At 38.0% G+C, this 144,179-nt stretch overlaps 8 protein-coding genes across 12 annotated transcripts; 2 read left to right on the plus strand and 6 right to left on the minus strand.

Moving 5' to 3' along the window:
* Positions 1–12,327: 12,327 nt before the first annotated feature.
* On the minus strand, positions 12,328–35,036 carry hoxd3a (homeobox D3a). Of its 2 annotated transcripts, none has more exons than XM_074659263.1 (4): positions 34,787–35,036; positions 17,838–17,897; positions 15,173–15,746; positions 12,328–14,047 (listed from the first exon to the last, which is right to left on the minus strand). In XM_074659263.1, exons 3-4 carry the CDS (start codon positions 15,636–15,638, stop codon positions 13,299–13,301), a joined length of 1,215 nt encoding a protein of 404 aa, XP_074515364.1. In that variant the 5' UTR covers positions 15,639–15,746; positions 17,838–17,897; positions 34,787–35,036; the 3' UTR covers positions 12,328–13,298. The 2 variants fall into 2 exon arrangements, with proteins under 2 accessions (XP_074515364.1, XP_074515363.1); XM_074659262.1 differs by having other exon boundaries at positions 15,158–15,746.
* Positions 24,464–29,145, minus strand: hoxd4a (homeobox D4a). Its single transcript, XM_074659264.1, has 2 exons — positions 26,797–29,145; positions 24,464–26,377 (listed from the first exon to the last, which is right to left on the minus strand). The coding sequence occupies exons 1-2, from the start codon at positions 27,278–27,280 to the stop codon at positions 26,076–26,078; spliced, it is 786 nt and encodes a 261-aa protein (XP_074515365.1). The 5' UTR covers positions 27,281–29,145; the 3' UTR covers positions 24,464–26,075.
* Positions 35,037–42,960: 7,924 nt separating the features above from the next.
* Positions 42,961–45,560, minus strand: hoxd9a (homeobox D9a). Its single transcript, XM_074659265.1, has 2 exons — positions 44,768–45,560; positions 42,961–43,597 (listed from the first exon to the last, which is right to left on the minus strand). The coding sequence occupies exons 1-2, from the start codon at positions 45,408–45,410 to the stop codon at positions 43,350–43,352; spliced, it is 891 nt and encodes a 296-aa protein (XP_074515366.1). The 5' UTR covers positions 45,411–45,560; the 3' UTR covers positions 42,961–43,349.
* A 2,407-nt stretch (positions 45,561–47,967) lies between these two features.
* Positions 47,968–51,064, minus strand: hoxd10a (homeobox D10a). The gene is made up of 2 exons (XM_074659266.1): positions 49,402–51,064; positions 47,968–48,360 (listed from the first exon to the last, which is right to left on the minus strand). The coding sequence occupies exons 1-2, from the start codon at positions 50,222–50,224 to the stop codon at positions 48,092–48,094; spliced, it is 1,092 nt and encodes a 363-aa protein (XP_074515367.1). The 5' UTR covers positions 50,225–51,064; the 3' UTR covers positions 47,968–48,091.
* Positions 51,065–51,491: 427 nt separating this feature from the next.
* Positions 51,492–56,411, minus strand: hoxd11a (homeobox D11a). Its single transcript, XM_074659267.1, has 2 exons — positions 55,643–56,411; positions 51,492–54,771 (listed from the first exon to the last, which is right to left on the minus strand). Exons 1-2 carry the CDS (start codon positions 56,253–56,255, stop codon positions 54,536–54,538), a joined length of 849 nt encoding a protein of 282 aa, XP_074515368.1. The 5' UTR covers positions 56,256–56,411; the 3' UTR covers positions 51,492–54,535.
* Positions 56,412–60,884: 4,473 nt separating this feature from the next.
* Positions 60,885–95,591, minus strand: hoxd12a (homeobox D12a). Of its 3 annotated transcripts, none has more exons than XM_074659270.1 (4): positions 95,455–95,591; positions 88,413–88,552; positions 63,111–63,717; positions 60,885–62,225 (listed from the first exon to the last, which is right to left on the minus strand). In XM_074659270.1, exons 3-4 carry the CDS (start codon positions 63,658–63,660, stop codon positions 61,987–61,989), a joined length of 789 nt encoding a protein of 262 aa, XP_074515371.1. In that variant the 5' UTR covers positions 63,661–63,717; positions 88,413–88,552; positions 95,455–95,591; the 3' UTR covers positions 60,885–61,986. The 3 variants fall into 3 exon arrangements, with proteins under 3 accessions (XP_074515371.1, XP_074515372.1, XP_074515374.1); XM_074659271.1 differs by lacking the exon at positions 95,455–95,591 and adding an exon at positions 89,670–89,828; XM_074659273.1 differs by lacking the exon at positions 88,413–88,552 and having other exon boundaries at positions 95,455–95,586.
* evx2 (even-skipped homeobox 2) lies at positions 77,761–80,735 on the plus strand. The gene is made up of 3 exons (XM_074658154.1): positions 77,761–78,622; positions 79,085–79,320; positions 80,028–80,735. Exons 1-3 carry the CDS (start codon positions 78,229–78,231, stop codon positions 80,640–80,642), a joined length of 1,245 nt encoding a protein of 414 aa, XP_074514255.1. The 5' UTR covers positions 77,761–78,228; the 3' UTR covers positions 80,643–80,735.
* lnpa (limb and neural patterns a) lies at positions 95,510–108,359 on the plus strand. 2 transcript variants are annotated; one of them, XM_074659269.1, is made up of 13 exons: positions 95,510–95,655; positions 97,965–98,067; positions 98,538–98,579; positions 101,195–101,382; positions 101,470–101,528; positions 101,634–101,674; positions 103,440–103,523; positions 103,623–103,674; positions 103,770–103,991; positions 105,083–105,188; positions 105,944–106,014; positions 106,330–106,485; positions 107,329–108,359. In XM_074659269.1, the coding sequence occupies exons 2-13, from the start codon at positions 98,041–98,043 to the stop codon at positions 107,499–107,501; spliced, it is 1,221 nt and encodes a 406-aa protein (XP_074515370.1). In that variant the 5' UTR covers positions 95,510–95,655; positions 97,965–98,040; the 3' UTR covers positions 107,502–108,359. The 2 variants fall into 2 exon arrangements, with proteins under 2 accessions (XP_074515370.1, XP_074515369.1); XM_074659268.1 differs by having other exon boundaries at positions 95,511–95,655; positions 106,330–106,506.
* Positions 108,360–144,179: the final 35,820 nt, after the last annotated feature.

The following is a 144,179-nucleotide window of genomic DNA, read 5'->3' on the forward strand; positions in this document are numbered from 1 at the left end:
TTGAAGAAATAGGTTTGGTATTTTGGTAAATAAACCAACATTTTTTTTTATACTTGCCAAAATTTAGATAAAAAGATCGATACCACTCTCATATCTTTCTGATGAATATAAAGTTACAGTCGGTTAGCTTAGCTAAAAAACAATTGAACAATGTGCCATCAAATTCCATTATAGCTGCTCTATTCAGTATAGTTGTGGACAACAATCAGTTATCAAATCAGAAAAATAAACCACTGTAAGATAGAAAAAAAGAAGAAAGGAATAATTGTTTTTTTCATTCAATATGCTTTATGATCATGTACAACAACAAATCTTAATTTTCTTCAAAAGAATTGACTGTGATTGAATGGCAATTTACAGTATTTATATTATATATCTCTAATTCCCAGGAAAAAGTCTAGCTTCAGTTTTAAATATAAAATGAATGCACAGATGTTTTTACAATCATATCCACATCACTGAAACCTCTGTGTCCCACACTGTAGCCATATATTTTTTTTAAATACATCTTAACAGACTGTGCGGTGAAATCTTGATTCAACAAGACAAGATAGTCACAAAATTCCCAGCTCAGTCTTAGTCTCTATTAAATCTTTGGAGACAGATACAGTGCTCAAACGAATATCAGATTGACAGATTGATACATGAGGACACCGGACGTGTTGATAGTAGCAATCTGTATGAAACACAGGCCAGAGCAGTGGAGGAGAAATTACTTATTTTTTTGATGCATGGATCCCGCTGTTGAGCCTAGTTCATGGAAAGTTCAGTTGAGCAGCAGGCTCTGTCTCGGTCCTTTTGAATGGATTCACTCTCCACTATCTCTCTGGCAGGCCGGGGGTAATGGATGAGGTGCAAGGTTCCAACAAAAAGCACATCTGCATCCACACGATAAAGTGTCTCACAAAGGAGAGGCAGGTTTCTTTGAACGGGGGACCCTCTCGGAGTTTCCCACACATGGTCCTCATAAACAGTTGAGGTCCACAAAATGTTACTCTTTTGAGAAAGACTATTGGAAATACATACAACTAAAACACATTCATGCATTCTCACAAACTGACCACAGCGTTATATGACACAATGATAAGAATATTCTAGTAATGGTGCGGCCATTGGTGTAAACTGTTCTGAGATGTGTTTTGCCGTTGGTCCATTATTGAGCACATGCCATTGCTCAGGGTAGACAGTATTGTGTAATTGACTGGCTGGCCCTGAGGCAACTGGAGATGTTAGGCATCTCTGTGGTCACACCTCAGTGCCTCACAGTTGGCAAGGCTGGGCTTGCAACAAATCACACTCCACTGACAGCCACGCTCGTCTTTCGCTGCTCGCATCCTGTGGAACTGCAGCAACAGCAACAAAATGGCCTGAAAGCCAAGGGCAGCACATTTAAATATTACTCAGCAGCACCAAAAATTAAGCCTAAATACTCTATCTGCACATAAGGACCAACTAGTTCCGATCAGAGAGCTGTGAGCACACGGTGGGAGCGCTTACCCTGCCTGTAACCTTAGAAATGGCTGGGAAACCTCTGCTCCAACAAATGGGAAGGTCTGGCGGGGGAGATGTATTGTCTGGGCGCTCCAGAGAGAGAACAGATGGGGACCTGCTCCTGTTGTTGGGCCAACAGGACACTTGAACAGGCAGATTGCACATTTACATTTACGCCTGAGAACTGGAGACATTACGAGCCAGCGCTTTATACAGCGTTAACATGCATCGCTGCACCCAACATGTAGGAGCAGATACACATAGCTGTGCATGAATGTAGGTTTTCAATGCAGACATTGAGCAAATCAAAATTGTGATGGTTGTATGAGAAATGTCATGATATCAATCATAATTGGTCTATATAAAATCAGTTGTTCTATCTGGGACAGACAGGAGGCAAACAATTGTGAGAGTCGTTCCTGGGGACACAAATGTATTCAGATTATGCCTGGTGGTCAGAGTGCATCCCAAAAAAATCCTCTAGTTTGATTTTATCCCATCTATCATTATTCTCTTTGGCAAACACAATGCCATTGGTTCCCAGAAGAATTATAGGGCAAGCACTGCAGAAGACAAACAATTTACTGGCACTTTGCCTCACTGAACAGCACTGTCAGCCTGCCAGGAACCATCCATTTTAAACAATACATGTTTTAGTCACCAAGCTGCACATTTCTTGGACACAATAACTCACAGTATTCATACAGCCATTGAAGTTAAGCCAACTACTTAAGATAATAGAAGCTATTCAAACACTGGAAATGTGTACTCTCGCAACATATCCTCATACAAACGGTTCGTATGATATCTTACGAAAAGTCATTCCTCATTTTATGTGCGTTTTCCTACGAATGTACAGCAACACCCACACATTCTCATCCCAACTCGTCACATAGGGACCCTTTGTCAGACCCCTCGGTGTCACTTTACGGTCGCAGTAAACACGTGCTTAATGTTGTGAATTAAACAAAAACACTTACTTAGGATTAGGCAACAAAACCACTTAGGTTTATGAAAAAACAACATAGTTGAGCTTAAAACTACTCAGTTTGTGAAAATGAAAGTGAAGGTGAAAACTAACGCATGGGACACGAACAGCGGTCTCCTGGATGAAAGCCCTGTGTTTGTTGGACCCATCCACCTCCCCTCTTGCCCATCCTGTGTGTCTCTTTCGCTCTTTAAACTACGTCACCACAGGACTTTACCGGAGCGTTTAGTATTTATGCCTATAGGTTCACATTGTAGTTAATGGAAAGCCTGGTGCATCTCATACCGACGCTCAAGGGGTTCCTTGTGCGTCGGTATCAAACCCTGTGACAAAGCGTTGGTATTTGACGCCCTGGGCAACATATGGCGCACCTGTCAATTTCCACTCCAGTCTTTTCAAAATAATCTTCTGTCTTCCCAGGAAACAACTTGGTTAGATTTAGGCAACAAAACTACTTAGTTAGGTTTAGGAAAAGATTGTGATTTGGCTTAAAATAACACCAGAAGTGACGTAACTGAAGTATGGGTTTTAAGTAGCTTCTGGTTTCACACGGGGGAACGAAAGTCTGGTGTTTTTGACCCATCCATTCACTCCGTCCTCCTCCCTTCGCAGCGTTTGTCGCTCTTCATACTTCCTGGTTCACAGTTAAATGGATCACATACGAATTGATTTTGCGGGATACAAGTTACAGTGCATTACTTTTCGTACTGTAGGTATAGCTACGAACGGTGTGTGAGAACAGCCTGACTCTCATCACACAGAATCCACTTTATGCTATTTAGATAAGCAAATATTACATCTTTAAATGAGCAGACAGGATGTTCTGGAAATCATCTTCCACATCTCTATTTAATATATTGTACCCTAACCTACCTCACCTTTAAAAAGGGAGAGCAGATACGATTGTTCTTGGCAGCCTTTTCTGCATTAACTCCCTCTCCTACCAGAGTGTAAATTAAGAGGGGAGCTAGTGCAGTGTGCCGAAGCAGGAATGTGGGCCTGAGGCAGAGCAGAGCCGAGCAGCGGGATGCTCCAGGGGAGCCGGAGGCCACATTATGCTGCAGCAGGGCCAGAGAGCTCGGTGTCTGACAGCCCCGCGCCCTCGGTGGACACACCAGGACCACTGCCACCGTATTCTCAGGACATTTACATTATTCAAAGATAAATGCATTGTCAATTTTGTGTCTCCCAGCACTAGATATGTGTGCCGCTTCACTCCTCCCGCAGCCAAAGGTGGGCTCACCTCCGCCCGCTGCAAGACACGCTACAAATGAAATCAAATGTCTTTCTCAATGGTGCAGAATTACTTAACCCTGCACGCCGCCACTGTGCTCTTGGATTTTAGATTGTGATGCAGAGGGGCTGTAGGTAAGGAGAACAATGGAGGTAGGAAACGTGTCTTTGCATTTGGGTAGTTTTGAAATGTAAAATTTAACACTTAGAAAGAGGATAGTAAGGGGAATAGCACCAAGAGGAAGCTGTTCCTGTATGTTATTCTTACATATGGAACACTTCATCTCATCAAAGCCAGAAATTAGATTACCAAAAGTGTCGTTTATTATGTCACATCAGTCTGGGTGTATGGGAGACTTGATAAGGTGCACTTGAAAAAAAAAAAATCATAACATAATTTAACGTTTTTGTGGCTAAATATACTCAATTCTAACCAAGTTATACACTTAAAGGAAACAAACTCTACCTTCTCTATAGAGTGCTGTAGGAATGAGTCCTACAACCCAGAAATGAGTTAACATTTTATCACTTCCGGTTCCCTCGTCTCAAAGTCAATTTTTTTTTAAGGGTTTTTTAGTTAGATGCCTGAAATAAGGTCTGAGGTCAACACAAGCTGAAGAGATTTTAATGTTTTATTCTACGATAAAAAAATACATCAGTAAATATCCCACTTGTGAATTTTGAAGCTTTTACGTGTCTTAAAAAAGGCGGTTGTTAACAAGTGGCTAAATGAGACTACAAAACGTCATCCCGCCACACTAGTACGCCTTTACAGTTTATTGGTGGTGACGTGAAGTCATGCAACCGTGGTGTAGTTTGTTTATAGCCTAACGTTAGCTTTTTACTTCGGCCGATTGAATTTATGCTTCAAAAATTCTAAGAGCGGTGTTCATTTGTTAAGATTATCTTGCTGAACAAAACGTGTAAGTATCATAAGCGTTTGTTTGCCACAGAGCTTATTTTCTGCAATAATCCAAAATCCAATGGAAAAATCCCTTTTGCTTTCTGTCGAGGGAACCATTATGATGCTAACCTCCTGGTTGGCCTACAAAAATACGTCATCCCTGCAGCACTCTATACGCTACTCAATGGTCTACTACTTGACATTTTAGACTCAGAAGAGCTGTCTTAGGAAGATTGATGGTTTGAGAGGGTAAATAAATATGGATATTGGCTTTAAATTCATGACACTGTATTTTTATAAAGCTGTAAAACTACGCAACAGATGTCCGATTTGATCTAAATGTCACAGCCGGATTGCTGAAAAAGTTAAAGCCAAACATGAGTTGTGGTATAAGGTCATCTTTTAAGATTTAGATACATACTGTGTCACACTTCATAGTTGTAATTTGTGATGTGTGCTCAAAGCCAGTTTGGTCCTTTTTCATCTGACAGTTACAGTGGGTTATAGTACATAAACACCGCAAAAACATTTGTGGAGACAAAAAAAAAAATGAATTACATTTTTTTTCAATTACTAATACACATTTTTGAAAACAGGCCTCTCGCTGCTATGTTGGCTTCCATTGTTGTTGTTGTAAACAGGTTCTCACCTCTGGTCTTTTTGTAGTGCTTACATCCTAACTGAGTCCACAATCAAGCAATTAGGTGTTTGGACCGGTGGCCAGTGTTTTGGCCAATTGCTCCATGGGTGTGGCATTTTGAATGGCAGTGTTTTGAAATGACAAACAAGTGATTTTATGTCAGATTCCTGTGTCTTATGTAGAGAACTGTGTGCAGTGTGTAGCAAAAAGCTTAAGCTTGTGATAGAGTTTAAGCTTACACTTAGAAAGCAGAAAATGTGTTTGTAGTTTTGGAGACTTGAGCGGAGGTGTCAGTTTCAATAATTGTGCTTTATTTGTCATTTTAGTGTGTTAGCATTTGGAAAAAAAAAACTGTAAATGATACATCTAGTGATATTCTGTATTTTTTATCATTGTCAACAAATCCAATGAAAAGACCAAAACCAACTTTGTACCTTCTAATGAGTTCTCCCTTTCTGCCTGGTATATCTCTTTTTCCTCTGTTGTTGTCCAAAAACTATTGAAAACACATCAGCAAACCACACTGTTGCACTAGGTGACATGCTTGCTTCATTGCCATGAACATAGGCATTGTAGTTTACTCTGAGTCAATCCCACATACACCTGCTACTCCTGTAAATACTTGCTAAATCAAATGTGTATTAATCCGCTGCTGAAAATAGTCCCCGACAGGTGTGCTTACTCCTGTTTGAATAACATTTGCTAAAACACACAGTGCCCAGCTGTTTTAGGGAATTATTTAACCGTTAATGAAAATGAGACTATATATTTGTCATGAAAGATTTACATCTTCAGTCGGAACAAATGGACTTGGGGCTTAGTGCCACTGACAGGGACAGTCGGAAATGTATACCAGCCTCATCCTTTAGACGTGCATTTCTATTGATTTTCATGCCACACACTCCAAGCCATTCTTAATATTTCAGATCTCCTTTCTCTGCAGTGAATTTTCCTTTAATAATATATTATTCTGCTATCCACAGTAAACCATCCTGTACAGATGCTGCGTGTGTCAGACTGATAAAGATCTACCTCACATCCCCAGCAGAGGAAAAGACCTCCAACGAAGCAGGATCCAGTTTCCGTCCACTGTGAAGGAAAAGTTACCCGGGACAGACTGTGGGATTGATGTTGAAACTTCCCTCCATGGATGAATTGTTAACTTTAATACGAAAACTTATGAATATACTTATTCATTCAACAATCCATCTCTCATATCGAAAAGTCACAGACTATTTTACTGAAATAATGTGTCTGGGATTACAAATGAAAACCACACAGGATCATTCTTTATCCAGCAGACAGATTAAATTCCAAACCCTGTTACAGTAATAGGCACACTTGTAGCTCGCCATGAATTAGAGCTCTAATTATATTAGGTACTATTTTAAACAAAATAACACATTTCTTATGATCCATAGGTGTAATTTATAGCAAAGCCAGGTTCATTTTCCTGGGCAATCAATTTCGTGGTGTAGCAGAAGACTAATATAATTATGTAAAGCGCTGAGAGCTGAGTATCGCAGTCAGCACAGAAGGGCTTTTCGAAGATAAATGAAGATGCAATTTATTCACTCATAATTCCATACGGAAAAATGCCGTGAAAGAAATCCATATGAGCATCAGAAAAGGGTAGAGGCACTAATACTTTTTGATATAGACTAGCAGAGCATTGTAGTCAAGGCTTGGGTAATGTATGAGTTACTTCAGGTTTCCTCACATCAGTGAGCTATCTTTCACGCGACAAGGAAGGAGGAGAAGAGCCTTTTGGCCAAGCCCTCTAAATCATACCCAGAGGAGCGAGTCATTTATTATAGTTACAATTATATCAATATCACTAACACATAAGAGCTGCGATAAATCCACGCACATCAGTTTCTCTGACAACATGCGTGATCAATGTGGGGGGGTTCCTCAGCTACAGTTATTCTTAGCAGTTTGGCTGCAGTGTTTTATGAATCAGCAATGCCCCAACTCAAAACTCGGTGTATTAAAAATACTGTGCCTTGTCAAAATTGCACAACAAATGGAAAAATCCTGGATTACATTCAGTGCCAGTGTCTTTTTTGTGTGTCCAATGCCAATGTTTAAAAATTCTATATCTGCATATTGCAACACCAGTATGGTCAGGTTTAGGTAAAGATCATGGCTGCAGTTAAAAACAATAGAGCTGTCAAAGTTAACGTGATAATAAAGCTTGTTTAAACGCCACTAATGTCTTTAATGCATTACTGCAATTTGCGATTTTTAAGTTGTAGTGGGCTCAATTTTAAAGCTAGGGTGAAGATACTGGCACCACATGAAACCAGAAAACATAAGGAGTCCATTGGTACATTGTTGAGAAGGAGGTTAAATAACGCTCCAAACTTGGCAAAATGACATGGCCATTTTCAAAGGGGTTCCTTGACCTCTGACCTCACGATATGTGAATGAAAATGGGTTCTATGGGTACCCACGAGTCTCCCCTTTACAGACATGCCCACTTTATGATAATCACATGCCGTTTTGGGCAAGTCATAGTCAAGTCAGCACACTGACACACTGACAGCTGTTGTTATCTGTTGGGCTGCAGTTTGCCATGTTATGATTTGAGCATATTTATTTATGCTAAATGCAGTACCCGTGAGGGTTTCAGGACAATATTTATCATTGTTTTGTGTTGTTAAAGGATAATATTCAGATTTTCAGTTTCTAATCAATGCTTTCTTCTTGGTTCCTCCTAATATTTTGCATACACTATCCCTGCTGTTGAGTATGCAAAACAAAGGACCACCCAGACTTCACTGGAAGTCAATTTCAGTCAGCTGCAGAGGACAGCTGCAGGAGAGTGGGAGCTGGCATTGTAAATAATCATTTTAAAGGTGCTTGTGATGTAGATTGTGCAAAATGTGGAGCAAACCTGCATCACTAAGTTAGTCTTCAATGAATGGCATCCAGTTCTGCAGTTTGATTTCAGGCTTTTCACCTTTTACAATCTACTTATTTGACCATTTAGTGATGATTCCTTGAACTAACTGTATTGTTTACACTTAAAGAACACTTGACTTGTATACAGATGCTTTATTTTATTTCTTATTTTATTGTTGGCCATTTGTGTTTTTTATATATATCTATATATACACCTCTTGTTTCTCTACTTGTCTAAATAAGTCCTGTCTATTCTATTATCTTTTATTTGTCCAGTTTTCTATTTCTGTGTAAGTACAGTGAGAGAGATGCATAATAAACAGTCAAATTCCTTGCATGTACTTAGCAAATAAAACTGGTTCTGATGATTTTACTTTGCTCAGTTTATGTGTGTGTACAGATCTTTTCAATATGCAATATGCCCTCTTTAATAATATAACAGAAGGAGAGATGTAGGCCCATGCAACCAATACACACATAATGAGTATTCATGGATGTGATGTAGCCCTGCAGTAGTTTTATAGTCGGTTTCCTTTCAGAAGGAAAATGCAGTGTGTAGGTTTTATGAGTTGGCAAACAACACAGAGTGTCTGCCTCCTCTGCTCATCCACCTACACACGGTGTGGTGGATCCTTAATGACAGCAGAGGCCAGAGGACAGGAAGGACTTGTGACAATGGTGTCCTCCAACATTCACATCCTCTGTCAGGATTTACAGATGGTCAGGTTGTGTGATACAGATCCTTCCTCCTCGTGTCTGATACCAAAGAATTACTGAACATCAACACAAACAAGGAAAGAAATTAAATCAGTTTAATGGACTGAAACAAAAATTAGGATGTAAAACCATTTATGTAAAGCCTTTATATAAAATGTGCACTGTGTAGATGTGTGGACTTCTGTGAGGAAAAAGATGGCACCTTCTTTACAGAATAAAATAAATATTTTGACTCTCCTGTATTTTGTATAAATAGTTTAGATGAGTGAATAAAAAACACATAATTTCAAGGCAAATTAAGTCTTTTATTTGAAGAAAAAGTTGATCTTTTAATACATTCCCTTTTATCAATATACATTAAATGAGGTCAATTTTATTTAGCAACTTTTACATCACATAATGGCATACAAACAATATTATTTATATTAATAACAGCACCCTGTTATCCTTAGAAAGATGTAGAAATGAAATTAAACACACAAAATTAGTTATTGCGTTTATAGGCCTGCTTTAATTATTTTTGACTGTAAGAAACATAAAATACAGGTAAATAAATAAACATGTGAGTGAATCCACAGCAATATAATAATCTAGTACGTTAACTTCCCAATCATCAGTCAAAGGTGGCAAATTATTTTAAAGCACATTTCCCTGAAACTGGAGCAATATGAGGCATTTAAGCTATCTGTTGTAGATTAAAGTCACAACAATAATAATAAATCCTGCACTTTAGGCTGCAGCAAGTTTCCTCAAATCATCACAGTTGGAGCTTTTCATCACAGTTTGAGAGACAGCGACAAAAAAACACAATCTATTTGTTCCATTAAGAGGAAATACATGAGTTGCTGTGATAAAAACCAAAGCAGACCTTCAGGCCCTCCTTTTTTCTTTTCACGTCCTCTGCTCCACGACTCTCTTTAAATCTGAAACAAACTACAAACCAACCAACCAAGTCCTTTTAGGGGTTTTTTTTGTCAGATTTTGTTGAGATGAAAAATCCTTTCTCTGTTCACTTCTTCTTTGTTGTTGAAATTCAGTCTTGATCCGATGATAATCCAACTTCGCTCTGCAGGATGCATTTAATAAAAAGACAATTTCTTTAATTTTGTCTGCGACTCCTGCAACTCCTGCTGGCGCTCGTCTCTCGAGCCATGCAGCGTGTAAAACAATAAAAGCCCTCTTGGGATGGAGATGAAAGCTGCTCACAGAGGAGGAACCATCGCGATATGTTCTGTGCGCACCAACTTTTCTTCCAAGGTCTGATTAAAGAAGTGTCTCATGTTGGTGCAGTGGGAATAAAGATTTCCTCCTGCAGCCTATAAATTAATATGAGATGTGACTTCAAACAGAAGGATGTAAGCTCTGTGTCCACCATCTTTAACATAAAAAAAATACCTATCAATATGTTTTAATTTAATTTAATTGACTGTTAGGATGCCCTGTTGGCTGTTAACACCTCTTGTTCTCATTAATAGGTCTCCTACAGTAGAGATACTTCCTCATATGTAAACATTAGCCTCCACTCAGTGGGCGTGGTCTGCTCTGCTTTCATCCAATCAGGAGCTCTAAATGAGTTCCAGCTGCACTACACTGCTCCAACAAAAGCTTCTCTTCTCTTACTTATTTATAGCTATGATTCACTTAAGTTGCAAATCAAAATGTAAGCATAACCTAAAATCTTGCAAATCTTATTCTGTTTAAAAAAAGATTCAGACTCATAATATAGCAACAAGACTCTGTAAAGTAGCTTGTTTTCATATAGTTTTCTAACCAAACCTCACTTTATAAAGTATAGTCTTTTTTTTTTTTTTTTTTAGAGCAGCTCTAATCAAAGGAACTATGCTGCTGCTATTTCCAAATGGGGTGAAACTTCCTTTTTGCATGCCACATTGTTTAATTTGATCTTGGCTACACCCTCATGTCCAATCACAGAGTCAGAGGCGTGATGGCAAAGATAACATCTGAAGCTCCATTTGCTCCATTTGGTGCTGCAGCTGTGCGATTTTGTTTGATTTTATTATTATTTCCTACTTTGATTGCCCATGGTAGCCTATGTTTTCATCATCAGGTTTAAAAGTTTAGAATTGAAAAAAATAATATATATATATATATATGTATTATTATTTTTTCATATTAAAATTTTTAGAGCTCTTCTTACTCCAGAAAAAAATACTTTTATTCTAGATTAAATAATCTTCATTTGAATTAGTTAATTTTCATGCAAAATAATGCAGATCACATAAAATAATTGCATTATCCTATAGTATTCAGCTTGTTTTGAAATTTAAAAAAATAATAATGTATTTTTCGTTCAATTTTCCAAATGTTATTTTATTAAGAGTATCTCTAAAAGAGCAGAGCTGCAGAGAGCTGCAGTGGGGGGAGATGAGAGAAGAAAGAGCTCACCAGGGTTAAAATGGCCGCCATCCACTGAATACTGAGGTGATTTGTAGCCTATTGTTTAGTAGCTCCTATAGCCAAGACCCAGAAATAAATTCACAATGAAATGAGATGAAATCAACTTTAAAAAGCTTTAATACCTGAGAGCTGAGTCACATTCAGCTGAAACTTTTTTGGGGATCACTGTGAATTTAAAGTCACTGATGATCTTAAAATCTGAGGATGCATCATCTCAGAAAATGTGAACACAGTAGGGTGTGTTTTTTTTCTTTAAACTCTCCCCCACCATTAAAGATGGAGGCTGCTCAGTTTGAAATGTGTTACTTGGATTTGGAATGCAAATGCTTTGTTCAGGAGGAGGAGGGATCAGCGAGGAGTCTGAAAGCGACGAGTTTTTGATTAATGAGCTTTGAAATGGCTCTCCAGGAGCAATAAAGGATGAACTGCTCTCTCTCTCTCTCTCTCTCTCTCTCTCTCTCCTTCTCTCTCACACACCCATCGTTGCATCATTTCCAATGTCAAAGCATCTTCTTTTGCTTTTATTTTATTGTCACCAATATGCTCTGCCTTACCCATCCCCATCAGTAAATGTCCATATTTCTCTATTTATGAAACATTATTTTGAAGCTGTGTACCCATCAATTAGACAGCCAGTGATTATAATTAGATTTATATTCTCTTGTCCCAGCAGATATAGGAAGGTAATCATGTGGTCGAGTCTTAAAAAAAAAAATGATAAGTGACATGTGGAAGGTGCAATAAGCCCATAGACTGACTTCCCTCATACCAATGAAACATCAATAATGTGCAGAGCCCTTTATCCTGCTGAAATGCACTTTGCATTGGAAGCATAGAGCCGTCTGATGAGGTTTAGATATCCTGGTGTCTAATTATTGATTTGGACTGTATACAGTAGAGCTGTGGAGTCAATAAGCCTCCTCGGTACTGTTACCTGACAGTTTCACTGGGAGGAATTAAAATAATCAGAAAACAGTGCCGCAGGGTGTTTTACAAAAAAAAAATCAACAAAATGCAATAAAAAAAATACAAGTTTGAGCACTTTATTTACAAAATGTTAAACACAATAAAATATAACATTTCAATATCATTAGGGGTTTCATAAATTTATGGATATCCAACTGAATGGAATAACAATGGAAGACAAATCAAAAATAGTAATGGACTACACGAAATGACATGCTGGTGTGTATAATATTTCTCGATAGTCTACGTTTTGCTTTAGGTTTTGACACAAGATTAACCATGGACACGTAGTGGTGTTTATACACTATCAGATGTCCCATTTATCCCCAGATTTACAATTAGAAATGCTCTTTTTTCAACAATACACTGCGAGTCAATAGCATTTTTCAAACCCTGTTTTGCCAACACTTTCCAAGTGCACTGATCTGTCCAATCTTACAAAAAAAAAACTCCACACTTATAAATACTCGCATATAAACGATAAATAATGTGCAATACAAAAAGTAATTAAATAATAAATAGGCTATATGCTAGTATGAAAAGATTATGCAAAAAATAATACAAAAATAAATAAATAGGATGCCCGTGAGGAGAATGAGATCCTATACAAAACAGGACAGAAAATGTCCCTAAAAGTCCTTCTCTCTAAAGATGAGCTTCTACTTCTTCTTCTTCTACAAGACTTACCTTCAAGTAACAGCATGAAATATTCAGTCCAAAAAAAAATTGCGCATTGCACTTGAGAGAAAAAAACAAAACAAAGAAAAAAGGAACAACCAGGCTGCCCAAATATATTCAACAGAAATGAACAAAAAACTGTATTATTATTTAGAAAATAATTACACATTAATAGTAATATCAATAATACTGTAATAATAATACAACACGACTCCGCTTGGGAGTGTAGTTATTAGACTAGTGAGGTAATAAAAAAAGAGCGCAACATAAATTTTGGCACACATACACACACACACACGCACGCGCGCACACACACACACACACACACACACAATAAAACCACATTATTATTATTATTACAAATGCGTGAGTTTAGGCGCTTCCTGAATCCTTCCCTGAGACGCTTGGTGAGAGGTGAGGTCTGTGTATGTGGGATGTGGATCACAGGGTCCATGGTGGTGGTTTCCTGGGATCTGAGCCGCACAGCTGTAGTCCACGCTGGTGGATGATGGGTGAGGAAGGTGACCCAGGTTGAACATGGGACCAGAGGCTGGCATGGAATCAACAAAGTTCCCACCCACATAAACTGGGCTGCCTTGCAAATTTGCATTGGCAAAGCTGCTGTTGCTCTGCTGCATGTGGTGGTCGTACTCGGAGTACCTCTTCTGCTGCGGGATGCATCCGCCTAAGGGTGCAGTGTAGGCGGCCAGGCCGTACATGTTCTGCTGCGGCTTGGCGAAGGATGGAGGCGACGGCGCGTCATAGCTGAGGCTGCTCACGTTTTGGAGCTGCTGGCCGGAGTATCCAATGTGATTTGGGCCACTCATTGGCGGGCTCCTGTCCGGGGAGTGTCCCAGGGGAGAGTGAGCCAGCCCTTTAGACTTCTGGTCCTTTTTGTATTTCATCCTCCTGTTCTGAAACCAGATCTTTATTTGGCGCTCGGTGAGATTCAACAGATTGGCCATCTCCACTCTCCTCGGGCGACACAGGTATCGGTTAAAGTGAAACTCCTTCTCCAGCTCCACCAGCTGCGCGCTGGTGTACGCGGTTCTGACCCGTTTGGAGGCTGGTCCAGGTGGGCTCTTCTCATCACTCAACTCGCCACCTGGAAAAAAACAACCACAGCATCAACTTATAGCCTCAGTGAATGACTGAATGTGAATACCTCTATCTGTGCAATATATCCTTGATGCAATATACACCTCAAGTGCATCTTTGTTTACATTTTATTTATTACATCTACTTTACCTATTTTACAAGTGCAATTACCTCTGTTTACATTACATCTATTTTTATATTTTATACTTCTAGTGTAACACTTGTGTTTATATTTTATTTATTACATCTACTTTACCTGTTTTATATTGCTTTATAACTGTGTGTGTGTTTTACCTGTTATATGTTTTATCTGCCTCGTTTAGTCTTGTCAAGTATTTGTTTTAAAGCACTGACCAGAAGAAGTGGCCACTGTGAATCTCGTTGTATTTAATACAATGACAATAAAAGCTTTCTATTCTATTCTCTATTCTATTTCAGCCCAAAGTCAAAGCAGCAAACATCAGCAAACAGAGTGAAACACAGGAGAGGTATAAAGGTATACAAAAATTATGAAAAACAATAAGAGATATAAAAGATACAGAGTGAATGGGTGAACATAGTGTGTGCAGTCCATCAATAAATAAATGTAGTATGTGCAATAAATAAATGTAATATGTGCAGTCTATAAAGTGGTATATAGGATGTATAGTGTAAAGTGCGCCAGTGGTTAGAGTCCAAGATGATTGCAGATAGTGCATGTTTAAAAGCAGATAGTGCATGTTTAAAGTTCTTATTACCAATCACAAGCACAACTTTAGTAATTAATAAGTATTCTTGGGTGTGTAAGGGTATTATGGGCATTCCATGTTAAATGATGATATTTATCTGTTAGATCATGATAGATTCAGTCGGAGTCTTTTTCTATTTTCTTTGTGTTTTTGTCTTTTAAACTGTGTTATTGTTTTATTTACAGTTGACATGCATTACAATGTGTTATGTTAGTGTATGATGAGTAGTGTGAATTTTTGTATTGTCACCATGTAAACTATGTTAACCCCAGAAAGAATAGCTGCTGCTATGCAAAAGCTAATGGGGATCTAAATAAACAAACAAACAAACAAACAAACAAACAAACAAACAAGGCCCAGTCCACCCCCCACCACCCATACACACGCACCATCAGGGTCTCTACCTGCACTGGTGCAGTTGTTGCCCTTCTGCTTTGAGTTCTGCCTGGTCTCCTTCATCCAGGGGAATATCTGCTTGGTGAGAGTTGGTGTGGCAGTACTGGAAGAGCTGTTGCCGGATGGGGACTTCTTCTTCTGGGCTGCAGAGCTGATGGAGCCTGGAGAGGATGCAGACAGTGGAGGAGCCTGCTGCTCCACAATAATACTGGTGGCTTGGCTGCTGCTGTTGCTGCTGCTGCTTTGACTGCTGCTTTGACGCATGCAGTCTCCATTCAGGTCACTGTCTTTGAGGGTCGGTGGCCTGGTGACAGCAGAGGAGGTCTGGATGGGACACACTGAGGCCGGGTAGTCATTGTCAATGCTAGAAGCTGGGTAGGACTGGTGAGCTGGGCCATAGTTGTAAGAGTCTGGTTTGGGGAAGGTGTAGCTTCCAAAAAGTCCAGAGTTATCGTAGTATGTTGCTTTCTGCATTTTTTTTTTATGGATTCAAAGCCAATAAGCCAGTGCAACTCTATCCAATGGCATGGGTGTTGTTTATTCACGTGATTGGTGTTTCCCACCGTTGCTCCAGTCTGTGACCTACAAAAGAGAAATACATCAGACTCATCCGGACACACATGAATAAGGCCCACACTCATTATAGCTGCAACTTTTGAGATTGAGGGTTTAAATTCTCAAGAAAAAAATCCCTCTGCTTGGCCCAATACTCAGCTACTATACATTAGAAGTTACCAACTGCCTCTAACAGTGATGCATCTCCCAGCTCCCAGATTCATTTTGTGGCACAAAACAAGTTAAAGTTTAACTTGTGCTTAAAGGACCCTCTGGGAGGCTTTTAGGAGTCCCTCACAAATAAGCTGAATCAGCATTTGACACACACATACAAACAATAGTCCTTTTCACTAATCACAAGGCCTGACAAAGCCCGTCATGCATTGTGTTCCCAGCAGCAGAAATATATAGCCCACCAAGGCCGAGCGCATGCGTTTTGGATCACACGTTTTACGCACACAAGAAGCTACATCCACTGTTTGTTATTAATGTTAATATTAAAAAAGGTAGGTGATAGAAACCCTCTAACCAAGGCTGGTGAAAAAAGTGATATTTGAGATGGTCCCTTTGGAATATCTCACAAATATTCTACATGCCAAAGTAGATCAATTCCACAATATTTGGCAGCCTTATCTGAATTATATCGGACCTGAACTCTCTTCCATTATCTCACAAGGAGTCTCTTGAACATGAATTCATATATCCTGTGATTTCCCTGCACTATAAGGACTATTTCCTATGACCTCCTATATAAATTGTTTTTATCTGAGTTGTACCAGTGTTTGTTGTTGTTTTGTTTTTTATTTGTCTTATTGTGAAAATAAACATATTAGTGAACAAAAAAAAAAGTAGGTGAAATCGGTGAGTAACTATGGGAGAGGTGGGAGTGGGACATATGATATTTCTTTAGCCTTAACCCGTATATTTTGGCTGGTTGGTTGGTTTTCAGCCTTTGTTCCATTCAGGCAAAAAATGCATCTTCAAATTGTAAATAAAATTTTAATTCAGAGAGAATTAAATGTATCAAATATTCTGGATATTTTTTTTTATAGTTGCTACATTTTGTTTCCAGAATATATAACAGAGGCAACATTTGAACTCTTAAGTTGAAACAGAAATATCAAAGGGCCCTGTTACTGTAATGTTGGTGGCTCGAGGAGGTGCAGCCCGCGCGCCGTGCATAACAATTGCACCTGTCAGTGTGGACCGCGGCACAATTTATGACCGCAAATGTTATGGTTGTAAATGGCCTCAGAGAGGAATGAAAAGCAAAACAGTCCTCGAGACTCGCAGCCCTCAGAAGTGTAAAACTAAGCGTAGGAGGAAGGCAAGGGGAAAGAATTTCATACTCCTCTTCTCCCATACAGAGGCTTGGTTTATAAGCGATGCCTCCATGCTGGCTGAGCGCACTGAGTCTGCAGCCAAACACCGAGGTGAAACACTGGAGAGCTGCTTAAAAAAGAGGCGAATTATGCACCGGTTAAAATGTGGGAATCCTGGCATGAAATGGTTTGCATGATTTATAATTTGCATGTTTTTGACTAATGTATTGAGGAGAATGTAAGCTTAATTAAATTTCATTTTATAATTTATTTTCTTGTGGAAAAATATATGTTTTTGTTGGCTCTAATTCGTTGCAATTGGACATACTGAAATACAATTTTTGTTTTATTCTTATTATATTCTAACGTTTTTATCTATTCTTTTGTTATTATATTGTTTAACTTGCACCAACAAAAACAAAGCAAATTCCTAGTGTATACCTCTTACACCTGGCAATAAACACCATTCTGATTCTGATTCTGACTCTGATTCTGATTCTGATTCTCATTCTCATTCTGATTCTGATTCTGATTCTGATTCTCATTCTGATTCTGACTCTGATTCTGATTCTGATTCTGATTCTGACTCTGATTCTGATTCTGATTCTGACTCTGGCATCCGCAAATAATTAGCCGTATACAGGCGAAGTTAAAGTCATCCCTCATGTCTGCGTTGGTGATTTAAGCCTCCTGTGAAACACTGTGAGCGTTAATATGTAGCCCTAATAACAAATCACCCTTTCACCTTGTTAGCAGTTTGTTGTCCAACTCCCTTCATTAAAGAAGTGTTACTCACCGAAATCTGTGCAAATCTCTTTTATCTCCCTCACGCATTCATCACTGCTCCCACCTCGACCTGCAAGAGAAATGAAATAAGAGTTTCTTCACGTTAGATTTCTTTTTAAATCACAGTCACATATAGGCTCGATGCATATTTTATATAAAAAAAATAAAGATTAATATCATCAGGCCCAATCTTCTCCACCACAAAAAAATACAATTAAATGTAATTTAATTATAAAAGTTCAAATAAAAAAAAAATTTTTAATTCAAATAATTCCTGGACAATTAATTTATTTTTATTTTTTAAATTTTGCTTAATTGTAAGACTGAATTTGACCACATATGACACTTTTTTTCCGAGTCTCTGCTTGAGAGAGAGAAAAAAAAAAAAGTCTTACATGTGCACTTTTTTACACAAAGAGCCAGCCCAAATATTTAGCAGTCATAAGCTTTTTTTGGTGACCTTTTGGGTCATTCAGCTTTAAGTCAAAGTTTAATGAACAACGAGCAGTTTGGCTTCAAGTAGAACTCAACTCTCCACTAAATTCAAAGCAGCTTTTCAGAAACGGAGGAGAAGATGCTCGACCGACGGCGAGAAAAAGCAGAAATTACACCTCAGGAAATATCAGTGGATTGTTTTATTTACTGTGCGTGTGAAACCACCTCTGTTTCCCTGCTTCTATCTGAAGATAACTAGGAGATTTAAGCTTCCTTCCATGTTGAATATTTGTTTAAACTGGTCGATAATCTTTGCCTGAAGAGCTGTTTGAGCCCACTGGGCTGCTAGTAGCAGACATGGTTCCTCTTTTCAGACAGCAGTGTTTTTCGCCTACGCGCTGTTACGGTAAGTTTGGTTCACACAATGGGCCGGACTCAATGTGGAGTGTTATTATCCCAGTTAGTCGTTTCTCCTGGCTAGACCTCTCAAATCCTGCTCACATTTCAATTAAATACAGCACTGGAGAGCCGGTTTGTTATTGTTGGAAATGTTTGTTACATGCAAGAAATTACTGCAGTTGATCATTTTTGTCTATTTGTAGTAAAAATGCAAAGTCTGTTTTTGTTGGAGAAAGCTGCTCAGAGAATGTAAAATCACCAGTTGCAGCTATATAATGCTGCTTTTTGATGATTTTAGGTAGAAATTCAGCAGCTATTCTGCAAATACGCACAATAAAGGATGTAGTGCTCATCAATTAAACCTAAATTTGTTAGCACAATATAAGCAAGAGGTTTCTTACATGCAAGAAATAACTGCAGTTGATCATTTTGTCTGTTTGTAGTAAAATGCAAAGGTCTGTTTTTGTTGGAGAAAGCTGCTTTGAAAATGCAAAATCACCAGTTGCAGCTATATAATGCTGCTTTTTGTGGATTTTTGGTAGAAATTCAGCAGCTATTCTGCAATTACGCACGATAAAAGATGTAGTGCTCATAAATTAAATCCATTGTAAATATGTTAGCACAATATAATAAATGGGAAATAATCAAATTAAATATAAAATAAATAAGTTCTCATTGTCTTAAAGACTCAGGTCTGATTTTAATTCTCAATACCAAAGAAAAAAAATTACAATTAACCGCATATATACAAGTGAAGCCAAAAAAAACGCATCCAAAAATAGTAGGAAAATTAAAGTATTTGCCTTTTTATCCTTGTTCACTATCCATCCCGGCAATCCTTCAAAACATCCAATATGAATTCATGTATAATATAACGTTGCAGGTTAACAAAGCCATATAGTTGAAACCACATAAATCACGGGCAAAACGCCACTGTGACGATAAGACAACAAATTAATGTGATTTACGATCCAAGAGTCAAAAAAGAAAAAAAGTTGCTCTCTTATACTTCTTCTTCTTCCCTATACGAGCCGGTTTTCATCGAAATGAGCTGAAAGAAAAGCAGCTGGAGCTCAAATCTGTCGATAATATTCTCAAGGAAAAAAAATAAAAAAATATATATATGAATGTGCTTTAGAGGAGGTATAGCTGTGGACTCCATATCCGACTCCAGAGCGACATTAACAAGCATCAGCTCCACTGAGTGGAATAAATCATATATATATTTCCTTGCATTATATTAACCCGTTGGTTAAAGGTTGCTTTCTGCAGTGCGATTGCTTACCTGCGAATCAATTCATCATAAAGCAGCTTCCCATCTCAGTCTCAGTTGCTTTTCCACGCAGTCTCTAGAATAAATCCTTCACCCTTTGTCTGGAGACAATGCTGTCCTAAACCTGATCTTGCTGTTTTTCAGACATTTCCATAATACCAATGGAGACAGTATTCCCGAAAGAAATGGAAGGACTCGCATTCAACTACCAATAAAAAGCCAACAAGGTATCCTTATTCCAGAAAAAAAAATCCCTGGCAATCAATCACCTCATTTGAAATATATACAGGAATTCATAAAAAAAAGGCCTGTACATATTTGGAGCTATAACATTGGGGATTTTTTTTAGGGGGTGTTTCGGAAGCTTTGTGATGACAAATAAAGGCGCTGCCTTAAGATACAAGCATATTTGTTCACGTGATTGTTCTCTTCTACAACCGAGCCTTATACCTCACCAATCCATTTTGATAAAGGGTGGCGTTTATTTCCTCATCTCAACTGTGTGAAAATGTCCCACTGCCTATTTCTTTTCATCTCCTGCTGAATTACAACTCGCACACAGTATTTAACCACACGCGTTATGATATTGTTATATTAATAATACAGATTTGAACACTATCAGAGTTGCAGCCCATGCAGTGTGGAGTGTTTTGCGTGCGTTTATTATAATGAATTTCTTTTTGAATTTGTTTTGCTTCAGCAGCTTTAGAAATGTCCAGCCTTTTTATAGATTGTTATTAAAAAAGAAATTCCACAATAAAAGCATCCAAAGTGGACCTTAAACGCACCACATTTCAAGTAGTTTGGATAATATTATACGTCCTATTATATGTCCTATTTAGTCGCCCAGTTCCTGAGATGATATATGTGCATTTAAAAAAAAAATGATTTATGAAATAAACGTGTGGATTTTTTTTGTTTTCTAACAGCTGGGACTTGATTGTATTCAAATAAGCCACATTATCATCTTTTGTTTGTTGTGTCTGCCTTCACACACTCACACACAAAGAGTGAGAGAGTCTTCTCCTGCATTGTTTTCTATATCAATCACAGAAATATATTTATATTTTTTTAAAAAGCAGGGTTTGAAAACCAATAAATAAATATATTTGAAAAGACCAGATTGGAAGAGGAAGATTTGGAGCCGCAGAGAGCGTCGGCTGGTTCAGCGGTGGCTTATCTTTGCTGAGAAGAAGAATAGGAGGAAGAAGAAGAAGATGCAGGACTGGTAGCGTCGCAGCATATGTTCAGAGGGTAATAAAAGTGAAAGATTTACAGTTTTCGCCCCCCAACAGCCTCGAAGCCTTTCAGGAATTACTGGGAATGATTTACAAGGAGGCAGAAGCTGTCAGCCTGCTCCAAACTTCCACCACTTTCTTTTTAGAAAATCTAAATCAAATCGTCCCCCATGCACTAACAATAAAAAAAACTGATAAATAACCTATTATTTATCTCGTGTTAAAAAAAACTTCCACAATAAATCAAGATATTTCTACTTAGCAATTTATAATGCAGTTTCTTTACAAAATAAATTTCCTTTTTTGATTTTTTTTGTTGCACTAAACTGGTATAAATCTGATTTATTCACAGTGAATAAAGAAAGAAAAGAGTGGGCCCATGCAGTGGAGGGGCCACACTGAGCTGTGTCCGAAAGAAAGAGCATTTATTCACAGCGAGCAGCCATAAATACATGTCACTGCCCTTTACTTTTTACCATTCATCCTATCAATCCTGCAACATCTCTAATATATTTGATAAAAAAAGACATGCATATACAGCGACTACAGCATGCACATCAGAGCGCGCACACACACACACACACACACACTAAAAAAAGGCATCAATTTATCAAATATCACGACATTTGATATCGTCATTTAGCAGCTCGTGGCTGGCAACATGAAGAATGCTGAAATATTTACCTACCCAAGCATCCATCGGTTCGGATGTGTCGCTGTATACGGTGTTGCCGGGTATCGGATATTATTTTCTTGGGGGGATCTCTTCAGTTTTCAAGTCTGATAGAGTCCTCGCGATTAATGACGACGCCGTGTTTCTAGGGGGACGTGCTGCATTAATTATTTAGACAATCACGTGGTCGAGAATAGAGAAGCGGAGTGGTATAGTCTCTGGATTATATCTCTGGATGCAGACAGCAGCACTTTAATATATCTTATAGGGGGGTTTGTTGTCTGGCTCGGAGAGAGAGCTTCTGCGAAAAAAAAAAACAGCTGGAAATCAAATATGGCCGGATGGAGAGCAACGACGTTGTATTCCTGCACTGGGTGCAGTGTCATTGAAAATGGCACTGCCTTTGGCTCCCATTTATTGCTGCTCAGACATGTAGGTCAGTGTGGCTACAACACTGTACGTTGTAGTAGGCTGCTCTGACCTGATAATAGCTGCAGGAGGGGGGAGTGTGTTGTGTTTAATTTCATGTTTTAATAGCAGGAGTTCAGCTCAGCTCATGGTTATTGAATTGCTTTTAAATAAAAAATAAATGAAAAAAATTATAGTTATGTTATCTTTAATGTATATAAGGTAGGTTAGTGTCCAATTGTGCCAATAACGGGTCAGTGTGGCTACACACTGTACGTTGTAGCAGGCTGCTCTGACCTGATCATAGCTGGAGGTGGGGGAGTGTGTTGTGTTTAATTTCATGTTTTAATAGTTCAGCTCAGCTCATATTAAATTGATTTTAAATAAAAAATACATTTTTATAGTTATGTTATCTTTAATGTGTATAAGGTAGGTTAGTGTCCAATTCTGCCAATAACAGGTCAATGTGGCTACACACTAGTAGGCTGCTCTGACCTGATAATAGCTGGAGGAGGAGGAGGAGGAGGGGGAGTGTGTTGGGTTTAATTTCAGCTGATTTCTGTTTTATTTTGAAGGCCTTTTATTGTAACTTTCAACTTGTCAACAACGTGAATCAAGCTGTAAAAATATAACCAAAATGTTATATGCATATATTAAACAAAACGACTTAATGCACCATCCAGTAAATAATCAGTTAATAAAAACGTTCCTATGTCCTTTCTTTTTTTCTTATTAAAGAAGAAAACATCGACTGAATGTCTGAATGCCCAATCTTTATTCAAGCTTTTCCAGAGCTGTGACGTGAACGCAGTGTCACATATTGCCAAAATATGTTGGCTGAGTTCAGCTCAGCTCATGGTTGATATTAAATTGCATTTAAATAAAAAATAAAAAAACATATTTACAGTTACGTTATCTTTAATGTATATAAGGTAGGTTAGTGTCCAATTGTGCCAATAACACCCCTCCCCCCCTCCCCCACTCCTCTCATCTCTCTCTCTTTCTCCTCATCCTCTCTTCAGCATCTATGTGCAGATCATTTATGGCAGGATGGTGGATTGGTGGCATCACTTTGTCTCAGCTTCTCTCTGAATCTATATGACACAACTCGTGTATTTTACGCATACACCCACACAAACATATCATGTGTGCACGCCTAGTAGGCCTAGTAGTGTAGTAGCTCTGCAGCAGGGGATCAGTTCAGTGGTCACTGGGGATGAAAACACTGCTGAGTGACTGACTGAGATTGTCTTTCCACATGTCCGTTTTATGACCACTTGTGTTTGTATCAGGGCTGATTCTGCAGTGTGGAGGGTCGGAGGTCAGTGTAGCACTGGGTCATTTTCAATAAAGGCATATAGATCATGAAGCACGAGGGGGTTTTAATATCAAATATAAAGTAGATTATATAGTAGTTTATGTGTAATGATAAATGTGTTGTAATCTGGTTTTGGAGTAGGACCACCAAGTTTTTATTTGTCAGTTTGAATCTACCAGAAGAGTAAATTTCTTTTGTGTTTCTATTCTGTAATAAAGACTCATGTATAACTATTTGTAATAAAGTATCAAGTTAAAGTTATTTGTGTTTCTCTTCTGTAATAAAGACTCATGCATAACTATTTGTAATAAATAATCAAGTTTTCTAAGAACCCAAATGCTGTTTTCATTGAATCAAATCACCTTGAGAAGCTCCACTATACGAGTTTTTGAGGATGTTTTTGCGCACTCGCTCCTTTCGATAAGAGCTAATGAGTGGAAATGATGACAAGCCAGAGTTAAAAACCTCGTTTTTTAACATGTTTTTTTAAAGATATGCCACACTTATAGGTAGACCAATGATATATTTATGCTCGTAAATTTCATGCTTGACAGGAGAAGAGGCTGAATTTGCTCACGCAGCGCACATTTGGTGCGTTTGTGGATGTTTATATGTCCATATGGCTCCACACGCTCGTTACCACTGAAGAAAAAACTCTTTTCCCACCAAAAGTGATCCTTTTGTAATTGGCGCAAAACGAATGACACTAAATAAAACCCATAACAATTCAAACAAAATAAGTTTTGAGCAATGAGAGAAATTATAAAAAAAAATACCTCACATGTGCCCAGAATAAAAATAGATTTCCCCTAAAAATCTAAATATTTCTCGGAGTGGAATAAAAAGAAAAGAAAAATCGCGACAAAAAAGTGCCTTCTGCAGTCATTTTAAATGCATAATCAGTAGAAATCTTTATTTTTTTCCAATATACTTCTCGCATCTCAATGCACAATACAAGGTAAAAAGCATGTACAAAAATAAAACCAAAAAAGAGATTGCATATTGACATATGAGGAGACAAATGCACAAATCAGAAGCTTTTTTTAGGGGGGCTGATAATATAAATAAGGCCTGCTGTTGAAACACGTGTTAAAAACTGTGGAATTTAACGCACTGACTTTTGCTTTGAATTGCTTTGGCTTTTTAAAGGGTGGAAAAAAAACAACAAGCTCCAAACCAAAGCGAGCATCGCCTGCATGGAGAGAAATGCAGCCTGTCCGTCGGGTCAGGGTGCTGGGGTCAGTCCTCGAGGCTGAAATGTGTCCCCTGGATGAACCTGCCACTGCTGCTTTTGTCGACCTTCGGTTGAAATACCTTTTCAAAGCCTCTCATCGTGAAGACTTCACAGAGAAGACCTCAGAGCTTCTGGGCTTTTTTTTTTTTTTTGTCCTTAGACAATGAAGGTTTAAAACAAGAAAATATCTGTCTTGATGCTCGGTGGAAATGACAAACTAGAAGATTCCCACATCAACTAAAAAAAGACTAAAACGTTGCATTAAAGCCATGCTAATAATCCACAAGAGTTCAAACATGTTTTTAGATTAATTAAATTTTAACGAATACTTTTTAATTAAAAATTGTATGTGTGCTTATACGAAAATGTACACGTTTTTTTTTTTAAACAAATAAATAAATGAAAAAATCGTATCAAGAAGAAATAAACACTCCTAAATATTCTGGATTTTTGATCTGAACATCCAATATCAATTCGATGCCATGCAGGAAAACAAAATGATCTTTCATATATAAGACTTTCAAATGGAGCCTCTTGAAAATGTACACTGTTTACAAAGATGTCAGGAGAGATTTATTATAAGGGCACTCTGAATAGTAACGCACACAGGAATGTCTTTGCTTTTTGGGAATAATATTTAGGCTAAGAAAATTTTCAAAGCTTTTATTGTACAAAATAAGTTAAAACATATTATAGTCACAAAGAAAACGTGGAACTGAAACGGGTTTTTTTGCAACTTACGAAAAAGTAGGTTGTGTTTGGCGTGCTCTATGGAAATAATGGTTCCTTCAAGTATATATATATTGTGCGTTTAATGTGAGGTTTGACTAGGAAGATAAACTGAAATAACCTTTGTGTGTGTGTGTGTGTGTGTGCTCTGAATAAAGATATTTCAATCTTTAAACCAGCGTGAATCCACGTGATGAAGAGCTGCAACACTTTTGTTTAAATCCATTGAAATCAGCCGAGGTTGATCATTAAATGTCCTCAGATGGGAAACGTCCAAAAAAAAAAAAAAAAAGAAGAAGTTTGTTTCGATGTTTTTGCTGTGTCTCTTTGAGGAAATTAAAACAACTTTCAAACTTATATAAAAGACTGATTGATTTTCTGACTCTTGAGTCTGGAGAGTCAAACACTGCTGGGGTCTTTTTTTGTTAAATAATAATAATAAAAAAATGGCTAAAACAACATCAGTCCATGCAAAAAAGTCAGATGCAACCTCTGTCTTTTTTTTATGTACAGTTTTCTAAAAGGTGTTCCTCCTCCTCTCTTATAAAGATGTGATCTCAGTCTGGTTATCCTTCTGGAGGCTTTGCAGATGGCTGGAGACTGCTGGTGCAGATCTGCCCTTGGTGTTGGGCAGTTTGTGATCTTTCTTCCATTTCATCCGTCTGTTCTGAAACCAGATTTTGATCTGCCTTTCGGAGAGACAAAGAGTGTGGGCAATCTCGATCCGTCGCCTCCTGGTCAGATACCTGTTAAAATGAAACTCCTTTTCAAGCTCCAAAACCTGCTGCCTGGTGTAAGCTGTTCTGGACCGTTTGGGCTCGGGTCCTGTGTGGTCCGGGTTCACTATAGAGGAGAAAGAAAAACAAATCAGGGTATTAAACAAAAACAAAAACAAAAAGATGGTGCAAAAAGTCACCAAATGTGGCAAGCAAAACAATACAACAAGAGAAGTCTCTCTCTAGGCGCTCAAACTTTATTCACGTGGAAGCGAGTGAAGGAAATAATGAGTGCTTTTTTAACTGAATTTCTGCACATTTGCTGCAGATTTAAGCACCATTACAAGCGGTCAATATGTGTGTTTCAGGAGCTTTTCAGGCGCTCACCTAGCGGCCTATTTCCAGAGCTATAAAAATTTATGACTTGTGTAATTGGCGAGGCCCTTTCAAAAGACTCCCATAAATATTACACTGAATGATTCCTAAAGTACAGGTCTCAGTTGGTCCATATAAGAGAAGAAGAAGAAGAAGAAGAAGAAATCTTACCAGTAGTGATGTGGACTTTCTTCATCCAGGGGTAAACTACTGCAGACTGCTTGGACTGTATCCCATTTGGGCTCTTTGTGTTTTGCTGCTGTCCACAAGTCCTGGGTCCGGCCACTTGGACCGGGGGCCCCTCCTCAGTCTGCGCGCTAAAGGGGCTCGAGCGGCCGGATCTCTCGCGCACATGACCCCGTGGCTGCACCGTGGAGTCGTGCACAGTGGTGCAGCTGAAGGGCTGCTGCTCCGTGTAGTTTGGCCGTGGTGCTGGGTAGATCCCTGGATGCTGAAAGTCTGTGTCCTGTGTCGCCTGACTGTAGAAGTCCGAGCCCTGCTCAGGTATATAGTTATTTTGTGAATATTCCTCGCAGGGAGGAAATTGTGGGTCCACATACTTAGAGTTCACCATATACGAACTCATGGCCATTAATTTCTGAAGGTAGAAAAATACTAATTTTTCTCGAGTTGTCTTTTTTTTCCTCCCTTCCATAAAGCCCTCCTACTTGGTGTCAACTGAATAAAGTTAGCGAACCATGTGACCAGATGGGCCAATGGAGGTGATGCTGGTCCATAAACGGGTAAACATACAACTAAAGGCAATTTTATCTAACTTAAAGATGCACCCAAATTAGACCCCAGTGCGATAAAAAAAAATATTTTGCTCTGAAACATCTGGGTGCGCATTTTGGATAATAAGAGAGCATGCTGGGAAAATAAGAAAAACACACAACTCAATATTTAACTTTAAAATGATATATTATAAAGAAATAGGAGACTGTGCATGCATGGGATTGTTTTTATGCAAGATATATAAAATATATCAGTTTAAGGTCTAACTTTGAGGCATGCTGGGAAAATAAGAAAAACACACATGATTACAACTCAATATTTAACTTTAAAATTATATGTTATAAAGAAATAGGATATACGCTGACTGTGCATGCATACATGTTTTTTTTTATGCAAGATATATAAAATATATCAGTTTTTAAGGTCTAACTTTGAAGGCATGGTTGTTCAACAGAGAAACCAACAAAAGATACAAAAAGCCCCTTGGCATAAAAGCAGCGAATAATGACTGAGGACAATTGATGGACACTGTCTTTGTCAAGAAGGGGTCATCCAAAAGTTACACGAATCTCATCACTTCATCTGCTCCCATCCCCTTTGAGGAAAACAGTCTCAGGAGCCTATTGGCCAGCAGCAGCAGCCTCTGGGAATCAATAATGTGGAGACACACAAGCGACCCACAGGAGGAAGAAGCTACAGCTTGGAGAAGTGCATGGTATAAACCCATCCCAACATGAAATAGAAATAACTCCCTCATTATATGTCTGTTTTCATGTGAAACATTTTGCCTCAGATTTCCCTTAAAGCCTCTAGAGTTTCATGCCCTGAGCGCTTCTTGTAAAGTATATGTGGTGTTGTCAGATTGGCTCTCATTCATAAACCAACACTGTCACTGCAGGAGCATCTACATCTGACAGCAAGAAGCAACTCATAATAAAGATGTGCAATAAGTCATTGGATCGAAGTTTTTTCATCGACCATATACTCCCCTAGAATCGAATCTGTGATTGTGGTTTTATCACACAAATTCGGTTCTACAGGGTATATATAGACGACGGCAAGCCACACTGCACACTTTGAGCAGCCATATCCACATCAGCAGAGCACTTCAAGCCAAGCATCATTTACAAAGTGGCTTTACAGAAACAATGTTACATAAGGAAATAAGAGATGCATCACAACCAGATGGGAGAAAAAAACACAATCTGAAGAAGCCATATTATAGGCTATAATAATACTCTTTTTCTATTTTCTCTCATTAAAGCAGCTTTTACTTTCGTTTTCTTGTAATGTTTCTCTGGTACAATCATCTCCTTGAGTTTAGGTCATGTCAGACTTCAAAAAAAAAAAAAAAAGTAGAAGAAACTTGTAGGCCTACAGGCTTCTTCTGGATATTCCTGTCAATTTAAGCAGCAAATGACAAGCAACTGAAGGAAAATATCAGGCAGTATCTCTCAGGTCAACCCAGGTTTCTGTGCAGTGGGTCCTCTCCACTCCAGCATATAGTCCAAGTTCAAAGTTAGAGGAAAAAATACACCCTCTTCAAATAATATAAAGAACTTTTGCAAGCTTGTCACCCTCACAATCACAGATACAGTTATAAACTCAACTCAGAGAACCATTTGCTGGCTAATATAGCAGCTTATCACCACTGCCTCCAGAAGATGAGGCTGGAGGCCACCGAGGTCAAACTAAATCATTTACAAACTTATCAAGAAGTTCAATTATTTTCAATCCTGGTGACAGCTCAAAGGGTGCAAAAGTTTACAGCCATTAACTAGACCGCCATGGAGGCTACTGCAAGTCTGTCTGAGACAAATGAATTAAAGCTGATAATGGTGAACATTGGCTTATTTTACAAAATGACAAAAATCAGAAAAAAACATATCAATTAATTTTATAATAATATAATTTCATCCAGCCTATATCAACCTGAGAGTTTCTTTTATTCAAAAAAATAAATCTAAATCCTTATGGCACCTATAGGCCTGTATGAGGCTTTGAGTGTGTCAGATTTGAACAATTAAATTATTACTAAATATTTGTTGGGAAGCACATTTGGCCAAATGTGACGCTGCGTTCACGTCACAGCTCTGGAAAAGCTTGAATAAAGATTGGGCCAGACATTCAGTCGATGTTTTCTTCTTTAATAAGAAAAAAAAACGTTTTCATTAACTGATTATTTACTGGATGGTGCATTAAGTCGTTTTGTTTAATATATATAACATTTTGCTTATATTTTCAGCTTGATTCACGTTGTTGACCAGTTGAAAGTTACAATAAAAGGCCTTCAAAATAAAACAGAAATCAGCAAAATGAGAAGTTGACTTGACGCAAAATGAGATTATTATTATTACTTATTTCTATATATTTTCATACCAAGTGAAACAAATTGGCATAATGCAGAAATAAACGTTAATCTCCACTCTGCAAAATGTACATTCATATTTCAACAAAAATCTTTAAATATTCGTTTCAACCACAGTTAAAAGATAAATATTAGCATCTGTAAAAATTCGTTCTTGCACTTCACATTTCAATATTAGTTAGACAGCCTGACCTGTCTTTCACCTTCCTCTGCTAGCCCTTCAGACGGGTCAAAGCCGAGAATCACAACAAAAGAATGATAAAGTCAGCGTTTCCTGGCAGCTTGTGTTAAAAGAAGAGCTAACTAGTTCAGCTCGACTCTTTTTTCATCACAATTACAAGGTTTTTCAATCAAAAAAGCCCAGAATTGAGCGTTTGGGAGCAACAGAAAAACACGAGGCCTATTTAATCTAATTTTCGGGCGAAGTAAGGGAGTGTTTTTTTTACTGATAATTAAAGAAACAAATATTATTGTTATTTCTTTTCTTGGTTTTGTTTCGGTTTTGAATGTTGAGGTTGTTTTCTCTAGTGTATATGGGTTTGTCTGTAAGCTCATCTACTTAAAAGTTGGTTTATTGGATTGCATATATGAAAACTGCCTTGAAAAAAAAATTATAAAAGAAAATAAAGCTTAAATTCCCTGTTAAATTTGTATTAAATATTATTTAACCATTATTAGACTGGATTTTCTAAAAATAAATGGGGGAATTAATAATTTAAAGGCCTATAGCACAAGAAATGCAATAAGGCCTATACAGTGAATAAAGCAGCAGTAATGTGGAACATTTATATTTTTGTAATCTCAATGCTGTTTTTTAGTTGTTTATATATAATAATAATATAATATTTATTATATATATTATATAAGTGCTTAACACTGAAGCTAATGTTGCACAAACGAATTGTGAATAATAAAAAATGATAATTGTAACATAATTACACCACATAACTTGTGTTATTTTAATTAGGCCTTCAAAATATTTCCCCAAATTCTTCAGGAATCTTTTAAAAAAAAACTCTGGTGACAACAGGTTGATTTCTCTCCACCTCCAAGCAAATAAGAAATCATGTGGCAGTGAAACAAAACCAACAACATGAAGAACACCATCCGAAAAAAGCATCGATTGACTCCTTAAGAGGTTTAAAGCCAAACCAAAGCTCTCTATAATAAGATTAAACACGATTTCCTTCCAGCATCATCCAACTATCTGTGTGTCCTCCTGAGCTGAGCGCGCACTGCTGCAGCTTTTAGAGGCAGGAAACAGTGACATCACACGCCCATAATAACCACCACCACGAGCAGAATGATAAAAACACAGCTTACCACAGAGACAGTAACGCATGGCACACCGAGGAACAAACACGTCCATGCTGAAGAGGAAAAGTCAGCCTATACTGGTACACAACAAGCTCGCTGCCAATTCACAGCTCTATTCCAACCCATCTGGACGCTCTTACTAATACACAATGAGAATTATATTTTGGCTTGTCAAGTCCCGGGCCATAAAACAAACTTTAATGGCATCACGTGTTTCCTCACAGCCACTCACAACACCGCGCAGGCCCATAAATAATCCTCAAAGTTGCACTTACTCAATAACAGCGATTACACTGATGTGCATGGAGGAAAAGTCGTAGAAAGGAAAGGAAAGGAGGAAGCTGGAGACTAACTGCCATGATAGAAATGGGAACAAGGGTGCACTATAATAAAAAATACTTTTAGTTATTTGCAAACCCTATAAGATATAAGTTATTACTGCAATGCTTTAACAAACAACAAAGTCTGATAACTTAATATTCCTATGACCTGTTCTCTGGTTATTTAATTCAAGAATTTCCACACCTGATTATACCATTTCACTATTTCACTGAAGCCCTATTGACCTCTAAAGTGTTAACAAAAAACGCCAAACATGCATCATTGTTTTATGAACTTGTCCTACCACTTCTATTATTATTGATATGTTCTGTGATGTTCTGTTTTAGCAGTATTACCATATTTGTTTTACTCTATCTGCTTTTATTGTCTGATGTTCTGTTTTAACAGTTACCATATCTTTTACTTTATTTATCTGCTTTTATTGTCTTGTGAAGCACTTTGTAACATCTGTTTTGAGAAGTGCTATATATATATATAAATGTATTATTATTATTATTAGCTTGAACAAACAACAAAGTCTGATAACTGGGTCTTAATATTAACATTCCTATGATCTGTTCTCTGGTTATTTAATTCAAGAATTTCCACAACTAATTATAACATTTCACTGAAAGCCTCTTGACCTCTAAAGTGTTAACATGCAACACTGATTTGTGCTCAAATAAATTTTTCTCCCCAGTGAACCTGACACAATAAGACTGATGTCATTCATTCATCCGGGCCAATCCCAGAGTGCAGAGCGGTTTCGTTGCTCCTCCTCTCCTTTTGCCTGTGTTCAACTGCAGAGAGGAGGCTGGTGATGATAATGATGATGATGATGTTGAGGTTTGGATGGCTGCCACTTGTGGGGCAGGTATGATAAATGGATGAGTATCAAATCAGAGGCTTGTCACTTTTTACATGCATGTCCTCATAAAAAGTTATTTCCTTGGAGATAATTTGAGGGTAAAAGGTCCCTGTATGGCCTCCTGGGGGTTTAAACTGCACTCACATATTTCCTGTTGTTAGTTGGTTCTATGTTTTCTGTCGTTTAATGTCTTTATTTTAAGTTTTACGCATATTAATTAAGCCATTTATCTTTCAGCTCCCTCAGCTTTCTTAAAGACTGTTTCCTTCATCATCATCCTCATCATCATGATGTCTTAACTCCCAATAATCTGTATGAAAATGTTCACTTGCTGTCAATGAAGCTACAAGTTTGTTCAACATCTGTAACTCAGATGGTTACAAAGCATCCACTGTGCTGTCTGATAAATTAATGGCCACAATAAACAACAGTTTTTGCTTTGTAGAGCTCTTGGACACAAAAAAAACAAACACACAACACCAAATGCAGCACTAGAGCAGCTGATCTCATTTGCTAAACAAAACGGATCTTTTCATGTATGATAAAAATTTTTTTTAAAAAATGGTGAATTAATTTTCTTACACACAATTCTTCAAAACAATTTTCAAATAATGAACCAGATCACGTGACCAGGTGTCTCAGCCAATCAGTGCGCTCGTGAAGCTGCTGGTCACAGCCTGCTGAATGGGAGCAGAGAGGCTGACTGTTGGACAACAGCGCCTTCTGCTGGCACTTTAACGACCTCCCCCACCTTCACACTGCAAAAAATTTCCATCTATACTAACAAGTAATTTCACCTAATCATAATGTTTGATAAAACTATGTTTGATGATGATACAGATGTGCAAGAAGAAGGAAGAAATCCTCCCTTTTAAATGCAAATGAGTTTATTCCAATATTCGATTTATTAAGTGTAGGTCCATTGTCTGATACAACTTGATTTAAAGACTTTGGATTAATTAAGTACTTGCAAGCAATTAAACTACATTTGACACAAGAAGAATCATCCAAACCTTTTGCAAATTGATGTTTTGGAATATATATGTAGAAAACTGAATATGAAACGAGTACTGTGCGAATATGGGCATGTTTTTGCAGTGTAGATGTTATTACTTATCATTAAGCAGGTAAAACGAAATTACTTTGTTGCTCGTGATGATGGTGATAATGATACAGAAACACAATCAATTAATATTTTTTTACTAAGTGGAAAACGAAAATAATAATATTAATAAAAGGTATTGTGCCTTTTAGTATTTTTATATCTGGTATATTTTTTTTGTACTTTGTACTTTGCACTACTAACTTTTTTACTGCCTAACATGTTTTGCACTATGGAACTGTGATGCTGGAAACTTGAATATCCCTCGGGATTAATAAAGTTACTATCTATCTATCTATCTATCTATCTATCTATCTATAACTTGCTATGAAGAAACATTTGTTTCCAAAAGCTCCCACTGTGTCACACATGAATCCAGAAGAATGTTAATATTGGACCAGACTACATATCTGGAGGGGGGGGATTTAAATGAGGGTGAAAAAGGGGAAACCACATCCATTCATGGAAACTGCTATCTGTTCAAATGTGTTGCAAGGCCTGCGGTCAGACATTGCCTTACACAATTACACATATAACACACACAGAAATGATATAAGCTAATATGTTGAATTGTGAAACCACAGAGTGAAGCCTGTCTAATCTGCAGGCTTCTACTTGTGCCTGTTCTTGCAGGGTCCATTTTGCCGCATTGCAGTAAGGCTGTAAATACTTTCGCAGCTGCCTGTCAGCCAACAGTGAAATACTGTCTTTGTTCACGTTGCATGGCCCCATCTCCAGGCAGCTGAAGACCGCTATGAAAACTCTACTTCTTCTGCCAACCCTTGCATATGTGGAATATATAGCAAAGCACATTTGTTCTGTGAGATATATAGTGTCGCATTTTAGCAAATGAACAGGAAATATAGTGGGGGTAGGTCACATCATAGCAGGTTTTCTGGTATAGCTAAAGAAATGCAAAATGATAGAAGTTTGGCTTTAATAAACTGAGGAACATATGAATAAAAAAAAGTCTAGTCGGTGTGCTAAAAACAAAACAAAAAACGAAATGTAGGATGTTTAGTTCAATACATGAAGCTGAAACTGCACTCAGTTATGTGCATCAAAAAAATACTTCTCAAACATCATCACTGACTTTAAAAAAAAAGAGAGCTATATTTCTGGAGATTATCTTCAAATAGAAAGGTGTGAGCCTAAATGAAAAAGGTTTCCAAGGAACATTTAAGTTGATTATTTCTTATAATATCCTTATTTGATACGTGCAGCATATTAGCACATAAAGGCACATTTTCATCAACACTAACATGATTTTTTCTGCGTTTAAAAACTATTTATTTCAATACCTCCAGCAACACGTGAAACAAACCAAATTACACGAGAGCCATCATCACCCTTGCTGCTAATTTACATGACTAATGAAACAGGAAGCTGTCAAACTCCACATGCACACACACATTAATAATAAAACCCTATTAGCACCCAGAAAGCTTACCTATAGCTGGGAGGTAATCCATGTTGATTCTTGGAGGTTTACCTCTGCAGAGCATTTTTGGATAATGAAGCAGTGAAGAGCTGCTGCTGCTGTTGTGTGTGGAGAGGTCAGATATGTAGAAAGTTGCTCCTCTTGTCATCCAGCAGAATGAGCAGCTCAGTGGTGCAAATATGTGCTGATCAGACGTTTATGAAACGAATGCAATTTTTTTTTTTTTTTAAAGAAAGCCCGACCGTGCAGCATCGGTTTGAACGCCATATAGAAGCAGAATGCAGTGGGAAGAAAAAATCGCCTGGGAAATCAGGAAAAGAGCCATGAAGACGTTTGCCTCTCACACATGACCAGTGGCATCCAATGACAGGCGATGGAGGCACATAAAAAGGTCTATTACCAAGTTGTAAATTGTCCTCGCACAAAAAAGGAATTTGGACTGCAGCAGTTCTGCCCATCTTTGCGCATAATAGCAGAAGCCTCCTCTAGAGGAAAACAACAAGAGGGGTTTTGTTTCCATCACTCAACCATAAAATGTTATAATCTTAAAGTGCAAAAGAGCAGTTAGTCTAGTTTTTAGCTTCATCATAATGAACATTCGTTAGTATAACAAAAAAAACATAAGATATTAATGTGTAAAAGGTATGTTTTTTTCTTAAAAATATGGCAAAATCACCATGTTTGGTGATTTTGCCATATTTAATATAAGTATATACATTAAATATATATATATAAGCAATGTTTGCTTTGCTACGAATTAAAGGCGACATATTTCTGTTTAACTTTAATTAAAAAAAACATTTATTAGAAATTATGTCTGGACGCTTTTTTGTGCCAATGAAAGGACAACATCATGTGCTTTTATTTCTATTTTTTTCTTGTTCTTTTTCAATAAGCGGCCTATATGCACCAACTGTTAACAAAATGCCCCATGATTAAACCAGCTACCTTATTAGGCTTCATTATAACTAATATTCATTAAAATAAATATATATATATATATATATATATATATATATATATAAACAAAATGTCCCATGATTAAAACAGCTATCTTATTAGGCTTCATTATAACTAATATTCATTAAAATAAATATATATATATATATAAACAAAATATCCTATGATTAAACCAGCTATCTTATTAGGCTTCATTATAACTAATATTCATTAATATATATATATATATATATATATATATATATAAACAAAATGTCCCATGATTAAAACAGCTATCTTATTAGGCTTCATTATAACTAATATTCATTAAAATAAATATATATATATATATAAACAAAATATCCTATGATTAAACCAGCTATCTTATTAGGCTTCATTATAACTAATATTCATTAATATATATATATATATATATATATATATATATATATACATATATAAAATAATAATAATAAATTAAAAAAAATGGAAACAAAAACTACATGGTCTGATATTGGGATATTGGCCTTTACGCGTTCATCCTGAATTATTGTTCTAGACGACACAATGTGTTTTGAATTGTGCGTCATATTAAGCTACATATCGCATATCATCGTCCTCTCTCTACGCGCCCTCACAGGCCTGCAGTTATTCACAAATATGGAGAAAAAATCAGGGAGAAATAAATTATGACATATGGCACATTTTTCACGCTTTTTTGACCCTCCAGATTTAAAGGCTAAATATTACAAACTGTTATCACGTCCATGTGGACAATTCCGCAGCAAAAAAAGATTTTTTTTCATTTCATTCTTGTTCATCTGGTGGCATGCCAGAGTCAGCACTGTGCGATTTATAGCCACGCAGGCTATGGCTCGGCCTCTGGTTTCCTGTCTTATAGCTGTGTGTGCGTGTGTGTGCATGTGCGTAATGCAAGAGACCAGCATTTGTTGCATTGCACAAGCACATAGTGTAACTCTATAGTCCAGTGTAGTCCATTGGGACAAGGTCATTCTATAGGAGGAACCAAAATACCTGGATTATCATCGCGTTAGTCTCGGTGCAGATATATACAGGACTATTTGCCTGCTCGTTCTTCTTACATGATGTTCCCAGTCTTTTATTCGAGGTCACTTGATGGGAAGAGAGTCGCCACGTTGCGTTGAGCATGGGCGGGTGGTATTATAGCTCCAGTATGTGATATGGTGGTGAACCAGTGCGCACTAAATGAATGATGGAGAGCCAAAAAGACAAATTATAGCACCCAGCTCACATTGGCCATTTCCTTTGATTAGGGGGAAACAAATGGTGTCTGCTCCAGGTCCGTTAGATGAGCTGCTACACATCAAACATGCACTTCAAAATACAAGTTAGAGCTAGTTAGATAGAAAGATAGATGTCTTTTGTGTCATAAGAAAGGAAACTAGACAGCATCCACCGCTTTAGTTTAACATTCCTGACGGATATTGGGTTGAAGAAAAAGAAATAAAGACATGTGGTCAGCGGATGGAGGTGGTAAGCTAAACACACAGCTGCAACACTGTTAGGCACCTAGAGGACTAATAAAGATGTGGCAACCAACAGGACAGCACAGAGTAGCCAGTCTCCATGTCTTTTATTTACTTCCAATTTATCAGGTTTAAGACTATTGAATCAAATTAGCTTCCTTTCATATCAGTTATATGAAGTTATATGGCAAGATAGCCTACATATGAATTGAATGATGAACTGCTGTGGTCTTATCTTGTATATTTTTTGTTTCTTTTTCTTTTCTTTTATTGCTATGGACCTTCCTGTGTGTCTGAAATAAAGTTTGAATTGAGTTAAGAAGCACAGTAAATTCGCTATAGCCTATTATGTGCGTTTAAATTGCCATATGGCTTGTTTTGAGTTAAAACATTTTTTTTTAATAAAAACATTGTTCCTAAAGTGAATTTAAATACACGTGTTTAACAAGAGAGGTGCCTAACAGGAACGTATAGATTATGGTAATGTGACATTATCAACGTATAAAGTGGCAATCTCGAAGATATTCATTTAAATACATGTCTGTTATGTCATTATCTAAATGAGGTAACACAATGGTGAGTGAGGCTATATTACCCACAGACAAAGGTATGACAAAACTTATAAATTTGTAGTATTATAAACTGGGTGTCTATGGTGACATTCCCGGAAAAAGAATGTTCTGTTACAATTTGTATCCATTGTATACACACACAAATGAAACCATGCACACAATTCTGAAAGCCTGAAGCTCATTATTTTTTCATATTCTCTCTCTATGCTCAACAAAAAGACTCCAGACTGCTAAACCCTGCAGGGCACATTTCCATTGTTTTTACTCAAATAGAAATTCTAAATCAATCAGGACTGAAATCTTAGGAATTGAAACTCAAATGATGTTTATACTTTCATCACAGAACATATAGGTATTCGCAGCCTAGAGATGATTCTTCTGTAATTAACCCAAATATGAAGAGACTGTTATATATTTTTTACACCATATTGGTTGCACTGACAATTCCAGTGCATCATGTTTGCTCATAGGCCTATACTCCGCTTTTCCCAAATACATGGATTCAGAATAATATTAGCAAAGTCTGGCGCCAAGAAAATAACGACATCACCCACACACACACACCAACACGTCACACTTGTGTCATTATTGCCAAGCAGACATGATGACCGGATCCATCGTGATTCAACATGCATTCCATTCTAATGCTTCATTGTTTCATTCAGTGTTCCAAGGTCTTCTTATCCAATAGAATCACACGCACAACGTTCGGCTCTAGAACGTGGGACGTCACAATTCACTCTATACAGAGTATACCTTCGCGTTATTGGATTGGATAAGAGACAATATATTGAATGTATAGTCTGTAATGGAATGTAACTAAGTACATTTACTCAAGTACTTAAACCTGCAGTAGGCAGAATGTTTTTTTGGCATCATTGGGCAATAAAAAATCCATAATAACCTTTCAGCATATTGTAATTCAAGTGTTCTGAGAGAAAACTGAATTCTGCACCTCCTCATGGCTCTGTTTTCAGGCTTTAAAAATCTAACCCGTGAAGGGAGACTTTGGCCAACAGGTCATTTCAGAGAAAGAGAGAGCGTTCCTATTGGCTGTTCATTCAATGGAGGCAGCTGTCAATCACTCGCAAACTCCGATCAAACGGTTAAACTAGGGAGAGCTGATCAAATATGAATTAATATTCTGTTACTGTAATGCCTATTTCTCGCCTCAAATGTTTTCAGAATCATCTTGTGGTGTACTGTTTAGCTGTAAAATGAGAAAGTTTGCTCCGGCTGGTGGGCGGTGCTTGGCATTTCCTAGTTTGACCGTTTGATCGGAGTTCGTGAGTGATTGACAGCTGCTCAGAGATGGCAGGCTCCAGCTCGGCTCTAATTGGTTGTTTTCCTCCGGTCTGTTAAATCTTGCAGATGCCATTAGGAGCACCGGAGGACACCAGAGACACATGATTTTTTTTTTTTTTTACAGATTACCTGTCTCATGCACTACTGTCAGGATATAGTGACCATTTTATAAAAATAACTTTTTTTAATCATATTTGCTCCAATTCTACCCACTGCAACTTTAAGTACAAATTTGAAATTGTAGCCTATATACTCTTTACTTGATTTCATGTTATTTTATACTTCAGAGGGAAATGTTGTACTTTTTACTCCATTACATATATCTGAGAGCTTTAGTTACTTTGCAGACTAAGCAACTATAGCTCAAATCAGCTCCAGCTGACCGACTACAAAAGTAACACTAATTACACATATAGATGCATCAGTAATAATAATAATACAATATATACTAGTAAAACACTCACGCTCATCATTTTAAACATTATGAGTATTTTACTCTTGACACTTTAAGTACATTTTGCTGATAGGCTAGTTCTACTTCCAATGCAGGACTTTTCTTGCACTATACTCATTTTTAACAGTCTCTTCTGCACTATATTCACTTTTTTAATAGTCGTGTATCACAGCTGTTACTCTGCACTATATTCAGTTTTAACAGTTTTCTTCATCTCCTTGTAATTTTATATCTGGTATATTTGTTGGTACTTTGTACTACTAACTTTTTTACTGCCTTTTTACGAACATGTTTTGCACTATGGACCTCTGATGCTGGAAACTTGAATTTCCCTCACGATCAATAAAGTTACTATCTATCTATCTATCTATCTATACTGGTATTGCTACTTTTACTTAAGTAGGCTATAGGATCACACACACACACAGGGATATAGACTGCTAGGCTACACGTTTTATACTTTCACATATTGTCCATTGAATGTACTTTACTATTGCACACTGTTCTGGGAACATTAGCCCAAGTGTTTTTCCCAATTGGTCACACACAGCTAATTTCCACAGCTCTTATTTTCATACATCCTCCACAGAGACACTGGCCAGATATAGTGTGTGAATATGGAGCAACACAGCAGCATCTACGTGGTGTAACATGACTGTAGCTAATGACATGAGTGGAATAGGCTATGTGACCCCCACACATGACCTGTAGGGACAGAGACACATGACCATCTGTAACGGTGCTGGATACAGTGAGTGTGAAATGGGTGAAATGGGCATGTTGACAGAAATCCCCTCCTATAATCGCATGTTTCTCGTTATCAAAGAAAAGGTTTGATCCCGTCATTGTGCGCGTGTAAACAGCGTGTAATCATGCAGTCATATATTTTTTAAATATAGAGAAGCTGAACATCGTCATTCTGGGGTCAAGTTTTCAGCCGTGACTGTCACCACTGTACTCTGTATACGCAGAAAAACGCAAACCATCAATGCAACATTTCCTCTAATTGCTTCAATGTTTTCTATCCATCTATCCATCGGCTGCCAGTGTTTGGATACTCTGAACAACTAGAAACTTCACGACAATTATCACTTTTAATGGATGAAGTAATTCACTTTACCTCCTCAGGACACATTCGCTATCTGCAGACTGAATTAAAACCGCTGCGTTTTCACCAAATTATATGCATAATAAATAGGAAATTGCCACAATCCTGGAGCTTATTATGGTCAGAAGGTTTGGCACCAGATAATGGAAATTAGTATAGTCTACAATCAGGGGCCAAAAGTGTGTGTTTGTGCTACTATACTCACTTTTAGAGCCACAGAAACCTTCATTGCCTGTTTTAATTATTCTTTTTCAGTGTATTGAATTTGATCATTCTAATAATGATTATGTGCCATGTTTGTGTTAATAGTAGGCTTTGCCTTTTGGAAAAAGGAAAACATAAAGTAAAATAAAATAAATTATATTTCTTTTCTTTCAAAGGCCCAATATACCACCATATCAGTGATTTAAACAGTATGAAAGTTGAATTTGTTAGGTTTGGCAGCACCAGATTCACTACTGAGCTTACATAAAATAGAATATTAGTCTGTCATCAATATTTTCATATCTCACTATAGAAGGACAACAAAAGACTACTTCACTGCACCAACAATTAAAATGCTAAATCAATTTGATTAAGTTTATACATATATATGAATCTGAATGGAAAATTTAGATGCCTTTCTGAAAGTTGATTATAATCGTTGCTGTTGTTTTCTTCTGTAAATGATGATGGACTGAGGCTGATCCCTTTTACTATCGATTCAAATTGGCAGCTGTTTTGTGCAAATGTAGGCTGAGATGTGGGGTCTGAAAATGATCAAGAGATTTGTTAATAAAAAAATGCAATATAAATTAGGACTTTCAACTTTGCAACTATTAAAGAAGAGTACTATATATATTTTTTCAATAACAACAGATTTCGATTCAGGACCAACATTTGTATTATTATCACTGCTTTGAAACTGATGTCTGGACTTTTAGATGTTCACAATCCAAAAACCTGCAGTTCTATAAAGGATATTCAGAGCTAAAGGCCTCCAAAAACACGCTCTCTTTCATATAAATCAATGAATGCATGTTGTATGTTATGGTCCATGTGTTGCCAACACAACCTAAATGTTCCAGCTGTGAATGAATGGCTGTAACTGAGACCAACAGACCAATATCGCCCTCTAGCGCTCTCATTACTTTACCCATGAAGCCTATATACTGCTCCAGCAGAGGAACACAGATTGGATTTAGTTCTGTATAATTCAGTTTTTTTTTCCATTTGATTAGACTAGTTAAAAAAAATGTTGTCATTAATTTATTTTCACAAATTTAAGAACAATCCCAATTTATCAAGGTGTATTTTGTTCCCTCTGATGCAGCCTGTGTGGGGGTACAATTAGGACACATTTCCTGTTTTACATTTCAATATAAAATCTCCAGAAGGTAAAAACTGCATCGGACACCAGTCAAAGTTAAGTTTTTTTTTCCCATCGGTGGGAAGTGCAGTTGGTGAATAAACGTGACCATTAAGGTGGGGGTGGTTTCCTCTAAAACAATTCATCGACCAGACACCCTGTGGAAAAATGTCTACATTCTGTTTGTCAGCAACAGACGCAAACGCCCCAGAAAAAGGGGGTTTCAAAGGAGAGTGTAATTACTGGCCAGCACCATAAACTCATTTAGGCCAGACGTCTAGCCATTTCTATAGCTTTATTGGACCGAGCTTCTTCCTGCTTTAAAGTAATTATTCGTACAAGTTGGACAATAAATCGAAAATCCGCCGCAACACCTCTCCCAATCGTAAACACTTTATTACTCTACGTTTCCAAATACACTGTTTCTTTTTTTTTTTTTAAATTCAACATACATTATGCAACCTTTTTAGGATTAAAGAGCGGTTTAAATCCATTTGCGGATTCATTTGTTGGCTGCAAATAAGCAAAAAAGAAAAAACTGTGAAACACTATTTGTGTTGTTAAATTGTGTGGCTGCCAGACTTGGTTCTGCAGTAGCATTCTTATTGAAAACAAGGCCTCAGGGGTGGGATTTTTTGTTTTTTTTATCTTAAAAAAAAAATCTAATTACGTAAATGAAATAAACCGCAAAGTGTGCCCGAAACGTGCAGCAAAGGTTGTTAAATAAATTAAAGGAAATTTGTTAATTTTACGCATTGATGTTGGAGATAATTAAGGATAATTTGCTTGGTGAGGAAGCATTACGCACGGCTATGTTTTTCATTATAGGGGCAACAATTTCAAAGTAAAAGTCTTTGTGAGAAATGGTTTTAGAATCTCAGTGTGTGTGTCTCACACACCTAAAACCATCTCAGTGTGTGTGTGTGTGTGTGTGTGTGTGTGTACCGACAACAGACAGTCAAAATATTCCAGCTGTGAAAATGTTTTATATATACAACTCCAAATTCTTAACAACTATAAAAGCAATACACATAGTTTCCTACTGAGGAGAGGCTCAACACATCTCAAACTGCGTGTTGTGTAAAATGCAAAACAGAGAAAATACCATTTAAAAACAGTATTTTGACGGATCCAGTCTGAATGTCACCAAGACAAATTCCTGCACAAGTTATTTTGACGCATATGTGGCCAACACTTCATGACACTGACACGCAATATTAAGCTATAGAGAGGGCTAATAAAAATGAAAATGGCTACCACCATGCTCCTACCAAATAAAATGAATTTAATTGTTCAGATGGCTTCCTTGTTGGTGTGTCAAATAGATGTGCAGTGATTTCATAGCAGATCTCTGCCGTTGGTTTTCTCTCTGTTCATCTTCTTCATCTTCATCCTCCTGTTCTGGAACCAGATCTTCACTTGTCTCTCGGTTAAAGTGAGTATGCGAGCCACTTCATAGCGTCGGTCTCTGGTCAAATACATGTTGAAGAGGAACTCCTTCTCCAGCTCTAAAGTCTGATATTTAGTGTACGGGCATCGCTTCTTTCTCGTGGAGCGAGCGTGAATCCAGTTTGCTGCAGGGTTGTCTGAAATAAACAGATATATATGGGGGTTATATGAAGTGAAAGACACATGGGATGATGATTTTCATTTTAAAAACTGCAGTAAATGGTTCTCAGATTAGGGATCTGTAAGGACACTGGTGTGGTTGCAGGGAATTAAAAAGCTAAATGAGAGGTTGTTTTAGTGTGTTAGACAATGCGCAAAGATGATCCATATAGAGGGCCTGGTATGTTTTCCTGTTTTACTATATAGGTAAGGCAAGGCAGCTTTATTTGTATAGCACATTTCAGCAAAAGGGGAATTCAAAGTGCTTTGCATAAACATTCAAGAACATTGCAACAAAGTGCAAAAGAACATTAAGACATAATTAAAACAGTTATAAAAACATTAAAGATTAGAAAACAAGCTAAAAACTAAAGCTATAGGATAGAAGCTAAAATAGAGTATAACACACAAGAGTGAAGGTTATAGTGCAGTATATAAGATCATTATCTGGTTTAATAAAAGGCAGCAGCAGCAAAACAGGAACGTTTTAAGCTTTGATTTAAAAGAACTCAGAGTTGTGGCTGGTCCTTGCAGGTTTCTGGGAGCTTGTTCCAGATATTTGGTGCATAAAAACTGAGCTTCTGCATGTTTAGTTCTGACTCTGGACACTAAGCAGACCTGATCCAGATGAACCTGAGAGGTCTGGATGGTTCATAACATATAGAAAATATCTATCCCTAAAGTCTAGCTCAGGTCAAAATCTTATTAAGAAAAAAAAAGCAGCAATGTGTGACACACTGGTGTGGTTGCAGGAAATTAAAAAGCTAAATGAGAGGTTGTTTAGTGCGATAGACAATGCGCAAAGATGATCCACAAGAGGGCTTGGTATGTTTTTCATGTTTTACTATATAATATAACATATAGAAAATATCTATCCCTAAAGTCTAGCTCAGGTAAAATCTCATTAAAAGAAAAAAAAAGCAGCAATGTGTGTCTATATTCTGGGCGTCCTGTGACATGAAAAACTTATTACAGGATCCCCTATAATAACCCGAGTAGGGCGGGTTTTTTTCTCCCCTTCCTCGAGGAAGCCGAGGTATAGCAGCCCATACGAGACACTTTTATAGGTTAGTAAAACCTCCAGTTTTACACACCCAGCTCATACAGTTCTTCAGGGTTGTAAATCAGGATTTCGTTTTTTTACTTACTTGGGTCAAGTTGTTGTTGTTTCTCCTCTTTGGGCTCGCTGTGGATGGAAAGCTCACTTCCACTGAGCTCTTTGCTCGCTTTTTGCTCCGCGCAATCCGATACTCCACGCGCGTATTCACGAGGAGCTTCTGCCTCCGACGCGTCGCAATCTGTGGCTTTGAGTAGTGATAATGGTGGTGCTTGTAGTGGTGGTGGTGGTGGATGCAACACCTCTGGTTTTGTCCCATACGGCCGACTGCTGGAGTGGAATCCTGCGAAGGAAACGTGGTTGGAGACGTGGTTGGAGAGCGGATCCATCCAGGAGCGCACGCCGACATATCTGCCGTCCGAGGCGGGCAGATGAGACTGGTGTATCTGGTGGTGGTGGTGGTGGTGATGCATGTACGGATGATAAATCCCCTGCGGATGAAACGACGACGAGAAAACGCTGGACTTTGGTGCAAAATTGCAAGAAGAAGAGGAGTAGTCTGCGTTGTCTCCTCCACCACCACCACCACCACCACCACCTGACGGCCTCGAGGTCACCGTGTGCGGAGCCGGAATGAAGCGCGCTCCTCCGTAGACATCCTCCACAGCCTCCTGCTGCTGCTGGCCCAGAACAGCGTCCACATAGCAGTTACTGAGGGTGCCACTGGAAGACATTTTTTTGTGATCTCTTCCTTACTCATATAATAAGGCTTGTTGCACTGTTATGTGGAAGCGTCCCTCTCTATGAACAATCATAGTATTTTTTGCTGGCCCGCATCTACAGGGATTGGTTACATGGATCACGTGGTCATATTTACCAATACAGAGAGTAAATCAATCCTGCCTTTGCTGTGCTCTGCTGCTTTTTTTTTTTTCTTTAGTCGGGTTTAATTTAGCTTTTCATTTCACATATAATAAAAAAAGCCCCATCAGATGTGACTGGATTTTTTTATTAACTTATTTGTTGATTTCATTTTTTGTTACTCTCGTATTTTTGTACTATTATTGTTGTTGTTTTTTTATTATGTGTTTGGGTTTTTTTAGACACAGTATAGCCTCTATAAGGATTTTATGGGAATATTAAAATAATAATCATGCCACAGGAGATATAAACCGACTATAAAACAGACAGTCATGTGAACTCCTATAGCCTATAACAATATCCTCCAATGGAAATTAGTCTTTTATAACGATGTGACATGAGATCACAAGAGGAAAATAGTTTTTTTTTGTTTGCTTTGTTTTGTTTTTTAACTCTACTCTTTATTTTTGTCATTATTATTATTGTTATTTCTTTTCCTGGTTTTGTTTTGGTTTTGAATGTTGAGGTTGTTTTCTCTATAGTGTACTTGATGGGTTTGTCTGTATAAGCTCATCTACTTAAAAGTTGGTTTATAGACTGTTGTAATTACAAACAGTAGGATTGCATATATGAAAACAACCTTGAAAAAGGGGAAAAATAAAGTATAAAAAAAAAGCTGTGACTGGAGGGGAAAAACAGTCGCTCAAATGAATGCAAATGGGTTTTTTTTAGTCTGTTTGTGCACAAAAAGGAATATAAGACACATATTATCCTCCAACACACACAGTCCACCAAACATCTTAATGTTGGAGAAAAACTCTTCTAATATCGTCCTGATACCCTCAATGCTAGTAAAATGCTTTATGGACTTACGGGCTTCCTCGTAAAAAATAGATGTAATAACATGTTGTAAAATAACAGACGCCATTTCCGTTCACAATGCGCTGGATCCTTTGTTAATATTCGGTGAGGAAACATATTTTCTGGGGTTGGTTTAATTTTTAAAAGCTAGGACCGGAAACTGCAGTTGTGAAAATGATTGTATTCATTCAAAGGAGGGTAATAATGTCTTTATGCATCAATAAATGTTTTATGAGGTGCGTGTGATTATACATGCCGTCAATAAAAAAAAAAGAACAGACTAAAGGAGAAGCAAAGTCCGTCTGTGTTTTGCTGTCTGAAAGCTTATTTTTAAATGCAACTTCTTTTTCTTTTTTTTTGTAGAAATGAACGTTTGAGCTTGTTTTGGGGAGGAAAAAAAGAGTTTGTTGACCTTCAGTGCATAAAAAAAAACAGAAGCAAGTGTCTAAAGGGAAATCTAGTGAGGATTTAGGTCAAATGTGCAGATTGGATCAGACTGGCGGTCACATGTCATTTCATCACATAATAATCAGAAAATTTGAAGTTATTCTGCACAATGAAAAGAAACGAGGCTACTGAGGCCTGTGAATGAGAGGAAGAGAAGAGCTGCCTGTGAATTTGTGCTTGAACATAACAAACCCAGTCCGATGGTTGACTGTTGGTTTAGTCACAAACAAGAGCTGAAAACAAAAAACAACATATTGATTTCATTATAAGACATCCGCCTTTTATTATAGTCTCTCTACACAAGAGAGGCTGCATGGGACATTTTTGTCATCTTAGATTTAGTTTGTTGTGCTTAAATTCACAAATATCACTCTAGTTTTCAGTTTATCTTAAAGGTGTTGGTATATCTTTTAAAAACATGCAATAATAGGCTAGGTATTGTATCCCAACAACTAAAAACCGCATGTGTTAAAAGTGCTGGGTAAACCACAAACTAAATATTTTCATGTTTTTAAGCTTGCAGGCTCACAGCCAACTGAAATTAGAAACAATTATGCTCTAATTGAGTTAAATTAGAAACACATTAGGAACATTTCTGGAACACTATTTCCTTTCTTGCAGTAAAGGCTCGTTTAGAAAATGTATTTTTCTTTGTTTCCCCACTTTTTCATGACCATTTTACGCAAACTATAATAATGCCTGCGTCAAAGCAAATAAGCGCTAACTGAGATAATTGTAAACCTTTGAGACTTTGAAAAGCATAAGCACAACACAAACCAATATTATTTGACAATTTATTGCAAGATACATGCACAAACATGCAAGAAATTCACAGATTTAACATCGTTTTTTTTCCAGCCATAGAAACACATTTCACTTGCTGAGCAAATACTGTAAAACAAATGTTGCACTATACACGACAATAAATGTGCTTTCATGACTGAAAATAAAGAGTTTTTTTCCAAAACAGCTCGGCGACACAATAGGACATCCATGTCTAGAAGAAATCTCCAATAATTTAAGACCAAAAAAAGTGTTACCCTGTGATAAAATAAAACAAACACACGACGACACACACAAAGTACTAAAATTGGCTTATATATATATTTATATATATATATATATATATAGTCACAGTTTCGTTGAAATTGCAGATAAACGTCTAATGCCACCAAAGCATCAAACTGAACATGAGAGAAAGAAAAAAAAAGACGCTCTATAACCACAGATATATAACATGCACAGCTCACGAAAAGGTGAGATTTGAGGTGAGTTCTCGGATGCGGTTTTCTCTGTTCATCTTCTTCAGTTTCATCCTGCGGTTCTGAAACCAGATCTTGACCTGCCTGTCGGTCAGGTTGACGCCTCTGCTGATCTCTAGGCGGCGCTCTCGGGTCAGATACATATTGAAGAGAAACTCCTTCTCCAACTCCAAGGTCTGGTGCTTTGTGTAGGGACATCTTTTCTTTCTCCCACTCTTTGCGGTTAACCAGTTGCTCGTCGGTCTGTCGCAGTCTGAGAAAGATTCAAATCAAGAAGACACATTCAGTGATTCAAGCTTTAACAAAACTCTCACCTGCTGCTTTTTGGATTTTACCTCTGGGAAATAAATCATTTCCCAGAATAAATAAAATGCAGGGGGTGTTATTAGTCACATACATGACAACCACTAATAAAATAGAAATGAAATTAAACCCCCAAATGATCAAACCGCGCGCCATAGGACAACACATCTTGATACAGCTGGAAGCATGATGAGCAAAAACTCTATTAATTTAATGAAAGCTTTCAAATGCATTAAAATGTTTGATTAAATTGTTAAAATTAGCAACTAAAAAAAAAGTATTTCAAACTGTGATTCTGTCACCTTCTAGTTAAAGTTGTCTTTTGTTGTCTGCTCTGTTGACCTGTTTTTATTCTGCACTATGTCTGTAAAGCACTTTGGTCAGCTCATGTTGTTTTAAATGTGCTATAGAAATAAATTTTACTTGACTTGACTTAAAGACTCAACTATCCACAATTACGCATGGAGCTGCAAAATGCACCAATTTTGGAAGCTCCTGGAGTTATTTACTTAGCATGTATATGCAAACACATATGCATATTTGAAGTTCTGAAAAAAGAGTGCAAATATAAAAGCAACATGATGTGATTTTGTCACTTTCTAGTTAAAGACTCAACTAAATTACGCATGGAGCTACAAAATGCACCAATTTAAGAAGCTCCTGGAGTTATTTAATTAGCATTTATATGCAACACTCATGCCATTTCAAGTTCTAAAAACAATGCAAAATACAAAGCAACATAATGTGGAATTATTTTTTTAATTGCACATTACTTGCATTTAAATATGTGAGGAAATGGCAACACACAGTGTGCATGCTGCATGATGGTAAAACCATTCTCTGTTGCCCATTACTGCAACCTGAGAAAGACTCTCATTAAACATTACGACTTTAGGGTTGTTTGTGTTTTATACTTTGGTTTTTATGATGCTGGAGCCTTCTCAGCACAGCACTGCAAGATAAAAAGCTTTTCATTGTGTAGCCAACCCACCTTTGCCTTCCTTGTGGAGCAGCTCAGGACTGGACACAGAGGCGGATTCCATGGAGCAGCTTTTCTCCAGTCCGGAGCTGCTGGACTTGGGATCCGGGCTTTCTGCTGCTGCAGGGACCGGTGTCCTTGAGGTCTCGGGGTTCTTCTGCTTGATGTCGTCTTCACTTTTCTTTTCCACCACCTCTGCGAAATTTGCAGGCACCGAGTTGTTGGAGGAGGGCTGCGGTTTGAGCTGCAGCAGTGTTGGGTTTGGACTCGGAGGTGCATGGCAGTAGTTCTCCTGCTGTTTCGCATAAGTTTGGCTCAGTCTGAAATACCCTGGAACCGGGATCTCTGGACCATCGACAGGACAAGCCTCGGAAATAACATTAGAATAAGCTGGGACATCTGTCGAGCTGACTTTTTGCACTCTCTTATCAGAGTACATGCAGCAGTTACTCTCTTCCTTTATGCTCTGTGAGAATGTACAGTTTGACATCTGCTCTATTCTGCAGGGTCTGCTCGGATCAGTCCAGTTTGAGTCTATTTGAGGTATGTACGAGTGGACATTCATGCCCACATTTTGGTGGTGGTTCACCTCCCCTCTTTTTTGCACGAAAGACGGCAGGAGTCCACAGGTTTGCATTCCGTAAGTTCCCATTTCTGAGCCAGACGGCATGTACATGTTGCTGCTGCTGGAGTAAAAGCTGTCCGACCTGCAAGCACCAATTAAAGAGTCCACTAGAAATGTGTTTGCCGCAGGAGAGCTACTGGGGAAGGACATTTTTGGGTTAGGGTTAAGTTCTTTAAGGAGGAGAGAGATGTCCCTTTTGTAAGATGACATATCTAGGAAAAAACAATCTCCGTGTAAGTCAGGATGCCATCCCAGACCACATGACAAACCCACCAATGAGATTTGAAAATGGCCTTGAGACGCAGCCTCCTCTCTCTGTGTGCGCACTCACTGGCACTGCGGATGCAGACGTGGTCAACAGCGACACCTACAACACGGACTTGAAATTGGTTTTGCAGACTTAACCGAGGCTGTTCAACCCAAACAATCACATTTAAAAAAAAAAAAAAAAGACGATTTGAGTGGGAAAATAGCACACTTTCGTTTGGATTTCACGTTTGCAAACAAGTGAAGTACTATGAAATGTCTTCAAAGAGTTCAATGCTTCAAAGGATGTGTGTTTCTTTGTGTGAGAGACTGAGGAAAAGGAGTGTGTATGTGTGCGTAAAATGCCTATATGGCGCATAGGCGACAACTGCAGACTGTGAAAGAATGTAACCATCTCTACTGAATTTAATGCTGTTTTTTTTTTGGTTTTTTTGGACAACAGTGTGCATATTAACTGTTTGCATTTCACTGTGTTCATATTTTTGATTTATTATAAGAATGGATAACATAATAAAGATGGCACATTGCTAATATACTGTTTGCTCTGTCAATCTTTAATTATTTCAGGGTTTGAGAAATGTAACCATCTCTACTGAATATAATGGTGTTTTGTTTTGGTTATTTTTGGACAACAGTGTCCACATTAACTGTTTACATTTCAGTGTGTCAAATATTTGTTGGAATTAATGTAAGAATGGATAACATAATAAAGATGGCACATTGCTAATATACTGTTTGCTCTGTCAATCTTTAATTATTTCAGGGTTTGTTTTATTTCTTGCATCTTCCTGTTGATTTATTTTGCAATCAAACAACACCCAAAACTTTTGATGTAGTTCTCTTTTAATGCAAATTTTAGTGCTTTCAGTGTTTGTGAATTGTATTTTATCTCTATTTGTGTCTGCAACTTTGTGTTCTTGCTGCTGACCGTCTTGGCCATCAGGTCTCCCTTTGGAAAAGAGGTTCTTAATCTCAATGGGACTAACCTGGTTAATTAAAGGTTAAATAAATAAAATACATGTAAGGACATTTAGATTCCATGCAGCATATCAGCATGTAAAAATAAATAATCTAGAAGGTAAAATGTGTCCATCATTCACATATTTAAATAGCTGAGAAACTATGTCTGTACGCATGAAGGTCAACATTATAATCCTGCAACCTTTCAAATAAACTCCCACTTAATTAAGACGGATAGAAAAGTGTCCTTTATTATTTGCACAGATTATTAAGCACATTATCTTTATTTACATTTTTTTCCACAGGTATTTTTTCTGATGTCCGATGAAAATAAAAAACCTGGCTGGTGTGAACAGTCTGGGGATTATTTTTGCTCAGGGCTCCATTGTTTTTGTCTGCAAGGAAGTCAAATGTGTGCAAGATAAAGTGTGCCTGTTAAACTGAGGAGGGAAACAAATTAAAAAAACACTTTGAACCTGAAAATAACCATCGACCGAAACACTGAAGTCAGGCCACAAATAGCAACGATCCTACAGGTATTTCACAAATAAACAAAGCTCAATAAATGTAGCATGGAATAATCATATCTTTGGTATTCATGCAACAAGCTTTGAATAATCCTACATCGTGTTTGAGAGGTTCTGTCTTCAAGGATCTTAGATATTTACAGTTGGTTGTAAATAAGCATATAATAGACTATGCAAATCATCTCAAACATCACAGATCCACAAACAAAATAAAGGCTTGTTAACCCAAATTTAATCACTGAATATGTGTAAAAAAAAATAGAAAATAAGAAATACATTCATGGTTATACCACCTTCAGTTATTTTAAAGAAAGAAGAAAAAAAACTAACTCAGACAACACGGACACCATTTTTGTTTTAATAATCATGTTTCGAATAATGACAATTGCTCAAACAGATAAGTCTATTTTGCATATCATGGGACGCACTGAACTGAAAAAAACTTTAATATGCGAGTATATTCTTCAGGTATAATCAACAATTCATATACACACAAAATGTAGGCTACACAAGTACCGTAAATGTAGAAAAACAAATTGGACCTCGGGTTATGAAATAATAAAAATAATAATAATAATAATAATAATAATAATAATAATAATAATAATAATTTAAAGCAAACACCAGAAGAGCCATGTGATATTTCAAACGTAAGGGTAGAGTATACAAAAACTAAAACATACAGCCTAAAGGTAGGCCTAGAGTTGCTCGAAAAAAAGGACAATATTGTTGTAATTTCAGGCAACATTTCTGTCCTTTTTTTGCAGTAACTCTTATATTCTTAAAAGCAAATAGCCAGACGCAGATAAACGGTGATTTAACAGTTATACAGCTGCAAAGTGAAATTAAATGAAAGGAAAAGTAAAGCACATTTACGTCAATAATCCCCCACAATGTCATAATATCTGGAGTCTATAGAGACACATTTAAATGGCCTGTAAGGTTGTGCGGCGTTCAGGTGAAGATCGAAGTCTGTATTTTAAAGCTTCATATGACAAAAGTAGAATTATATCTATTTAGTCTGTCCTTTCGAAACACTTGAACATGACTTGTAAATGTAGTTGCCGTCTGGAAGACGCGGGAGTTGCATCAATTAAACAGAGAACTGAGTGAAATAAATAATGAGGATTAACATTATAACTGTGCTGGTATTTTCTGAAAGAAGCTGCAAAGCCTGTACAGTTGGTTTGATATAAAATAAAAAGTGATAGGACATAAAAAATACATAAAAATAAAAAGTAGGCCTACTATCTGTTGAACACAACACAATTCGGGCCACTGTATGTTAGAATTAAAATAAAAATGTAAACTAAAACCTGTGTTAAACGGATTATTCGTCCATTAAATGATTTTCATGCAGCTTAGATGTTAAATTTGGCTCAATTCTGCATTTCCACTCTCAGCCAAAGCTGCAAGTCTGCCCTCATGTGGATACAGCAGGAAGCAGAGAGTGAAACACCCAACACAGTTGGTAATGTGATTTCACTGTAGGACATGATGACAACCCAATTAAACGCTTAATGAAACCTCAGTTTTCTAATAGCCTTTTTGGGAAATAACTGGAGATGTGATGAATCACAAATGAAATAAAAAATGTTTTTTTGTTTTTTTTCATAAAGGATGCTGAATTGTTGCTGCAGAGCTAAAGTGAAAATTATCCCATGATTGATCAATAAAGCGACTGTTTATGTGGAATGATGCGCTTATTTACTCCAATTACAAAAATAGATAGCACACTATGATGTAAAAGCATGGTACTATATAGTGTCGTCGCAGTGGAGCTGCACAAAGATGGAAACGTTTCACCTGCATTAAGTCAAGATGGAAACGTGCTTTTTTTTTTCTCGCCAACAATTGGAAATCTTTCTCCTCCGCAGCAGATTTAGACGCCTCAAAAAATCCACATTGAGAATAATAGAAAAATCAGATAAACTTGAAAATGTACTCATCCTTTCATATGGCGGTCGTCGTTAGAATATCCCTCCATTGTATCCCAACTAACTACCATTATACAATGTGAAAAGGAGCTAAATGTGGACTGGATGCGCAGAAAATCACATTTGTAGCCTGGAGTGAAACCACTTTGAGACAGGAAAGAGCATCCTGTGGTCTGGGGGGGTTGGAACACCAAAGTCCAATAGCCCCCTATTTAGACATTTACAGCTAGGTTTATTATACTGTCTAGACGGTTCAAGGTTTAGTAAACAATCCAGTGTTTAAAAGCAGAGGAAATAACGGGACCATACAGTCCTACAAGCGCCAAATTTCTCATTTCATTGATGAATCTTGAGGACAAAAAAAAAAAAAAATGTTCTCCTGTGTGTTGGACTTGGTTAAGTTCATGTGACAAGTTTTCGTGACTATATGATACAACATTTGTCGTGTCTACTTTTTATTTCACACCACAACGTGCAGTATACATGCGTCTTTATAAATGGACATTATTACACAATAAGGAAGAAGCCTACATAATATATTTGATATAAATAATTTTGAAGCACATTTAGCGCGCTTTGCTGGAATATTGGTTGCCAATAATGTGAAAATATATGAACAAACATAATAAATAAATGCAGAAATTGTTTGTAAAAAAAGAGAAAAAAGATGGCAGATTTGTTTTCCAAATGCCAGATTTGTGTAAAATAAACTGTTTAAAAAACAGGGTGATGCTGCAGGGACCAGTGTGTGTGTGTGTGTGTGTGTGTGTGTGTGTGTGTGTGTGTGTGTGTGTCTGTGTGTGAGTGTGTGTGTAACTATATGTCAGGTATCAGAATAAAGGATTCCCAGTGAAATACTGTAGGCGGTCGCGGTTGAGCTTTTTCTCTTTCATCCTTCTGTTCTGAAACCAGATCTTCACCTGCCGATCGGACAGGTTTAACATCCTGGACAGCTGGAGCCGCTTCTCTTTGTTAATGTACACGTTGAAGAAAAACTCTCGTTCAAGTTCTCGGATCTGGTATTTGGTGTAAGGACACCTCTTCTTCCTGGACTTGGTCGATGAACCTGCAACAAGAAGAGAAGAAGAAAAAACGGGGAGGAAAATAAATGAAGATGGAAGAAGAAGTCCTGGATATTTAGACTATAATGCATTTAACAGGTTCAATCAGAATCAGAAGAATCAGAATCGTGCTTATTGCCAGGTGTAAGAGGTATACACTATAGGAATTTGCTTTGGTGTTGTTGGTGCAAGTTAAACAGTATAATAACAAAATAAGATAAAAACGTTAGAATAAAATAAGAATAAAAAAATTGAAATTCTACCAATATACAATATACAAAATAAGATATAAACAAAAATTAGATATTGACAGATAATTATTTAATTATTTATTTATGCACAAAGGCCCTCTCTCTCTGCGTCACACACACACACACACACACACACACACACACACACACAATGACAGAAACAACAACAACAACGTGCATTAAAATAAACTTATACACTGCAGTGATTTGTATGCATATTTAGCTTAGACTATTAAATTCCCTTAAAGTGTCTTTATACCTGCACATCATTGCCTATAAACATATGAAATAAACTTTAATAAAACCATTTTTCCTATCAATACAAATCACTTCCAGCAACCCCTTCCAGTCTTGTTATCAGACACAAGGGCAACCTTTAAAAGTACGGTTAAGTTAACGGTTTCCCATTGTAAAATACCTTTACAACCGTAAACTAAATCTTATAGGGATATAAAAAGCTTTTGCATGCTTATAAAGAGCCACATAACCCTGGACTGGAGACGGCCAATGGAGAGTCTATAGAGCGTGCACTGTGTCCATGGTGCACAGTGCATGCTCTTAGACTCTCTATTGTCTCACTTTGCACACCTTATATCCAAGAACAAAAGAAAAAAAATAGGCTTACTCTGTTGGTTGTTCTTGTCTCCACAGTTGGAGGATGAGTCTTCTTCTTCGTCGACGTCAGCTTTGTGCTGCTCCAGTTTGGTTGCAGCCTGATTGGTATTCTCAGCATCTCCAGCAGCAGCAGAGTCTGTCTTTTGTTTGTGGAGCTCCACGTTGGTCTTGTCCGAGTCCAGAAACTGGTCAAAGCCCTGAGGGAGAACCCCATTTCGACCCACACCGTTGAAGAAACCGCACGGAGAGCTGGTCCCTGCATGGTGGCCGTACAGGGACTCGTTTTTGAAAAGCAAATCCGCCCTGCTAGTGCTGCTGCTGCTGGTGCTGGGGGACGACTGGATCAAGTCCCGGTGCATTATCTCCTCCGTGGAGTAGTAAGACGCGTAATTGCCCCTGTAGTGCCATTTGCTGGGATGGTCCAGTCCATAATCCCTGAAAGCGACCTCTCGAACAGGTTGGACCTGATGGGCTATGTTGGGAGAATAGGGGAAATTGATCTGACACGAAGTGGTCTGCGGTAGAAAGGAGGAGACTGATGTAAAATCGGGCGTCGAGACATAATAAGTGCAGCTCGGTAAATACATATTTGACGCGCAGCTGCGATCATCGTATTCCGTCATAATCTTTTTCCTCTTTTGCAACAAGAGGAGGAGAGGATTTTTTTTTTTGCAGCTTTGTGCGTTAAACTTTGTCCATCTATTCTATAGCACCAGAGACCTCGCCATGCAGGAGAGAAAATCGGAAACGTAGGCAGACCTGCAATACATCTTGATCGATTCTTGAGGTAATTGTGTCATGTGATCCAAGCCAAAGGAATTACCATACATCAATATCAGTCATTAAAAAACTGACCGGAGGAACTCATGTGAGCGCATTGGAGAGTCTCCATTGGCTCCCTGTCTGCAGGAGGAAACTCCTCTCCAGCCTCCTTTGCTCCTATAGCTCACGGAAAAATACATTTGTCAAACCACCGCTGGAATATTTAATTGAAAGCTTTACAGCATCGTCTTCAGAGTTTTAATGACAATGTAATGACACCCAGCAAGCGCTCAATCAGTCAATAGATTGTGCGCACTTTTGGAGTATAGTGAGTTTGCAGCAACAGTTACACTGTAAAAAAAAAAAAAAAAATTACAGTTTTTTTCAAGAAATTTTTCTTTTTTTTCTGTATTTCAAAAATGACAGAAAAAAATGTAAAAATGACATGTTTCATTTGTGATTAATATGTAAATGGTCTTAGATTTACAGTATTTTTTGTAATCACAATCCTTATTATCTGGATTTAAGCTTTTTCTTGATCATTTTTAAAGATAATTATTCTGTTTTTTAGATGTTTATGACTCTATTTATAAATATTGATTTAGGATTTCATGGAATTCTAAAAGTATTTCTTGTAAAAGTACAGATTTTTTTTAGCAAAACTTCTGAGAGTTAATGTCAATTTGGGTTTTGCAACGTAAAATTACGTGTGTTATGTTTCATTTGTGATTTATATGTAAATGGTCTTAGATTTACGATTTTATTAACAATAAATATATGTTAAAAGTAAAATATTTCTTGTAATATTACAGTAATAAAGGCTAATTATATAAAAATGATTACTGGTTGTTTTTTGTTTTTTTTACAGTTTATTTATGTTAATTAACAGACAGTTTTTAACAGACATTTTTTGGCGCCCCTGCTGCAGGAAAATTTCCGTTATTTTCACACTTTTTTTTTTTTTACAGTGTAGGTTTTGACACATTGAAGTTCACATTTATAAGCAAAAGCTTGAAGAAAAATGGCACCGAGCAACCAGGGCCACCGTGGCTGCATCTCTCTGCTGCAAAACCAGAGAGAGAAAGAAGCCTGTGGGATTCACAAGCGACTCATTAAATGGGGTTTTATGCAAATAAATATGAGGGTTCAGTGCGTATAATCACTGCGCACCAGGATGGTTGGAAGACATTTAAATACACAGCAGGGGAAATATTTTAACTCATTGTCAGATACAATTATCTTGGCCTGCAGCGTGGTGGTGCAAAAAAAAAGGACTCAGGCGCCACAAAAAGACATAACAAGACCACAAAATGACTGTGCTGGTACAAAATCTTGTTAAAAAAAACTGCAAAGCAAACAAACCAAAGTGTGCGTCAACTTTAAACTCTGTATTAGAAAACACTACATCCTACTTGCCTTTTTCTTGTGTTACACCTTAATAATAAATGCAGATGAGCGAGCGTGCAAATAGCCAAATAAAACAGCCCACTGTGTGTGTGCTGCTGGAAAAATGCAGGAAAAGTTGACTTTGGATGCCACAAAAAACATAAGCTAAGTCCATCACTGAAGCACATTCAGCATGGCCAAGTCCAAAACAACTGGCTTTGACCGTCTGTGGTCGAGGTGATGTCCACCAAGCATTCACCAACAACAAGCCTCTCTCTGCACCCAAATCACTTTATTGTGCGAAGGCAGCCATGCCTGCAGAGTTTAGGGCCCTTCTCCTCGGTGGAGATCACCAAGAGAGACTTAAAACACTGCTGAACGGATATACGCATGCCTTTTTGTTGTTGTTCTGTGAGTATGATTTTTATTTTCATACTTTATTGTATTATTATTATTAGAAAATAGAAAAGGAAAGACAACATCTTAAAAGAAAATTTAAATTGGACATTAAATTATCATGCAAATCGTGCAGCTCCAGTAGAAAACGCAGGTCTAATTTGAAGGCCAGTATTGTAGTCAGAGGACAAGTAGATTGTTCTCGGCTTTAAAGCCTGAAGGTCAGACGCAATGTGGAGGTATAGCTCACAGCCGACTGGGTTTGTTGTTATTGGGGGGGTAAAATCAGCTCTGTGGTCGAGTTCTCTTGTTTTCAACCTTCACCACACAGGCAGTAAACACCAGGCACAACAACGTTTGCATTTATGTTAAAAAAAACTAGGGTGAAAATTGGACATTTCTTAAACTATTTCACCACAGTTTAAAGAGTAAAAACACACCTTTAGCCAATCACCAATAACACATTGTATTGCAGTGAAATGTTAAAGAATACAATGACCATATAAAAACAAACAAACAAGTTAAAGCGACCTGTTGCCTGTCACTTGTGTGACTGTTTCTTTTAGCTTGTGTAGCTTTTATCGTCTCCATTTATCGGTTTGTTGTGAAGCATTTTGAAATGTGGATTCTTAATTATTATTACCATCATCTTTACTATTATAATTATTCCTTGATCTGTTTTTGCTTTGCTTGTGCACTAAAATATTGTGTGATATTTAATGTTCTGAGCTTTAACTGTGACATTCATATACAGTATGAGCAACAGCAACAACAGATTATTCACATGTTGAAATTAGTTTTACAAGTTACAATTAAAAGTTTTGAGAGACCAAATTGAATTGAAATTGTTGTGCTGCTGAGCCTGTTTTGTTGTGCGTAAAATTAACTTTAATACTCCAACTTTACCAAATATAAATGGGAAGCTACTTTAAAAAAAAAAAAGTCCATATTTAGTTAAACTAATTTCTACCTCTTCACAAAGAAGCAGCTTTGTGCTAATACTGTGGGAAGTAGTTAGTTAGGCTGTGCATTGCTAACTAACTAACTAACTTGACCTTAACTTTGTTTTGGCGCCCCCACTATCTTAAGCAGCTATATGACGCTGTCTGGCTGCATTTGGCTGTAAAGCAATAAAAGAACAAATACTGCAGGAAAACGTTGCGTAGGTATCAGACGCTTAGAAAACTTATAAAAGCTAATAGTAGTTGAAACATGTGTGGGAACGATTATAAACGGAAGAAAAAAAGACAAATCTCGAGTTGGCACAATATAGAAATATGAGCGTGTGATTGTGTGCTAAAATAATATATTACAATTATAGCAAGATTGAACCAATAAAAATTACACACACGAAAGCTGGACAAAATAAAAGACCAAAAATGAAAAAAAAAAACCTGTGTAACAGTCACTGATGGAAGAACCATCTCTTCGCGTTTCATTACAAATGTTACCATGACTTTCATGAACCTCTAATATGACTGCAGTGGTGTGTTTCTTGATGCAGTGATGCGGTGATGATGACGTGATAATGATGCAATGGGAGGATCCATTAATAGATTCACTCTCATGTAATGGTTTATACTGGGTATGCTGGTCTGGTTGGTCATTCTTTGATATAGTAGCAGCCTTTAAACCCAGTCTGACCTCCTGTGTGTGACCTGTAGGCTTCAACTTCTCCAACACAATGTGAAAACAACAAGAAAGGTGTTTTGGTAAATATAAACAACGAGCCTGCTATAGGTATGTCCATATAACACACAACAACAAAATGGCTTGTAATACGCACAGATGAGCCTGTTTTTAGCATTTAAAGTGCACAAAATTAAGGATGTATATATAGAATTACTTCTGAATTACAGCAGATCCATTTGGTCACAGCCACGGTAACCTCCTACTGACATGTGGAGGGTGTGTGTGTGTGTGTGTGTGTGTGTGTGTGTGTGTGTGTGTGTGTGTGTGTGTGTGTGTGTGTTGGTGTGTGTGTGTTGGTGTGTGTGTGTGTGTGTGTGTGTGTGTGAGAGAGAGAGCTGCTGCTGTGGTGTATATTAGGCGTCTGAGCTGAGAGAAGCCATAGACACAATAGCACATACTATTGAAGAAAATACACAAATATAAGTAAAAAAATAAAATAAAAAAACGCAGTATAATTACTATTTTACAGTACTGAAATTGCAAATAAAAAGGTGGATGATTCTGACATAGGCTAATATTTTTAAAGCAGTCTTTGAAAATATTTAATTTACTATTATATAACCTTTGTAGCTGCTTGGTAGAGGTAAAGGCAGATGCTATAGCTGAATCCAGGACGTTTCATTTAAAGTGAGGTTGAGGAGGATTGTTTCCGAGAAACTTTTTATTAAATGTCTGTGTATAAAGGAAAATTTGACATTTCTTCCATGCATATAAGATAAGATATTCCTTTATTAGTCCCACAGTGCGGAAATTGGCAAATGATATGATATATGCTAGATGTATAAAGTGAGGAGTATTCAGTTCATCTTAGTGAAAGGTAACACACGCTGGTGTTTCCATCGCTGCAGGCAGCCAAAAAGCTGGTTCCCTAGACTATGACATATTTTGCACATCAGATTACAGATAAATATGATCAACTAGTGAGCAACTGACTGAATGGGCGTGAATACACACATAGGTGCCATTTAATACACTGCGTAAAAATATAAAATGACTCACATGATGCACAATAACTAATTTAAAAAAGGATCTTTATTTACAAATGTATTCATCTGCAGGTTGCGTTCATTTTACAAAAACCTGTGTCCGTGCGTAAAAAGATGGCTGGTCTGCAGCCTATAATGCGTATTTCTTACAAATAACATGCTTAAATGCATAAACATGATTCATAAATTAGGTCCATTTGAGACGATATTTCATTCATTATGTATTTAATAAAGATCTGTATTTAAAAGAGATGCATCTGATCTGTAATTGCGCACTTACGTTTGGATAGCAACACAAACCACAAAAATCACACTCTTATTTAAATACAGTTAAAATATAGTTCAAACCAACACCATCAGAATGTTTCGGATCTACAAACATGTTTTTTTTTCAGGTATTTAAAGTAAAAACACCTTCTGGCTTAATTATTTTCGTCCGCAGACGGACTTTGAATGTGTTAATGCGGCCATATAGAACAAAAACAACGTTACTTTTGCTCATTTAATCAGATTTCAAATACATTGGAGGGGGAAACAGGCATTTAATTGAATAACAGCAATTAGGAAATAGACATGCAATCATAATATATTTCGCAATACTGACTCGTTAATGTTTTATCCGTCCGTAAACATGAACTTGACTGTTTGCTTCCACATAAAGGCCCACTACTGCACCACATGCGCAGGAACACCATACAAAAACACACAAAGAACCATATTCCTGTTTAAACTATATAATAGGCGTAGTTTTGATAGACTTTTTTTGAGCTGGATGGGAAGTAATTAGGTTTAAAATGTTTATTATTATCCGCACATGCAGGCCATAACCAGGAGGACAGCAGGGCCTACTGCGCATTTGGAGAATCTCAATATCAAAAAATTACCAATTAATCCATTATATCTTAATCTGCAATGCATTTTCATCACTATTAATATCATTGAACTTGAGAGTGGATAGCCTATATTATGTGGCAGGAATAAAAACATTTTATACACATCTATAAATACAAGTCCATGCCACAAACCGAGAGGTGTGCGCACACACACACATGTGTGATGTGCTGCAACATTCATAGTACAACACGGATTCTTGTGCGCTTTGCTGGTCACGATCAAGTCCAAAAGGTCATCATCAGTAAGCAGAGAAAGCATGCTCCCTCATCATCAGACGTTTCTTCTTCATCCTCCGGTTCTGAAACCAGATCTTCACCTGTTGGTCGCTCAGGTCCAGTCTCTCTGACAACTCCTTCCGTTTCTGTCTGTTGATGAATTCATTCATCATGAATTCATTCTCAAGTTCAGCCAGCTGCAGCTTCGTGTAAGGCTTCCTCTTCTTTCTGGTTTTCACTTGTGACGAGCACCACGGGGCACCTTGGAGGATAGCAGAGGTAGAAACAAGTTTTATACTTTTGAATTAACACCTAACGTCAGGAGCAGAGGATGGAGAGTGAAGGAGAAGTATAACTGCTCCCAATGGGATTGGAATAGTGCTGCTCATATCTTACAAAAATAAAAAGTGGTTTAATAACATTATAATAAAAAATATCAGAGGGCTCGCCTGCTGTACATATAGGGAAAATATGGCTTATATTACAAGAACCCCAGACACAGTATAGCCTCTATATAAGGATATTATGGGAATATTAAAATAATAATCATGCCACAGGAGATATAAACCCATAACAGTCATGTGAGCTCCTATAGCCTATAACAATATTCTCCAATGGAAATTAGTCTTTTATAACGATGTGACATGAGAGCACAAGAGAAAAATAGGTATTAAATAAGATCAACAATTGTTTTTTTGTTTTTTTAACTCTACTCTTTCTTTTTGTCATTATTATTATTGTTATTTCTTTTCTTGGTTTTGAATGTTGAAGTTGTTTTCTCTATAGTGTACTTGATGGGTTTGTCTGTATAAGCTCATCTACTTGAAAGTTGGTTTATAGACTGTTGTAATTACAAACAGTAGGATTGCATATATGAAAACAGCCTTGAAAAAATAAAGTATAAAATAATAATAATAATAATAATAATAATCATGCCACAGGAGATATAAACCGACTATAAAACAGTCATGTGAACTCCTATAACCTATAACAATATTCTCCAATGGAAATTAGTCTTTTATAACGATGTGACATGAGATCACAAGAGAAAAATAGGCATTAAATAAGATCAACAAGAAGCACAGATCTATACTTATATAGTCCCTATATGTTATCATAGTTAACAGAATAAAACTGGCTACATCACCTTCTGCAAAAGTCGTCCTGGAGCATGTGTGACTGGATGATGGGTGAATGGGATTCTGCTCCTGCTTGCTGTCAGTCCCATTTAGTGGATCCGGATCGAGCTGAGACCGGCTCTCCAGGTCTGAGTATCCTCGGTCACTGGCGGCCGCATAACCCTCCTCATCTCGCCTGCTGCCAGCCTCCTCTGTCTTGTGGTTGGTGACCTGGAAGCAGCGCGCGGACTCCTCCAGATGTGCCTTGACGTGGCCACCGCTGGAGGAGTTATTATGAGTATTTATAGACAGAAACGTCGGACAGTAGCCTCCGAAGGCGCGGCTCTGTGGTGGCGGTGCTGCAGGTCCAGGCGTGGTGCACGATACACTAGATGAAGTCCACGGTGGCAGCGTGCACACCTCTCTCCGGTTGTAAGGGATCTGGTGGTGCAGCCCGGGGATGTGGGCTCCATTACTCCGCAAGTTGGAGAAATACAGCGACTCAGGAGAGGTGAAATTCAACAGAGAACCAACACCAACATAGCCGGGATTTAAAGGATTCCGCTCACACATTTCCATGGAGCTTTTTTTTTTCCCGCAAACGCTTCTTCTTGCAAAAGCCCTTTTAGCAAACTCCTGGAGAAATAAAGGGTAGGTAATTGTTGATTTGTTAATACGAGGTCACGTGATATGCAAAATATGTTGTCCAGCCCCACCCTTTTGCTCCCAGAACTGCAAAGCAAAAATACTCCATGAGGAAATATTTTGGCATTGAGTGGGTGGATGTGGAGGGGGGTGACGGATGAAGTTCAATTCCAACCATCTGTTTAGTGTGAATATCAGAAGAATGTTTGGCTCATGTCAATTTCTGTGTCAGGGGCTCTTATTTCAAAAGCACATGTGTGGAAGCTCTTTTGGCATCATTGTGCTGCTGTGACACGAAGAAGAACAAGGTGACCAATATAGCACAAGGGCAAATACAGGGCCTTAAATGCACCACAGGATACAATGCACACCCGCATATACAGAAGCTTCATAAACTACTTATAGTGCTGAATTATTATGATTTTACAGAATACTTTTGGACTAGTAACGTTCAAATTGTTTCTTGCAAAAAGCAAATGCGTGGAACCTCTTTTGGCATCATTGTGCTGCTGTGACACCAAGAAGAACAAGGTGACCAATATAGTACAAAGGCAAATGCAGGGGCCTTAAATGCACCACAGGAAAGAGGATACAATGCATACAGAAGCTTCATAAACTACTTATAGTGCTGAATTATTATGATTTTACAGAATAATTTTGGGTTAGTGACGTTCAAAATGTTTCTTGCATTGACAGAAAACACAGAAGCTTCATAAACTACTTATAGTGCTGAATTATTGTAATTTTACAGAATATTTTTGGGGTTAGTAACGTTCAAAATATTTCTTGCAAAAAGCACATGCGTGGAAGCTCTTTTGGCATCATTGTGCTGCCAAGAAGAACAACTTGACCAATATAGCACAAGGGCAAATGCAGGGCCTTAAATGCACCACATGGAGAGCGGATACAATGCATATACAGAAGCTTCAAAATGTTTCTTGCATTGACAGAAAACACAGAAGCTTCATAAACTACTTATAGTGCTGAATTATTATGATTTTACAGAATACTTTTGGAGGTTAGTAACGTTCAAAATGTTTCTTGTATTAACAGAAAACACAGAAGCTTCATAAACTACTTGTAGTGCTGAATTATTATGATTTTACAGAATATTTTGGGTTAGTAACGTTCAAAATGTTTCTTGTATTGACAGAAAAAACACAGTGAATCAAAGAGGTGGAGAGATGTTCATGACAACAAGTCATAATAACAATCTCCTTTTCCCTCTCATGCAATGTCAACAATGTGACAGCAGAAACCTCACACATTCATTACAGAGGCCCATTGTTATATTAGGTTACATTAGACTACATTATATTGTAGCCTTGGATGTTTCCAAGTGGTCACTCCCTTGTAAACAATGTAGTCTGCATTCGTGTCGGCCTTGAAGCTGCTACAGTATATGAAGAGTAAACATAATGAAATGTATCCGCATTTCATAAAATTCACATCGACTTTTAACACGAATTAGTTTGAAAACATTTTTCTGCATTTACCACCTGATGTTTCTATATGCTACCTCGTTTTTTTTCCTCGTATTTCAAAGGCCACATCTAAAATAAACTGGATCTAGGATACTTTAGGTTGATAGTGTCTTAAATAAAAGGAATTTTAGTATTTTTGTCCGGAGTGAAAAAGGACCATTACAACCGTCATCTGTATATAAGCTTCTGCATGGTACCTCTATACTGAACAATTACGCATCTAGTCAAATGTTCGCACTTCAAATAAACCACAAATAACAATCACCCTTTGCAAAAGGATTACTCTGTCGTTTGCATTTAAAATTATAAATATCAAATAATGCAAATTTAGTAATCCAAGTCCAAGATCATTTTACCAGCAATAGCCTACTTGGTGTACTAGAACATATAGAGATATATCATTACACTCCTAGTAAACTACTTGTGTTTTATAACCACCACTATAATATTCCTATCATATTTCAATACTATTCAATGCTACGTGTAATAGCCTATACTCAGAATAAACTATTATTAGGCCTCTTTGTGGTATTATTGGAGAATAGTTTCTGCAGTTACAATGTCCCCCTGAAATTTCTCACAGACTAGGATTAAGTAAGATTTGTGTGTGTGTGTGAGTGTGTGTAAGAGAGAGTGTGTGTGTGTGTGTGTGTGTGTGTGTGTGTGTGTGTGTGTGTGTTGGGGGTGGGGATTTCAAAAATACACTGACACTGAAGAGTTGGAGCAGTTGGTTTTTCAACACAAAAGCATCTAATAGTGGGAAAATGCATTTAAAGATGACTGTTTTCATCACTTCAGAGACAATAAAGTAATACTATGAGGCTATAACACAAATCTGCAGATGGGATTGCTTATGACTACATGCTGTCCAGGTCAAACAGGCTTATTTTATTTATTTGCATAGAGCCAATCACCCTAAAGACATTACACTGAGACTGAAAATATACATGTGTATGGTTTAAACCAGACAATTGTCTCAAAATCACCATCATGCAATCAATTGAGTAGTTGCGGCTGTAATCCAATAGGTGGCAGTACAAGTTCATATGTGGCTTTCATCCTGCCATGCTGTCTTTTGCTCTTTTCATTGTCAGTTCCTTAATTCCGCAATTAAACATCAGCAGTTTCAGTCATCGCTGAGTTATGTAGATTTACTGCTTCGTGTGTGTGTTTGTGGCAGACTGAGGGACCATGTGAGAGGATAATGTCTGCAGTGTGTGTGCCTATAACAACATCAGCAGTCAAGGTAAGACAAGTGAGGAAATTACACTATATTTGTGTATTTGTTGCAAACTATTGTTCCAAGTATGTTTGTTGCAAATGATTAATAAAAACAAACAAAACCGCTGGCAAAACATGTGTAATAGCGACACTTTAGATAGTTTAGACAGTTTAGATAAGAAAAAACAACTTAACTTAAAATTATAGGCTAATGTAGAAAATTAAATACAACAATACAAAATACTACGTCTTTAAATCTGAAATATTTTACTATAAAAGTGCGAAAATTAAATACTGTATATACAGAATAAAAACAAAGACAAGGATATTACACAACTAACTGCATTATCTAGAGTGAATGTAAATGAAAACTGTTTTTTAAAAGTTTTTTTTATAAATTTGTTATTATATATTTACACATTTTATGTATTATGTATACAATTGTTTTTTGTTGTTGTTTTTAATTTTTTTACACATTTAAGCTATATTCAAAACTTGTATAGTCCCAGTGTGTTTTCAATATTCAGGCCTAAACACCGCGATGCGTAAAATCATGTCTAATCTCCAAATCGCATGTTGCCCCCATACAGTAAAAAAAATAATAACCCCAAAAAAAATGAGCAACCTGAATAAAAACGCAAAATAAAATGTGTGTTTATCGCAACAGAAAACTTGTGAACAAACTAATCGCAACTGAAAGGAAATAAAACACACTCGTTTCGTCTTCAACATATAGTTGCCTCCTAGCTGGCAAATTTTCATTTTAATCTGTTTTACTTTCCTACAAATTTCACTCCAAAACGTGGCGTTTTATCACAAACTGTGCAGAGCTTCTGTTACCCTTTAACCCCATTTGCATGATTGTTCACCACAAGTCCAGTAATATCCTTTCTGGTTTCTACTGAAAACGACTGATTTCCTGAAAATAAGTAAAGCCTGACTCAATATTCGGCATCTATTATATATTGTCTGAACCATTAGCCTTATTAAACATTAAAAGACGAAACTTTTTAAATTGAATTAATCCTTAAATTAATGTTTTGAATGTGATTTTAGGTGTAGGCAACTGCTTCTTTAGAAATATCAAAAAGCAGAAGTTTGTATATTTGGGACTTTCAGACTTAAAGTGTGAAGTTGGACCCACATGTACCAAAAGGAAGATGGGCTCCTACAATTAGAAGATTCGGAGAAGTTTTAGTGTTGAGTTTTAGTGGTCTTTACTGCTCTTCGTCCTTCATGTTTAGGGTGTCAGGAGCCAAATTGAGGCGCTTCAGTCTGCTTCTTTCCCTTTGCCCTTTGAAGGAAGCTATCCGCCGTCTATTGTCCTTGGTAATAAACTTGCTGCTTCCCTCGTTCAAGTTCTCTGGCTGGAGAAAATGTTGCCTTGAATCCTCCAAGTGTTGAAATCTCAGCAGTGTTTAGAGACAGAGGAAACCAAAGTGGATTTTAAATAGAACTGTAGGTCACCAGGTTTCAATAAGCAGTTTTTGCATGCAACAAAATACATATATTATATTATACATTATGCTATGTATTTATTTCGCATTTGTTTTATGTTGTGGCGTCTGAAACTTTAATGTATGTTTAAATGCTGCTCTTTTGACCAGGTCTCTCTTGCAAAAGAGATTCGTAATCTCAATGAGTACTACCTGGTTAAATAAAATAATTAAATAAATAAATATAAAATGTTTTTCTAATTCTTTTCTAATTATGTCCATTTGGTGCTGAGGGAACATTGGGAACTCCTTATTCAGAAATAATAGATCCTAAGGGAAGGTTTTTATAGAGAGCAGGTTTACATAATGTGTGGAATAATTTGCACTTTAGAATCGACTATTTATCGACTAAATTTAGCAGTTAAGTTTGGAAAATGCGAGAAATCTGACCTGCAAATTTTGGTATCGAAACGTAAATGATTACAAATAAAAAGAAACATCTTGTGCATGAAAGCGATGGAGGGATTTAAGCGTATATAGTTGGCCTATTAATTAAATCCAACGGTTTAGAGTTTCAGGGCTAAAAGATCCGAGATGAAACTAGAGTCACACTTTGAGACAAACTTTAGAAGAATATAGAGTCAGCGTCTCTGCACTTAACGCACTGGAAAATGTGCGTAAAATAACCAAAATGTATAGATTAAATTCAAACCAAGGTAACCTGGTTAATCCTTTTCAATCCAGCTGAGTTTGCACCAACATTATCGCCAAGGTCATATTTTAAAATATCCACAGTTAACAATTTAACAATGTGGTACACAGAGTTTTGTTTAAAAAATGTGTAGGTTAATAAACAAATCGACAACAGGTAGCTCAGTCTGAATAGATGACTATATGATAACGAGTTAATTATGAATATACTATAACAGACCGATAATGTGTTAACTAAAATAGTGACATCTGTAATAAGGACAGCTTTATAAATGAGCTGCTGCTGAAGGACACAAAGCTAATATATATATTATATACACATCCATTTCTAATTATCTACATATTAGTAACTTTGATTGAAAGTGCATTCTGTGCATATTAGTCGCTATTGTTGAATATAGTGCCACATTAGGCCTAAAGCACCAAATCTATTGAGGTTTTAACTCTATAATTATTGTTTAGTTAAATTTATTTTTAATGACAAAAGAAGAGAAAGCAGGAAATCGACCAACGATATTTAACGTCAGTTAAAGATAAAGATGCAGAAGCATTGAGTGATTGTTGAAACTTACACTCAAAAACATAGTTTACTATATTTATTCTAGGTTCATTACTGTCGCCTGCTACTATGTAATAATACCTTTATACTGCTATAATGAACAGCATCTCGCTATACCCAGCATAATAATAATAATAATAATAATAATAATAATATGTGTTATATTTCTGATTTGACTCATAATTAGTGTCGTGAAGCATTAGGAAAATCTATTTATTTTATCGTTCATGATGCTGGACATATGAAAATCTACTGTGTGGCTTCCTGTTAATACAATACAACAAAATATGTTAACTGTTCAAGACTGAATCTACAGATATTGTAGGTTATAGGCAGCAGTTAGTTTGGTCACCGTTCTGTTTTTTGGTTATTTTGCATTCACAACAAGTCGCCACTAGATGGCGCTCTCACTCAAGGAAAGAAATCTGGAGACCAGCAAAAGCATAGCAGTCCTCACACTATAGCATGAAACTGGCATAAAGCAACAGCTTCATTTAGCATTCAACACTGAAACATCTGATTAATGAGTTGGTTCAACTCACTGTGGGGGTTTATGTTTGAATCAGAGGTACATCTGATGCAAACATCTGAGCAGTCTAAAAGAAAGAAGCCTACATCCAGTAGAAGGTATTATTCGAGTTGATTTTTGAATGATAAGATTCTCAAAATATTTTTTGGGGGGAATTGGAGGTAAAATATTAAATATCTATTCAATGATGTGCTCTCATTTCAACCAGCTGCACACAAGAAAGGTATCCACATTCCTCATTATACATTATAAATACACTATGCATCCTGTAATGACTGTATGGGATCGTGAAGCAGACTGGTGATGAAAAAAAGAAAACTGTGTAAGATGAATGCTGAACATTGAATTTATTCTGTAACCGCATACTATGTATTCAACAGCTGCACATGGATTTACATACTGATCTGAACCGCAGCTCATTAGATACACATGTAAAGCAAGATGCAAATTGTGTTTCAGTAGTTATTTGACTCTAATTTAGGACAGAGTTCATGGTGTTGTTTAAGTGACTGATCTCCATATCTATACCCTATACATACCATTTAATGACACACAAGTTTATTCATTACTATTTGGACCATATGTAGATTAGCAATTAGACAGTGGCCGCTGTTTAAAGTAAAGAGTACATGTATAGGTACAGCGTGGCACACAGACTCCAGTGATACATTACTATAGCACATGGAATTTATATGGAAACCTTTAGAAAAAGTGAACACCAAATAGTTACTTCAAGGTGTTAAAAAAGACCATTCAGAAAACAATCAGGCCTTAGTTTGGTTTTATCAAAGTGAGCAGACGTCAGTGATAATCTGTCTCCTCTCTATGTCAACTTCCGGAGGTGGATTAAAGGGGACATATCATGAAAATTTCACTGTGCATTCCAATAACCATACTACCATAATATTTAGTATGCCAGAAAAAGATTTAGTAATACATAGTATGTCAAATGCAGTATGCCAAAAATACCAGGATGTCCTACTACATCCGGTCATGTTTTGCAGTATGTAAGCCAGCATGCTTTTCTGGCTATTCTGACCCACAATCCGGTGCGTAGCGGATATACAGTATGAGCAAGAGGGTCAAAGTTCAAGCACAATGTTGTGTAATATGTCACAATTGTATGCATACTGCATGCAACAGTACGGACTTTGTAAGGGCAGCTGCAGTATGTACTAAAAGTAAAAAGAAAAAGTATGCGATTTGGAACGCAGCCTTAGTTTCACCCAGCTCAGCCAGTCAGTTTTTTTTGTGGGCTGGCTAGATCAGAAAACATGTGATCCAATAAGTTATTCAGATTTGGCTCCCCTTTCTATGTCACATGCTGGCTAAAGTATCTCCACCCACGGCTTGAGAACTACTTTATCTTTCCACCATATGTTTCTCGCAAGCCAGCATGTAAGTAATAAGTATGAACCTGGAAATGAGCATTATATGTCCTCTTTAGGCTAACAGGTAAAATCAGTAAAGCCTCACAACTGAATTTTCTGGTCAGGCTACTTCATAGAAAGATAAATTCAAAAATATTTGATGTGCAATGGCTTTGATAAAATCTGCAATCTATTGACAGACCTTGAACAACATATCTGCATTTTGTTTTGTAGGTAAATCTGTTAGAATCATGCAGAGACATCGTTTGGATCCCTCTTCATGTGGTTTGGAGAGCTGATAAGTAAAGGAGCTACTCACTCGCCTGTTCTTATCTGGGCACACAGTAAATGCAACCTCTTACAACACGTGCACTTCAGGTGATTAAAAACAAAACAAGGCATCTAACATTTCAATACAGAGATTTTGCCTTAAAGGGTCATTTCGGTATTTTTCAACCTGGATCCTATGTTCCCATGTGTTTGTGCCTAACTGACTAATAGAGACAACACTTTCTAAATTTGGTCAATTTTTTTTCAATATCATGACTGTATATTTAGATGATTTTGACGATGTGGATGAGGACTTTGGCCGCCCGTATTTATTTGAGCCAGAGTATTCGGAGCTTCAGATTTCTTCAGAGCTTCAGAGTGGGACTTGGACACGATAACAAACAGACCAGATCAAGCTAAAGGTAGGAAAATGTTTTATTTCTCTGTAGGGTCCTTTCCATAATGTTGTCAGACACTTAAAATAACAATCTGAGCCTGTCAGTGGCAAAAACAAGCACTTTAAGTGAACGTAACGATGCACTGACGCTGCTCACTTGCCCTCGCAGCTCGTTTAGCAGCTGCCGGTTACAGCGTTATCCCTCAATACTGGACCAATTTCAGAACTTGTTGTGCCTATTAGTCACTTAGACACAAAAACATGAGAAAATAAGGTCCAGGACAGGTTGAAAAATATATAATTTATATAAAAAAGTACCCTTTAACCCCATTTGCTTGATTGTTCACCACATGTCCACTAACATCCTTTCTGGTTTCTACTGATTTCCTGAAAATAAAAAAAGCCTGACTCAATATTCAGCATCTATTATATATAATTTCTGTACCATTAGCCTTATTAACATTAAAATATGGAACTTTTTTAATTTAATTAATTCTTAAAGGAATGTTTGGAATGTGATTTTAGGTGCAGGCAACCTATTTTTTAACTTCCTGTATTTATCTGACCCACTTAGTATTAACACACACCTTCACAGCTTCATCACATGAACACCTCGTTTAAATTATCAAGGGATAATCAAGAGACAGTATTAATACAGAATATGCATATGTCAAATATACTCCAGATAACATGTTCTTTTTCCATTCTGGCTACAGGAGATGTATCATCTGCGTATGTTGTGTGATTAATTTTACAGTCTGCTACTGTTATTAATGGTAAAAGAACAGCTCACATCTAATGGTTGTTGGGGTTTTGTGGAGACTGGGTGTAGTTATAGCTGCTCTGATGGAGTCAAGTTCAAGGAGTCAAAGGATGAATCGCTCACAACGGCTTAACGCAAAGCAATACTGCAACTTTTACCAAAAATAAAAGCAGATGGTCATTGCCTCTGGTGGATTTCTGCAAGTTTCAAATCGCTGCCAGTTGATTGATAAATGGAGATGAGTTGTTGCCACATTAAAAAAAAATCTAAAAATACCACAGCATGCCTGCTAGATGATCAGCAGTAATGATAAGTATATATGGTTTAGCAAATGTGACAACATTTTCAAACGGCATGGTAAATGGTTGCCCATTTACATACTCTTGCTCAAAATAAACATTGCTTTATCGTGGGCAAGACTGTCAACCCAGCTTGGTTTTGCATGTGTGTGCTATCTTTCATAAATATAAATTATATGGACAGATCATTTTACTGCTTTGATGAGGGGTTTACATTTTTGGACTACTGAATATGGGTCACATTTTTGTCGAACTGGTGGATATTTATGTTGCCAAAAACTGTGCAGCATTTGAACATTCCTATCCATATTCATGTTGTCTTGAACTCAGTGGGTCTGAAAAGTGAAGCCAATGTGGAAGTGCCATAAACTTGCATTCTTTCTAATAGCCAGCAGGGGGCGACTACTCTGGTTGCAAAAAGAAGTCTGATTGTATAGAAGTCTATGAGAAAATGACCCTACTTCTCACTTGATTTATTACCTCAGTAAACATTGTAAACATGAGTTTATGGTCTCAATCACTAGTTTCAAGTCTTCTTCAATACAGCATGATGTTCATTTAGTAAATTAGTTGGTCTTATTTAGAGTCAAATAGACCATAAAGCAGGGGATGCTTTAGGGCGTGGCTACTTTGTGATTTACAGGTCGCTACCACGGCGTTGTCTGTGTTTTCATCTTACAACTTTAACCCTTTCACAGTGTGTTTTCAGTTTATGAAAGATAATTAAAACATTTTTGGTTGCCTGAAAATGTCTTATTCAGCGCTGTCTTATTCAGCTCCACCCTCTCGTGTCACTTCTGGTTGCAAAGAACCAAAATGGCGACGGACAAAATGCCGAACTCGAGGTTTCAAAACAGCAGTCCACAAACCAAAGGGTGACGTCATGGTAACTGCGTCCAGTGCTTTACAGTCTATTGAACTCATCATCATTTTCAACAAATAATGTCAGAACTTTTATATGTATTTTGCTTACTGCAATACATTTCAGGGAGCTGGTAGGGGTCCCAGGCTGAAGGGAGGCCTTCAGAGAGGTAAGGACCCTAAATTCACCCCTGAAGTGGTAGCCACTATGTGCCTTAAGTTGCAGTTCCTCTAACGGCCACTAGATGCTGCATCCAGACAAGACTGACTGTAAGAAGGTGGCTGAGAAACTCCCCCCAACTTCTCACTAGAAATACAATCAAAGTGATCCCACATCTTCTAATGTGCCTCTAATAGGCCTTTTTAACAGAAGACATTTTGATGAATAAGAAAAGCACAGGTGATAATATAAATGAATAATGGCTGAATTCCTTTAGCTGCTTACAGGGACATCTGAACCATCTGTAATATTATTAGTAACACCTGTGTTTTTCCTGCTAGGACAAGTCAAAATGTCTGATGATGTCTTTGGAAGCTTTATGTTAAAAGACACTGCACACAGGTGATTTTAATCATTCAGCCGATTAGACCTCTCCACAGGACAGTGTGGGTGTGTTCACACTGACTGACATCTCCCCAACTCTCCTGTTAGCTTTGTTGCACCTGTTAGGGCGGCACACCTTCATCACTCTTACAGGTATATGGATGCAACTTCCAGCATAGCTCCCCAACTGTCTAAGCAGAGGTCAAATCAGCAGAATAACTGAAAACACATGTGTGGGTGTGTGCAAGGCCTTTAAAGATAAATGTTTTCAGTGATCTTTGCTTGATTGACAGACATTTCAGCCCATCAGAGTCAGCCATGGCGGTTGCTGCTTGCTTGTCTCACTTCAGCTCTACAGGCTCCCTCCTCTTTGTCTAGATTTGGATTTTCACACACGACACACCTGATTTTCTACAGTGAATTGTCACAATGTTAAAAGGCAAAAATTATGTTTATTTAAGAAAATTGTATGTGTGTTATATGTTTTCTTTCTAATTTGTTACAACAGCTTTTTTGCTGATTTCCCATGGCTTTACAGGGATTTTTACTCTGATCTTATTGCTAACTGCTGCTATGCAATGGTACTGTGTGCAAAATGTGGTTACTAACAGTAGCCTATTTGTGCTTTGCATGGATAAATATGCTAAATATATTCCATAATTGCTATATAACTGTATCTATGTTTAATACTTTCTGTTCTGAGAATGCTGATATTGTTATTGTTACCACTTCTGCATGTTTCTGAATCTGCACTCAGTTAAAAATCAGCTGGCTGGCTAACACTGGCACATTATTGGAAATGCTAATTAATGTGTATTGTCCTTATAAATCAATAAATTAAATATATAACCATATCACCATCTTTTTTTATTTGCACTTTGTGAAAGAAAGCTTTACAGATTTATACCTGTCTGGTGTGTTTCATATTAATTTTTTTACCAATGTCAGTAAAGAATAATTGTATTTTTTATGCAAAGGGAACAGTGATCATTTTCAATTAGTGTTGATCATTATGAGTGTTTAACACATGACTTTCAATACAATTAATTTCAGTTTGCCTATTGCTTATTTCATGACAGATAAGCAAATTACAATTTTATTACCATGCACAGAAAAATATGCAAAAATCCTGAATCTACTTCCTTTAAGCTTTCGATCTCAAGATGTTGTTGAAGTTTAACATCAAACTTTGCATACTGGTGGCTACACATGACAGGAAGTTATAATATCCTAAAAATGCTAACTCAAATGCTGAGAAACCCTGTGACCTCTGCACAATTTCAAAAGTGCTGTCCACACTATGATTTAGGCTGATTCTGTATGAATTCTCAAACTTTAGATTCATATGTATAGATCCAAAATGTTCTTAACAGATGTGTAGGCAAGGGTCCACTCAGAGTGTGCTGCTGTTGTTCATCAGTGCAACTGCACTTCAACTGAGGAGCATAAGAAACATGCATCTGTGCCTGGAATCAGCCTCTAAAGAGGAGTTTGAGAGCCACTTCAAGTCATCCACATGAAAGACTTCATGTCCAAGTATAAATGTAGCAAAAGACCCTTTCACTAAAATGTATAAATATGCACCAAGTTTTTGAAAAAGAAAATTGCAATTTTGAAATATGAATATTACAGCTTTGGGAACTTAATTATACTTATTTTGACTCAATATTCAAACAGAAGATAATGCTTATATCTGTTTTGCTCTAATACTTCACTGATATACAAACACATACACTTAACATCTCTTGATAAGTCTTTACTCAAACAATGCAACCAGTAAAAGGCCAGATTTACACTTCGTTTAGCTGCAAAGATGGGCAGAGTAGTGAGATTTGCTCTATTATGCTCAACAATAGTAACTTAAGTAAAGTTTAGAGTCAAATTCAAAGATACATTTCAAATGATTACACAACTCAAAAGTGTCTGCAATGTTAAAATATCTTAAGATAAAACTCTCTTCATACATGTGAAGATTCATCAGCTGCACAAAAGTAGATACATGCATGCAAATTACCCAATTATATTAAAGCTCTTGGAGATTACAAACCAGTGTCTTACTAGAGTACAATGTTGTTTTTTTCATTCAAAAATAAAAGAAAATATTGCGTTCACTAATGAAGCGATGCATTTAACTAAATTAAATATTAATTGGTCTTATCCTGCAAATAGTAAAACATGATTTACCTAAATTAGATTACAGTTTTTTGAACAAAGTAGGCTGAAATATATTTAAATTAGCTACATGCAGTAAGCCGATATTGAAATTCAAGCTGTAACAGGTTCTTATCCTGGTTCCGAGGCCTTATATTTGTCTAAATTCAGTGTCATATTCTGGGTTATCTCAGAGGGCAGACAGTAGACTTTGTTCTGATTTGAATCCCATTATATTTCTCACCAGTATTATAAAAATAGGACAGGAAGTGTGAGGTTAGGGATGTGGCTTTTGCAGCTTCCAGCTTTTCTAAAATGGCTTTGCAGAAGCCTAATTAAAATAAAAATTCACATCACCTATCTGTTAATTGCCATATAAACTAATTTTTCCAGGGAAGGCTCCCAGAGTGCTCAGCAAAGACACAAGTTAGGACATCAGGTAAACTACAACCCACAACCTCCCATTCAACACCTCACATCAATGACAGCAATTAATATTAAAAACCTGCAGGAGGCGCCAGAGGACGCGCAGAGGATCATCTGATGCCTTTCTAGTCATTTCACATGGAGAAACCAGGAGTCCATGCATGGGTGTTATGTCTTTACACATCGAGTCTCCGGTGGAGTTAATATGATTCATATATGCGGCGTATAATATTTCCCTGTAAATACCCTCAAATACCATGCAGATAATAAAAGGCTAAATAAATGATAATAATAAATGACTTTAAACCGATGGTAGATTCTGTTAAAAATGTAAAATATTGCGCTCTCAAATTTGAGTAATTTGTTTAAATTCAACATCAGAGTAAATCAAAAATGAACAAAGAAAATGTGAAGAATTACCTGTAACGAAATGTATTTTAAAAATAACAGCGACTATTCATTATTAAATAATAATAAAAATATTTTTTTAGAAGTAGTCATCCATAACATACAAATAAGCTACATCTACATGCATTAATACATATATAAGGGTGTGCTGTTGTCGGTTAATGTGTACTAATGCAACCATTATCACCACATCAAAATGTGTCTTTGACGAACTGTGTGGAACAAAAAAAAACAAAAAAGAGGAAAGAATATGAAATGGACTTAAAAAAATAAATTAAAAAAAATCAACCCAGAAATAATAATAATACTCCTAATCTCTCATTACAAACTTGCACCTTAATCCTAAAAGCACTTCACATACTGATTAAAAAGTCGCAATACTGGGGAGAAAAAAAAAGAAAGAAAAAGAAATAAGGAGGATAAATAAAAAGAGCAACGATTAGAGAAGGGGAGGGCAAAAAGAGAGGAGGGAAAACAATAGAGAATCAAAGCATAATAATATTCCTAAATGAAGAGGGAAATGTTGCACCGCTCATTTTATTAATCAGACTGTCAATTTCACCCAAGAGGCCAAACCCCAGAGCAATCTAAAACAGACTCAGAGATCAACCCAGGGACAAGCATCTCTCTCCTCTCTCTTCCTCTCTCTTTCCTCTCTCCACTTGGATATTATTCGTCTGACCGAAGGCCGCCTCCATCATCAAGTGACAGCCCTCTCCTATTTATTTGCTTATAAACCTGTTACAATAAATGATCATTGGAGCAACGTCAGCCGAGCATTTTAACAACGAACAGCAACCACTTCTTTTTTGATGAATGACATTTCGCTGCTGCTGCATGTGTGGAGGATGATGCTCGGCTCCTTTTGAAGCAGTCGCTCGTCGATTGCATCAAGATTCTTTTCATTTTTCGCGTCTTTGCTTTATATATAAAAAGGTTTAGAGACAGTTATTTAGAGACAGTTGCATGCGGATTTAAAGCTCCGACACAACTCATTGGTGCTCTAGCCCCCCCTGGACAAGTGGGGTGTGTTTTTTTTTTTTTTTTCCTTCATCTTCTTGTTGCGCGGCTTAATGATGGAGAGGATAAGAAAAGAGATGATATTGATGGAGAGAGGTCTGCACAGTCCTGTCGCAGGCAAGAGGCTCGCAGACGCGCCTGGGAACTCAGTGCTGGAGGCCCTGGAAAACTCTCAGCACAGCGGACGACTCAGTCCGAGAATAACTTCGGCTTCTCTCCATGGAAATCTGGGGGACATCCCGACCAAAAGCAAATTTGAAATTGACAGTCTTTTCGGCACGCACCACAACAGTGAAAACACCTCTTCGGCGGAGATTTCCTCGTCAGAGAGCAGGAAGAAAATGAGCCTTTACTCCGAAGTTTCGCCAGATTCAGATATTAACAGTGATGTGGAGGTGGGATGCCCTTCGCACCGCTCACCGAGCCAGCACAAGGAAAACAACAAAGGTATTTCATTTTACTCCATATTCATCTTTTTTTATTTATTTATTTATTTAGTTTTATTTTGATGTTAATATAGCAGGTATTTGCCTTGTGTTTATTTATTTTATGTATTATTCTCTCTATCCAAAAACCGAAATAAACATTCTACATTCTATTATTATTATTATTATTAGGCCTGTTATTTGTGTTATTTTGTTTATTTTTTATCATCATCTACATTTGTATTATTGTTATTGTTATACTACAAAGGATAAATATAGGCTAATATTAATAGAAAAATCAGGAAAAAAAATGTTTTGCATTTATCTCTCAAAAAAAATTGAAACCTATTAGTTTTATCATTCTTACCTGTCAAATGTACCTGCAGACCAACACGTTTTATTATTTAATATATTATCGATAACAGGCCTAATAATTTGTTTATTTTTATTTCATTCTTATTTCTTTCTTTTTTTTTTTTTTTAGGTTTTTCAGATTCTGGCTCTTCCAACATCAGCTCCAACTCCCTCCAGAATATGAACGGTAATTCATCGGGAGGCTCAAACAATTCAAATAGCGACCAAGTGAGAAGATATCGGACTGCTTTTACCAGAGAACAAATCGGACGACTGGAAAAAGAGTTTTACCGGGAAAATTACGTTTCGAGACCGAGGAGATGTGAACTAGCCGCAGCGCTGAATCTGCCCGAGACTACCATTAAGGTACAGATTAATCTCCATTATTCCTATCTGTGTGTGTGTGCATCATGTGTTTGTGCACAGAAAGCAATGCAGAATAATTATTATAAGAAAATATAGTAATGCTCATGAAATGTGTGATATTTTGATTTTACACAAAATAATATTTACTGGTGGTGCTAATCAAGTCAGATGTGTAATTTATATTCTTTCAATTAATGACATGCAAAAAAACATCATATTTGAACAGACATATTTTAGCAAAATTTGTTTTTTAACTGACCATTTTCCAAGTCAATGACAAGAGCATTTATAGAACATTTTTATCATGGCCTGCACTCTTCAGAGGTGTAAATGAGGTTGGAAACAACATGGCAGCTTCAATATGCACCTTGTTTTCACTCCTCTGCAGGACGGATAATAATGCACTATACTCACTTTTAACAGTCTCTTCTGCACTATACTCACTTTTAACAGTCTCTTCTGCACTATATTCACTTTTTTAATAGTCGTGTGTCACAGCTGTTACTCTGCACTATATTCACTTTTAACAGTTTTCTTCTTCATCTTGTATTTTTATATCTGGTATATTTTTTGTACTTTGTGCTACTAACTTTTTTTAAAGCCTTTTCACTAACATGTTTTTGCACTATGGAACTGTGATGCTGGAAATTTCCCTCGGGATTAATAAAGTTACTATCTATCTATCTATCTATCCTCTCTGTGTGCAGGTGTGGTTTCAGAACAGGCGGATGAAGGATAAGAGGCAACGCTTGGCGATGTCCTGGCCTCATCCAGCAGACCCCAGCTTCTACACCTACATGATGACGCACGCGGCAGCTACAGGAAGCCTACCTTACCCTTTCCACTCGCACATGCCTCTACACTACTACCCGCACGTCGGCGTCACCGCAGCAGCGGCCGCCGCAGCAGCGTCGGGCGCCGCCTCGTCACCTTTCGCCACTTCCATCCGGCCCCTCGACACCTTCCGGGCCCTCTCGCACCCGTACTCGCGGCCGGAGCTCCTGTGCAGCTTCAGGCACCCGGGACTCTACCAGTCGCCCGCAGGCCTCAATAGTTCAGCGGCGGCTGCGGCGGCGGCTGCGGCAGCGGCAGCGGCGGTGAGCGGCGCGCCGTCCGCCGCGGGGCCGTGCTCGTGCCTCAGCTGTCACAGCAGCCAGGCGGCCAGCGCTCTGCAGGGCGCAAGGAGCGCCAGCGCGGACTTTACCTGCACAGCTTCCGGGCAAAGATCCGAGAGTGGATTTCTGCCCTATTCTGCTGCTGTTCTCAGCAAGACCTCAGTACCGTCACCAGACCCACGAGAAGAAAGTTCACTTAACAGATAACTCATCATCATCTTGCAGCAGCTACACCACCAGTTTCCTATTTTGCTCCTATAGTCCTACTTTAAGGGGATAGGCCTACTTTAAAAAAAAAAATCACACCTGGGTAAAGAATTATTAGGCAGCATTGTAAACACACACTTAGAAATTTAGATTAATTTCTATACAAGCCAAAAGACTCTTTATAACGAAAAACACCAATAGTATAGCACCGAAAATGTTCTCACAATTTTCTTGTGCCCTTGTGTTGACCAATTTGTATGCTGGATTAATTTGGAAAAAAATAATCACACCTAGGTAAAGAATTATTAGGCAGCATTGTAAACACACACATTTAGATTAATTTCTACAAGACTCTTTATAACGAAAAACACACCAATAGTATAGCACCGAAAATGTTCTCACAATTTTCTTGTGTTGACCAATTCGTATGCCAGATAACTCATCATCATCATCATGCAGCAGCTATACACCACCTTTTTCCTATTTTGCTCCTATAGTCCTACTTTAGGGGATAGGCCTATAATTTAAAAAAATCACACCTGGGTAAAGAATTATTAGGCAGCATTGTAAACACATTTAGATTAATTTCTACAAGACTCCTTATAACGAAAAACACACCAATAGTATAGTACCGAAAATGTTCTCACAATTTTCTTGTGCCAGTAGACCAATATTTGATTAATTTGGAAAAAAAATAACAGACCATGCAGTGTATCCATTATGCCCCCCATGCCTCAATTAATGTGCCATTTGAAATTTATTTAGGCTTATTTATTTCTACAAACCCCACTGACTCACAATCCATATTTCTGCGGCTCAAATGTCCAATATTCATGGCCACCTTGGCTCCTCTGTATTTTTAAGATCCAAACGTAATTATTCTACATCTAAATTTAGATAGCAGAAGGTCCTGCTTTTCTGCCCAGCAGCATATCTTTCTTCACTATATAGGCCTAATAGACAGAGATTTTGGCAGGACAGCTTCTCCAACATCCTGCTCTATGGGGACCCCCCTAATCAGCTAGAAAGGGTGCATATCATTTTTGCAGCGCGTCTTTTTGTGTCAATTTTTATGTTAATAATGAGAGGATCATGACAAAAATTGCCAATCATGTACCTAGATGGAGCTCCTTTGAATACATGACTGTAAGAAAGTTCCTCGTTTTGAGACCCGCTGTCAAGTGCTAACAACCCGCGGAGGGAAGTCATTAGACATACAAAAGAGCTGGAACAAAGCGACAGTCCTGGTATACACACAGATGCACTGGATGAGGATAATATATGACACATGCAGGGTTTTAAAAATATTACACACAAAAGCAAGCCTAGAAAAAGAGCCCCTCAAACACACACAGTAGCATCTCTTTTATTTACATTGCTGCAGCTCATTATTTCAGATCCAGTATTAGGTGTGAACCCCCTTTAGGAGCATTGAGCAAGTTCAGACTAAACTAACTGAGTCTGGCTTCACAATCTGTCTGCGCCTGTAAAAATGGCTATTTTTATTCGTTCCTGTTGGGACATCACCGATATGTTAATTATAAAACATGTGAACTGTAAATCGTGAAATATTTTGCAAATAGTCCTACTGATAGTTGATAAAACTGAATTATTGATCGCCCTGGAAAAATCCTGAAAATGTGGATGGTAGGCTGTTTTTTTTTAACACGTTTTTTTAAATTATTATTTATTTTGTGTGACTTGCTGAATGTTTTTTTTAATGTTTAAACACTGGATGTACACGCCAATAGGAGCATCAAAAAAGCCCACAAATTGGCCCTGTAAACTCACCGATATTCCAAATTTATGTAGGCTATATTTCGTGCAAAAAAGTTGAATTATGGAGAACATTTCTTTACCAGTCCACTCAAAAAAAAGAGGCTTTTTTTTAAAAAGGGCTGATAAACGAGCACTGAAAAATTTAAAAATGATGAAAAATAGTATTGGCCTTTTGTCCCTAGGGGTCTCTGTTATAACTCTATATCTCTGTATTTAAAATATCAATGACTGTATGAATTTAAATATTTTAACTTGAAAAAAAATTGTGCAATATGAAATGTAAATCATGTTATTTATTGATCGTGTTTGTTCTTGGGAAAATAAATAATAAAAAAAAAATCTTTACAACATTTTTTTCGCTTCTTTTACATTAATGACTGAACAAAAACATGAATTTCGTTTCGACAAAATTAATTGCTTGAAAGAATGTACATTAAGAACATTAATATTATATATACATATTTGAGAACTCAAACAATGAAGACATCTTATAGGCTCATTTAGGTGCTGTGACACCATTTCTATAGCAAATACTGTAAAGCATTAATTAAAAAATACGTGGAAAAGCTACAGGGAATATGAGGCCTGCCATCACGGGTCATTCCGGCCCTATAATTTACCATTATTTTTACATTACCTCTAAATGATACAAGCTGATACTGTCGTTAATTGCACTTGGTTAAAATATAGCCTATACACCAGAATGCCCCCAAGGGACTTTAAGATAAGTTGCTTTTTTGAACGTCCCCATTAAAGAAATAGGATTAGGGCAGCAAATATGGGCGTGATGTATCACCGTGTTTCCTTGCTCTTTACTAAAGCGAGGGTTGCAACCCATACAACAAAAACATTGAGATAGATGGAGGTGTAAAAGGGAAAAGACAAGAGGCCAGAAAAACACTGCCCACAATAACACGATTAGTTTTGTATCCAATGTGCAAAGACTGGAGAGAGAGAAAAAAAAGAATTCATCATAATGCAGAAGACTGTCTGTCACCTCTGCTGAATGGTTTTTGACAAGAAAATAAATCTTTTGGGGTTGTTTAATTTATATTTTCTTTATTTCTTTGCTAATAGAAAAACCAAATTAAATGTCCAGCAGCGAGATAGAAAATGCAAAGATCGATGATCCTGCACCCTACTGTCCAATCACACCCTATATTTAATTGACTGTATTTTCAGGGGTAATTGAACTGCTTGTTGTAAATTGAGGATTTTATAGAAACGACATGAAAACTACATTTACTGACATTCATCGCATCTTTGACATTGATTATCTGATCAGCTGCGTGTCATGCTAACCTCCAATTCTTCATTACACACTGTTTATGAGCTGTTACAGAACAACTTGCCTTGTTCCAGAGTGATTGATTGCCTTATTAACGCGTGTTCTTGTAAGTGTGACCGGACTGATTACGATGCATATGTTTAGAATAATGTTTCATTTAGCTGACTGCGAGTAATGCAGGGTGACAGCTGCTGCGGGAGGACAAAAAAAACCTAAACTACAGGGAGCAAGAGGGGCCAAAACGCATTTAAGGTGGAACTAGAAGACAGAAAAAGACCCCTAATGGTCAGATGCAGTCACTCAACGCCACATGAAGGACTGGCAGCTCTTCTCAGAGCCAACTGAGGGATAAATATAACATTATTCTAACTAAAAAATACTTATTTTGTTCCTTTTAATGCTATAAAACTTACATTCACAACATAAAACACACTGTTAAGAATTTCCCAGTAAAATAACAGTAAAGAACTGGCAGCAGGGTTGCCTTTATGTTACTGTAAAATTAACATTATTATACTGTCGCTGAAATTTACAGCTTTGTACTGTTAATGAAAAATACAGTTTGAACTGTTTTTTTGTATTAATTTCACAGTATTTTACAGTTAATTTACTGTTTAAAGATATAGCTGTTTTTCACCTTTCTTTTACATTATCTTACTGATTTGTTTTAATGCACTATTTAGGTTGTATTTTTACATACATTTTAATAAACATGATTTTTTTTTTGCCTAGATGAATAGACTTAGCAGGTTACAGACATAGGAATAGTCACACTAAATACAACTAAAGGCACTTGTTAGGAAAAAGGCTATAATAGACTTGTTGACACTTTTCCCAAAATGTATGTCTATAGCTGGCTACAAGCACAGAATGCAAACCAGAACAACATGTGAGTGAAGAACAGAGCTAATTCACTGATTTTCCAATCATGTACAATGTACAAGCCTCATATGTGCAGATCAGGTCCCAGAATTAAAAACTGCATGAAACTGTTACTTATGATACTTTAGACAGTTGATCAGCAGTAAAGTGCTGTTTTTTAAGAATGCATTATAGTTCAGTTAAAAAACGGCCTATGAGCGTAATTTAAAAGGTTTTCTTTTGTAGTAACAGTAAAGCACTGTTTTTAGCAATAACAGGTTAATACTGTTGAAATCCTGCTGTAAATTAACAGCAATTGTTTACAGTGCATATTGTCCCCACATTTGAATCTGATGCAGTGCAGTATTTACAACTGACATACCAGCTGTTACATCAAAACATTGAAATCAATCAAATCTCACTGCCAAAAAAGCATACCACCACTTCACACCTAAAAAATCCTCCCCATGCAGGTTAGGGATTTGCATATCTATTCAGCTTGAATATTTAAGGAAAAACATGCAACATGAACTGCAAGCCTGATGAGATTTATGCCACCATTATGCTTCTAAAGTAGTCTCTGCTCTGTTTGTCTCAAATCATTGCCTCTGTTCAAATGTTACTTTCATATATTACATGACATTAATTCAACTATAGCTCATTAAGACAGAATGAAATGGTTAAATTAACTTATCAACTCATAATGATGATGAATGAGGTATTAATTCAGATACAAGCTGGGCAATTTGCAATTTTGCGCGTTTTGATGGTTCTCAAATAACATTTAATATAACGGGTCATCCCCTCAATCAATTACACCAGCATGCGAGTCGGTCGTATGGAAAATCCTTTTTTCATGCATATGTATTGAAACATGTTCTCAATTATCTTTGGAAATTGGTTTTATTGGTTTAAAGACCAATTCTTGTAGTGGTGGTATAGCTCTGGATACGGTTAAGGTGGTGCAACAAATTGCCATTCTTGTTCTTGAAATACAGCCTGAGACACAAATATAAACAGTATGTTCCATATTATATTTGTTTATTATATTTGAGAGATTTAAAAAGTAAAACATTTATTTAAAAAAAAGATTTTTTAGAGAAGTAATTCTGAAATCTTTTTTTTTTTTCCTGTAGAAATTTAGGTGCATCTGGTCCCATATATTAAAAATACATTTTAGTATTTTTCTTTTGAACGAGGTTTAGGTCTGCAACTGAATCTGTACAAAACTGTCACTTAAGAACCTTTACACTTGAAAATACACTGAAATAAATTCAAATTACAATTAATATCAAATCATCAAATTGAAACCAAGATTCATATAAGGCAGTTTATAATGCATATACAGAATGTGTGCTTCATTTATTAAAAACATATTAAATTATAATAAAATATGGTTTTACATGCCTGATTAAATTTTCCATTATTGGTTGTCTCTGCAGGTATCAAAATCTCCTAAAGCCAGAGTGATTTTGGGCCATTTAATTCATCATAATTCGATCATATTGATCTGGATTAAAAGTCAACACTTCTCCTTTCAGTATACATTTATTTTGAGACAGCATTCGCCTGCATGAATAATTACCATTACAGTCAATATGTTTTGGACCCGTCTCTGGTGTAATTCTTTAATGAGTCTAGGTCACAAGAGGTTTCTTATTTCAGATTTTAGTTTGACAAAATATGTAGAAGTGGAGCCTTGAATTATTCAAGGGTTATGTAAAAGACCGGTGAGATTACTTCTCAATGGCAATAAGACTAAAGATAAGAAAGAATCCTGACCTGTCTGAAGCTTGTGGTAGAAGTATGTTTAAATCAATGCTCTCAACAACATTTATAGAGAGTGATGGACTCAAACAAGTGTGCAGCTACTCTTTTTTTCACAAGATGCTGTGAGAAAGCTTCTCCCCAGTGACCACCTCAGTGTTGGGACTTCCCTGTTATCTGAATCTGATGTTAAAGTCAAAATGGAGAGAGTGCTTCAACATGACAGATCTCCTTCTGCATGTCTGCATGGATTATTTTTCATGTTTTGACCTGATCATGACTTTTCAAATGTACCTGATCTGTCCCTGAATACTTTCATGAGAAATACAAAGCAGAAAAGCAATACAATAACATGTAATATAATAATAACACATTATAAAAGTGTTTTGAGGTGGGAGCAGAAGGGCTTTGACCTTCAAGTGGTACATTAAATAACGAACGTAAAAAAAATAAAAATTTGAAAGAAATTGGGCTTTACTGTTTGCACATGTTCAACCGCTCAGGTGTTACATTGCATTATAAATATCTTAAAAATACATTTCAAATCATTGGTCCATATAAAGTTTCTCAGTCACACAGTAACATAATCACAATAGTCAGGCTGTTCTCATACACCGTTCATAGCTATACCTACTAAACTAATGCTCTGGAATTCGTATATATCCTACAAAATCAATTCGTATGTAATCCACGTAATTGTGAAGCATTGTATAAAGATCAACAAACGCCACGTAGTGAGGAGGGGTGGGTCAGTTTTGTTGCCTAAACCTAACCAAGTCGATCTTTTCCTAAACCTAACTGAGTACATTTATTTTGAAAAAACTGGAGCAGAAATTGACAAGTGCGACACGTGTTGCTGGACATTCGTAGGAAAACGCACGAAAAATGAGAAACTTTTCATAAGAAATCATACAAACCATCGTATGAGGATATGTTGCCTCAATATAGTTTTCTTCCACAGTTAATGTTTCTTTTTATATCCAATATTGTTCTGAAAAACAAAGCTTTGTCTATCTACCATAAAAAGCAGTTGACCTGCATGCCTTTTTTTGAGGAATAGCTTTTTCGTAAGATATCATATACAAACCGTTGTATGAGGATACATTGTAATCAGTTTACCATAAAATATAGATATAGGAAGTAGTAGTAGAGGCGAGGGGCGGCCAATATGTAGAATAATTGTACATCACAGTTTATATGGTTTTATATTGCGGTAGATATAAATTGTGATTCTTTGTGGAAATTCAACTGAGAACCAATTTCTGGATGAAATAAACATATGGGATTAAATATCTGGATTAAATACCTGAAAAATGACTAACTGATCACACTGATACAAAACACAATATTGCCCTATAGTCATAAATTTGCAACATTGCTCACAATGGCCTAATACAGCCATAAACATTGCGATTTTGATTATATTCATGAACTTCTCTTCACTTTATCGGAAAGCTAGCTGGGTATAAACAGTATAGCAAAATATATATATATATATATATATATATATATATATTTTGCATTGTTGCAATTAACGCCCCAGCTGGACCCACAGCAGGGACATTATATGGGCTATATGGTATGTATCTTAACCATTTGGCTATAGACGTCCTGGAAGTAGAGTTTGAAGTACCTTGTAATCATACTCAACAATAAAAAAATAAATTAAAAAAATTAAGTTTTGACCGACACATCACTCATATTCACAAAGACTGCCAGCAATGAGACAATCATTGGTAAATTCAAAGCACCCTCTGTTGCATTCTAACTTCTATCGCTGCTCAACAAAACCGTAATTCAGTCCATATTACTCTACTGTTTCCCCTGTACCCATAGCATATTATCAGTCATCAACAAGGACAAAATGCTCTGTGTTTCACACACCACCTCCAAAACTATTGACCTCCTTACCTCCAACCCTCTCAGCTCTCTCAACAACAGAGCCATCACACAGACATAGCTCTCACCGTTGCACACAACCCATAAAGAAGTAGAAGACTTTTGGTAAGAGTCGCAACACTTCCACTATAGAAGCTTTAAACACAATACTGTACTGTTTCTTTTTGTGTACTCACCTTGTGCTACCATTTCAGATGTCGGGCACATTTGGTTCCTCATCATCCCTTTGCTGATGTCCACTCTTCAGGGAGCCTCCAAGTGATGAACTTGATGTAAGTAGTGAGTGCTTTATTGTCCTCAGCAAAACCATGGATTCCTGAAAGTGAACACACAAAAAGGCGCCTTAAAAGGATTGGCGGTCTAATTGGCAATGTAAGAACAGCAAGCTAACAGTATATCTACAGCCACTTGCTATGACACACAGTGGGAGTTGGCGCATTCTTTGCTGTGGCTTGGCACAGAAACACCACTTGAAGCTGTAACTGTGGATTTGTCTGGCTACTCTGTACAATACCTAAGATAGGGACACTGGTCAGGAAGAATCAGCCAACACAACCATTACAATAAGCCCCTGCATGCACTTAATGTTACATCCATTAAAAAATAGCTTCTTGTCGCAGCCTTGGGAATCCCAACAGCCACAGGCATAGCTAGTCACAGCTACAGTAAGTCAAAAATTACAACTACAGCCATAGTCATAGCTGAAATCACAGCCACAGACAAAGCTTCCTGACAATAGGGAACCAACTAGCCTACATTAGTTAGCTTAGCATTAGCTGCAATGATACACATGTTTTACCTACCATGATATTTCTTTTGTCAGCCACCAGACCAGAACGACAATATAAGATTACTAGGGCTATCAATTGATTAAAATATTTAATCGCAATTAATGGCATGACTGTCCATATTTAATTGTGATTAATCGCAAATGAATTGCAAATTTTTTTATCTGTTCAAAATGTACTTTAAGGGAGATTTGTCACGTATTTAATACTCTTATCAACATGGGAATGGACAAATATGCTTGCTTTGTGAAAATGTATGTATATATTTACTAATGGAAATCAATTAACACAAAACAATATAAATATATGTAGTTACAGGGACCTGCTCAGCCAAAAACATGCCACTGGGTATATATCCCTCCCATCCCCCGCAAAACAAGATTTTCAAAACTTTTCAAACTTTTCTGACAAAGCTCCACATCCAGCCCCTTCTCTCAAACCACAAATCTTTATTCCAACCATGTAGGTTTTGTTTCTCCTGTTCACTCTCACTCAATGAATCCACTTTCCTTTTCTTTTCTGAGGTTCCCCTGCTTCTAAATTCAATACTCTTGGCATCCATTTTCCTTGCTAACTTCCTCCTCCTCCATTTGGCCTACCAGTCTAAAATCACACATGTAGCCAGGGTTCCTTGCTATTGGTCACCTGAAGCATTGGGCCAGTGTGATATCACAGCACAGTGACCACATGTTGGCCTATACCTGAGGAAAAAGCAAGGAGGCACAGGCAAGGTTGAGCTTACATCTTGCATGACAATTTATTGTACTAGCATTAGTTTGTGCAGCAAGACAACAGATCAGAAGAGCAGCAAACCTCAACAACTGCTCCACCACCCTTTATATACCCTGCCAGTAACTACTGGACCAAACCAACGATGGGGAAGCTCACTAGATGCATACACACATAAACAGACAATTTAGCCAAATAGATTTACAATTTATACAATTGTGTTCACAAATGGCTGAGCAATTACAGAGATAAACATCTATGCAAACACAAGTTTCAGGAAAAAACCCTTTTGTCAAAAATAGACAGATGTTCAAACCCCTGCTGCTCACACATGGTAGAACCAGGAAGTATAAATAGATCTGAAATCCTCTGTAGATCCTTTTGTATGAGGATCATAAAGCTAACAAGGTGAGTAACAAGGTACGAAACAAGGTACGACTTTGATATTGCAGCAATGTTAGCAGTAGTGATGGCGAGATGAGGCTTCATGAAGCTCTCCAGCAAATTGGTTCGCAAAAGGGTTCATTTCACGAGGCTTCATCTGAGCTTCATGTGCACACAAAACCACCTGTTGGTCAAAAAGTGTAAAACAGGTTCATACTATTCCAGATATGAGGCAGTGGTTTAACTGGGCAATGGGCAGAGAATGTGCTTGTGTAACTATAGGAAAATGATAAATGGGAGACATTATTCGTTTTTATTAAGGAATAAGTTCTCAACTGTATTTTGGCCTTCAGGCGTCTTCAATGACGTCATTGGTCTAAGACGATACAAGCCTTGATACGCGCTTCACAGAAAACTTCCTGGATTATTCTACACATGCTCCGAAGCCTTGGCACAGCACATAACATCACTAGTAAGCAGTACTTAGCTTGTCATCAAACTACCTGCATGCTGCTTCCGGGATACTGGCCCAACGTCTCACAGATGTTTCATACTTTGTGTAGGACTGGCTAACATGGCTGCCAAGAGCTGCAGTAATGCAGAATCTTTCTGTCGCACAAACATGAATACATGCATGGCATATATTTGTCACGTTGCAAGCACTTTACACCCTTCAAGAAGAGGAAAAAACAAGGATATTACAGCCCATGCTTGAGATGGGCAGCCATTTTAGTTTTTAACTTTCATGCGAGTATTTTTGGATTCTCCCTTTGATTCAAGACAACCAAAAGCAATGGTTTAACATGGAACCAAATCAACACCAGCTTGCCACTCCTGCCCACTGATGTCCTGCAGGTTTTACTGCTTCTGCGGGCCACCCACTTCTTCACTCACTGCATTTAAATTACTAGCCATACATTGTGTATAGAGACAACACCTTATTTTTCAGGTCCTGTTGCCTTGAGATAGATTTATACTTTTCATGTCAGGGCTTTGCAGACACCATGTATAAGGCTATATACTGTAGCTCAGCCAAGGTACTGCCAGAGATTACTTGAATTTCAAACCCCATCAAGAATATGAGTATCATGTTGAGTCCCCAGGAAATTTAACTGGTGAATTTAAACTTTTGTTTTTAACATGTTTCTGATTGTTTCTGTTTCTTCTCAGGTTTCACTGTAGACTACGTCTTAGACCAGGGGTTACCTGCTCAACCTGGCTCTTCCCATTTATTTTTTTAAGGGGTTCTGGAGGGAGTGAATCATAACAGGAAGTGGCAGAAAGGTTAATTAACATAAAACTTGACATAGAAAATCTGCTGTGGTGAGTATGGTTATACTATAAGTCTATAGTATATCAGTCTATCAGTGTTGAACACTGGGGTTTTCATTAAAATAAATCTTTGCATGTATGGGCTGTTGTGGGATTTCTGTGCTGTAACAATTTCCTGTTCTCAGGTCTCTTGCATAAAACATCTTTATCTCAATGAGATTACCTGATTAAATAAAGGCTATATAGAAATCACGGCTTCCTGAGACGCATAACATGTAATTTCAATGTCTCTGCTGCTCTGATTCTGGAGGGGGACCTTGGGTTGCAAGTCATCCCCGTCTTTCACATGTTTTCTGTTTTACAGTATCAATAAAGGATAAAAGGCAATTACTTGTTTTAAAACCATGGCAAGATAACATTTTCCAATCCTGCTGTGTGCAAACACGGCCATGGACTTGTTTCTCAGAAAAGACAGGAGTTCTTTGACTGCCCATGACTGACTGACACACCTCTGCACATATTTCCTATACCAGGCTTTGATAATGGGTTTGCAGGTCTACAGAACTGTTGAGACCCAGTGATTCACATAGAAATTGAATGGGAACACAATTAATGGCAAATGTAAATGCCATTTAGAATTTGTTTCAGTTGTTTTGGAGCTCATTTACATGCAGTACCATTACATTTATATTATCATAGCACCATTATCTCTCCCAATCAAAGCACAAACAATGTTATTCTCGATCACAAAGATCAAAGTTGTGAAAAGAACAGTTGTATCTACTAAATGAACAAATACAACAGCCCTGCCAACCAATGAGGCTGACGGTCAGCCTTCAAGCGCCATTTGGCTGTCATCAAGTCTCTGTGGTTGACCATTGGCTAGTGTTTTTGTGGTGTCTATTCGCACTCATCGGCCCTTATGATGACTGAGCATGTTGAAGCAGCGGTGGACGCAGTCGGTGAGAGTGAGATGTCTGACTGGCTGTTCAGCCAAAATGCGTAAACTATGTGCTGTCAACACCAGTGCAAAGTAAAATGCCATTGCACCAGTTGTAGCTTTTTAGCCACGCTAGCCGTTTGGCTCTAGGGATGGCAATGTCGGTCTGTCCACCATTTCGGTCCAGACTAAAATATCTCAACAAATTTTTAATGGATTGCCATGGAATTTGGTACAGATATCCACAGTGCCCAGAGGATGAAACCTAACAGATTTGTTGATCCTCTGACCTTTTATCAAGCACCAGCAGTACGGCTAAGATTGTTTAACATTAGGGAAGAAAGTCCCTTTACTTACTAAAACAGTGCAGATGAGGTGAAGGGCATCATCTGGTATACTGCATCTTCTAAAGGTGGTAGTTTGGTTTCTCTAATTCTCGAAAGCAAGTTTCAGTCCTATTTGGGGGTACACCCAAAGTCTTAAACTTATCTCTTTGAACCACATCATTATTTTTTTTTTAATTAAATAGCAAAGGTATGGTGTTTAACTGTCGTTAAAACAAATCATTTTGTGCTCATTGACGTTATTGGAACATGTTCTTTCTTCTGTTTATATTGTTTAGTCTGTTTTTATTCCTATGTTTTCACCAAATAATTGCCTTTTTTGTGATCTGCTTTTGTTTTATTAGCACCCTCAGGCCAGTTCTGTACTCACATACTCACTAATGAATCCCTCTGTTTAAGTTATATTTGCAATTTAATGTGTTAAACCTGCAAATCTAAACATCAGTATGGTAAATTATACCTCCTGCCAGTTTACAATGTTAAAAAAGCTTTGTTGGATACGGGACTTGAATGGAGAATGTGTGATTGCATTTGTGTGAGAATCTAATAAATATAATGATTTGTATTTATTATAACAGACAGCATTGTCCATTGTAGTGACAATGTTAACACTGTTTAAACTTATAAAAAAATCAGCAAATGCTACAACATTACATTCACTTGGCAGACACTTTTGTCTGAAGTGACATGTTTGGGATACACATACTATGAGAGTAATTTGGGATTCAGTGGTTTGTGCAATGACCCTTCAGAAGAGGAAGCATTTTGGATTGAACCACCAACCTTGCTAAAAATGGCGAATCAACTTTGCTACAGCCACCCTAATACTAGTGGGGTTAGCTGGCATGAAAAGAAAATATATAGCTATGGGCCCATTATCACAATAACAGAAGACCTCGAGCCAATATCAATAATGTACCCTCCAAATCTGAATTTCGCCTATAGGCTTTGGTGACCAGATCCCAACAAACCAAATGTGGGACAGAGAGTATGTTTGTGTGGGACAATGTGGGACACGTTACCAAGGCTGAGAGGTAGTCTACAAATTTTGATATAATGTCTAACTTAAAAAATAAACATTTCTATTCTGCCCCTTATCTTGTAACATCTTTATGCTTTGCCCGAATGCATCCATAGATCGGCATATCTCCCTTTGAGCCGCATGTTTCTTGTGAGACTCACATGAACTGTGTTGCTTCATGTCGTATATTTATCCCTGCATGAAATTGAAAAATAACTTGCAAATTTCACAAAAAAACTGAGAATCGCCTTTCACCGACTTATAAATACTTATAAGTAGTTTCAGTCTTTATTGTTGCTTCTCTTCCTTTCCTGGTGGTAGTTTCCATCATGTTTCGCCTAAATTGGCATAGCTTGTGACTTTGCGTTGACTCACAATTTTCTCCATTGGGCGTAGCGTAGCAAAGAAGGTGACAGGTCAACCTGCACTTGACCCACGTGTGCACAGTTTGATTGAAAGCAAACCCAGCAGTGCAGTCCCTCGTAAGTGGGTCACCTGGGGCCTCATGTATAAAAGACTGCGCAGCTTTCACACTGGAAGATGGCGTACTCACAAAATTGGAAAAGTACATAAGCACAGAAATTTCCACATGTATAAAACCGTGCGTACGCATGTTCCTGCGCACCTTTCCTTTATACATCCAAATTAACGTGAATTTGAGCGCAGCTGCACGTGCCACTTGGTCCGCCTTGTCTCCTCCCATTAATAATAGATTGACACTGCCAAATGACAGAGTTTGCAGGAGGCCCGCACATTTTCACGACTGGTCTAGAGTTTGCGGCACGGTCCGCACATTCTCACGTCACGTTGATTTTTATACATCCTGGCATGTGCGTGAAACACAGCGTACGCAACATTTTAGTACGTGTGCACCGTTTATACATGAGGCCCCTGGTCACCCTACCTAGGGCACCAAAAGGGCTAGAGCCGGCCCTGCATGCCAGGTAGGCTAGTTCATCTCATAGGACTGCATGATGTCAGTGTCCCACTGGACTCTCAGCATTAATTAAGAAACCACTGTGGGAGATTATACTAATTTCAAAATTCCACTTCAGCATTAAAATGAATGAATAAATTATGTATTATGGTATATTGCCCTACTTATTATTGGATCACCATTACCACAGTTACAGGACATCTTCACCACTTGCTGCAGGAAGAAAGCACTTTGTATCATGCAGGACACAATACTCTTCTCTTATCTCCCTTCAGGGAAGCGCCTACAGAGCATTAGAGCTCGGACCTCTCACCTCAGAGACAGTTTTTACCCTCAGGTGGACAGACTACTGAACAGTAGCACTAAATTAATGCAGAGCTGTGGATTGTTTTATGGATGTTTTTAGGATGTTTTATAATTTTATTTTCAGGTATTGTCTTATTTATTGTAGTATTTATCTAGTGTACTATTTATAGATTTTAAGGGCTGAGAGAGAGCCAGGGTAAAATGCATTTCATTGCATTTCACTGTACACTGTACTTTTAAATGCATATGACAAATAAACTTGAAACTTGATAACTAAAAGTCCATATTTTTACCACTCCTCATAATACTACACTACCAACAACAACAACAACAATACTAGTATCACTACTGCTAATAATAGCCCAGCTAAAGTTCATAGTATCCATAATCAAAAACAGTGTCAGATATAACAAGTTGCTGACACTGTGCAGGAATTCACCGTTTTCTTTAGGATATTTTCCTATCATGTCTACTATGTGTGCATAAAAAACACTTACCCTTTAGTTTAAACATAGTTAACACTGACATGTAGTTGTCCTCATGAGACAGTAGACGGATCCCCTGAAGCCTCAGCAGAGCTCATGTTGCTGCTCTTTAAACAGACACTCCCCCATCTTGAGCTCACACACCTTCCGTCAGGACAGACAGGAGGACTGCAGCAGTCCTGCCACAGGCTGTCGAAAACCGGACAAACTAAGGTAAATAAATACCTCACACACTACTTTAAAAACACTTGGCTGTGATTTACTCGCTTTCCAGACATTATTTGCTCTCGCTTTGCTTTTACAAACATTGCTAACTTACTGTTGTTAACTTATCGTGATGAAGTGCGAGAGCTGCTGTGGTGTTAGCATCAGCAGCTAGCGGTTAGCTACCCAATTCTAACGCTAACTGTTTACCCCATAGATGCGTTAACTAAATGGGTAACAAGTTATTCAGGAAACGTTAGCGACAGGACAAACCCGTGCTTTGAGCTAGCTGTTACTGCTGGTAACCTCATTATGAAATACCAGTTGCCTCCGAAAACATAGTGTTAGGTTTGATAACTTCATTTAGCAATGAGCTAGCCGTTACTAGGTAACCTCGTTACTGCTGGTAACCTCGTAACCAGTAGTGACGGTTACTGCTGGTAACCGTCGTTATGGATTGTCAGTTGCCTCTGAAAACAGTGTTAATTTAGCACCTTAACTTAGTTCAGCATGGTCTCTCAAGTTTTAAAGACACTGTTGAATGAGTTTCACATAATGAAGACTATACTATAAGTTCAATTAATCAAAATACTACGTCAAAAATTGAAGTTGTGAAGGCTAGTATGTTGTGGTTTTACCTAATGTATGTTGCTGTTTTGAGTGAACCACCAGTTACACTCATGCATAGCTGAACTAATGCATGCTAATATACAGCAACCCTGCAGTACATTTTAATCAAGGATATCAAGTTTTTGTTCAAACAGTCTTTGAGTTGATGATGCAACGTTAAGGTTATTTTGGAGGCAGTTATTTGTGGAGCTGTTGCATTGTGTTGCCCTCTGTACCAGGGGTCTGCAGCCTGCAGGCTCTGGAGCCACATGCCTCTCTTCAGCCCCTCTCCAGTGGCTCCTTGTGGACCTTTAAACATGGAAATGAATTAATGTTTTTTTCTTTACATTTTCGGTCTATGGTACAACGGTACATTTTTTTTCCTCAATGTTCCTGAAATGTCAGATTTAAAAAAAAAAAAAAAAAAAAAAAGTTGTAGTATTATGAGAATAAAGTCATAATATTAGAAAGTAGTAATTTTACTATTTTCTTTTTTTCTCGTAGTTATGACTTTATTCTTGTAATATTGCGACTTTTTTTCTCGTAAAATTATTACTTTATTCTCGTAATATTACGATTTTTTTTCTCGTCAAATTATGACTTTATTCTCGTAATATTGCGACTTTTTTTCTCGTAAAGTTATTATTTTATTCTCGTAATATTACGACTTTTTTTCATGTTAAGTTATGACTTAATTCTCGTAATTTTACGACTTTTTTTCTCATAAAGTTACGACTTTATTCTCGTAATATTATGACTTTATTCTCGTAATATTACGACTTTTTTCTCGTAAAATTATTACTTTATTCTCGTAATATTACGATTTTTTTTCTCGTCAAATTATGACTTTATTCTCGTAATATTGCGACTTTTTTTCTCGTAAAGTTATTATTTTATTCTCGTAATATTACGACTTTTTTTCATGTTAAGTTATGACTTAATTCTCGTAATTTTACGACTTTTTTTCTCATAAAGTTACGACTTTATTCTCGTAATATTATGACTTTATTCTCGTAATATTACGACTTTTTTCTCGTAAAATTATGACTTTATTCTCGTAATATTACGGCTATTTTTCTCGTAAAATTATGACTTTATTCCCGTAATATTACGACTTTTTTTTCTTGTAAAGTTAGGACTTTATTCTCGTAATGTTACGACTTTTTTCTTGTAATATTATGCCTTTATTCTGAAAAATATTTTTCCCTCAGTGTGGCCCTAATAATCTGGAGTACATTTGCACTTTGGCCCTCACTGCATTAGACTTATATACTTTATACTTAGACTATAAATTGTGTTACCTTCATCACAATGCTCAAATGTTTTGCAGCTCCAGACAGATTGTTTTTTTTTGTGCCTAAAATGTCTCTTTTGAGTAAAGGTTGCTGGCCCCTGCCCTATACTGAAATGTGTTTCGACTATTTTGTCCACCCCATTTAGCATTATATCAGTAATAGTAAACCACATATTAGAAATGCTATAATAATTAAGAAGGGTATCAATACAGTGCCTTATAATTCATCAGCCTCCAAAGTATCAACAGAAAGAATCAACACCTCTCTAAAAACAGTTTTAGCAAAAACTGAACATTGCAATGTTCATAAAGGCAGCATTTATTGCAGGTATGTTGCACTGCATCAGTTGTAGCTACATGTACCTAATAAATTGCCAACTGAGTGTATATTGAAGCCCATTACTGTTGTCAACAGGTGGAGAGGTTGTCAGTGAGAGAAAATCTGAGGAGGGTCTCAGAACAGAACAGAAGTCCTACAATCCCACATCAACATGGGGGCCGTCATCTCACGGTGGAGGGTTTGTTTTCCTATACTGATTATGTCTTTCTATTTCATGCTGCTTTAATACAAATTTGCAATATTTTTGCTTTGTCAAAGAACACACATAGCCCTAATTATAATCGTTTCACTTTAGGTTTCACAACTTTTTGGTTTGCAAGAACATGCAGGACTTTCACAAAACATTCTACCACACCAATATTTTAGGCCCAACTAGTGGTCACATGCTTAGATAGATTTACATAAATTATCACAATTCAGATGTTAATGCCAACACTCCTCCTGGCATCTCCATTCCTTGGCATATTGGCATGCATAGGCTAACTACAAAGGCAACAACAGAAGAAGACACACATGACCCGTACACAGAATGTGCAGAAATGGGAAGATGAAACAGGAAGTTTCAAAAAGTTGTTTGCACAAAGAGTACTATTGCAAATGTCCTCATTTCTTCACTCTGACTTGGATTTCAAAATGTTTACCTTACAGGCTAAACCATCCACTGTGGAGATTTTGGAGGGAATCGATAAGGTATGCTTGCCATATAGATTGCCAGAAGTGCTGTTTTGAATACTCTAAATCCCATTTTATTTAAAACGTGTAGTTTAAGATGTTTTTCTGATATATATTTGCATGGAGTTTGAGATAACCCGCTATACATTTCCCAAACAAATCCATACTCTAGATACATATGTTACTGCACTGTGGGAAGGTAGACAGAGCCCATGAACAAGAAACATTTTCACAAACATTACCAAACAAAAAACCGGTGTATATAGACAGATAAAGTCATTCAGATTGAAGATAGTCACTACATTAATTGTAAAACATGGTGGCGATAATACAGTACAACATTTTACCTTTGTGGTCCTTTTTGAAGATAAAAAAAGAGGGAGAAAGTGCCTCATGTGAGAAATTCAATGATGTTTTCTTTATTCTTTTATGCCCTGTTTACATTTGAAAAGAGTATTTTACAATGAATCCCTTGAGGTTTGGCACATCCAAGCTTGCAGAAGGCGCCCGCTGTCAGTCAAATGAGTGAAACACAAATGAAGCATTATCAGTAAAAGTGACCAAAGGCATCTGTCAGTGTAATTATGCCCAATGATGTTTATAAAACACATACTTGTCAGAAACACCCACAGACTCACTCTGTACAGACTTGGTACGATTTCAACTGTTCACACTGTGGCACCACAGTCATGGGGATATATGAAGGGACGCTCACTAGTAAATTGCTTATTTGCATATATACATTACAACTTAAGCTTTATTTTTGTAGCTTTGGCCGTTAGTTATATTGGTTACAATAACGTTGTACTCCCCAAAGTAATTGCGGAGAGCTGGGGATGTGGTGACATCGCTAAAAATAGGCCCAAAGGGGCAACAAAAACAAGCAGTCAGAAAATCATGCAGGTTGTAAACAAGCTAAAAGTTTTGCCGGATTATCTCACCTACTTCACGTGGAGGTAAAACTGAACATCTTTGCACCAATGATGTTGTTAATAATCCCTCATTGCAGTGGAAAACATTCATTACGACACTACAGCAAATTGGTTGGTCTGTAAACAAATGTGGTAATAATTTTACCATTTGCCTTTGCTTCCTTCCTAATGTGAATTTATTTCACTGGTGCTTAGTGACAACTTAAGCCTGTTTTTTGATATAGAAACAATGCTATGGAAGACATGTTGTATAAGGTTGCATCTTTTGACCATAAGCAAACAGATGTGTCGACATATGCCAAGTCAGCTTCTCATTTGCTGACTGACGGGGCTTTAGGGCTCTTCTAAAGTTAAGCTAGTGTTAGGCTATTTTCAGCTCCTGCCCTTGGAGCGAGAGACACTATACATGTATACTGAAGAGGTCAGGTGGACGTTGTGAAGAGACAGATCTTTTCCTGTTAGCTGTTGGCTCTTGAATAATCACATATAGTTGTTTTTCATGTGCATGGTTGTACCACACATACGCAAACACATGCATGTTCTACAGTAAGGCTGAATGTGAGATGTGTTTATCCAGTATTACTTAGAGTGACAGACACACATGTTACAGGAGAACCATAGTGACCAGAGAGGGTCCTATTCTGTCCGCCAGCTATTTATGGATGGGGTAACCAGCACTGAAATGCTGTGGTGTAACCTTTCCATATTAAACAAAAACCAAAGATGAATGAGCCATTTGTTAATTAGAAAATGATAATGAAATACATAAATAATTGGCTTTTCTGCCAGAAGACAAGTTTGATCATGATTGGACTGAAGCCTTTGTTTGGTGTGATCCCCCAAGTTTGAATCATACTTCTCTGATATTCTGCATGTTCAGTCCTGCTAAAGACGTTGGTGTTCATCGTCAACAAGCTCCTCAGCTAATCCTAATTTGTATCTATGTTAAGACATGTTGGCATCCATCCACACTGTTAAGAGACATGGCATTAAGACAGGGGGGTGGATTTGCTGCAAGTTTGTACTTAACAAAAATAAAACGGTTCAAATATTCTCAGTTTAGTTTCAAACTCGTCCTCGTGTACAATATCCTAAAGCCACAAAGCAAATAGTTATTTTCACTGGAGGCTTGTACCACGTTTAATTTACACTTGATTAAAAATATTTAGGGAAAGATTATAGAGGAGGGCAAACCCAGCACTACTGGAAAAGCCAGCTGTTTTTAATGATCCAGACCTGAGGGCAGGAGCAGGAAACATGCCACCACAAAGAGCTACTTTGACTCACTGAGATCTTGTGTGTGGGTGCTGTCTCTCTTTATGTAATGTATTTGGACCTCAAAAATACGTCATTGGAAGTTGGAAACTTTGCTTATAATTTCCTTAGTCTCACTCATTGGCCTGTGGAAAATCCCTGCTTGTCTACATTGAGTATCCTTCTGTCATGCTGGCCTATACAGTGGAAAAATATCAATTTTTTCTCAAAAAAGTAGAATTTGTGTTTGGGGCGATACAATATTAAGAACATTCATACAATTATATATTATACTATGGAAACTGTATGCAAAATTACATTCTTATGGCACTTGGATTGATTGTAGTGTGACTGAAAAATCTGTTTCATGTAACCACAGTCACCGTCTTACTAATAGGATCACATTTGTGTACTAATATATCGCTCATTTGACTTTTTTCCTCACAGGATATTCAGACTCTTGAAGAGTACAGTGAGAAGTATCAGAAGCAGGTGAAGATATGGGTCTGGCGGCTGCTCCTGTACTCGACTCTTCTCTTCCTGATCACATGTGCAGTTGTGTATTCCTGGTACCTGCCTGAACAGTTGATGGGACGGCTCATATTGTCTCTTCCCTTCGTAATATTTCCCTTATTGTAAGTGTGCCAGATAGTCGATCACATTTTCACTAAACTGTAACTACAGTGTAAACAATCAACCTTTTTTTTTTCTTTTCCCTTTAGAGTGTGGTTACTTCGAAAAATGCTTATAATTATTTTTTCACGAAGAACTGAAAAAAATAGTAAGATCCTTTTTGCTGTTTATACATAACTTACCACATAATGGGATCTTTGTTTATGTTCAAACTGGTGTTGAATTTTCAAGTAAAAATGTGTGTTATTTTCAGATGACAATTTGGAGGATCTTAAAGCACGAAAAAGGAAAATAGTAAGTGATGTTTTTATATTTGATCCTGTGTCATATATATTGTTGATTGACTTTTGATCTGTAGTTCACTCCAAAGACTTAAGACTATGTTTACATGTACACTAATATTTCACCATTATTCACAATATGACATATTCTGAATTTGATACGGGTCGTGTACACAAACCATTTAGCTGACAATTTGCAGAGATGCATGCCCAATAGAAAAGCCCGCATTTCTGGTAGGAAGGAGAAACAGACCAGAATATTTCGTGCATGTAAATGTAGACACTGTTACCTGTGACGCTTTAGGTTAAAACAGCCTGGTATCTTCCTGCTAACTAAACAAAAGATTTTTGTAAGCCTGGACAGAGTTGCCCCAAAAGGACAAAAGTACTGAATATAACTTTTCATTGTTTTTGGTCAGTTGCATTATAATCACATTCATGTACCCTGAATAAAAAAAAAAAAAAAATAAAAAAAGTATGCCACAAAGCTGAAATGCTTAAACAGTCAGGTTAAATGGTTCTTTTCACGTTTCAGTGGGTGCACTAGAGATTGGAAATAAAATGTCAATACCACATTTAATGATTTTTATTTCCTCATTTACCAGTTTCTCCCATTTTGAGCCAACTGCCCAAAATCATTTAACAAAAACAACCATTGGAAAACTTACCAGGAGTCCATGTGTAGGAGAAACAATAGATTGGTGTGCAAATGCGCCTCATTAAGCAGAGATGAAACAGTTGGTCAGGTGTAGCTGCTGCTCAGACGTTTTTAGAAAAACAAAATATCTTCAGAAATGATGCATCGCCAAAACACTGAGTGGCAGTTTAAGACAATGGGTGCTTGTCAAAGTTAGTACGAAGTATATTATATTTTCTTTTATATGTTTTATTGTTTAGACTCACCATGTCACTCAGTGTAGCAGTAGTAGTTATAAAGCCATTACAAAAATTGCACCACAAGCACCCTACAGATTTTCTCTCCCAATGTCCCTGAAATTACCTCTGCGAGCTTGAGAGATCTGCAAAGTGACATTTCAAAAAAACAATTGTCATGCATCTGCGGCTTGCACCGTGATCCGATAAGTGAGAGAAACTTATTATAAAACTCATAATCTCTGTAGATCACATTGTAATTTTGATGTCTAGTGGTCTCCAGTGAAGTGAAAACTTCATTCTGCAAGTTATGTTGGAAGCCTTTTAGTATTGCTCTTATTGATCCTCTCAGCCTTTTGCAGCAAGATACTTGCTAATCTTGGATCTATTCTGTACAGACAGTGTTTGATTGGTACAGTGACTTAACCCAGTAAACCACTCTGCTAATGTCACTTTAATTAATAGCATTTAGTGCCGGAAAGAAATAAATCTGAGAAATTGCTTGTCATCCTCTGTCAAGTCTAATAACTTTCAATAATTAGGCCTGATGGATTTTCACACTCTCCATTATCGAAGTAGTGAATGTAATTATTCTTCATATTATATGTAAACATTTAGAAATGTTTGCTACTTTAAATGAAGATGTACAATTTAGTGAAGCAACTTCCTGGTGCCCTTTCTCACGCTCAATTGTAATGTTATGGTAGGTGATTCTAAGATATTAATGTGTGTTTATGAAACACCTATTAATTACATCTGATGATCATCAAATAATTACTGAGCAATAGAGCTAGCTATTATTATTATTATTATTATTATTATTATAGGAGTAATTTCTTGGTGCAATGTATTGGAAAAAATTATGTAATCCTATAATACCTTTTTAATGTCTTGTTTTTTTCCAGCTTGAAGAAGTTATGGAAACTGAGACGTATAAACATGCTAAAATGATTCTGGAGAGATTTGATCCTGATTCCAAGAGGAAAATTGTGAGTTATTTTGTTTTTATTTTGTAACATAAATCCTTCTGTGTAATTGACTTTCCATATTAAGTCATGCTTTTGCACACTCTTGTTTTCTGTGTAAAGGAACTTGAATCCACTCCAGTTGGACCTCAGATGACTCCAAGACCAGGACAAGGTAGCAATGACTTCTGAAGACGGCACTATTTTCTCTACTTTTCCTTTTGCATTTCTTACTATTGTTAAGAAAACTGCAATGTGTTTCTGTGTTAGAGCTCCGCCAGCGCAATGTCATCCCAAAGACCCCCCCAGTGGCGATGAATCCTGTTAGCGGAGCTGCTGCTCGCCCTCCTCCTGCCTCTGGGCCCACCTATCCTGGACGATCTTCCCACTCTGCTCCAGGTGGACCCCCAGAGAGGAGCCTGTCTGCTATAGCTGCTCAGCAGAGCTTGATGAGGAGGCCTGTGACCCCCGGAACACCTGTTCCAGGAGTCGGTGAGTTACCTGCACACAGGGGGACCACATCATAATGTGGTCGATTAAGGTGTGATTTACTCTTCCCTGGCTCTGTGTCCCTAGTTGCTCAAGGCTCTGTGGTGTGTGTTGTCAGCAAGGGTGGTATGTGTTATACAGTAGTTGTAATGGGTAATTGCTTGAATGTAGTTTTCAAATATCTTACTAAAAGGGCCAACCTTTCTTAAACAAGTGTATAATTGTGAACTGAAATTAGAAACGGGCGATAACTTTTAATACAGTCAAAATATTTATCTCAAGAATACGATGCTTGTGCTTCAAAAGCCAGCCAGCCAACATGATAAAAAAACTTTCCACAGAACAGTTGCCGTGTATGGAAGACATCAGTGGAGTGCAGCGTTATTGGATATTCAATATAAATTATTTATGGACTATGAACACTCAATAGAAGATGCAAATAAGTGCAAACGGTAAAGGAAATGTGTTCCTAGAGGAAGCTGCATGCTGTAATTGCCATGTGGAATGCCAACTGTGAGGTATGCACGAATCAGGATTACATTAACTATGATTAATTAGCCAGACCTGCGTTTGTTCTCTGGGCAATGGTGGTGGAATCTCACTAAATGTCTTTTAATGCTCGGCGAAATTGCCTTTGGCATTGGGAACACCTCGCAAATGGTTTACATGACTTGATGTTATCACCTGCTTCTGCTGAAAATTGAAAGTGAAAAGCAATTTGATACAAAGAGTCACCACAGAGTTTCCATATGTTGGTAAATTAATAACCAGCAGGATATTGAGACTCTGCCAAGTCTCACAGAAATGACCAGTCATCTTCCTATGATTGCTCTTGATGTTAGATTATATTAATTACTACTCACCGACACAGCAGGGATTCTGGACGTGCTTTGCAAGTGAGATCCAGTGTTAATTCATTAAGAAAAAGGGGGCAGGTTTTTTGTTACATTCATCATGGTTTGTGCAGTAAACTGAGAATCTCAGCCTCACCATCTCACTTAGTTTTTTTTTTTACTGTAAGCAGCCTGTTTAATGCAGTTTGTATTCAAGACTACAGACTGTGTCTAACAGGCATTGATGTTGTGCTTTAACAGGGATGCACCCCCCAGGCCCGCCCCTGGCCAGACCCGTGGTCCCAAGGGAAAGAGGCGCTATGGACAGAGTCATTGAGTATCTTGTTGGAGATGGACCTCAGAACAGGTACAGAAACAATCTCTTTTCAGCAATACACTTACACTATATGTATACAGTTTTTGGGCAATGTATTAATGTATTAGAGGCCGTTCACATGCAAAAACTAAAAACGTGTGGAAAACACAAACCATGCCGTTTTTATCCAAGGTGCTTGGGAGATTGCGTTCCTGTTGCATCTGCCGTTACTAAGCAAGTAATTTAACAGTAAGCCTCACTGACCAAACTAAACATAGTCAAAACAAAGATGAATGGATTTCCAGCACCGGAAAGTCCTCACAGTAGCTTTACTGCTCGATTTCTCTGTGTCAAGTTGGCTCACCTTTCAACCGGATGTTGTGCCATCCTCAGACAGAAAGGGTGTGATTAAGTGATTAACCTCTCCTTCATATATTTACCGTAGACTGATATTTACGAAAAGAAAAGATATCTGCCTGCTGTGATTGGTCGTTCCTTGTCACATGACATTCGTGGCGCGCTGCAACGTTCCAAAAGTTGAACTATTTTTATCTTAGGGCACAGCCGTCGCGCCCTGAAAATAAGTGCTTGGGACGCTTGTGCGTCGCAACAGCTACCCTGCCGTGCGTCTATATTGACAACCGTGGATTTGAGGGCGCGAAAAAACGCAGCATGTGAACGGCCCCTTAAGCAGGTTCTTATCCAATTTATAAGAAATGTAGTGCTGAATTATCATTTATGTAATCTAATGCCAGTCTCCATGTACTGTGTGCTGTCTTAACCGGATTGTCTTTCCTTCCTCACAGATACGCTCTCATCTGTCAGCAGTGTCTGTCCCATAACGGCATGGCATTAAAAGAGGAATTTGAATACGTTGGTAAGACTCAGAGAAACACAACACTCTTTGTCAGTCTCCATCAAACACTGTGCCTTCATTTGCCCTCTAGCATTTGGCAGCGTAGTATATCATATAGCTCTTAAATGCCTCTGCCACTACCGACCCCTGTAAGCAAAAACGCAACAAGATTGAATATGCAAACCAGTGCTGCACATCAATCTGAAGTGTTTATGCATCTCAGGCAATTTCTGTCATTGGTTCATATTCATGTATATTAATCTATGTCTGTTTTGAGAATGTATTAGAGACGTGACATAAACTGTGTGTATGGTGTTTTTATTTGTGTTGTTTCAGCCTTCCGATGTGCGTATTGTTATTTCTTGAACCCTGCAAGAAGGACCAGGCCTCAGGCGCCCAGACTCCCCGAGGTCACCGGCGAACTGAGGATGTCATCAGAGGCACCCGTACCTCCGCCTGCTGCTGACGTAGACGACGACCAATCGGTTTTAGGTGATGATGACACTCAAGCAGGTTTTATCAGTGTAACGCTGGGTTCACATTGGATGCGGAATTGCAGCGATTTTCAGAGAAGCGCCGCCCGTGTCCTTTCGCCCCCCCCCCCAAGTAAACCAATTGGGCTGTTCGCACAGGACCACGGAGCTCTGCGGCTGGCTCACAATCTTCAGCAATAGTTTTGGCGTCTGGTCTATTTTCTCTGCATACCACGAGCAAATCTGGAAAGAAAACACATTGATAATCTGCTATAAACTATATAAATGATATATATGATATAAATGATCTGATTCTGATAAAACGATAAAATATGCATCCCACACTTGCTTTTTGACTTCCCCCCCGTCTCTCGCTGCTGTTCTGCTGGAGTTTCAATTCCCCGTGCCCACACCCACACCTCAATCAAATTTCAAAATCTACCCTCCTATATTTATTAGAAATAGCCGAGTGTCACTGCTGTTTGTGACCGTGGGTTTTAAATTACGCACTTATTCCACATATGTGTCAGTTGTATCTAAACAGAGAGAGAGAGAGAGAGAGAGACAAGACACACAAATGTAAGCAAACAGACAGCAGAGGAGCAAAAACGCTTATTGACCGGTGCGGAAAAATGCGCTTCTGTTGTGAACAGCCAGGCTTCTGCTCACGGGGCGATTGCGCAGCACGGCACGTCCAGTGTGAACCCAGCGTAATGGTCACGCTTGTAATCAAATGTTGATATTAGTTTAGGAATAAACTGTTAATATTCTATATTCTGGATTCACATACATTGTAGTACCATTTTTCTTCTTTTAATCTTGTTTGAAGTGCAAAATCTAAACTGAAAAAATACTCTATCAGGTCAAACCAAGCTGGCTGATGTCTCTGCTGAAACAGACACCCAAGAGCCAGGCACACCGACAACCACGGAGCCCAGCTCTGCGTCAGAAGGCCAGAGCACCCCAGAGTCACAAGATCCGCCCTCTGAGAAATCTGACGGAGAGCAAGATGTGTCTGCCATGGAAGTGGAATAAAACAGTGGACAAGTGATTTCAACACAAGTCAGGCTTGAACTTTATTTTGTTCTTTGAGGAAATGTGGTAACCGTTAACTTATAAGTAAATGCCGTGAGACGAAATAACACAGTAACAAGTCAGCAGTCGATGTGATTTTCAACTTACAGTACAGAATGTCCTTTCTTTTAAGAATTGCTTTTATAGTTCTAGCAATAGTCATGAATTAGATATTAAATCGCATAATGCTAGCATTTGGTAGCAACCACCAAACAACCTTCCTTTCCTTTATGATTTCATACCCTGCCCATTCTTATAACATCTTATTCAGAGCAATGAGGATTATGCTAGATTAATTTTGTTGTTTTTTTATGTTTGAGTCTTTTCCCATGTTTTGTTTATTTTCCATATTTTATTTGTTTGTGACGTGAATTTCTAACAGTATTCTATCTGGATTGATTGGAAACTGCAAATACAAAAAGAAGAAATATTTTGTGGGGAAAATACATTTTTATTTATGGGAAATTATTTATAAATATTTTTCTATAATGCTGTGCCTTTACATGACGGTGTTGACGGGGGTACTCTGCAGCACGGCGGTGCTAACAACATGTTTACACAGCTATGGTACCGTAATAGGAATACACACACAGAATGTATTTATTGCTAAAATGGGAGGAAAGGAGATTTATGTCAGTACTGTGCACCTGCCCTAAGTGCCTTTTTATATTTGAAGTCTGCTTCAGAGTGTTGTCGATAAAACCTATTTACATATAGACAATAAAGTCATTTAACTGTTTACAGACTGTATGTGTTTGCCGAATGTCTAAATTGCTGTTCTGTATAAATAATACTAAATAAACTTTTGAGAGCAACATACATAAATATTTGTTTTTATGAAGGGAACATGCTGGAGAATTATTTGACTGCTGTGAAAACAATCAATAATTGCTGCATTTTAAAAGTGATTCTGCATTAACATCAACGTATTACAGAAAGGTCAAACTAACATGTAAATAGCCACGATGACAACAGCTCCCATGTATTCCTGCTACCTTCATTGTGTCATGTATTTTAAATTGCTGCCCCATTTCTTCTCCGGCCCGCTTCTCACCGAGGAGCGTGTTTAAACAGTCCATTTTCATTAGCGGGCCAATTTTAGCTTGTGATCATTTTATTTTAGCTCATTGATCATTTCAGACAGCGTAAGATAATGGCGCTGACACGGAGCCCGAACAGTCTTGATTGCTTGACCCTCTTCATTTGCAACATGAAAGTCATTGCGGCTGCAAAGTTGCTCTCTGCGCCGTCACATGACCCTTTTTCCCCTGAAGATAGACCGTAAACTATCGGTGAGGTCAACACCCTGCATCTTCTATGGGTTTTGATAATGTATGTTTACAGAGACGTGACCTCCTGGGCCTTGTAATGCATCAATGTGACACAGACAGTAACGCCTGATTCCACCGCATGCTGTTTGAGGTTGACCTCTGACAAGAGCCAAACAGGGGAAAAAATGGGACATCAATAGGACAATGTTTGGATGTTTTCACACGTACCGTTGGGACGTTGTCCAGTATACATATAGCCTGCACATATGTGCATCATCATAAGTAATACATCGCAGAAGATCTCTGCGCCATGTGGCTTGAAAATGTATGTTTGAGATTTTGATTCCACAGCACTGAATCATTTCTTGACAGTTTGTAATTCATAGTCAGAATATTTATTTGTGTGAAAGCTTTTCAATTCGGTGTAACAACATTCAGTTTTTTGTTTGGCTTTTTTATATGTATACAATGCGTGAAGAATTTCACAGACAGATGAGAGATCACAGAGAAATCTCTGCCTTTTTAAGTAACATGGTGACATGATTTTTATTGGGTGGCAAACTGAAAGCCTATTTAGACACAATTAATATTTGGAATGACCCTTTAAGCTTATATTCTGCACTAGTGGTGCAACGGTTCAACAAGCCCATGGTTCAGTTTGTACAGTCATCGAACGGTTCCTTTTTTTTACGGTTGGGTTTTGCATCTCTATTCTGCACCTAATTTACCGTCATCTCAACCTATTACATGAACAATTCAAAGAAATCCTGTGTACATAATGTGAAAACAAAAGATACACTCCGGTTTTTGTGTCCAATTGTCCGAACACTCAAAGGATTACATCTGGATTGCCATCATGGAGACACTAATTGATTTTCAAGGATGACAAATGACACACAAAGCCCCAGTGCCAGGGTAATTTTGAGCAAGCGGTGAAAATGTACAGTGGGGCTGTCCCAAGGTTCATAGTTCTTTTCATACTCATCTCTCACATGTGCATTCGAGGCCACTTGACTCAAATTTATACTGATCTTTTATTTATACCCAGAAAAAATGGCAGATAAGAAACATAAGTGTTCTTGATATTGTGTTTTGTCATATCTAGCAGCCAAAGATTGAAATCCTGCGAAACAATTTTCTGTAGAAATGAAAGAGCGTGCCCTTCTGAACCCTGGAGGAAAATAACCCCGCGGTGCGAAGCAGAATATGAAACAGAGGCACAGAATAAGTAAAATAGACAAGTGCACCAGGCTTGTCACTTTTCCATTTGCTGCCCCCGAGTGTGAGCACTTCAAAATTCTCCTCATCTCAGCGAAGACCTTCATCGTTATGCTCTATCTACTGTACTGAATACGAAAAAAATACCATATCAGACAGGTAATAAAGAAGGGATTTTTTAAAGATTGACCGTGTTTCTGTCCATCAGGAAGTAGAATGCAACTGGAAGAACAACAAAGTCGTGAATATACAGCACATTGTGCATTGGTGGCGATGTGAGAAATGCTGGGATGAGTGTCACAGAAGCAGTTTAACACGGTTGTGATATCAGACATCACCATTGGCTCTTGACAACAGCATCATTACACAGTAATAAGAGCACAATCTCCTTCAGAGAAGCATTAAAATCAAATTAGATTATACAAGAGCTTGGCTTGATGAGCTGCGAGGGGCGATGGCTCCCGAGCAGTGGATCTCTGGTTATTACTGTATAGCTCCTTAGCTGCTCGGGCTTGAATTGCCACTTGACAAAGTTGAGCAGCTTTTCACAAAAGGTCATCAGCTTCCAAGAAATTAGTTTTTAAAATTCAAGTCATTTGAAACCTACACACCCAGATGGATGGCTTTCCATTTTTTTTTCCTCCCCCCGCATTCAATCTGTCAAATCACGAACGCATGCCGCTGAATACATGATGCCGGCAATAAACCGCTGCTGCTGTAGTTTATACCAGAGTGACATTCAGGGATCAGAGAGCATTGACATTCTCTGTCCTATCTTGAACTCATTACACCACTGAGTGATGACATCTGTTTGAGCGCTCATACAGTTTGACAATTATTACCACAAACAATCCACTGTTACCATAATTAAATAATAAACTAGAGAAGGACGCTCTTTTAGAAAGACAACAGATGCATGGAAATATCTACTTCGAAAACTGTCTAACTTAAAGGGACAGTGTGTAGGATTTAGCGGCATCTAGTGGTGTGGTTGCAGATTGGAACCAACTGAATACCCCTCCACTCACTCCTCCCTTTCCAAGACTGCAGTAACATAAGCTGTGGTAACGCCGTTTGCCTCGCTCGGAGGCCATCCTTACCATAACAACACAACTTTAGGAGCAACGGAAGTCAGACGGCGGCTGGCGGTACCACAATTTTACACTTTGCAGCTCACGTTACCGCAGTTTCACAAGCATGTTGGAGAACTACGGTGGCCTTCAGGTAAATGCCACAGGTTCTCACTAGAGCAAGTTTTTAAGTTGTCCGTTCTGGGCTACTGTAGAAACATGGTGGAGCAGCATGGTGGACGACGTGAAGAGGACCCTCTCCCTATGTAGATATGAAGGGCTCATTCTAAGAGAACAAAAACACGATTCTTAGTTTCAGGTGATTATACACTAATGAAAACATAGCTATGAATATTACATTTCTGCTAATAGATCCCCCGAAATGTTACACACTGTTCCTTTAAAATTGAGGCGCCAGTATACTGAATTAGCTCCCAACACAGTAATAGAATTTATTTAGGCTGTTTTAACGTTCCTGTACACACATAATGTCTGTGCTTGACAATTGATATATTGATTAATTTTATATAGTGTCAGCATAGAACATGCCCTCCGAATCAATAACATAAAAGCAAGGTTAACCTAAATTTACAAGTCCTGTCGTATGCAGGATGATAATTCAATTATAGAGCAGAGTCAAAGCACTGTTTTCTTCCTGTTTTACTCAAGCATTGCATATTTCTGTGCTCAGGAAACCACCAAAAACAGAACAGGAAGGAAATGGAAGGCCGAGAAACAACACACCCCTGCTATTACCTCATGTGGAAATCATACAAAGCATCCTGCAGGCAGCAGGTTCATTTTATAGCTTCATCTATTACCACACTGTCATTGTTAATTGTCTTCTTTTTACCTCTGCAGGATTCTCCAAATTGGTCCTATCGAATGTGACAGGAGGAAGAGCATTAAGCATCTGACAAGATGATATCTAAGTTCAATTTCCTACTCCTCACCTGATTTATACCTGCAGCAGATCATTTTCCTTTCTGTCATAAAGACCTCTATAAATCAGTGGTGCTTATGGAAGCACTACAGAACAGGGTCTCTGGATTTGTATCCCCTGTGTTTGCTATTAGGAAGCCATTACAGCCACATTTTCCTCCTTCAAACAAAAATGATCAAATCTAATACTGGCAAGATTAGAGAGATAAAGAGAGAAAGCGCTGGCAGAGCTGTTCAACACAGCCCCCTATCTAAACAATATGCTCTAAACTCAATAAAAACAGGGCTTCTTGCTGGTGACACCATTATCCATCTGTTTGGACAAAATTGCTGTATCATGGTATAAATCTGCGATACAAGTGACATATCCTCTAAAATAAAAGGGAACATTAACTGCTCTATCTTCTAGAGGCCATGGGACTAGCTGGCTATAAGCTCAGTCAAGTGTGATGGCAGTTATACTGTGTTTTACTAGACTGCAGACAATTATACTTTGCTCCTCTCCCCTAAGAAGACAAACTGCCATGGCTTCAGCTGAAATGATTTCAAATAGATTTTCCAAAATGTCTGTCGCCAGATTGCTTCCATACATTATTTCACTTAAATGGAGAGAAAAAAAGAGGGAGCAAATCCACAAATCAATCACAACAGCCCACTTTACCAGATGGAAAGACGGGAGCTTTCAGTGTTCGTGTGTGTGTGTGTGTGTGCGTGTGTGTGTGTGTGAAGACCTGCAGAGAGGGACAGTTATAGGATGTGCACAGTCCTGTCTCTGCTATATGTGTCTCACTCATCTTGAAGGATGACATCGAGTATCTACTTTCAGCGGTGAGCTGGCAGTGCTGTAAAAGTGAAATAATGTATAATGAACTGACCCGCTGACTTCTGGCGAGTTCAACACAACTGGTTCATTCAAGCGATCATGTGTAATCCATTAAGAGGAAAGGGGGACATACAATTATTTCACAACATGACAGGCAACACACACACACTGCTCTGATAAAATCTAGGCTGTAAAAAATACTCAATCTGCTTCCAGATGGGGATAAAGTTTTACATACTAATATTGTTTTGTAACACAGGAGCATGCATAACGGACATTACGGACATGTGCTATAACACGTTGGTCACTTTTGTGCAATGTAAATACTGTAAATCCACTGTTACGGATATGTGCAATAACATATGCTGATCACTCTGTGCAATAATTATATGATGCTTTGCAATAATTATATAATTATCTATTTTTATATTGTTTATTGTATTATCTCTTTTTTACTGTATTATCGTTTCATTAGCACCTATGGGATTGTCACAATCTAATTCCGTTGTACTACACAATGACAATGAAGGGCTTGAATCTTGAATCTTGAATAAGATAAGATAAGATAAGATAAGGAGTTCCTTGTAGTAGCCTAACATAAAAATATGGTAGGTGGAAATATGAGCTTTTCACAGAAGGTATGGGAAATTTACCACATGGAACAAATAACCTTTTCCCTAACACTCCAAAACAGACACATTTATTAAGAGGTGGAGCCCTGCCATGATTATACTAATACAGTGATTGGTGATCTGAATATTTTTATATATCCTGGATTGTACTTGTATCTTTGTCTTCCTGACCCAGGTCATCTCTCTAAGTACATACACACACCCATACAACACATACCCTTCCACACACTTCCCCTCCCTGACCTCCGACCCTTCACCACATTTATTTTTATTTAAATAATTAATTAATTTTACTTTATTTTATTTTAATTCTTTGGATTGTTTAAGTATGTGTCCTCCCTTTTTCTCTTAATTCAACTGAAATTACAGTTTAAGTTGAAGTCTTGTTTTGTTTTTGTGTGTTTTCTCTCTCCCCCCCTTTGTTTTAAGATGTGACATTTTGTGTAAAAACAAAGAGACAGCTGTAAAAATGGAAAAAACAGTGGTAAAGAATGTGATGATGATTGTATAAGTTGCTGAAACTGCAATAAAAACTAAGTAAAAAAAAAAAAGAAAGCTTTTCACAATTTGCGGGTTACCTTCTAAACACGACCGACAAACGTTGCAGCATTTACAATCAGCCAATAGGAACGCTGGATTTCAGCCAGATCTATCATCCAATCAGGTCGCGGCTTTATAGTGGCTAGCTCATCATGTCATTATCTTCACCATCACATTGGCGAAGTTAGCTAGCGATATAGTCCTATATATAGCGTTATATAAGTTAGTTATAGTCTTTAATTTAACTAACACGACAGGGGATTCAACACAACGAGATTTCATTGGAGGAAAGAGACCGTTTTTAAATGATATCGCGAGAAATTGCTCAACAGGTGGAGCAGAGATGCTGCACGTGCTGCTCACCTGGAGACAACTGAGATGGTAACTTAATTGAAGTACTGTGGGTGAATTTACCCTTTTACATTTACTCAAGTACAGTTTTGAGATACTTGTACTTATTTCCATGTCATACTACTTTATACTTTGACTTAACAACATTTCAAATAACATTATAGTTCTTCTCACTTCACTGAAAGTACATTTATTTAACGTTTTAGTTACTGGTTACTTTTCAAATGATTTTACATACAAAACATATGATCAGTTTAGAAAATATGATCAAGAAATGACCAACTAAAACATTAAAGTACCACTTAGCTGCTACATATTATAACACCAATAATAGTGATCCAATAATGTAATGGTAAACATTGACAGTAGCCATTCTCCATTATGAGTACTATTACTTTTCATACTTTAAGATAAGATAAGATATTCCTTTATTAGTCCCGCAGTGGGGAAATGTGCAGTGTACAGTAGCAAAGGGTAATAGTGCAAAAAACAAGAAGCATCAGTTAACACAGTAAAAAAAAAGAGCTAAACAAAGTGTAACAAAATATGAACCATTTAAATAGAAGGAAGTATAAAAATAGGAGCAGTATATACAGTATTGACAATAAACAGACTATTAACAAAATTGCACAGGTGGAAAATGATATTGCACAGTGAGAATGAAATGAAATATTAAGAATATTTTATTGCCTATACTGATGTACTTTTACTTTACATTTTGAATGCAGGACTTTTACTTGTAATTGAGTATTTTTACACTGTGATATTGCTACTTTTACTTACAGTAAATAAATGATTTGAATACTTCTTCCAGCTCTGCATTTCACCCTTTCTAAGTATAGGAGCAGCAGCCAGGGGACCAACTCCACCTCTGAGGTCGGTACCTCTGTCTATGGCAATGGCAGAAGTAAGTAAACACAGATTTCTCAAAGCATTTGTGTGTTTGTAGCCAAAGTTATCACCATGGGTTTATGCTTCAGAAGGTTCTTGTGCAAATGTAACTTGTGGTCCTGTAAACAATGTACGTACATTTAAGAAAGAGCTTGTGAGGCAGAAGAGGCACCAGACGGAGACGGCGTTCAGACTGTATATATACGTATGCTTCAGACAGATATTAGCACCGCATGAAAAAAATGTGGCCCCTCATTCATTACAGTAAGGCCACTGGGTTGATGCAGCAGACGTGCCAATTCAACACAAGGCGTTGTCATTCTGTAAGGTTTCGCATTGGTCAATCAAATGCGTGCAAGCGCACAATCCTTAAAGATTACTTTGTAGCGTGGACAGTACTATTTCTGTTTATCATGAGAATCGTTGAGATGGAGGCTAAAAAGAATGCCTCCATCGTAACTTTCCAGAGTTGTATTATATCTCATGGATCTATTATTCCAATGAGATTTCCTGGATTGTATTTCATCCTCTTACTGGTAACGAGAGCAACATGGCCACCACATTTTACAATTTTTAATGCAGTGCTGAGATCGGTCTGATGCTCGCTAAAACTGCCTGGCCTAAAGTGTAGAAGAAGTGCCTGATGGGTTCAGTTAAATACAGTAAGAGTAGCCTACTCATTTGTTTTAGCACCCCACTATTCCAGAGAACTGCAACTGAGGCCCCTCAAATATGCTTGGTATTTGCGTCACTCTTTACACACACTTTAAGCAGTGTACAGCAGATTAAATCTAATTGGGCCTGCTAAATTGAATGTTGCCTCTAGTTTTAGCTGTGTTTTTTAAGGTTTGTTCATTTCATGCAGTTTTGCTTGTGCACTCTCTTGTGTGTTCCATTCAGTTCCCAATTCAGTTCAATTCAAATACTTTGTCCGTCCCCCGGGTGGCAATTTGAGTAAAGCTGGTTCAGAAACATAAAGACCAAACAATTCATTCACACACATAACAATGTAAAAATACAAAATGTATTCATGCAACTATAAAAGTATAATAAAAACAAAGTTTAAAGACAAAAAAGTCAAAACACAAACACAGCACTTTCAACCAGGAGATCGGTGTTCGAGACCGTTTTGTTTTTCAAGTTACGTTAGTGACGTTTGTCACGTGTTTTTGTGGTGACGTCTTTGACGTGTTTTCCGTACTGATGTCACGTTGTTTCCATACGTATTGTACTTAGTTTACGTACTTATTTTAAGCCCAACCATGACGTGTCTCCTAAACCTAACTAAGTGGTTTTGTTTCCTAAACCTAAGTGAGTGTTTTTTTTGCTCCCTGCTGGTACTGCACCTTCATACGCGTGTGTAATATTCACGCCTCGGTGAGGCAAAACGTGAGACTGACACGCTATCCTCCTATTACACACTTTGGCGTGATATCTGGTTGTCCAGTGTGTTGTATTCTGGTGTGAAGAGAACAATTGACACTCTGAAAGTGGGCTGCAATTTCTGACAAATCATTGTTAAATGGACGTTTGGCCTGATTCTCAATGACTGTAAACTGTGTCAGCATCATTTTATGTAAAGTGGTCACATGATAGGAAGAGTTGGGGATTGGGTTTAATGTCGATAAACTAGCGGGTAACTAGCGGGGTGTGTTCACTCTGGTCTCGGTCTGAAAAATACCGATGTTGGTGGGTTATGAATATTCTGCCTCTCCAGATAGCATGCACAGACTGACAGAGTCCTTTTAATATTATACTGACATCATATGAAAAAATATCATAAAGTCATTGTTGAGTAGCTACAACAGAATAGTTACTATATGATAAAGATAGATTTGATAGATTTAAAAATCCCAACTCGTGTGCTTAAGTAATTTGTGGTTCCACCGCAATGCAATGCACAACAAAATAAAGAAGCTCCTCACAGCAGGGACCTTAGTAAGAAATAGTGTATGTGATATGACAATTCAGGAGACTGTTCGAAAATAATAACTTTATTTTACAGGATTTATGTGATGATTTCTAATTCAAATGAGGCTGCATCTTTTGTAAGTCAGTTTGATTGACATCCGTTGTGGCACACATATTATTTCAAGTTAGTACAAAATACTATAGTACATGATTTAGTATGCAATGTATGCTTTTTAGTGTTATAGTTTGGACTTGGGACAAAGGGCCTGACCAAGGCATTCTGGCATAGACTCCAGCAACCTGTGACTCTGGAAAAAGCATGAGTAAAGAAAATTAATTAAAAAATCAATTAAAATTAATATTTAATTTAATAATTAAAAACATATATATATCTCAATCTCAGACATGTAACCTGACACAAGTCATATAACACATGTGCATGTGCCATGTTCTCACAACAAGTAACTTTATACTTAATTGAAAGACCTACAAAAATCCAGCATTGTCTTTCAACCCATAAGGAAGCAGTCACACACATTAAGACGGTGCTGCAATTCAGCATTATAGTCATGCACATTTATTACATTTACTCTGGATGGCAAACACCCATGCATGACTCAATCCATCTCTGTTTTGTGCAGATAGAGTTGGGTGTGAGATGAATATATGCAAAAGAAAAAAAAAAAACTGCCACAAATGTGCAAAAAAGATTGTGCTGAATTGAAACAACAGATAAATTAAAGAGATGCTTCGCTGATTTCCATTTTCTAAATGAAAGAATTACAGCCTCTCATGGCTCTTTATCATCATTTTGACTTTCTTTGTGTCTCTGTCATAATGTGTTTTATATTGTAACGTCTGGATGAAGATGCACAATAATCTACCTTCATTTGAACCAATCTGTGTTTGACCCATTCATACTGCAAAGATACTATAACTGAATAGAAGCTTGAAGAGAATTAGGTTAACACAGCGCAATAACAGTGATGTGAAGATTTAAGACTGTGCCTCTAGATTGTGTATATGTATATAAATTAGGAATAATTGCAGTGATGGAGATAATGTCAAAGCTTTTTTATATGGCTGTGGGAAATGTGATAATATGCATTAAAAATATCACCAAAAGAGTCATCAATAACTTGCAAATGACAGTACACAGGGTTTATTTTCTGTGTACATAATACAAAAGGAAACATACACTTGCTCCCATAACTGAATTAATTCGAGTGTAATTATACTTTTTTCTGAACCGATAGGGGTCATATGCCATCTGGTGACCCGCTCTCTGTAAAAGGCCAGCAGAATCAGGGCTATCTTTCTAATCTCTTCTTACGACCTATAGTATCTCTACAGACGTGCTCTTATGTAATTCTCTTTTTACGCCAGTGTTTCTGTGACCCAGTTTTGAAACACTACTAAAAACCTGAACAGTTAACTCAGAACTATAAAGCTGTGGTTATGCTTTCCGCAAGGACGGGAATGTTTGGATCTTTTATACTCTGTGTGTGTTTCTCCTCGTGGAAAACAGACATTCTCAAAGCTCCTCAAAGTTCTCCATGTTCACTGCCCATCCGTGTCCGCGTAGTTAGAAAAATTTAGATGTGCACGGAATCCCTGCGAAGGGCCGTGTCTGATGGTGTGACGTCACTTTGGAAGTGCGGACACTGGGTACCCTCGCAGTTGCGGCAAGCAAACTTTATAAATTGATGATTTTTTTAGATATTTAGCAAGCAGAACTGTTATGTACTGTACTCACTATTATTTTAATTATTTAATTATCACAAGTTTTATTTTTCAGCAAGCAATACGCAGACATTGATTAACAAATCACAAACCTCAGCATTGGATTTCTAAACCCACAATTTTTCAATATGTTATAATTCAATATACTTAAAAACTAGGGATGCACCAATACCGGATTGGATATCGGGCCGATAGTGACTCAAATAGCTGCATCGGGTATCGGTGACAATTGGGCCGATCTATTAAATTCAATTCTATGTTTATAAACCATATACATTTTATACTGGAATTTTTTTTTACACTTTAATTGTAATTCCTGTTAGTTTTGAAGATATTTTGTTTTACCAAGTTGCTGGTGTACGATTTATTATTCTATTAATGAAAAGCAATTCAATAGCAATTTATATCTATGTATTCATTTGTTAGATTTTGTTTTACAAAGTTACGAAAGCAATGTTTAAGTCGGGCCTGATGTTGCCGTACACATAAATGAATGATCCCAGTCACTTCCACACAGTGAGGCATACAGCTTATTAATTAAACGCTAGTATCGGATCGGTACTCAGTATCGGCTGATACCCAAAGCCCGGGTATCGCTATCGGGACTGAAAAAGTCAGATCGGTGCATCCCTATTATTAAATACAAAACATAAAGACTATTGCATTAGTTCTTGTTGTGAACTGGTAATTATAATGTATGATATTTAGATAAAATATAATAGATATGATGTAAAGGTCTGCACTTCATCTCATCCTGATGACATCAAATTGTATAACTTCTTAAATGTTCATAAACTGGCAATTTAAACTATTCAACACGTAAACAATTGAGCTATACTTGTAAATGATCAACAGGTAATTACAACATGATAATCTATATAATAATATAGTTTTTTATGTAGAGTAGGTTCAACTGCACATGTTGTTTATTAACATTAAATGAAGCTGTACATAGTTTTGTTAATTTATGAATAATGTAATTTCTACTCAGATTTGTATAATTCACGAGTCACTAATTGACATTAAAGTCATCATTAAGCTTGGATTGTTGCTGTCTGATAGGACTGCAACTCTGAACATGTACAGCAGCAGCCAATACACCCTTTGTACCTTTTAAATCTTCAAGGAGAAATGTCTTCAGAAACCATAGAAATGGCAATAGCTATTGTGCCCTTGATGTTTTAAAGTGTGATGGTCACCATAAAAAAGTCAGTACATTATGTTTAGAGAGTATCTTGCCTAAAAATGCACTCTGGGTCCTCTTGCAGGGTGAGAAAAAAATAAAAAAAACAAAACCATCTGTGAGGATAGAGGGCGGCAGCATAGAGCGTAGAAGACGGCAGTTCAAAACCGCATTTAACAAAATTTAAATACAGTTTTTCAGTGCTTATTACATCGGCAACAGTATGACAGCCCCCAGACAACATTCATGAAAGTAATTATCTCAATAAAGCCTAGGTACAAAAACAATCCAGTGCCTCTTCTTTGTGGACATTAGCCTGTTGGCACCGCTGTGCTGTGACTGTGCGCCAGATAGTCCTTTACATGGATATTCCCCGTTGCCAGCCATAATTAATTGCTTTACAGTCTTCGAGGCCATAATGCTCATCAGTTATTAATTAGAAATTCATTTCGTTGAATAAATAATGCTCATGATTGATGATGAAACTTGTAATTAGGTTCTTGGAGTAATGCACAGGGGAGAAAGCCTTTACACTTGAAACCAGGCTATTAAATACTGCTCATTTAAGGGACCGCTATACCTCTTGTCATAAACCCGGGCTGCCGCGGTAGCATCTGGATTCAGGGAACAGGAGCGTAAGTTGTTATTCACACAGGTTATGTTAGACTACCTGCTTCAACAACAACCCGTGATCCTTTACGCTGCTGAGCTCTTTTGTTCTAGAAAACCAAACCATTCATTCCCAACGTGTCAGGTTAGAGCAGCAATGACCTGTTATCAAGTTCAAAACAACAGTGGAGAAACAGATTAGGTTATTACTAATCTTTTCAAACATCTAGCGTGGTTGCTATGTTACAAAAATCTCTCGGGTCCTTCCAGGCATCATATAGCCTACAGTCTTTTTTAAATGACGAGAGAGAACTGTGAAAACTCAAGCCATCTATGGCTCACTATTGATTTTACACAGAAGGCCCGACCATTGTTGATAGCCTTTTTGATATATTTTCTTGCAACCACCAGTCCCTTTGGAGTTTTGTGGAAAATAAACCAGTCAATATACACCTATTAGGATTTCTTGATCTGAGCCCATAAACCTATGGAGTGCAGTGTTTCCGACGCTCATTGCATCATAACAGCCGAGAGACCAAAAGCTATTAACTTTCGGAGGACGAACGATCAACAATTTAATGGCTTTCTGTAATATTCCACTTTTAGGCCAATTAACATGATTGACCAGCTGTAGAGGAGAGGAAGGTGCACCATGACGCCCCTCAACAAAAAGACTGAAGGAAAAAAAAAAAAAAAAACAGCAGCTGATGATGGTGTAGCCTCATCAAAGCCAGAACACTACTACTGCTCCTTTTCACCTGTCATCACAGGGTGGGAGTGAGCAATGGTAACCCCGCTACTCCTCCTCCTCCCTTTTTGCTAACCAGTATCTGCCCTATTAGCAATTTATAATGGAGATCAAGAAGTAGTCAGCGGAGAATGAAGACAACTGTCTGCACCCATTCCTAATTGGCTTTATGTTCTCTTTCTGATAAATGGTTCGCAACTACTATAGAGTCCCGTGGATTTTATTGCCCTAATAGGACTCAGTAACTGGATTTACTAACAGATAGCAGGTCAAAAAGGACATAGAGAGCAAAAATGTTAATTAATATCAATAATGGCCAATTATTAGTTTGACAGAGGGATCCAAGCTAGCTGTGTGCTCTAATGACTCCGAGCTAACTTGAAGGGAAACACTGGCAAATTAGCATAACTGTGTATGCGCACTCCATGGAGGTGCCCAGCAAACATCTGTTATGTTAGAAATTCAAATAGAATTCCTATTAGTAACCCTAGCTGTGGTTGCATAATCAGTCATTCTTCTCTGGCCATTTTTGGAGGCACTAACAATGCCCCTGTGACTGGTGGAACTCCTCCCTTTGGGCTTTCCAATCAAATTTGGCCCCATGTGGACCAGGTCCTAACAACAGACGAGGCAGTGCGGACTTGTGAGGGGAGCTTTGTGCTCTGACAGGAGCTCAATCTATCCACCCATGACACATGACTGAAGAAAGGGAAAACTGTTATTTATTTGAATACAGCAGATACGAGTTAAGGAATTAATGTTGAGATATAGCTTTCCGACCCGCTGGGATGACGCTACTTATTTTCCCTGCTGCCCCTTTGTGTGTTTTTTTTACCCACATGCAAAGTGTATTTGGAGGCATTGAATTGTTTGCAAGTTGTATTTCTGCCACTTCAATACTGAATAAATACATAGTGTGAAAGAAGATGGTAAACAGGGGGTTTATTAATTCATACTGAGGTCCATCAGCTTCTGTATGATATTGAAAACAGAACATTTTCTGCCAAGTAATTGATTCTCTATTTGGATCAAATAATGTTAGTTCTCTGTATACCGTATGGGGATTACTGCACACTACTGTATGGATGCTAGCGGGCATCTTGCTCTTTCTTTGTAATCAATGGCTGCTGCTTTACAGAATAAATGCACTCAAAGACAAAAATCATCCACACCTTTAATATCTGTATACAATGACGTCAAATAAAACAGAAATCCAGTTAGCTTGCGGACATTATTGAGTCGGCTTGTTGGCTGCATGGGTTGAGCTTCATTTCCCATACTGACACTGGTGTGCAGGAAAATGATGGAATAACGAGGGCTTTCATGGCCCTCATTCTTCTGTCCGCCACCTCAATAATAGCATTCAAAAGCATTGTTAAGTTTGTGAATATTATTAATACATCTAAAACATACAGTGTGCACACTGTTCAATGCAACATTTATCTCTGTAGGATATCAATTACTCGATTTCCTTTTTCCTCCCCAATAAATAATACCTAATCAAAAGCACCATGAGTGGTTCTAGACTAGGGCTGCACGATTTAGAAAAAATTAAGTTAATTGTGATTATTTTGACCGATATTGCAATTGCGATATGATTTGCGATATTAGAGGGAATGATCCTTTTTACATCATTATTTTCATTTTTATTAAAATTATTTTGTGGTGATTTTAGCGGGGCTCTGTACCAAACAAAGATGTTTTCTTAAGTTATGTGCAGGCTGGGACATCTCTGCAGTACGACAATATTTAATTTAAAATGGTATATATATTTTTAATGAATTTTTATTTGGAGACATTGACACTTTACATGTTCAAGGGATGTACATGTTCGTAGCATGATGTAATGAGCAGCATGTAAAATGGTATTCTGACACACATTTTGCCTTTAACAAATATTGCGCCTCCTTGCGATTTGAAAATTGCAGTATGCCATATTGGGATTTTGATAAAATTGACTAATTGTGCAGTCCGATTCTAGACCAAGTTTTTTTTTAAGTAACATGTAAGACAATTTTACAACTTATAATCGATTAGTTGTCAACTATTGAATTAATCACCAACTAATTTGATAATCGATTAATCAGCTTGAGTTTTAAGAAAAAAGAGTCTAAATTCTCTGATTCCAGCTTCTTAAATGTGAATATTTTCAGGTTTCTTTACTCCTCTATGACAGTAAACTGAATATCTTTGAGTTGTGGACAAAACAAGACATTTGAGGACGTCATCTTGGGCTGATCAACATTTGTCACCATTTTCTGACATTTTATAGACCAAACAACTAATCGATTATTCAAGAGAATAATCAACAGATTAATCAACAATAAAATTAAGCGTTAGTTGCAGCTCTAATAGTAACTAATCAAAACCACATAATTAGTTCTAGACCACAATTAGTTTTTTCTAGGGTCTTCAGTATAAGACAAGTCTATAACTTGGTTACTGTACTATGTAGTTTATCTGCCTCTCATTAATATGCTCCCTATGTTTGACGTCATGTATGAACTTATTCTGCTCTACTCTATGTGTTCCATCACTTTATTTTGTCTTTGTCACCCACTGTGGCAGCTCCACGTGTAAGAAAAGTTACTAATAATTTCATAAATACTCCCTGTATATTAGGGATATTCCCATCTAACCTTAAATTCCCAGCCGGCCTGACGAGGGTCTGTATTGTGCTCAGTTTAATGTCACCGCATTAATTCTTAAAGTAATATTACCCTTCGCTATCCGCGAAATAGCGCGAGACCGCTGTCATGACTTACAACTCGGTGTGACCTTCTCTGTTATAATCTGAGCATGTAATTCCCTCTAGTGTAATGTCATGTTTGATCAGAGGAGCTACCAGTGTCCTGATCTCAGCAGTGCACAGCGGGAGGTGTGGCGAGTCAAATGGACAACCAGAGGTTCCTCTTAAGGGCAAAATTGACGCCGTCTGCATATTCTCCCCTCAATATGGTCGGTTTTGTGGGGCGGTTTAATATTTTAAATTCTGGAGCCGTCAACAGTGTGGTATTTGAAAGCAAATAAGTGTCATGATGGTGATCTTTAATATTCACGAACGAGGAGGAGTTTGCATAGAAATCTAAATTTAAGTTAAAAAATAAAAAATAATAAAAATAGTAATATTATATAGTAATAAAACGTTTAAAAAAAATAGTTCTTAAAATCAGCTGCCATATTTTTCTGAGCATTTAAGTCTATTTATTCATTCAAGCATTTTTTTTTCATATTTTAATTAATATCTGCATCTTGAATTAATATCTGTTTGTTAATGAAAAAAAAACAGCAACATATGTTTGGTGCACAGTGCTGAATCCAACAGATTTGGGTACAGTATACATGACTGGGCGACTCCATGGTTGTATATATGAAATAGCTTCAGCTTTACGCTCCTCTCCATCCCACAGCCTCCGGTGTATAAATTTACTTGATGGGTTTTCGTTTCTCTTTCTTAATTCATTGCAGTCGGATTCCTCTTTGATGCAGTTCTGTTGTCCCCCAAACAATTGAAGTGGAGACAATGGAGGCATAATGATAGATCCGTGTACCCACCATCTGTAAGAGCAGCTGCTCCCTTGCATCTGTACAATATGCTGGAGCGGGGAGCCTCAGTAATCTGCATAATAAGGAGAGGGCTTATCTCAGTCTAGTTAATAATCACAAGCAATCGATGCACTTCATTCCCTCACTCTTGACTGATGAGAAAACGCAGCAAAGTTTTTGGTATGTTTGCCGTATCCTTCGAGATAGGCAGGGGTCACGGCGTAATGCCAAGCTGTTGATTTTGCCTGGAGCTACAGATTTAGTCTGCACTCTATTTCATCTTTTCATGAATACCATAATTACAGAAGGACGCTCTGAGTTATCATACTGCTTCTCCCCTCCTCACTCCCTTATAGGGGTTTATAGCCTCTGTAGCAATACTGGACCTCATATCAGGATTGGGCGTATGACTCAAAGTCTGTGATGAACACGTAGCTCGCGTAGTGTTGATAAGAGTCACACCTTATACGCAATACTCTCAGACCGGCTGGAAGATTGGCTCCGTAAAACACACCAAAAAAATTCATTGGAAATGTAACCTCCTGTCTGAAACGCCTTCTTAGACGCTACCGCCTCTGTGCACGTGGTCGTAACACAACTGTAGTAAGATGTTTTTTCTACAGGACATCACGTCTCAGCTCAAGGAGACATTTATCTCTGAATATAGAATCGTTTTTTGTTTGACTTATCAAGCAATTATCATTTTAATTATCAACCACCTGCTGTGATTAGGAAGTACAGAAATATGGCCGTGAAATGTAACATGTCTAATTGGAATTTATAAGAACTGATTTGACAATAAACATTTATTCTACTTGATCATACATCGCTGAGCAGTCCTTTAAATTTTCAACTGGAGGGTTTTTGAAAGTCAATGTTTGGCTCGTAAATACTTGTTGACAGTCTGGGAGTACACAATCTATCCATTGACTGTCTTTTTTGCCTGTTGTCCATATATGACATCGAACATTCCTTCATGCAATTTAATAAATGCCTCCGGGGTTTGCGAATCAGTATATTATTATTTTCTTAAACAAACCCCCTATTTATTACACTTGGTAATGGCTCCTAAGCAGACACTAAATTGATTGGATAGAAAGTATGCAATAATATTGATCAGCAAAGCCTCCTCCTGGTAGTCTCTTGTTAAATATGCTCATTAAATCAAGTCTATTTAATACTCAGTTTGCAGTTGGTAAAGTAGAATAAGCTTGAATTCTTCCTTGCAAGTATTTTAATTTATGGTGGAGGTGATCATTTATAATGTTTCAGTCTTTAAATCCTCTTTGTTTATACTTTACTTACATAAATGAAATCATTTTATACTTACTGATGCTCTATGAATGAATGTATTTTTTATATAGCCAGGAATATACTGTGCATTAAAAAATTTGCCAGCCACTTCCCATGGTTCCTGAACCTCCTAATTAAGCATGCATGATGTTTCTCTCCCAGCTGCTAGGCTTCTGAAATGCACTTGGCAGGTGTATTGAGCCCCCCAGTGAGGCCTCGAGAATGAGCGCGGTATACGTAGAAGTGCAGGTGTGACATGTTAGGAGGAGTCCAGGTGCTTATTGAGTTATCAGAGGCAGCCGCCGCACGTTTGATTTATCATCTGGGGTTTTAGCATTGCAGTATATGAGCGGCAATATATCAGACAACAAAATAAAATGTTCCGAAAATTACCCCGTCGGAGCGCCGCAGTCGTGATAACTTACATCCAGCACACTGTCGGATGTAGTGTGGCAACGGACTGACACCTCATGTGAAAAATTGACAATGCTTATTGAACGCGTGTAGTGACAACACGCACTAAATCATGAATGCAAAGCCTTTAGCCAAGCCAAAGATTCACCTTGAATTCACCCTTTAAGCGTTATGATTTGTCACTGATTTTTGGTTTATGGGTTGTTTGTGTACACTTGAATCAAATGGCCAAGTTACAGCAGCACTATGCTGGGACACAGGTCTCGTTTAGAGTGCATTAAGACCAATTATAATGTGTTTGAACATCTCATAAACCACATCCATTAGAAGTAGTCTTCAGGTGCTCATCACAGAGTGTGTGCTCTCTTTGCTCATGCTTACCTCTGCATTCTTGAGAGCCTTTAACTCAGAACGAGCCAGCCAGTCTCCATGAGCACATAAAAGGTACCCAGATTTATGGGCAGTTTTTTTTTTTTTTTTTTTTTTTATCCTGGACTCAGGCACCATCTGATAAACAAGCACTCTTTGCTTGAGGCTAAATAATACTCTTTGAGGTCCTGATTTACAATGCTGTGAAGGATCCATTTGTGGTTCAGCTCTGAGGCACGCACCTCTGTGATTGGTCATCCGTAAGCTCCAAATTTTAGGCTCAGATCTACAGCTCACCAGCTTGAGGATTTCTAAATGGACAAATGCATAAATGATGGTAGGTTTTTATTCAGAGTTAATAGATGAAGAGAAATGAACTTTTCAGAGATGTAAAAGGCTCTTAGATTTAACAAAATCCCCCCCAATTCCCTCTGATTGAAGCTAAAACTGAGGCAGCGTGCAGCCAATCTAATATTCCCGGCTTTTTAAAAGGGGAACTCTTTGGAGTATTGGTCCACTACATGGGCTCCTGAGAGATCTGATTAAAGGGAAATCCCCTCTATGTTTTACCCTCACCTTCTCTCTAATAAATCAGATGCACATCGCAAATGCCTAAATTCATCTCACATCGCCGTGGTTGACAGGAACAAACTAGTTCCCAGTGAAGGGGATTGATGCTCAAAAATACTAATGGTACTTTGCCCTTTATGCAGCTATTTTTTTATATAAATTGAAATATAGTAGGCTTTACTTTGGCATACAGATTAGCACTTTTATATCATCTGACATTTGTTCAGCTAGTATTTTATACTGGCTGCAGTCTGTGGTCTGAATATTGTAGTAGTCTTCTGGACACATGAAAAGGAACCATTTTAGCAAAAATTAAGTCACATTGCAGGGTTCAACGTTGTTTAGATCAGGTCAGAAATCTACTCTAGGGATGTACTGATCAGACTTTTTCAGTCCCGATAGCGATACCTAAGCTTTGGGTATCGGCCGATAATGAGTACCGATCCGATGTCAGTGTTTAATTAATAAACAGCATGCCTCACTGTGTGGAAGTGACTGGATCAGGCTTGACTTAAACATTGCTTTCCTAACTTTGTAAAACAAAACGTAAAAAATAAGTAAATAGATAAAATGTTATTGTATTAAAATAATAAAAAAATAAAATCGTACAACTTTAAGTTTAACATGAATTACATTTAAATTGTAAACCTTTTCAATGCAGCACCAAGTTGGACAAACTTAAAAATCCAAGTATATAATGTACATTGTACAAAAACATAGAATTGCATTGAATAGATTGGCCCCATTGTCCCCGATACCCGATCCAGCTATTTGAGTCAGTATCGGCCCGTTATCCGATCCGGTATCGGTATCAGTGCATCCCTAATCTACTTGCCCGAAGTAAATTTTTATTTGCCCCTATACAAATCCTTTTGTTTATTAACGGTTAACAAATAACAACAAAGACTAAAGTTATTTGTCATGATTAATCTTCATTTAAGTAAATTAATCTGGAGTTCCGCCCTCATCCTCTAACGCCACCCAACTAAACTCCTGTTTCCAGGATAGTTGAAATGCTCGCTTGCCTTTCAGCTTATAAACTTTGTCTTCATCCGCCGCCTTTTTCTCGCGAGTGCCCGATCGGTACTGCGCATGTGCAACGCTCAACAGAGATGAGAAGGAAGAGAGATGGCTCACAGTCACTCCTTAGCTATTTCCTTCATCACAAAAACAATGTGTTTAATTCTATCGGGCAAGTGAGTTGCTAGATTTACTAGCCCAACGTAGCATTCCACTTGCCCCGGGCAAGTGGGCGATCCTTATTGTTGAGCCCTGCATTGATTATGATGTTTTTTAATGGAGCATAATTTAAGTGTTTATTAAAGGTTATATACATATTCATATTACCACACAGCCTACCAATGCTTGAAAAAAAGACAAATTATATATCATGGAGTGAGTGAACTGACTGTGTAGTGAAGTGCAGTAACCCAGGGTTACGCCACCAGCAGTAAACTACTGTTAAATAAATTCAAGTCAAGTTGCGAGCATGACTTGAAAAGAAGAACAAGCAAAGTCTCCGTTGCTGACATGCGCAGGATCATGTGTTTACAAGTTCTTGGTGCATGAAAGAAAATTCTGTAGCTTGGATATTAACTCGTGAATTAACTGCTAATGATAGCATCAAGTTTCATTAATGAGAAAAAAAACACAGATCATTTACCTCATGTGGATTGCCTATAAAGAGAGACAGAAGAGGATCAGATCGAATAAAGATCTCATTCATAATAATTTAGGTTTTATTGTTCTAACATTAAACCGCAACACACTTTAAACAGCAACAGCCTCGTCTTTAGAGAGAGAGAACTCTAAAGACGAGGCTTTGATGTTTAAAGTGTTTGTGCATTGTAGTGAATGGTAGATTTAACAGAGCGCAACCTATATTTATCACAATTCTCTCATGTTGCAATGCAGCCTATACATCAGCCTCTCTGTATTTACAGACCTTAACTTTAAAACCCTCACACCTCTCTGTCTGTGATGATCATTTATCCACGTATCAAATGTCACTAACACAGCTTCTCCCTTTAACCTGCCTCGTTTCAGCTGCAGTTGTTAAATGAAGTTCAACACCTGAGAAAAACAACTACACGGGCAATTTTGCTAGTTTTGTTTGGCGGTTTATAGAAATTAAACGCCGTCATTGTGGTTTGAAAATACGTCAATTTGAAGCCTTGTCTTTTATGTGATGTTTATGGGGTTGTGAGAAGGCCATGACATTGTTGGGTCATATTTTGACACATTAATTGGACTAAGGGTTGTTCATCACAGCTGCTGGGAAATTAAGAGGAGATTGAAAGCCCCTGATGTCTTGTAATTACTGTTTCATGTTGTGTAGCCTCACTTACGAACAGCAGCGCTCTGACAAATGGGCAGTAAAAGCAATAATAGAGCAACTACCGTACAAAAAGGGGGAAAAGGGGCTCCTTTTTTTACGTCAAAAGTCGTGATCGGGAGAATTCAATTTGCGTCATTTACAAATTAATACAAAGTAATGTTTTTATAATGCAGTCATAGTGAAATCGGAATAGAATTACACGGTTAACTCCGCCGTGACCACAATCAAATATTAGCACAATTAACTACACGGTTTTGGCAGCGTAGCAGCATGGTTATCAAAGGAAATGTTCCGCCCAGTGTGTTTCAGGCCACGCTCCGACGAGGGGGGGGCTGCATTCAGAACAAACCGCTGTCCCCGATATCAGCTGGTTAATCCTCTCCTTTTAGTGGCTTTATTGGTTCATTCAAAAGGGTCTGTTGACATTCCCCCTGCCCCGTTAAAAGGCGACTGCATCTCAAGTGAAATCTGGAGTGTTCTTTACACAGGCGGGGAGCCCCATGTGGCTCCTGCCTCCCAGTGGGCCTGTGATTTTCCTGCTTTAAGTGTCTACTGTCAACACTAATTTGTCCCACTCCTCCTCCGCCCCCTCCGGAGGGGGGGAGGCTCTCCTAAAGTTTTAATAAAAGATCAGCTATAACTCCCTGTTTTCTTGGGGGCGAGACAAGAGCTTTAAAAGCCACAGAGGCAATAAGATGCCAGGTAATGATTACAAGGCTTGAACAGAAGCAGTTACCAATACCACATGCTGTTTTACACAGCACACTGGAAGCGTGTGCTGCAGCTAAAGGCCGTCTCCTTAACAGGAGTCATCTACAAATCAAGAGACGTAATCTCAGCATTCAATTATGGGAAATGAAAAGTTGTAGCTTTTCTGTTTTTTGTAAGTTTATATAGGAATAAAGTGATTTTTAATGAGATGACAAATTAGTTGATATGGTTCAAAATCCTGAATGTTGTGTGACAGTTGTTCTATGTTTGGTCGACAGCCTCAGTCTCTAACCGTTACTAATTTTATTCAACACAGTCTCACGGCAGTTCGTGAAATAGTCATGAAATTTAATCTATTTGATCCGTGAACATAGACATTTCCCTTCTTTTTTTTTCGTGACGCTCAGCACGATTTTCAACAACGTATTTTTCATGCTTTTTCCTACGAATGTCCAGCAACACGTGATGCACGTGTCAATTTCCGCTCCAGGCTTTTCAAAATAAAACTCCTTTTTTACGTTTAGGAAAAGATCATGGTTTGGGTTTAAATAACACCGGAAGTGCCGTAACTTAAGTACGGAAGTTATGTCACAAGTAAATCAACTTTGACTCCTGGTTTCACACGAAACACAAACACCGGTCTCCTGGGTGAAACTCCTGTGTTTTTTGACCCACCCATCCACCCCGACCTCCTCCCTATGTGGCGTTCGCCGCTCTTTATCCTTCCTGATTCACAATTACGTGGATTACATACAAATTGATTTTGTGCTGACCATCACTAAAAAAATTTGAAAATTCGTGTCTATGAACACGAATCACAATTCATTAAATTTCGTGACTATTTCAAGAACTGCTGTGCAACTGGGCTGTTTTATTGTATAGTGTGCTAAAATATATATTGGATACAACTCATTTTTGCATCACTTACAATGATCACAGAAACCAATTCTCTAATGACGTTTATGTAAAAACTTTGTTTAAAAGTTGCACTTTAATTTTTCCTTTTATTTACTCGGTGTGACTGCGTGTGTCTCTCGCTACTGTTTGTCGCCTAATACAAACTGAAAATGTGCTGTAGCCCAGTAAATCCCTTTGTGCGTTTTCATTTATCCATTTTTCCTCAGGACTAATAAGAGCAACATGATTGCAAATAATAGTTTCTGACATGTTTTTGCTTGAATACCATTTCAGAGCTCGACAAAGCAAATTGCTCCATTTCATTTGTCTGCCTTTGATGTCTAAAGGAAAATCAATGGGAAAAGTAATTTCTCAGCTGCCATTTAACCAAATTCCCATCTACCTGAATGATAGGTCCCTGGGAAAGCAGTCAGGAGACTTTCTTTTCAATTATCCCTGACTTGTTTACACAGCGTTTTGTTCACTGGACTCCATGTGAACATACAAATCTCATATGGGGTTCTGCTGTTATTGAGGAAGCTTAATACGATCTCACTTCTAAGGTAGGCAAGAAGCATGTAGGAAATTGTTCAATATCTCAGTCGAAGCCCAATTTTCACTGCATTGTTTTGTCGCACAGTGTATTGTAGGGTTATGGTAATGTAATATGCATAATTCATACACCTAGGGCCCCCTCCTCATTTTTGATTCTGCTGTCCTGCCTGTTCATCTGAAGCTGAATTAATGCTACATTGTCCATTAGGCGGCCATAACACAGGGCAATACTGTCACACACTGTGGTTGAACTGAAATTCCCTTGAGGCGAATGGTATTCTTCATTTTTCCATTTTTGTATACTCGGCTGTACAAGAATTGCTTTGCAAAACACTAGATTTTCTCATTTTGGGTCAAGACCGATGTTTTAGACGGATAGCGAGATAATAATTCTGCATAGTAATTGGAAACGGCATTTTCACACGAGGAAATGGATGTATATTTTTCACGCCGTCCGGAGATTGCATCCACAGCTTTTGCTTTGTGCTAACTGTGTTTTTAGCTTGTACTATTCTCAGGTGGATCAGTGGCTGTGAGAGCACAAAGAACGAGCGTTAGATGTGGCTTGTTATCCTCTCCAGGGTTCACTTAAAGAGCCCCAGACTGCTGCAGTTGTGACCTTCATAAGGCACTGTCTCCCTGCTGGGAACACACACACACACACCGAGCACATCCACTCCACAGCCGGCACTCATTGGGTCATGATGGGGCTAAGCAGCCCCATTACAGCATGCTCATCTAGGCTGGAATCACGTGCACAAAGCGTAGAGATGGACTCTAGCCAAGAGGTCTTGGGCCCGTGGTTTCTTGCTCCACAGCCCAAATGTACTTTACTTAGAGCTGCAGGAAGGAGTGTTACAGTCGTAAGATACAGTAAATTAATATCCTTTTTTTTTTGGTATGCTATATCTGTGTCATCTTTTCCTCATGATACCATTCTTGTGATGTTACAGGCTGAGCTTGGTGTATTATAAATCCATTTTTTGGACATGCTGTGGTCAGTTTAATGATCATTATGTGGCTCAGATGGAAAAACAAGGGAATAAGGTGAATCAATGATCGATTTTACAACGTGACTTGATTCATGGGTAGCGCTGTGATAAATGGCCATCTTATCGAGCTCGAGGGTAACTGTTGTGAAATACATTTGTATGTTGTGAGAGAGAACTCATACAGTAAGAGAGGCCTTTTGGTTCTGCTGTCAGTGTTTCAATAACTTGATCGGTCTTAAAGGGGGGGTCAATCTGAGCTCTGTTCCGTTTTTTTTCCAAATGGAAATCCCCACTCAGCCGTTGCAAAAAAACAGAGACCTGTGTATGTATGTTAATCAAAGCTAATCAATAAGGTTATGAATATTGTGAACGCTAGCACTACCTGAGTCAAAGTTAGCTGCGCTAAGTTTGGAAATAATTCAAAGTTAGTTTAGGATTTTTTGAAGAGGTGTTGTATGTATACTCCTGCATTCTGCAAGGTAAAATTACTGCTTTCCTGAATGGAGTCTGGTTGCTTTGAAGAGAGCGATATAACAGCTTCAATTCCCCGGCGAGGTGAAGCGGCTGTGGACGGGAGCAGCATAAAAACATGCATGTTTTAGCCACCTAAAAAAATGTATATCAGTGTACGCTATATTTAGAATATTTCCACAGCTTTACCTTGCCATCAGTAGAGTTACTCCCATACTGATTCCAGTATCGGAAATGTGTCCGATACTGCCCAAAATTCGGGATCAGGTATCAGCGAGTACGCCAGTCTATGCACTGATCCAATACCACAATTTATTGACCCAGAAAAAAATGAACTTGTTTAACCGCAAATCAATTCCTCTTCGCCGCTCCAAAACAGTAGCCTTCACTGTGCTGTCACCCTAAATGTATCATGGCTGCCACTGGCAACTACTGACCACTATCCAAACATGGTCAGTAGCAAACAGCTGTTAAATAATAACAATAATAATAATAATAATATTAATAATAATAACAATAATAACAAAAAAGATTGTTATCACGCTGGTATCGGATCGGTACTCGGAATCGGCCAATACTGCAAGTTCAGGTATCGGAATCAGTATCGGTAAGGACAATATGGTATCGGAACATCTCTAACCATCAGACGGCCCTTTCTGACGGGGGACTAAAGCCGTTATATTGTAGTCTTCAAAACAAACAGACTACAATCTCAAAAGTAATTTTACCTTTAAGAACACGTGAGTTGCAGGTCTACCGCTGCATCGATTGGTTAGTTTGTTTGTGTTATTGTGTGACCTTTCTGATCCGAAATAACGTGGCGTCCACGGCAGTAAATTGCTTCGCTCCCGTGCCGGTACTCATGTCTGCTTCTCCAAACTGGGAGCATGCCGACCGCCATCTAAGTTACTGTATGTAACGTTAATACACTGACTATAAGGATGTAAATATACTGTATATATATGCTGTATTTGTAGCAGCGTCATCATGTAGAAACCTACGTCAGGTCACATGGGGAAAAGGTTTTTTAGAAGGGCTTGAGAAAACAGCATTTTGACGCTAAAACATACGTACTTTGACCAAAATTTGAATGTTCGGATTTGAATACATAAAGAACACCACTGTGAAGCTACAGAATGATATAAAAACCTAAAGAAAAAAAGAATAATGGACCCGATCTTTAATAACCCATAACATCCTATAGTGTAGTTTGCTATTTAAGAGAACATCCTGTACTGTGTTAGCTAATGACTATAGATTATACAGCAGAATACTGTACAGTTGTAAAGGTAACTATGAAACATTCCAGATATTCATTACGGTGCTGCTGCTGCAGCTGTGCCCTCCAAAAATCTTCTGAGATCCAGATTTTAAATCCCCAAAGCACCACATCACCCAGTGTTTTTTTTTCTTCCCCTTTTTATTTAATTAGTCAAATGAGATACAGAATTGCCTTTTCTCATTGTGGTATGTAGCTTCTGGTGCCAGCTCTGTAAGAACACGGGCATGTATAATATCAAGCAGAGGATCTGTCTTTGATTCCGGCTGATGGGAGGGCGAGCTTCACCTAAAGGTACTGAAGCAAAGAAATAATGGTATACTACGCTGCTTGTGAAAAGCAATAGGAGAACGGAGGGGGGCTCACATTAAAAGTGTCTCTCTAGGTAGCTGACATGACGCGACTAGTCAGACGTAAATAATGACAGACGGAAACTATCATGAGGTCTGTGAAGCATCCGCGTGCTGCCATCATTTTCTGTCTAACCTTGCATTGCCAGCAGCTCACCAGCTCCGGAGATCATTTAAAAAGCAGACTAACGATGCTGCCAGCCCCTAACACCAGTCACAAGGATCTGCAAGAGTTTAGATCAGCTAAATACATTTTTATTTCAGCCATAGGTGATGATTCCCCACATAGTGACTTTTGCATTGATTTGCCGTCGTTTAAATTTGTATATAAATTTCAATATTTCATGTAAAATATCGTTTTTAATCACATCATTTTAAAGGGTTTTTCCTTACGCTGTTTTAAAGAGAAGTGTGAGTGCTGCTTTTTCTGTTACATGTATGTTTGCCAGACTACTGCTGATGAGGAAAATAGGGTTCATTTTTCTCTTTAAGTGGATATGTCACTTTCTGAGTGAGGGTAAAATGATGATACAAGAGGACTAAAAGTTAATATCAATTCATTGAATGACCCGGTGCTTCCACGGGTTGGCTTTTTAATTATATTCTGTTCATATGACATACCGTTTGCTTTACTACCTGTAAATCAAATTTAAATCAGGTACCGCGAAGGGTACAATTGAGAAAGATGGGTCTAATTCTAAAATGTTTATTTTTTGCATCGCATTGCAAGAGATGAGCAAAGTCATTTAGTTTTGGGCAGAAGGCTTTTCTTCACACTGATGCACCGACCCGCGACATGTCTAAAATAACACTCTTGTAATTGCTCCGTGGCTGTAATACCTTTATAGTGTTTTTATGTTTCTGATTAGGTCATTCATTTCTAGCTTCAACCAGGAAGCACATGACCATATTTCATGCAGAGAATATATATATGAGATATGTTGCATTTAAGTGATGTGAAAAATAATTTGAATATCTGCATAGACTCTCATTTATTGTCCCAGCTCACCGGCTCCTTACTAGAGGACAATAACAATGCAAAAACCCATTCTGCTATATAATTAAAATCATCTTTGGGGACATGTTTTGCTCTGCACACAGAATTTGAAACTTAAAAAATGGCATGGTAATGAATTTGCATAATATAACAATGAGTCCCACTCAACAAATTTATTAGTCTCGATTCTGAAAAAGCCATGGCAAAGCAACTTGCATACTATAATTGGCATCTTGTGGTTTGCTTTCCTGAGGAGAAAGTGAATTTTTATATGCTTTTATAATAAATAGCATATTTAAGCACCCAGGAAATCACTGCGAGACATCCATCCTACATCGTTTCATTTATTCTAGTGTGTTTAATTAAAGCTCGGAAACTACATGCAATTTGTGTCTGAACAGTGTCTAATGTCTGAGACTGGTTATTAGATATTAAATTGATGCATAATTCAGGCAATTAAGAAAGTAATCACACAAAGTAATGTAATGGAAGTTAATTATTACTGCATAAGCAAACAGTTAATCAATGCTAGTTAACGCTGCGACTGCATCCCTAATATGCTCACCAAGCACGGAAATTCCTCTCCCTCAATGTTTTGATGTGCTGATTAAACATTGTAGAGGCAGATTAGTGGAGAGAAGAAGCAGGGCCCTCTCACCTCCGCTGTTCCTGAGCGACAGGGTTCAGTGTGTTGTCGCAGCAGGGGGGTGTAGGGGGTGGGAAGAGGGGGGGGCTTTTTACCCGGCGCCTCTTCAAGTGCCAAAAATGACGAGGAAGGTTGTTTCATTGCAGCCAAGTCCATTTTACACTCATGTCACAGGTAGCGTGACTGACTGCCACGTCTCGTCCCCCCCGCCCCCCCCAACACACACACACACACACACACTCTCAATAATTTTACAAAGTTTTTATCATGTGTCTTTCTTTCTCTCATATAAACAAACATGGTCCCTAGTGTCAGCTTGTTAAAGGTGAGAATTTGCTGTTTTTCTTTGTCTTGTTTAAAGCTTCAGTAGGCAGAATTTTTTTGGCATCATTGGGTCAAAAATTCCATAATAACGTTTCAGCATATTGTAATTCAAGTGTTCTGAGAGATAACTAGACTCCTGCACCTCCTCATGGCTCTGATTTCAGGCTTTAGAAAATCTAGCCCGTGACGGGAGACTTTGGTCAATCACAGGTCATTTCAGAGAGAGAGCGTTGTTATTATTGAGCGTTCCTATTGGCTGTGCTCCGGCTGGTGGGCGGTGCTTGGTATTTCCTCAACTGATCTCAGCATGGCTGCCTGGTTGTTTTCCTCCGGTCTGTGAAATCCTGCAGATGCCATTAGGAGCACTGGAGGACACAAAGGCACATGATTTTTTCCAGTTTGATGAACTACTGTCAGGATATAGTGACCGTTTTATAAAAATAACTTTTTTTTAAATCATATTTGCTCCATTTATACCCACTGCAGCTTTAATAGTAAACTAAATGTTTTTCGGTTTTAGAGGGACTGGTCAGAGAAAATAATCAACCTTGGGTATAGAAAGTTGTGACGGACAATTTTCGGTTACTTGAAAAACTAATCGGCAGATTAGTGGATCGTGAAAACAATAACTCCAAAACTTGACACTGACGCGCTGTCCTCTGCATGACTGGCGGGTCTATTACCCTCATTGGCGTGATATGGGGTTGAGTATTTACCAGGCAGAGAGGCTCTAGCAAAAGATGCTATGGTGACTAAAATCAATCAATAAAAAAAAATATCTATCTATCTATCTATCTATCTATCTATCTATCTATCTATCTATCTATCTATCTATCTATCTATCTTTGTATCTACTTTTTCTCGGATTGAGAAATACACGGTGTAACCTTGGTGTATCTGTCATTTTACTTGTGCAGAAAAAAAGCTCTGTGACAACACACAGCGTTTTCCTGTGTGGGTTCAGAGACCCAAAATCACGTAAAAACCAACAATTGGGCTGCCAGACTGTCTCTCTCTCTCTCTCTCTCTCTCTCTCTCTCTCTCTCTCTCTCTCTCTCTCTCTCTCTTTTGAAGACATCCGATAAAACAAGACCTTCCAGCCTCGGGTTGTTTTCCCGAGTAAACATGCGTGTCACAGTTGACCTTTCCCGGGGTCAGGCTGCTTTTATATTGGCTGACATGTTTCCAACTTAATAGAACTGTTTAGCGGAGATCCCCTGGGCCCCTATATTTATTAAGCTGCAATGAGTTGCATCTGTCTGGTTAAATCAAAAGGACCAATCACCCGAGGTCAGACACATAGTAACAGAGAAATATAGCCATATAGCTACACATGAACACGTGCCAAATATGGACACACACACACACACACACACACACACACACAAAGATGCAGACGTGTGCAGGTTTGCAGCACGCACACGCGCAGATACTGTCGTGCTTAGATCCTCCAATTTGCAACTAATTATATTGGCTTATTCCATCTCTTAAATGATTATCGTGTTGATTTTATTCCTTGTAGTGTTAGTATATGTGTAGCATAGAGTGGTATATGTAGTCGTATACTGTGTGTGAGGGATTGTCGGAGGCAGAGCAGCATGTGGTTCAACGTGACACTCTTTTGTCTTGTTTTCTAAGCAGTTTTCTGAGGCGTATTGATTTATCTTTGTTCAGCCATTGTACAACATCCCATAATGCCGGTCATTTTCTTAGACTGATTTTAAGCCCCTGTCTGGTAATCAGGGATAATTGTCAATTATCACAAGGAACCATCAGATCAATTACTGCAAGATCAATGAAGCCACTTGGCTCGTACTGCCTCTTTTCTTCCAGCAGAACTACCACCTGGAATGGTAAAAAAAAAAAAAAGCTTGTAAATCTAAAGATGCATATAAAACATCTAAAATATTAAGTTTTTTAGGGTTGTTTTGTGTTGCTGCAGAATCATTGCAGGGTTGTGTTTTTACCGCCGTGTTTCTGAAATAGCGAGGCACCAGACGCACATCTCGCTGCTGTTGTTTTATAACACCTAATGGAGACAAAACTATTGTTACCTCTTAAACTGAAGGTTGTGTATCATATCTTTTCCTTTTTTACGAGCGAGCTGGAGAGAGCCTCTATTCCTGGTGGGCGAGATGACTTTTGTGATGAAAGTTAATGTCGGGGAGTCCTGATGTCCTTATTTTCCTCTCAGAGGCGAGATTCCACTTTCACGTCGTGAAGGAAAGACGCCATCCGCTGAATGGCTTCCTCCGTGTATGGAAACAAATGTGCTGCTGTAATGGAATAGCCCGGTCAGCAGCCTAATGTATTATCTCCTCCTCAACGTATTTATTTACACTCAACTACTCCACAAATTGTCTTGTCATCTTAATGGGTGAGGATTAATCTGTTGCCACGCAGGCTTAGGTGCATGAAGGAGATTGACTTTTTACAAACTTTGTTTGTGGCCCCAAAGGGCAAGTTAACGCTTTAAAGTCCACGCTTTGAGATGGTGCACAATAAGATTTGTACTGCTGTTTTCTTTCTGTCTATAGTAAATGTCATTGAGTTCATCATAAATAGGCTATTTATGTATTCAGTTATAATTAATACATAATAACAAGTGGATGGCTCGCACTACACGGACTTAATACTTTGCCTTTTTCATTATAACCGCAGAGTGTCGTGTTCAAGGACATACCTTACGTTTCACCACTGAGGAAGGACAAGCTATATCAAGACAAATGGTAAGGTCATCATTAAATCTATCGCTGTATCTGTAATGTTTAATACAGAGTATATTGTGTCTACATATTAGATATTGAATCCTTGTTTAAGACGGGTGCCAGAATCATGTTGTCCATTTCGATATATGTCAATTGTGCTATAATCATTTTCAGTGAATCTAGCAGAGATTGTCATTTACCCAGTGTCCAAACTGCTCATATTTCATCCCCACCTGAAAGAGACTGCCATTGAATATAATCACATACACACCTACTGCATCAGACCAAGAGAAAACAGAGTGTGCACTTTGTGCACAGCTATTTATATCAATAAGTCCCGTGCTGAGAGGCACAAAATGAGCGTTTAAGCTGCAGGGCCCAGAGAGCTCAGTAGCAGGTGGGCAGGCTGCTTTGAGGTGCCTGGGCTGAGGGGGTAGTCGCTCTTTTACAGGTGTTGCCCATCTCGCTTTGCATCCGCGGCTCTGGGAAGGTTTAGGTTTAAGGGAGGGAGTGGGACAGCTGGAGCAGCAGGCATTGGGGAGACAGAGGAAGAGCCTCCTCTCACTGTCGGGGCCTCCGCAGGTCAGTGCCTCTACCCAAAGGGACGGCGGAGCGAAACGCCATCAATTCACAAACAAAGGAGCCACTTCACCCGCCACAAAGGAAACATATGTGATAGAGCTGACTCCCGAGCCGCAGCTCACTTTAACATGTCAGCCTCTCCTAATTAGCTTTGTTAACTCCCTCTGCTGTCTGCCCAACTGAGGCCTCTCCCAGTCACATGTGGGCTTTGTGTTTACAAGGGCAAACGCTTGGACTCGCTCCCAAAACACACATTTTCCTTTAACTTGATACGCCGGTTTGTTTAATTGTTCCTAGAAGGAGAATCATCTACACTTAAAGACCATCCCCCAAAACAATTGCCCCTATTATAGATGGATTCTATTGACACAGTATTGACATATTGATTTCTGTGTTGCAAACAGCCTAAACCTCACAGCCCCTTTTTCAAGGTTTTGCTGCAGAGCTTTACATGGCCCTGTTATACATTTTGTGTGCACGTGTGCATCTGAGACAAGTTGTTTTAGATGAACAGCTGCCCCTCAATCTTTATCGGGGTGTTTTGGAGTCATTACTGGGCAGCCTTCAGACTGTGGTCCGCCATGCGTTACATGTTGCAGTCCACACTGAGCCTCATGTGACCCCTGCTGCTTACCCACTGGCAGTGCAATTTAACCAGGCTGATGACATGCAGCATGACATCCCTTGGAGAAGCGTCCCGCTCGCAGCCTCATTGGGAGATTTAGACAGGGGGGGGGGGATGTTTGAACTGCAGGATCCCTTAGCTGACCTCTCTGGAGCGCAAATCAAATTTGTAATTTTTCATAAATTTGAAGTCATGCGTAACAGATTTCCTTCCTTGAAGGTAGGAAAGGAAGTAAACCAGAAACTTCCTCAACAACAAGTCAAATGAAGGAGGTGTCCTGTATAGATCGTGCTGTGAATGAATCTCATTATCATAAGTCAACCTCAGTTAGAAGCAGCCATAACTGGGTGTCTCCGGCCTGAACGCTAGGTGGGTCTGACAACTGATTTGGCTGAAATATTTATAGCTTTTGGTGTTGTTTACGATTTGCTCCACTCTGTTTACCTCCCAACAGCGGTGGCGGATTTTTTTTTTGTGTGTGTATTTGATGAAAAATAGCACGCAGCGAGGAGCGAGCCTTGATGTATTCAAACATAGTTTTCATGTACGCCGCAGTACAGTAAGCGAATTCCACCGGACTAATATATAACTAAGCTTTGTGAAATTCATCCTCTGGCCCTGCTGGCTGCCAGAACAGTCCAGCACTTTGAGAAGCGCCCGGCCCAGAGCTGTGTGACTGCTGCTGACTGAGTGTCATGATCCCAAGATCTCTGCTTTTCTCTTTGACAGGAGGGTTTGAAATTCCTGGGTTAAAAGTTCTCTGAGATTATATCTCAGAAGGCTTTTGCGATGATGGTTCATGACAGGTATTGCTTTCAAGTGGGTGAAGGAATTCTGCTGAATGTCTTCACTGCTTTCCGTGAAACATACGAATGTGGAGAATTAATATTACTCAAGATAGTTCATCATTAGTTTTTTTTTTTATTTCTACACCCTCTGATTGGATCCGTTGATTGATTCAAATTGAGGTTTATTTTTGCTTAAACTGTTTCCAGACTGTACTCAATAAAATCTACTCTCGCATTACAGTATCAATAAATGTCAGGACATTCAAGATGCATTTCCCGTCTCGGAAATAATGATTGTCCTGCTCTTTAGGGATGACTAAGTCAGTTATTATCCATGTGCATTCAGTAGTAAAGGATATCACAGTGACCTTATTTACCATGACTGTATTTATCCCACACCATTAGCAATTCCTTAATGTAGATGCAGGTGTATACATACATAAATATGTATACATTACATAATACAGTAATGAGCCATATTACATGTCGACAGCAGCCCAATAATTCCCATTATTTACATGTACTTTTAAATGACAGATTGGTTATTTTGAGCTCGGTCTCTCTGCAGTCCACCGGTTTTTTAAAGAGTGAGAATATTTACCACGCAAATGTGTATCAAAATATGGCATTATTCCCTGATAGGTGAAGCATACATACTTTGACATGCCTCAGCAACTCAATGTATTCTACACACTCACTGCCAGCCATGACAGCAGACTCCTTTTTGTTCTTTTTCCTTCCTCTTTCCTGAACACTTAGAATAAAAAATCACAAGTACTGTTGTGGAGGAATACCAAGGTAACAGTCTGGAGATGTCTGGCCAAAAGGGATTTGTCCCTCCAGGTACAAGGTAGGGGAACAGTATGCCCTGCTATTTTGCATTTCTGAATTGCTTAGCTGCCCAAGCATGCTTTATGTGGGCCAGGCTCTCGGAGTGTGTCATAGCATCATATGACCGCTGTACGGGAGGCTCGCTTTTGGACTTTACCCAACAAATATGGATTATGTTAAAGTGGGCTGTGAATTGACGAGGATATGCTAATATGTCCCAGATGGGTATGTGAGAAGCGGACGGCGGGGACATGCAGACAGTATATGGCAGAGGCAGTGTTTGGCAGGTCCATCATTCCGTCATTAAAGGCCACATTATTACTTACAACAAGGCTTGCATGACAATTGCTGGAATAAATGCAGTCCCTCTGAGAGTAGCCTGTTGTGTCCTTCAGTTTCTCTTTGCTTTTCCTTTTTTTTGGGGGGTTTTCTTCTTCCTTGCAAATCTCTTCTCAGCTGCTGATACTGTAGATCTCGGTGCTGTGCTGTGTAAGGCGGTTTGTGCTTACCTTGTTCAAACATCAATAAGACAGGCTATTACTAGCTGAGGCCATTCATTAATATAATGAGATGGTTTTGCTTTAATTGATAACCGATCGGCGTTGATGAGACATTATGCACTTGTGGATACAATATTTTTGCTGCATTTTTTCCTAAGTTGAACTGAAGCACCTGCATATTTGTTTTAGAGAGGCAGGACTCCTCTGGAGCTATTATTCTGTTGTACCACTGGGCTACCAATGAGCTGTCCCCTCTGCATTATTATTGAACTAAGGTATTAGGTTTTCAGCTGCACAAGCAGAAAGATAATGGTGGCTTATGTGTAAGTGTGCATTTGGGACAGCCTTTGTCCTTTTGATATAAACAACCATATAAATGACAGGATTAAAGGAAACAGCTAAATGATGACCGTTGTATTTCACCTGGAGTGATAAAAGTATTATAACGCATCTTTGTAATATATAAAAACTTCCACGTAGAGCTGAAATGATTAGTCGGGTAATCGGTTAGTTGATTGACAGAAAATTAACTGACAATAATTTTGTTAAGTTGTTAGTTATTTAAACCATTTTGTAAAGCAAAAATGCCTCAGTTTTACCAGTTTAATCTTTTTTTAGATTTTGTTTTTTGGTATTTTTGCTTTATTTTGATAGTGAGAGACAGACAAAGGCAGGGGTGAGAGTGAGAGAGGAGATGACATGCAGCAATGGGCCCCGGGCCAGACTCGAACCCGGGCCGCTGCGGCAAGGACTGAGCCTTAATGGTATGCGCTCTACCCAGTGAGCCACCGGGGCGCCCCAACCAGTTCTATTTTCAAATGTGAATATTTGCTGTTTTTTTTTAGTCTTCTATGATAGTTAACTCAATATCTAAAGACCGTTCCACACCGGGGACGTGACGACTTAACGACACAAAAATGC

This window comes from Sebastes fasciatus, chromosome 14 (assembly GCF_043250625.1).
Source record: "Sebastes fasciatus isolate fSebFas1 chromosome 14, fSebFas1.pri, whole genome shotgun sequence".
Taxonomy (NCBI): domain Eukaryota; kingdom Metazoa; phylum Chordata; class Actinopteri; order Perciformes; family Sebastidae; genus Sebastes; species Sebastes fasciatus.

Coding starts and splice junctions, on each gene's coding strand:
- hoxd3a (XM_074659262.1), bottom strand. CDS start 15,638: ATGCAGAAAGCAACATACTACGATAACTCTGGACTTTTTGGAAGCTAC. Junction 14,048..15,157: donor TGCAGGTAGAGACCCTGATG/GTGCGTGTGTAT, acceptor GTTTTTTTCCAG/GTGGCGAGTTGAGTGATGAG.
- hoxd4a (XM_074659264.1), bottom strand. CDS start 27,280: ATGGAAGGGAGGAAAAAAAAGACAACTCGAGAAAAATTAGTATTTTTC. Junction 26,378..26,796: donor GAAAGTCCACATCACTACTG/GTAAGATTTCTT, acceptor TCTCCTCTATAG/TGAACCCGGACCACACAGGA.
- hoxd9a (XM_074659265.1), bottom strand. CDS start 45,410: ATGTCTTCCAGTGGCACCCTCAGTAACTGCTATGTGGACGCTGTTCTG. Junction 43,598..44,767: donor ACAACAACAACTTGACCCAA/GTAAGTAAAAAA, acceptor TGTTTATTTCAG/ACAACCCTGCAGCAAACTGG.
- hoxd10a (XM_074659266.1), bottom strand. CDS start 50,224: ATGTCATCTTACAAAAGGGACATCTCTCTCCTCCTTAAAGAACTTAAC. Junction 48,361..49,401: donor GCTCCACAAGGAAGGCAAAG/GTGGGTTGGCTA, acceptor AATCTTTCTCAG/ACTGCGACAGACCGACGAGC.
- hoxd11a (XM_074659267.1), bottom strand. CDS start 56,255: ATGACGGAATACGATGATCGCAGCTGCGCGTCAAATATGTATTTACCG. Junction 54,772..55,642: donor AGACAAGAACAACCAACAGA/GTAAGCCTATTT, acceptor TTCTTGTTGCAG/GTTCATCGACCAAGTCCAGG.
- hoxd12a (XM_074659270.1), bottom strand. CDS start 63,660: ATGGAAATGTGTGAGCGGAATCCTTTAAATCCCGGCTATGTTGGTGTT. Junction 62,226..63,110: donor CAGGACGACTTTTGCAGAAG/GTGATGTAGCCA, acceptor CTATCCTCCAAG/GTGCCCCGTGGTGCTCGTCA.
- evx2 (XM_074658154.1), top strand. CDS start 78,229: ATGATGGAGAGGATAAGAAAAGAGATGATATTGATGGAGAGAGGTCTG. Junction 78,623..79,084: donor GCACAAGGAAAACAACAAAG/GTATTTCATTTT, acceptor TTTTTTTTTTAG/GTTTTTCAGATTCTGGCTCT. Junction 79,321..80,027: donor TGCCCGAGACTACCATTAAG/GTACAGATTAAT, acceptor CTCTGTGTGCAG/GTGTGGTTTCAGAACAGGCG.
- lnpa (XM_074659268.1), top strand. CDS start 98,041: ATGGGGGCCGTCATCTCACGGTGGAGG. Junction 103,992..105,082: donor AACACCTGTTCCAGGAGTCG/GTGAGTTACCTG, acceptor GTGCTTTAACAG/GGATGCACCCCCCAGGCCCG. Junction 106,507..107,328: donor TGATGATGACACTCAAGCAG/GTTTTATCAGTG, acceptor ATACTCTATCAG/GTCAAACCAAGCTGGCTGAT.